The sequence below is a fragment of the Coccinella septempunctata genome, chromosome 7 (assembly GCF_907165205.1).
Source record: "Coccinella septempunctata chromosome 7, icCocSept1.1, whole genome shotgun sequence".
Lineage (NCBI taxonomy): Eukaryota > Metazoa > Arthropoda > Insecta > Coleoptera > Coccinellidae > Coccinella > Coccinella septempunctata.
The window spans coordinates 29,779,879-29,924,057 of NC_058195.1; the positions used below are offsets into that span (position 1 = coordinate 29,779,879).

Genomic DNA, 144,179 nt, shown 5'->3' on the forward strand with positions numbered 1-144,179 from the left:
CAAATGATTTCACTTCCTCATATTCGACGTATTGCAGACGATCCGTGAGATAATATTCCAGAAGGGACAAAAGCACACCTGAAATGCCAAAGCATGACAGCTTTTCCAGAAGGTTTCGATGTGACACACGCCTTGCTAAAGTCCGTGTACAGGGTGGGCAAAATGGGGTATTTTCCTAAATTTCAAAATATATGGCCTTTTTCCCGCACGCAAAAGAGTCTCTTTCCCAAAACGTGCGGGAAAAACGCCTGCTATTTCTTTCCCGCACGCATTTGCGTGCGGGAATGAGCAGGGGTTTTTCCCGCACGCAAATATTATGGAGTAAATTAAATTCTATCATGTTTCTATGCATAGAACGTCAACGATGAGAAACCCATAGTAATGACATGCAGAATTACGTCTGTCATTATATATGAATTAATCAAATGAGATATGATCTGTTTCGTGAAATGGATATATTTGTATATTTCAAGCGCTTGTAGAAAAAATATTGTTCCTAACTCTTGCGTAAAGTATCTTGCCCGCACTCAACTGCTTACCCGAACTCTGCTTCGCATCGTTCGGGCAACGGCAGTTTCGTGCGGGCAAGTATCACTTTCCGCACTTGATAGGAAAATAACTATTTTCCGAATTTTAACATATTGCATTTTTTCATATACTTTTTAGGGTTTTCACTCCCAATCTCTGAAACAAAATCAATTAAAAATGAAATCAACGATTTGCTCCTGCGTAAATTCTTGCACTAATTTGTCAGGAGCAAATTGAATAGTAAAAAATTGTTGCCTGGCAATGAACTGAAAATAAATAACGTTGAAATTATAATTCTAAGTTGTAACGTGGTAAAACGCGAACATAAAAAAAACCTGTAAGGATAAATTCAGATGCATACCACCCGACGATATGAATATCGACAAGTGTTACGATCTGAATTGAACTAGCCAATTTGCCATTTTATTCGAACAGTAATAGAATTATCAAACTTAAGAGCCGCAGGGTGGGAAGTGTTGGCGTTTTACGGTATTTAATATACGTAGAGCTGGTGTGGACTGTATTTTTAGAGATGTTGCGAAAGCAGACACAATTACAGATTTCAAATCTGTAAGAGACTGAACATAAAATGTCTTACCGACAGCCAATGGTGTTGGGGGCTTCCTTGAACTTGCATGGCGGGAGGGATCTCTCAAAGATGACCACTTTCCATACACTGGACACTGGACGAATTCTGAATTCTTCAATTGAGGCTAACTAACTCTAAGGCACTGTCTCTATCAATTACTAACAATTTGTTCAGATGAATGCGGTTTTCACACAAGTTAAACGAAAAATATCGAATAAGAGAAATCACTGTTTGATTTATCAAAAAATGCTGAAGATGTAATAAATATCGAAATGCACTGGTGCAGTTTCTTAAGACAACTGTTCTTTTCACAGTTTAACACCACAAAGAAGGCTTTCATTACATATTCTTATTCAATCTTGCATCTTTGTATATTTTGACCAAACCTTTCCATTTGGTGTTCACTTGTACAGGGGTATAAGCTGTTCCGAGGGTCATATTCACCTCATTGGCTATTTCACGCCACACATATTCTCAAACCCTCTATCTAGATCCTTATCATATTTCTTCATTACCCTCACATCTTCTTTCAGAACCACTGTAGCTGCTGTATGTTGCGACAGGAGTAATTTCAAGTTTTTTAAATATTATTTTCATGAACGAAAATAATCATAGATTCAATTCACTTCTCAATTCAATAATTCTTAACCAGTAAATTGACTTCATTCATTCGGAATTATATTCTGTTTACCTGTGAACGACCTGTGGGCCGGTCGTTTGCCACTTCCTTTGCCTTTCCTGGAAGCAAATTCGTTACAGGTGTCACTTACCAGTTTATTGAAAAGAACTGCTTCCAGTTCTGGGGCGTCGCCTCTCAGTCTCGGATGGTCTTTAAATCTCTGCTTCAGATCATTCAGAATGGATTCGTCCAACTTCCAGGTGCCTTTGCTCTCTAGTTTTTTCTTGGTGCTTTTGGTTCAGACAGTGAATCGGATGTCTGCGTGGTCTGAGAGCGTCTCCTGCCATTATACTGTCCAATTCTCGATTCTGCCTGCCAAGTCCTCCGTGGATACTGTCAGGTCTATTCGGCTTCGCTGAGTTCCTCTGATGAAAGTAGTTTCCTTTCCCACGTTGTGTATGACCAATCCTAGCTTCTCTATCCAGTCCATTATCGCCTTGCCTCTGTCGTCCGTGTACTCCGATCCCCAGTGCTCGGATTTCGCATTGAAGTTTCCTGCAATAATGGCGGTCTTCCCGTCCTGTATAGCCGGTTCCATATCCTTCAGCCATTTCTTCAGATTTTTCTTGCTTTTGTCGTTCGGGGAGAAGTAGCAACTGATCATCCGGATTCCTTCTACGTCGATCCAGCAGAACCCGTGGCCTCTTCCGTTTCTTCTCTTTCTTACGTCGCCTCCTGCTATTATGGCGCTTACCTGTTGCTGGTCAGTATGGATCTTCTTTCGAGCTGATATTTTCTCGTTAGGTTCCTGTAACAGAGCTATATCTATGTTTTGGATGGTTATCTTACCCCACAGGACGTCATGTGCTCTCTTGCACCGCTGTAGTACATTTATCCTTCTTCCAACTTCCGTCGTTTCTTCCTCATCGCTTCCGTCGCTTTCATTTTCTTCCGCTACTTCCTCTAGCGCTCTTTCCTTGTTCTCCCTCTGTGCTCCTATTATGACGGGGCATTCGTCGCTGTCGGCTTGGTGGCTTCTCGGTCTTAGTCCTTCTGCGTTGCAGTTGGGGCAATTCTTTTTCTTCTTTGCTTCTTGCCTGTTATGTTTTCTCTTTATTTCAGATAAATGTTTCTGGTATTTTGGAGGAGACTTTCTGGATTTTCCTTTTTGTTGGAGAAAGAATCAATTTTTGCAGTGCGAGATGCCCTTCAATATGGAATATTTCAGCTTATTTCGTAAACAATTACAATCCACTACACTCACAGGGAGAAAGGGTTTTTTTACTGAGGTTTTTCCCTAAGCTCTTGTATCATACACAAATTTGTATGGTACCCCGTTACGCTAACCTCCGCTAAAACTGTATCTCATTAACATGCTATAATTATTGTTTGCTGTTCAGGATTGTAATGCTCGGAGAAATTATCCTTGAAAAAGATGGACATACAGTTATTCCCGGTAAGAAAAATGAAGATATGTTTCAGATACAGTGCGATTGGTCACACCCAAGCAAAGTGTGAGAAGGAGATAAAATGCATGTAAATTTACATGCCAGATCGGTAAGCTTAAGCTTACCGATAAAGGGTACATATCCGTGTGGATCGTGGTACCGGGTAAAATATGATCCCTAATTTGCTCTGTTGAAGTGTGAGCATCACGAAACTCAACTACCATCATCGCCACGTCTTCGCTTCCATCCTCTATTATACTCAGAACCCAATGGCCCTCAACGCGCCGGCCACGGTTGTATTTTCGCCGCCCAAATTTAGATTCATCAATCTGCACAATTTTTCCGGGACCACCCAGCTTCATATTGTAAATCGAAATGATCGATGATCATTTCGCGACAGTAGTGATACCTGAAACAGATTATAATCAATTCCACTAGAACTATTATATGGGGAGTTATATACCAAGCGGTGATTGTGCTCTCGCTGTATTCAGTCTGTTGTTCGGTCGGCAACTCTAACTCAACCGCTTCATTTCTTAGCTGGCGATGTAACCAGTCCCAGGCGAAGAGGTAGGCTATCCATGCCAGTTGATCTGAGCGAATGTGAGCATGGCTGAGGAAAGAATTTGCTGTTATGAATCTACTCCAGTTGCACTTGGTGCAGCGAAACATTCCACAGCCATGTTCACCCTTTGAGTAATCCCTCGTTGGCTTTCGGTGACGAGGGCAGTTTGGTGGCGTTGATGGCAGGAGTTTTTGCTCAATCGCCCATCTTTTGCCTGACTTTTTTTTATCTAAATAATTTTTAAATTCTTTCAAGTTTATTCCTGGATACTGGTCAGTTAGCATCATGCCCACGCATCATCTCCACGACTTCTCTCATTCCTGATTGTATAAAGCCTGTAGCAGACATAGCAAGAGAATGAATCTCCTCAAATACTAAGGAAAAGAGTGGTTTAGATACAGAAAATACCCCTTGACATCGATTTACATCGTCCATGGGTGGGAAGACGTCATTTTTTAAATAATCAACAACATCGTTAGCTCCTATGGCACCAGAAAAGGTAAGGACTGTAGTTATTCTCATTTAGATTTTTTTTTATTGTTAACAATAAGATAAATGCCAATACAGATAAGGTTTTTGTCCTGCTGATGTAATATCGGAAATCATCCGCATCAAAAAGTGCTGTATCTCTCATCCTTCAATACCATCCTATAGAATTCTGCTTCTGTCATAGGTTCTAATACTAGGTCAATACCACATGTAGTAATTTTTGGCCACCCTTCTCTAAGTATTCTTCTATCTATAAAACCACTTAGTATACCTATCATAGCAGTGGCAAGTCGTGGGGTTTCTATATCATGATGTCCTGCTTCTGAATAGAATCTACTAATCCAGTATGCAATACTTGTTTGTAAGGCAGTCAGTGATATACTATCTCCATTTATATAAGGTATGGCTCGTCTTACTTTATTAATGGCGACAGGTGTTGCTGTGTTCGCGCCTCTGACAGTTGTCAACGGTTTCAGAGGCTGCCTTTCCTGGGCATTTTCTATTCTGTTATCCAAGATAGCAAATTTTTGAAATGAAGTATTCAATCGTTGAAATGGATATTTCTGAGATGCCATTGTATTGGGTTTATATCGAGAATAAAATTTTTACACTGTACTTTTTTTACATATATACCTATCTCTTGAATGAAAAATTCATCAACATTACTTCTATTATATTCTATTATGTTGTTTTCTCTACGGGCGGGTGGCTCTAGAAGGGAAAACTCCGAATCAAACGCTCCACCCTCATGTGACCGGCCGGCGAAGAAACCGAAAAACCTTCTGAGGAGGCCCTCATACGATGAAGTAGCTAGTTTGTCGCTGAGGATAGCACTCATTCAAAACGGCTGTCAGACAAGGCACTCTCGAAGAAGGAATTCAACACTGTGGAACTGGCGGTGACTGCTGCAATAGACAAGTTCCAGTTCGTCCAAGAGAGTCATCCGAAGGGACTTCGTCTAAAAATGATTGGCGCTCACAGCTCTTCGCCGACAGGTCTAATTCTCAGGTGCAAAGATATGTCAACCTTCAATACCTGGAGCTGTATAGTGTATAACCAGACTGACAAGCCTGAAATGGCCCACGTCATTCTGATAGTCTCAGTCTCAGTACTGGAGTCCCGTGCCGAGGAGCGGAACCAGTTTTCTGCTAGTAATTACCGTCCTATTAGTCTGACTTCAGTGTCCCCAAGGTGTGTGAAAGAATGGTGGTTGATCAACTGCAGACATTTCTCCTTACTAATAAGATTTTGCCAGCCTGCCACCATGGTTTTTACTGGGAAGATCCCTGTTGACATGCCTGATGAAGTGCGTCCATGACTGGACTCATACACTTTGGTGTACGTGGTGATTTGTTGCATTGGATTTTGTCGTTCTCTGGTAACAGAGAATTTCAGGTTCGTATTCGTGATCAGTTGTCCTCTCCCAAATCTCTCAATAGCGGTGTGCCGCAAGGATATGTCTTGGGGCCTGTACTTTTTCTCTTATATGTTTCCGATTTACCTTCTCTTCTGACATCAATCTACTTCCAATATGCTGACGATATTGAATTGTATGCCAATCAGCTTTTTCATCATGACATCCTTCAGAAAGATTTCGGAGTCGATTTTGCATTGGTGTCTTGAGTGGCTGCTCCCCCTGAATGTTGAAAAAGGCGTAGTCTTGCATGTCAGCAAAAATAATCCAAGACATACCTATGTTCTGGAGAATATTGTTTTAAGAACAATGTTGGAGCCCCTTCTGTGAACGCTCTCAAGTCGAGATACGACAGGTGGTGTGCTTGGCGGAGACTGTGTTTGTGTGAGATGCCTTTGTTCTTGATGGTGTTTTATGCTTTAGTTCCTCTTTCTGGTGTACCTATATTTGAATTTTATTTTTATTTCTGGGCTTTTATAGGTTCTTAACTTCAGCTCTCATTTCATTCAATAATAATAATAATCAGTATCCTGGAGGAGAAATCCACCAACCCGTCTGAGCAGACGGGACATCAGATGGAGGAGGACTTTGTGTGGCTTCCTGCCCGATCAAGGATACAAATCCGCGGTCGTGAATACTTGCCTGCACTGATATCAGGACTCGATTACTAAATTTCTATTTCAGTAGTGGTCTAGATTCTAGACTGTAAAGGACAACTGGAGAATCTGGTTGGTTTAACTCAACATAACTTTATATAGCAGTTCCATCACTGACTCCATCGAGGATTGGAGCGCAGCAACGGAAGTGATCTCCCTATCAGATCATCGACACATCTGCTTCACCATAAAGGGAGGCAGCCCTGTAAGCCCTGAAATATTCAGGAGTCTAAAAGGGACAGATTGGTCCAAATACCGAACGGACTTCTCTGAAAACTCACATCAAATAATACGAAAGAATTGACACTACTGCATTCAAGCTTCATTATTTCAGCATATCATAGCGGTTGTATGCCCCGGTCCGCAGACGAAATGGTGGGCACCTGAGCTGAGTGTTGCCAGACGCAATAGTAGGTATCTCTTCAACAAGGTAATGATATCCGGCATTGATAATGACTGGGCAGATTACAAATCGACAGTAAATATATACAAAGGATACATAAGGAAGTCCAAGCATCAATCTTGGAAGCACTTCTATGGAGACATAGAGGAAGCACCTGAAGCCAACTGGCTAAGGAAGATACTTTTTCTGAAGAGTCACCAAGGACAAACCACTTAAAACTCTAAACTGGGTATAATACATGCACAGAGAAATAAAGCTAGTGACATCTCATGATCGCATTTCCCGGGCTTCATAGGGTATGAGAACACGCAGGTTTAGGAGCAACGATACACCTCACGAGAGGATTCCCAAGTGGAAACATACTTTCGAATTCGCTAGACTATTAAATCGGCCGCTGAGTACAACATTGTCCTGACACTCAATAGGGCTGCTTCACATATTCCGAGCCAGTTTAGCTGTAAGGCATATTCCGGTGTAATGGAGAAGGGTCCGGGTAGTCTTCCTACCCAAACCTTGTTCAAGAGCGAACTACTTTTGTTCACTAAGCCTCTAACCATTCCTGGTAGAAAGACACATCAGCGATGGTGCTTTACTGGCACACCCACTGCACTCCTCCCAGCATACATACCAGGTGGCAATTCTGCTCTTCATTCGGTTGTTAATTATATTGAAGACGAACTATATCACAAATAATGGATACTGGCTCTATTTCTGGATACAAAGAGTGCATTCAATAAAATTCTTCTTTTGTCACGATGCAGGCTGCGTTGTCCTAACATAGTGCGGAACCTACACTGTGACGCTGGGCAAGTTCTCGCAACGTCATTGCTTGGCTAGACTATATAGAGATTATAGAGTTAACCTAACAATCTTTTGTTCGATCATTAGGGGTACGCCGGGGAGGGGATGTCTGCAAAGTGGTGTTTTATTCCCTCCACAGTGGGACCTTCTCCTGGATGTTTTTCAGAACCAGCGCCCCTTTGATTGCCGGTCTGATAGCTTAGTTGGGTAGAGCACTTGACCGGCAATCAAAGGGGCGCGGGTTCAAATCCTGCCCGGAGGTGTACTTTTTCAGAATTCAATAATTGTCTGCATGCCGTTAACTTATTTATTGATAAATAATTATTTCGTTGTCTAATGTTAACAATTAACCATAGAGAAAGGGAAAGAGAAGAGTAGTCAATTCAGTGTTATTCATGGGCGAACTGTTTGTTGCCTCCCCTTTGGCTACGGGAGAAACTACTCCGAAAAAATTTTCGCGGGAAATTCAAATAACGGACGCGTTTTTGAAATAATATTTACCAAGTTCGAAAAATACACTCCGTCGCCTCTCTCTACTACTATTGTTCTTTTTATCGAGTTTAGTGGAAAATATTCGATTAAAAGAACGATAGATAGAAAACATTTGCTTATATACTTTTTGTAGACACCATATCACTATAACGAGCCGGAAAATGTACATGTCGTCCACTTCGCGTAGTCTTAAATGATATTGACGGAAATCTAGCAAAATCTTTAGAAATATCAGGATGTAAATTACTGTCTGATTCAGTAGTGACGTCCGTATCATCTGTCATTAAATATGCTGGCTTAAGTCTGTCGATTGAAATAGTATCTTGTTTATCTTTCATTTGAATTTTGAAATATTTGTCCGTACGTTCGATCACCAAAAATGGACCTTCATAAACAGGCTCGAGGGGCTTTTTAACCCTATCTATATTAACAAAAACATGGGAGCATACGGACAAATCTTTATGAACAAAAATACGTGCCTTAGTCTTTTGTTGAATGCTACACGGTCTTAATGTACGCATTTTCTTTTGTAAATCTGTCACAAACGTTTCCGAGTCTACTTTTGTTTTGGAATTTTCAAAGAATTCACCTGGCATTCGTATTGACGTCCCGTAGACCATCTGTGCTGTAGTGAAGTTGGAATCTGCTTTCAAAGAAGCTCGGATACCTAGCAACACTGTTGGCAGTGTATCGGTCCATTTGGTGGAATTATGCGCCCGTATGGCTGCTTTTATTGTACGGTGTTGTCGTTCAATTTTTCCATTGCATTGTGGGTGATAAGCAGTGGTATGACAGAGTTTCACTCCACAAAAGGAAGTGAGGTGATGAAAAAGTGAGGATGTGAATTGACTTCCTCGATCGGTTATGACACAGGATGGTGTTCCAAACCTAGTAATCCAATTTTGATAGAAAGCACGAGCAACTGTTTCTGCAGATATGTCTCCTAAGGAAATTGCCTCAACCCAATTAGTAAATCGGTCTATACAAGTTAAAATGTATTTTTTACCATCTGAAACAGGTAAAGGGCCAACAAGATCTATATGAATTATAGAAAAACGTTCATCTGGATCAGAGAATTTGGATATCTCAGATTTTGTATGCTTCGAAATTTTATTTTTTTGGCAATTTATGCATGATCGCGTCCAATTCTTAACATCTCCTTTGATTCCAGGCCAAACATATCTGGCAGACATGTTTTTTACAGTTGCTTTCACCCCTTGATGAGCACAACCATGAACGTGTTCAAAAACTGATTTCCGAAATTTTTTGGGAATGTATGGTCTAATACGATCCGTTGAAGTATCGCACCATAAAACTATCCCGGATTGAAGCTGGTGTTGTTTCAGTTGCAGAGCAGTATTGCTCTCCTTAAGTTCTGCCAATTCAGTGTCAGTCTTTTGTGCCTCTGCAATTCTTTTAAAATCAATAGCTTCGATGCTATCAATTCGGGACAACGCATCTGCAACGACGTTAGCGTTGCCGCTGATATGTTGAATATCAGTGGTAAACTCTGATATGTATTGGAGCTGCCGTAATTGCCTAAAATTTGCCTTTTCATTTTTTTGTCGGAAGGCATAAGTCAGGGGTTTATGGTCTGTATATATGACAAATTCTCTACCTTGAAGTAAATGTTTGAAATATTTGACTGCCAAATACACACCTAACAGTTCACGATCGTATGTACTATAAACCTTCTGCGCTGAATTTAATTTTTTTGAAAAAAACGCTAAGGGTTTCCACTCTGATCCGTCATACTGCTGCAAAGCTGCGCCTACTGCACAATCTGATGCATCAGTAAATAATGCTATCGGCAATTCTGCATCAGGAATAGTAAGTAATGCTGCATTAGCTAGATCCGCTTTGCATTTTTCGAAATCTTCTTCTAATTTCGGTGTCCAGATAATCGGTCTATTATCTTTTTTACGCGCACCCTTTAGTAGTTCATTTAAGCCTGCTTGGGTGTGAGCTGCATTTTTAATGAAAGGTCTATAAAAATTTATTATGCCTAAAAACTGTCGCAACTCATGAATTGTTTTTGGTCGTTGCAAGTCAACAATAGTATGTACTTTATCTGGCAGTGGTTTTGATCCTTCTGGAGTAATAAAATATCCCAAAAATTCAATTGCGTGGACACCAAATTGTGATTTTGCAACATTGATTCTAAGACGGTATTTCAAAAGTCTATCTAAAATCAATTTTAAATGTAGAATATGTTCTTCTTCAGAGGTAGACGCTATAAGTATATCATCAATATAAGAAAATACAAATTCTAAACCTGCCAAAACTTCATGAATAAACCGTTGAAATGTTGAAGGGGCATTTCGTAGTCCGAATGGCATAGCTATAAATTCAAATAACCCGAATGGAGTTGTAATGGCGGTTTTATGTCTATCTTCTTCGGCTATTGGTATATGGAAATAAGCCTTATGAAGGTCAATTTTTGAAAAAAATTGTTTTTTACCCAATATATGATTGAAATCTTCGATTCGAGGAATAGGATATCGATCGGGAAGAGTTCTTTCGTTCAATCGCCTATAGTCTCCACATGGACGCCAGGAACCGTCTTTCTTCTTGACTAAATGTAAAGGACTAGCCCATTGTGACTTTGATGGTTGAATAATACCATTGTCCAACATAAACTGAAATTCTTTCTTAGCTATAGTCAATTTTTGGTTATCAAGACGTCTAGGTTTCGAAAATACTGGCTGTCCTGTTGTAACGATATGGTGTTTAACATTGTGCTTAACATTACTAGGCAGAAAATTTGGTCGAGTTAACTCAGAATAATTGTTCAATAGTACACTGAATTTATCAAGTTTTTCACTGACTAAAGTACTCACTACATCTTCTGATGTGATGGACGCCAATTCACCTTTTCTGCAAAGCTTAGTGTCGCCATCCACCAACTGTTGTCTCTTCAGATCGACGAGTAGGTTGAATTTTTTCAAAAAGTCAGCACCCAGAATGCCTCTTGAGGTTTTGGCGATGATGAAAGGCCATCTAAATGCACGCCTTAGACCTAAATCGATTTCCATAATTATGATGCCATAGGTGGGTATCCGAGTACCATTAGCAGCATACAAGATGAAGTCATTGTTCGAATTTACCTGTGCTGAAGTTTTCTGACCATATGGAATAATTGATACGTCAGCACCGCTGTCCACTAAAAATTGCAAACCCGTGTTCCTGTCTAACATGAATAAACGAGAGTTGCAGCAAGTAACTGAATCAGTAGTAGATGTTGCTGCACTTTCCACTACTGACTGGAGTTTTCCGGCTTTTTCCAAGCACAAGGACCAGTACATTTTTCAGGGCGGCATTTTTTACCATATCTGTAGTGAAAATAACAGTATTTTCCTTCTGGATTGAATTTTTGTCTTGATTTCGATCTATCTCGGCCTCTCCCAGGGGTTAGACTTCGCCTTCTTTTTTCATAACTTATACTGAACTGTTTGATAGCTTTAGTAAGTTCCGCTACTTCTGTTCTCAATTCTTCAAGTTCATTGGAAGTACTTTTAGTTGCATTGGAACCTGAACCTTTAATACCATACAATTCATTTGGTGGGTTTAACTCATAAATTTTATCAGCCATGATTGCAAGACGATTAACACCTTCTTCACTTGTGATCACTACATTTTTTATATTGATTGGTAGATTTTCCAACCACAAGGTTTTTATTACTCTTTCTGATATATCAGTACCTGCTAGAGTTTTCAATTTCCTTAACAGTTGACTTGGTTTCAGATCACCAAGGTTTTGCCCTGTTAATAATCTCTTTATTCGTTTTTCTTCACTTTCTGCGAATATGCTCGTCAATCTTTCTTTGGCAAGCTGATATTTATTATCATCTGAACCGGTTGCTATATCCCAAATATTGTCTATTAAGGAAGGTTCCAGCTGGGATATTAAATAGTCGAATTTCAGTGAGTCCTTTCTGATACCATTAATTCTAAATTGAGCATCTATTTGATAAAACCAACGTTCCGGTTTCTCTGACCAAAAAGGTGGAATTTTAACTGAGATTTTGTTGATTTCTGGTAGATTGTTTTCTGGAACTTGATTTTCTTCCACACTTGGGGATTCAGCTTGCGACATTTCAGCGAGTTTACTTCGCACCTCGGGGTCACCAATGTTGTATTATTAGAATATGAAATACAGAGAAAACATACAATACTTCAGTGTGACTTTTATATATTTTTTTATCAATTGTTTTTTAACACATAGGTGATAATTTAAATTCTAATTATTTACATAGAACTAAAAACTATATCTATGTTTCGACCACAAAACTGTCACAATTATATTATGCCTCTACACACATGGACAACTCGAATTTTCTGAAATGTATGGAAAATAGACTGAAAACACAGAAATTATACTCGTTCTTCTTGTTTGACAACACACAGTTTTTTTTTCAAAACCAGATCTACTCAAGCTTCACCCCAGTCCACCAGAGGTCGCGGTGAACAATGTTTCAAAATATTGTGAGAGTTTCCTATCTACACGACCTTAATCTATGATTCATACTCTCCTGAGTATGAAAAAACAGTATAAATAATAACAAATTATTTTGGTCGATACGTGTTATACACGAGTGTTTTGATTCTGACCCAACCTCCATTAAAAAAAAAAAAACTCGAGTTATCCGAAATGAACTCCAGACATTTTCTCTAGGTGCTCTCTTGGAAACATAATATGTTTTCTGAAATAGGTTAAGACTAGTTGTTTCTCCTCTAGAGACCATATGTGACGTTGCAGTTTCTTATTTGGATTTTCTTTCTTCTCCTTTTTTGGCTTAGAATACGTAGAACAACTATCAATGTCTTCGTCGTCCATCAGTTGGTCTGATTTTGTGAATGTTTCAACTATATCTGTTTTTGTATCATTCATTTCAGACACGATCCCGTCTTTGGATTCCATTTTTTTTGTCTTCAATTCTACTTTGTTCTTCTTTGTCCTCTTCTTCTTGTTCGAGCTCTAGCAAGTCTTCTGCAATATCAATCTCGGCTGAGCTCTTTTCTTTAAACTCCTTACCCTTTCCATCATTCAGCAATGAGAGCACCTTTTGTATGAAAGTCGTCGGCAGAAATAGAGAAATCGTTGTCTTTTTAAAGTCTTTATTTAAAAAAAGGCAGAGGCAAAAAATGTATGACAATGTCTGACAAATCAAATTATTAATTCTTTCCTATTGTCTAGGCAACCATTTTCCTTCAAATATGAATTCAATGTCGCCTAGATGTCGAATATGTAATATTCTCCCCATTGGTGGCAAATCTAATTTTCATCAGCATCTTCCGTTTTCAAGGGACACAGCTTTGAAACCGGATGTTTATATAGTCCATCTTCATTTTGAGTTGCTGCAATTCCTCCAGCGCTTGAGTTAGTATATTCAATTGAAATTTGTTGATTCTGAATCGATTTTAACGTCTCATCTGAAATTCATATTCATCAAACTCATCTTTTACAGAACATAAATATTAATTCATACCATATTTATGGAACGGGCAACATGAACAGGTTGGTTCAACATCTGGAATGAATAACATTAATATCAGATAAAATTTTAAATATACACATACTAAAAAGGTTTTTATCACAGGAATGAAACATACCAACAGCTTCAGTTGTCCCTGTTGGTTCGGAGGAAACATTCCTCCTTGAGGTTTCGCCTTCTTCAATTCCTAATATTGGCCGACTGTTGTTCTGGGTGGACTTATATATTTTTTGTGGCATTTTTCTTTTGATTGTGAGTTCACAATTCACTCCTTGATGACTCACTATCTTCATTATCAGATGAGAGAATGTTTTGTGACTGACTTTACGGTTGATTTTACTGTCGCAGTCGGTATTCAGGTCGCTCTCATACTATACACTCCTTGCTTTCATAGAGATGAACTCTCAGTACCTACTCATCGGCTGGCAGTTTGTGAACATGACCCAGCGTACATTGGAATACTCATTCATTTATTGCTGTATCCCGTTGCCGGGAATGAATCTACAAAAAGACGAAAAAAGGGAAAAAACAAAAAGAAAAGAAAGAAAAAGGAAAAAGAAAAAAAAAGGTGCGAACAGACTTATAAATTTTTCAGGGCTAATTGCGACTGTGTACTCTCCTGTGACTGTAGAGACCCAACCGTGACCTACATATCCTACCATACTCCGGGCATGGATAGTCACCAACCAGATCTGGCCACCGCTGTATCCTTCTCGAGTCTCCACTATAACTGTGTACCAAAGACCTCCACTGTGACCTGTCTAACGCTAGTTGTTCCCAGTTATGATTGGCATTAACTGATTTTAGGGATTGATGTAGTGTATCCTTAAACCGCTTGTACTGGCCTCCTGGTTCCCGGGCTCCCTCAGTGAATTCGCCATATAGAGCTATTTTGGGGAGTCTTGTGTCTTGCATCCTCAGAATGTGGCCGCTCCATCTGAGTCGGACCCTCGTTACTTGAGTCTCAATTGTTGTACAACTCGCGCGTTGCAAGACTTCTGCATTCGAAACTTTGTGGAACCATCTGATGTGCATGATCTGTCTTAGATGACGTTGTTGCGTTTGTTCGAGCTGTTTAATATGTCGCCTGTAGGGCGTCCAGCTTTCGCTTCCGTAGAGGAGCGTTGGGAGGACCACTGCTTTGTAAACAGCTGTCTTGGTCTTCAGATTGAGGTCGTGATTTTGAAACACTCTCTCCTTTAGCTTCCAGAATGCCCGTGATGCCGAATTGATACGGTTGTGTATTTCCGTGTCAAGGTTAGCCCTAGTATTTATGAAGCTTCCCAAGTATTTGAATTGCTCGACCTGTTCCAGAGTTTCATTCTCCAGGCTGATAGCTGTTTGAAGGCTTTCTAGCGGACTTACCAGGATTTTGGTTTTGTCGATATTGAGTCTAAGGCCTAAAGCTTCGTATATATGTTTATAGGTGTCCAACATTATCTGTAGATCCTCCGAGCTGCTAGCGATAAGTGAACAGTCGTCTGCATATTGAAGTTCAGTGATAAACTTGGTACTGGTTTTTGCTCTGAGGCGCTTCAGGTTAAACAGGCCTCCATCAAATCTGAATCTTATCCCAACACCTCTTACGGGCATACTCATGTCAGCAATTATCGACATAGCTATGGCGAAAATATTGAACAGTAGAGGCGCTAATATGCAGCCTTGTTTCAAATAAAAAAGTTTGGAATACTGATGTACAATAAACTTCCTAATTCCTTGAAGAGTCATGGAAATGTGTTTGCTTTCAAGAAAGCTGTGAAGTCTCTGCTGTTGAGGAAATGCTATCATAGTGTTCGGGATTTTTTGGCGGATGGGGAATTGATTGATGTTTGATTGTTTCATTTTTGTTCGTTTCACACGTTCTAGTAGTGTTGACGTGTCCTTCATTGTTTTGTAACAATCCTTGGATGAACAATTTACTTACTCACTTTATGTTTGTGGATAATTCTCGTTCCTTCAAGAATTCAATAGTAACCAACCTCGGTATAACGAACTGAATAAATAAATAAAATAATAATAAAAACTGAAACAAATTCGGATTCCTTAAGCAACGTTTCGCCGATATATTTCGCCTTCCTCAGGCTACAATAAAAAAAACGAAATGAACAGCTTCCAGCTAAATATAAAGAAGAAAAATTGTGATTTTTTGTTCAACTTTTGTGATAAATTGATTAACCAAAGGTATTCCGTTGCCAACTTGTAAACACTTGAAGGTTAAATGAAATCTACGGGATTTTCTTTTTTCGAGAGTAATTATCTTCTTTATTCAAAGGTATTAGGCGCGCAACAAAGTTTCCGCTGTTTTTTCCATGAAAATAGAGCTTTATCGTGAAAAGATAGCTACAAATGAATCATTCAGAGTATTGTCCATTGTTAGCTACAACTTTTTCCCATCTTTCTGGTAAAGCTCGAATACCGTTACGATAAAAGTATTCGTTTTTAGGGACTTTCCAAGAATCAAGCTATTTTTTGATTTCTTCATATGAGTGAAACTGCTGATGAGCCAGACCATCTGCCATTGACCGAACCAAGTGATAATCAGAAGGAGCAATATTTATTGATTCATTTATTTAACGGCAAAAAACCTTTTACAGTAAACACTTGAATTAACAACAATACATGCGATATACAATGCATAATAAACATAATTTAAACAACTAGAACATAACCTATTATTACAGAAAAAAAAAACAAAAAAGAAACACACAAAAATGAACAGGGAATATTCCTATGAAACTACAATAGTCGGATCATTGCTGGCAGATCTCTTGTCAGTCTCGAAAGCGAATCATTGAATATATCAATACCTAGAGCATCGACAAAATTAGTGTGCTTCATCATCCTTGGGATCGGGGAGTATAATCCATAATTGGTCCTCGACAGTCCCGGTCTAAGTAACTCAACCCGTCTCATGGGTCTAGGCGGAACGTTCAGATTGAACCGTATTAACAATTCAGGTACAAATATAAGACCGCGATAAATCTTTGCCACAAAAAGTACATCGGCAGAAAATCTTCTGGATTTTAATGAAGGTAGTCTAATACGATCACACATATGGGTTACTGAGAATGAACTAGCAGGAATGCCTTTTTTTTTTTTTTTTTTTTTTTTTTTTTTTTTTTTTTTTTTTTTTTTTTTTTTTTTTTTTTTGATGTAGCAGGGGGAAAATCTGCAAGACAGACGAACCACCCTCATCTCCTGAGGGGGAACAGTGTGGGGTTTCTCACTCTCCTGAGCTCGAGACCCACTAAAAACCCTACTGCTTCTTGAATTTTGGTTCCGGGCATTTGCCTATAAACCGTTCATCTCTTGATCGGTTTTCTTCTCGCACACTATCGTGCTGGGATTTATGTGTTTATCCTCTATTGGATTAACACTTTATTGAATTTTTCAATAAGTTTCTGTTGTTATTTTAATCTCTTTTTAATTGATCTCTTGGTCTCCTTCGGTAAATTCGCATTCTCCTTTCGTCTTCCTCTGGGTCGTAGTCCACTAGTCTCCTGAGTTCTTGATTCGGATGGTTTTTCGCTGTTTCGAATAATTTCTCTGCTTTTCTGTTCATGAATTCCGTTATGGTTTCCCATTTCAGGTCCTTATAAATCTGTCTATTCCTGACAAACCAAGGTGCATCTATTGCACATCGTAGCAGCCTGTTTTCAGTGGCCTGAATTCTTTTGATATGGCTCTTTGCCGCGAAACCCCAGGCAACTGATCCATAAGTCAGTTGAGGCCTAGCAACGGCTTTGATTATCTTCAATTTTGTCTCTTTCGACATGTGGCTTCTTCTTCCTATCAGAGGATAGAGTCTATTCATCGCTGCTTTCGTTTTGTCGATTGCTTGTTTGATATGACTTTTCCAAGTAAGTCCTTTGTCAAGCGTTATTCCTAAATATTTGGCTTCATTTTTCCAGTCGATTTCTTCGCCGTCAACATCCAGTTTCGTTGTGGGTCGCAGTCTTCTCTTCTGTAGTAATATTGCTTGGCTCTTTTGTCCATTGAGCTTGATTTTCCACTTTATGCACCAGTCATTTGTTTCGTCAATCGACTCTTGTAGAACTCGTTCTATTATTTCAGGGTTTCGGTGTCGAGTTGCTATGCCTGTGTCGTCAGCATATAACGTTAGCATGGTTCTTGGATTTTTCGGAATATCGTGGATGTATATGTTGTACAGAAGTGGCCCAAGTACTGATCCTTGGGGTACTCCAGCCTCTATATCTCTTGTTGAGGAGCATTCTCCTCCCACTTTCACGTAAAATCTTCTATTTTTGAGATAATTCCGTATCAACTTGCATATTTTGATCGAATATCCAGCACATCTCATCTTATATATTAATCCTTCATGCCATACTCTGTCGAATGCTCTGGCGACGTCTAGTAAAACAAGACCTGTAGCTTGTTTATTTTGGAATCCCTCTGTTATGTACTCTGTGAGCCTCAATAATTGTTGTTCTGTTGAATGCTCTCTTCTGAATCCGAACTGTTCTGGTGGAATTAGTTCCAGATTTTCGGTTTCCTCATTTAGCCTCGTGGCGATAATTCTTTCTACTACTTTTCCTAAAGCCGACAGTAGACTTATCGGTCTGTAGTTTTGTGGAAACTTCTTCTCTTTGAATGGTTTATTGAATACTATGACTTCTGCTGTTTTCCATTTTTCTGGGTAGTGTTCTGTCCTCATAATTCCATTCGCGATATTTGTTAGAGCGGCTATACCTTTTCTAGGTAATTTCTTTAACATAACATTCGTTATTTTATCGCTTCCGGGAGCTTTCCTCTTCTTCAAACTTCTTATTATTTCCCTGATTTCATTTGGCGATGTTGGCTTGTCTATTTCAGCAGTCGCTGGTAATTCATCCATTTCTTCATCATTTTCTTCAACCAGTTCTTCCAAATCTTCATTATCGTCGTCTATCCTGTAATTTATTCTCGATTCTCGTTCGATCGAGTCCGCCAATGCATCTGCCTTATCAGTATTGGTATAAGCCATTCCCCTTTCTCCGTGTAGGGGTGGAATTTTAGTCTTTTCTCCTCGTAGGCTTTTTTGCATTCTCCATGCAGAATGATCGATTGTATTCAGTTCTTGCACCCTTTTGTTCCATCTGCTTGTTCTTAGATCTTTCAGGGCATTTTTCAGAACTTGGCTATGTCGGTTGAGGTTCCTTCTATTTAGATCATTTTTGTTCATCCTATATATTCTTCTGAGTCTTCGATTTTCTTGTATAAGATCTTTTACTTCTTTAGGCGTATCGCCATGCGGATGACTTGGAGCTGGTCTCTTCACTCTTCTCGTGCTTTTTTCGTAAGTTTTCAATATAATCTCTTCCAGTTTATCAACCGCACATTCCAGATCGTCTGAAGTGTTTATTGTTGGAATTTCTGTTATTTCCGATTGTATTAAATGGCTGTATTTAGTCCAATTGGTATATTCTCTCATTTCCAGCAGTTTTTCTCTTGGTTCTTCTCCAATTGTCAATTCCACGGGATTGTGGTTTGAGGTTCCATCTTCCAAAGTTTCAATCGAGAATTCTTGACTTATATTTTTCAATATCGCGATATCTATTACATCTGGTATTCCTCTTCCAAAAGCAAGATATGTCGGTAGCTCTGGTCCAATAACTATGGCATTTTGTTTTTCGGCGAAATCCTTGAGTTTTTTGCCATTTCTATTCTCTGTTATGCTATTCCATAATGGGGATTTACAGTTGAAATCTCCGATGGAGATTTTCGGGTTTGATCCTTCCAACATGTTGTTTATCTCTTCTTCCAATAGATTGTTTTGTGGTGGCTTATACGCCGAGGTTATTTCGACTCTTTGCCGATTTAATTCGGCAACAATCGTCACTTTTTCTGTTTTTCCTTGTGTTTCGTCGGATCTACTTTTAAAGTAGTGTTTCAGATCTGTTCTCACCAATATTGCTACTCCTCCTCCGGTGTTTGTAATTCTGTCACATCTATATGTTTCATAATTCATGAAATTCAGTCTTCTGTTCCGGTTTATTCTTGTTTCCTGTAGGGCTATAATATCAGGTTGTCTTTCTGATATTATTTGTTCTATCTCGGCTTTCCGAGTGTTGATCCCGTTTATGTTCCACGAGATTATCTTGAGGGATTTCTTCCTAATATCCGTAAGGTCCATTAATTCAGTTTACTGAATAATGCTTGGAGTTTTTTCTCCATTTCCCTCTCAATTTTCAACATTATCTTGTTGAAAATTTTTTCTGTGAAGATATCTAAATCATCGGCTGATTCAGATATCTTTTTCTTATCTTGTTGACTGTTCACAGCTTGTTTCATTGTAAGCTTTTTCTGTCCTTCTTTTTTCTGGACGGGTTTCGGAGTCTCCCTCTTCTTTTCCTGCTCTGTAGGTTGGGTCTTCGCTACTTCCTGAATTTTTTGTTCAGAAGTTGTTGTTTTTGTTACCTTCTTTTTCTGTTCAACTGATTTTCGGGAATTTTTCTTTCTGGTCACCAACTTGAACTCGCTACATCCTTTGTAGCTAGCTGGATGGCCCTCTTCTCCACATAAGACGCATGTGGCATTTCTCTCTTCACCTTTTCTGGTGAGTGTGCAGTCATTGCTGCTGTGGCTTCCTGAGCACTTTACGCATCTCCACGGGAAGGAGCATTTGTTTTGTGCATGCCCGTACCTTTGGCACCTAAAGCACTGGCTTGGACTTTCAGGCCTCTTTTTATGCTCAACCACAATACAGAGGTTGTAGAGTCGCTTCACTTCGAATATTTCCTTTTTCTGGGTTTTAACCAGGTAGAGAGGTATTTGTTTCTTTGTCTTGTTCGATGTCATTCTGGACACCTCAGCGTCTGTTATTCCCTGGAATATCAGGTCGTCCTTAATCAACGCAAGATCAGCGTCGATTGGTAAATGCCTAATAACGGCATATATCTTCTTCTCCTCCTCCATTTGGTAGGTAAAAAATTCTTTACCACGCTGCTCGAAGAATTTCGTGATTTTTCTAAAATCATCTACGGTTGACGCGATGATTTTTATACCGTCTTTAACTGTAGTTGCACGGTTGTAATTTATCCTTTTTGTGTAGAGAGCTTTAGATATCTCTACCCAATCTGAGGTGCCCATCATCGTGATGGGTGGAATTTTATCTTTTTTAGGCACTTCCATTGCCTTCTTGACAGTCTCCTCATCAGAAGAGGAGCTTTCTTTTCGCGCGCGTTTAGTTGGGGGCGCGTTTGGGGCCTTCGCGACTTGGGTTGTATCATTTTTCCTTGTTTCGGGTTGTGAAACAGTTCCTATTAGGGAATTATTCTTGGAACCCTGTACCGGCTTTGTGATTGCGGCGTACGTGGGAGGTTTCGTCATATTGTTGCGGGTCATTTCCTCCCTCAATAGGCGCATCTCACCGACCAACTGTGACACAGTTTCAGTCAGTTTGACTATTTGAGCTTTCAACTGCCCATTTTCTTCTCTGAGCTTTACAAGCTCCTCGTGTTCGCCTTCGCTGAACTCTTCAGCATCGGTCGCTTCCATGTAGGAGCCCTCATTATCTGAGGTTTCCGACATGGTTTTATAATAAAAAATCTCAAAATAATAAAATATTCAGAAATCTTCACTAAAATAGTCTAATATAAAACTATGGTATAAAGTCGAATGTTTTATACGCTATGATAAAAATCAGAAAAGAGATACGAAAAATAAGCTCACCTGATGTTTTCTGCAGTACCAACGAGAAATTCTCTGGACACTTAGGATGAACACCAACTTTGAGAATTTTAACGAATTAAAATTCCGATAACAAATATAGAACCTACAAAAACTTCGCAGACGGAATCAAATATTCCGTAGCTTGGTTAGTGGGCACTTTCACCTCCGCTTTCTCTTTTACGGCACTGTGACACTTCGACTTTCTCGTCCGCTTTCTCTTTTATAGCACTAGGAGCACTGTAGCACGTCTTCTCCTGTCAAGTGAATGACTCGGAATGTTTTTATTTTGCAGGAATGCCTAACCTGTATGAAACATATATGAGGAACTCGCTCAAGGAACAGACTATCAACCAACGTGTAAGGAGATCAAACAACTGACGAAAACTCAAGGGTTGGTCGCACTAGAGTCAGATACAAATATCGCAGTGTTTCAACGTTTCGAAAATCTCTCGTATTTCTAAAAATGAAACCGAGAGTCCGTAAAGCTCTAGTGGAAATTGAGTATCTGGGGAGTAAGGCGGGTGGGGTATTACTTACCATTTGAGCGTTTCCAGACAGGTTTTAACAGGTTTAGCAACGTGACGCCGAGCGTTGTCATGCTGTAGATTCACTTTATCGTGCCTCTTCTCGTATTGTGGCCGTTTTTCGCGCAGTACTCGGCTCAATCGCATCAATGGATGTCGATATCGTTACCCAGTAATGGTTTCACTTCGTTCCAAAAACTCATAGTAAATATATAACACCGAACTGATCCCACACAGCATAACCTTCGCAGCCTGAATATTCGGTCGAGGCGACGAAGTAGAAGGATGACCGGGCAGTCCCCATGACTTCCTTTTCTTTGGTTACCGTTTTAGATCCCATCACGATTCGATGAAGAAAATCCTCCCCTTTTTGCCGCTGAAGCAGTTGATCACAGGCGAAAGAACGACGTTCAACGTCCCTTGGCTTCAATTCATAAGGAACCCAAGTTCCCTGTTTTTGAACCATTCCCAAAGCATGGAGTCGCTTAGAAATGGCTTGCGGGTAACTCCTAATGTTAAAGAAAGCTCATCTCGCATTTGGCACGGACCCTCATCCAGCAATGACTATAATTTATCGTCTTAGAAGGTTTTTGGCCTTCCTTCACGCGGACGGTCGTCAACATCGAAATCACCGTCCTTGAAGCGACGGAACCAATCACGCCACGTTGTTTCACATAGCAGCATATCCGTAAACTTTTTGGAGCTCTCGATGCCCTTCAACCGCCGTTTTCTTCGAATGAAAGAAGAAAATCAGCACTTCCCGCAAAAGGCGATTATTTGGCATAAAATCAGACATATTCAAAGAACCAAAAGTATATGACGCCACAACAAATTCACGTATCTGTTAAAACAGTCTGTTTACAATATACCTAAGCTTAGCTCATAACGGTTTGGATATGTCAAAATCGACCAGCTCTTACTGCTGAAAGCGTCTATTGACAAACAACTAATATTTTCCCAAAATTCTGGGAAAGGGAGCTTCAATTCGTAATCTTTATTTGTATCCGGATCAGTTTCTTCAACAGTTTGGCCTGTGTATTCAATTTTTTTGCACTTTATTTATAAGTCTGAACTCGGCTTTGATGGCTAAATAACGGCTCCAAAGTTTCCCTCCAGTAGGAAGTCTCCTTAAACCACCTTTACCAGAGACGTATGGAACATAATACACCTCTTCACATTCTCCAGGAAAAAAGCTACATATTTCTTTTGCGGCTCTACGAAATACTATTGGTTTTAACCTGTTTCAACAAACATATGAATTAGGCTTTCAGAAGAAAGATTTCAAATATGAATAAAAAAAACTCATTCTACATTTCCACGGTTGGAAATTATGTCTGCACATAGTTCCCCCACAACAATATTGACGAGCTTTTGCCTTAAGCCTGGCGAAAGTTTCTTTTTTTTCGCCAAAATTGACAATCCCGCTGCGCCAGATTTAAGAAGTAGTTCTTCTAACGTCTGAAAGAAAAATCAAATTACATGTCGAGTAGAAAACAGAAATACTAGGTTGTTCAATAAGTTTTGAGGGTGGATAAGAAAAACGCAATTGTATGGTTTGAAATGCTTTTTTTTATTCAGTATAGTCTCCCTGCAATACACTTATTTCAACGAGACTCCAATCTATTTATTCCATCCTTGAATTGAGAATCTGGAAGGCCTGCAAAATACGCTTCCACAGCTGTTATGACGTCATCATTCGATGAAAAACGCTTTACACGCATGTATTTTTTTAATCCTAGAAAAAAGGTACCTTATATTTAGTAAAGATAAAATTCCTGATTCTTGACTTTTTAGCTGGTGGAATGTCTGGAATCAAAAAATTAGCATAGGACGAATTGTTGTTGTGATCTGAAAAATTATTCAACATCTTTTCCAATTCTTCTTCAGGAGTTATCACTACAAAATTGGAATGGTTGGGATTGCTAATATCAGCATTATTCTCATTGCTGATAAATGTAACGGTAGATATGGTATCTAAATCGTTCTGCGGAATAAAAAAAAGATGATTTTCTCAACAAAAAAAGTTGAAGGGAACATAAAAATTACAAATTCATTTCATTTTACAGAAAAAAATATATCTGATGATATTATGCCTTGTAAGTTCAATATAAAAACTAAGCGAAGTACCAAACTGGAATCGACAATTCTTCGGATTTGTCGTTCCAATAAAGGCGCATTTTTACCAAACGAGCATTATTCGCAAACCCTGTTTTCGAACGTTTCAGAGAGCTCGAGCTCATTTCGCCACATGCCGATAAAGTAAGGCGGATCGGCCACCGAATGCGAAGTTGCGCGAAGCTGAGCATTTTCAGTACTAATATAATTGACAAGCTACGAATCGAGTGACGTAACTCGTGATTTAGCATTGAAAAAGCACAGCTTCGCTCAACTTCGCATTCGGTGGCCGATCTCCCTAACGTTTCATTATAAGGCACTGTTTGCGAACAATGCACGCAATATGCACAGGCGATGTAAACACTCATCGACGCCGAATAAAGTTTACGAATTTTTTTTTTTTTTTTTTTGGTGTAGCAGGGGGAAAATCTGCAAACAGACGAACACACCCTCTCCTGAGGGGGAACAGTGTGGGGATTCTCACTCTCTGAGCTTGAGACCCACTAAAAACCCTTAACTGCTTCTTCATAGGTTCCGGGCATTTTGCCTATTAACCAGTTGACTCTTATGGTTTCTGGACTCTCACACGATCGTAGTCGTGTTGATATTTGTATGCTGCCTATAGCTTTTATAGGTTAAGCTCTTCTTTGGTTACATTTAAATCCTTAACTGATCTCTGGGTCTTCGGTGGTAGGTTCTTGACCTTCTAGCTTCTTCCGTTGGATCGTAGTCGACCAATCTTCGTAGTTCCTCATTTGGATGTTGTTTGGCTTTGTCGAATATCCTTTCCGCCTTTCTCTTCATAAATTCTGTAACTGGTTCCCATTCCAAGTCCTTGTAGATTTGTTTGTTCCTAACAAACCAGGGTACGTCCATCGCCATTCTAAGGAGTTTATTCTCAGTGGCCTGTATTTTCTTGATGTGGGTCTTGGCTGCGAAGCCCCATGCCGCCGAACCATATGTGAGTTGTGGTCGCGCAATTGTTTTAATCATCGTCAACTTGATGTTCTTATTCATATGACTTCTTCTGCCTATGAGTGGATAAAGTTTACTCATTGCGGCTTTTGTTTTATCAACTGCACATTTGATGTGGTTTTTCCATGTAAGTCCTCTGTCAAGCGTCACTCCTAGGTATGTTGCTTCATTTTTCCATTCAATCTCTTCTCCATCAACTTCAAGGTTTTCTTCCATCCCCAATCTTCTCTTTTGCAGTAATATTGCTTGAGTCTTTCTTCCATTGATTTGTATTTTCCATTTGATGCACCATTTGAGTAATTCATCTATGGCTTCCTGCAGTCTCCGGTGTATGATCTCTGGGCGTCGATGTCTGAACGCTATTCCTGTGTCATCTGCGTACAAGGTGAGCATATTTCTAGCATTCTTCGGGATATCATAGACGTATATTACGTAAAGCAGAGGTCCAAGTACCGATCCTTGAGGCACTCCCGCTTCTAATTGTCTGGTTTGAGAGGTTGCTCCATCTATTTTCACATAAAAGTTTCTATTCCTCAGATAGTTCCTTATAATCTTGCACAGCTTGGTCGAATATCCTGCTTTTTTCATCTTGTAGATTAGGCCTTCGTGCCATACTCTATCAAAAGCTCTCTCGATATCCATCAGAACTAATCCTGTGGCCTGTTTGGTCTGCATTCCTTCGGTGACGTATTCTATGAGCCGTAGTAATTGGAGTTCAGTCGAATGTTCTCGTCGAAATCCAAATTGTTCAGGTGGAATTATCTTCAACATTTCTGTTTCCTCATTCAGCCTTTTAGCGATAACCCTCTCGACGATTTTTCCTAGTGCTGATAGTAGGCTGATTGGTCTATAATTTTGAGGAAATTTCCGTTCCTTTCCAGGCTTGTTGAAAACTATCATTTCTGCAGTTTTCCATCTCTTTGGGTAGTATTCGGTCCTCATCACTCCGTTTGTTATATTCGTCAAGGCTGCTATTCCTTTTCTAGGCAATTTCTTCAACATATAATTCGTTATCCTATCTTCTCCCGGCGCTTTCCTGTTTTTCAATTTCATTATGATCTCTTTGATTTCTGTTGATGAAGCCGGTTTTGGAATGGTTTCGGTTTCCGGTGGTTCCATCATCAGTTCTTCGTTTGCCTCCACTTCTTCTTCTAGATCTTCATTGTCATCATCATTTCTGTAATTTATTCTGGCTTCTCTCTCAATTGAGTCGGCCAGTGCTTCGGCTTTCTCAAGTCTCGTATATACCATTCCGTTTGCTCCATGCAGTGGAGGAATAACTGTCCGTTCTCGTCGTAAGCGTTTTTGCATTTTCCAAGCCGAGTGATCTATTGTATTCAGTTCCCTTAATCTCTGGTGCCATCTGTTATTACGCAGTTCTGTTAAAGCATTTTTCAATATCTGGCTATGCTTATTCAGTTTCTTCTTGTCTTCTTCTCTTTTTGTTGTTCTGTAGATTTTTCTGAGTCTTCTGTTCTTTTTTATAAGTTCCTTTATATCCCTTGGCGTATCTCCGTGTGAATGTTTCGGAATTGGTTTCCTTATTCTCTTGGTGCTTTCTTCATAGGCTTCTTTTATTTGATTTTCCAATTTTTCAACTGCTTCATCTAATTCATCCCGGGTGTTTATTTGGGGAATTTCCGTGATTTTCTCCTGAAGTAAATTCTTATATTTCTCCCAGTCTGTGCGATCCTTGGTTTGTGTCTCTTCTTCGTTTCTTGGGCCATGTCCCACTATGAATTCTATGGGATTGTGGTCTGAAGTTCCGTCTTCTATTGTATCAATGCTGATTTCTTCAGTGATGTCTTTCATTACGACAATGTCCAGTACATCAGGTAGTCCATTTACTCTTGGTATGTAGGTCGGTATATCAGGTCCTATTACAACGGCATCAAGTTTTTCAGCATAAATCTTCAGTCTTCTCCCGTTGGTATTTTCCACTCTACTATTCCATTCCTGCGATTTGCAGTTAAGATCACCAATTATGATTTTAGGGTGTCTTCTTTCTAGTAGCATTTTTAGATCCTCTTCCAGCATGTCCTTATCCGGTGATTTATAAGTTGAAATAATCTTCACTTGTCCTCGATTAGTATTCACAATAATCGATATTGCTTCTACTTCTTGTCCATTGAATATTTGGTCGAAATGGTGATCCATATTCCTTCTAGCCAGTATAGCAACGCCACCTGTGCTGTTAGGTCTATCATTTCTGTAGATATCGTAATTGGGAAATGCTATCCGAACGTTGGCGTTAAGTCTTGTTTCTTGGAGAGCTATGACATCCGGTCTCTTCTCTTCAATCAGTTCTTCGAATTCTGATCTGCGGGCTCTCAATCCTTCGACGTTCCAAGAGACAATTATGAGATTGTTCTTTATCGTCGTATCAGCCATTAAATATTCTTAATAATTTGCTGCATCTTCTTCTCAATCTCTTTCTCCAGATTATGCATCATCGTGCTGAGGAGGTTTTTCGTGAACTTATCCAGTTCCTCAGTGATTCCAGAAATTCCTTTCCTGGTTTCGGCTTTTTTGACGGTTTTTGACTTTTCCTTCTTTTTCTCTGGATTCTCCGTGTCTTTGACCACTTTGGTTGCAGTTTCCTGGGGTTTCTTCACTTCCGAAGAGTTTTGGGATGGCCTCGGTGTATTTTGTATTGGCCTCGAGCTGGTCTGGTTCGATCTTGGCGATCTCTTGGTCTTTTTAGTGACCAATTTCCATTCGCTACATCCCTTGTAGCTGGCTGGATGTCCTTGCTCTCCGCAGAGAACACAAGAGGCATTTCGCTCTTCGTTCTCCCTGGTAAGCGTACACTCCTTGGAGCTGTGATTACCGGAGCATTTCACGCACCTCCATGGAAAAGTGCACTTACTTTGGGCATGTCCATATCGCTGACAGCGGTAACATTGTCCAGGCCCGGTCGTCTTTCTCTTAGGTTCAACAACACAGTTCATGTTGTAGAGCCTTTTCACCTCGAAGATACCCTTATTCTGGGTTTTAACCAGCAATAAGGGCATCGGCTGTTTTGTTTTATTTGAGGTCATCCTTATGACCTCAGCATCGACGATCCCTTGATCCTTGAGGTCGTCAAGGATCGTCGGGATATCTGCATCCAGCGGTAGGTATCTCACTACCGCGTATATTTTCTTTTCTTCCTCCCGTTGAAGAGTGTAAAACTCCCTATTTATTTTATGAAGGAAGTCCGTCATCCTTCTATGATCATCAGCGCTTTGTGGGACGATTCTTATACCGTCCTTTACTGTCGTCGCTCTTTGGTATTTAATACCGTTTCGCATTAACGCGTTCGAAATTGAAGTCCATTCGGACGTACCTCTCAGGGTGACAGGGGGGATTTTTTCTTTTCTCTCCACTGGAGTGGTTTTCTCTTGGTCTGGGGTTTCCAAGACTCTTTTCTTGTTTGTATCTTCATTTGACGAGGAGCTATCCTTTCTCACTCTTTTGGCGGGTGGGGAAATTTTGGTTTGAGGGGTTTTGACCACCTCCATCTTCTGTTTTTGAACCGAAGTTTACGAAGCCTGTTTCAAAACGTTTTAAAATGCTCTATCCCGTTCCGTCTCATGTCGGTAAACCGACGAATGATCAAAGGGATTCGGATTTCCTTGCACATCTGGCGTCATATCATCGAAAACACCTGTGGACCGTGATAAGTTATTGGGTCTTGGTATTTAATTTATTTTGAATTTTGGGGAAATCTCTTGAATCGTGATTTCATAATTAATCATTTCATTTGAAATGGAGTCCATTTACTATAGCTTCACAGACAGACGGTAATAATTTTCGATATTGATGGTTTTGAAATCCGGTAAAGGTACATGACACTTCCATAAGAATCTCCCGTAGCCAAAAATAGTTAGTGCCAGTCTAACCGACGCAGGAATGCTCTCTCGATAATTGGTGTCTCTCTTGACACTTTTTCCTCAATTTTGGAGAGTAATATAATAAAGTCCGATAATGACATGCGGCAGAAATTTCTAAAAAATTCAGTTTCGTCCGCTCTCAAGTCATCCAGCAGCTGGGTATAATTTCTTACTTTCAGAAAAGAATTCACCCAGGTTGTTCGTCTCCTCCTTTGGCGTAGTTCTTTCATTTGAGAGATTATTACTATCAGAGACTCTGACTACTATAGATTCAGTAGAAATTGCAATTTTAGATAATGAGGGCTCCATGTCGGTGCACTTTAGAGAGACCTCGTTGAATTATCAAGAACAACTGCTCGTTCGGACAGGCGCGGGCTGTGTGAACACCTCTCATTCGAAGTTTTCGAACGTTTGAAAAAATTTCAAAACGTTTTGAAACGTTCGAAAACAATGCTCGTTTGGTGTAAATGCACCCTAATACGAGCTAGTCATGAACGGGCGCAGGAGATCCCAGAGAGGTCGAAATATCCAAACGCAACTGTAGTCCGGATTCGAGATAATTGTCTCTCTTCAGTACAGTGTAGCGCAAACTAATCCAGTGAAATACGAATGATTTTCGAAAATTGTTTCTCGACGGACAGCCCTTCGACTGAGCGACCTTTAAGATTAATTTTATTTTACTCTATTTTTCTCCGAAACTACTGCAACTGCAAATTTTGTTTGATTCTTTTACTCTGGAACTTAAACTGTGCATAAATATACCTGCTATGAATATTTCAATCACGTGCACTTCAAACTGAAAAATTCACGGGTTGATTTCACAACTTTTTTTTTCTAGCTAGTATATTCCAGTGAAAAAACTTTGAACCACTTTGAAAAACTTTGTACTACTACTAGAAGTTATACGCGAGCAGTATCAAAATATGTTTTACGAATTTGAGCGTGCTACATATACTAGGTTTACTCGCACCTGATCGGTATATTGCGTCACTGAATGATACATTAATTTTTTTTATCGGTAAATCAGATCTTGTACAAAATCTAGAGAAATGCATTCTAGTTCTTCCGTCCACTTTTATGAATTTCTTCATGAATTTAAATATTCTTTACTGATTGCTCGTTGAAAGATTTTGGCCTATTTGCAATATGCTCAAGCAATTTCTGACTGTCGGAGTTATTTGGCAGCAGTGCTCCGATATTCGGTTCAACTAAATTTCAGAGTTTCTATCAATTTCATTGTGAAAGCATTCCAATATGAAAACAGGCTTCTGAATCAAATCCGTTTGTGCGATAGCAACCACTGATCGCCTGAAGTTATTCTCTGTAGGATGCTACTCAGTATCTTTTTCGAGACTTTTAAAATCCAATAATGCTTTATTTGTTGAATTTCTTCTAGGTTCACTGAGAAATTGCAACATTTCTCCAATACATCGTTCTCATCGACTTTTTCATGGAAACAACTTTTCAAGAGATTAGAAGTCAATTTGATAGGAATATACAGGGTGGACCAAAAGTCCGTTTACTTTTTAAACAATGATTAAAACAAAACTAGATAAATGCTGCAAAATCTGTTTATATATTATTAAAAAAGACAAGTAGGGATTTTATTTTTTGAATATTACATCATCCATATGTGACCCTTGTCCCTCACGACACTGTTGCAACCTGGAGCGAAAATTTTCTCAGACGAAGCACACTTCCACTTAAATGGACACGTGAACCGGCAAAATTGCAGGTACTGGAGTGACACTAATCCTAAATTGAAGCATCAAAATCCCCTGCATTCGCCCAAAGTTACTGTATGGGCAGCTTTGTGAGCAAGAGGGATTATTGGTCCATATTTTTACGAAGATCAAAAAGGACATGCTGTTACAGTGAACACAGAGCGGTATATAGCCATGGTACGGAACTTTTTTACTCCAGCGCTACAGAATTTTAATGGTTTTAATCAACGCTCATGGTTTCAACAAGATGGGGCCACATGATGACTCTTTGATTGCAGTTCGTGAAATTTTTGGTCAAAGAGTGATATCAAAAAGAGGTGACGTTAACTGGCCACCTCGTAGTCCAGATTTATCCCCAATGAATTTTTTTCTTTGGGGATACCTTAAAAATAAAGTTTTTGACACCAACCCAGCGTCTCTAGAAGAATTAAAGGAACGCATCAGCGAAGAAATCCAAAACATTTCAGAAAACACCTGCAAGGCCGTGATAGAAAATTTTCGCTCCAGGTTGCAACAGTGTCGTGAGGGATAAGGGTCACATATGGATGATGTAATATTCAAAAAATAAAATCCCTACTTGTCTTTTTTAATAATAAATAAACAGATTTTGCAGCATTTATCTAGTTTTGTTTTTATCATTGTTTAAAAAGTAAACGGACTTTTGGTCCACCCTGTACTTTTCTACTTTGTATCCCTTCACAAATTTTCTGCGATGGACTTGAATCTCGTAACATTGAAGTCGTGAAGCAAAAGAAGTTTTTTCAGGTTTGTTCTTACCGTACACTTCTCGCTATAGAGTGTTTCAAGATGATGTTTTTAATGTTGTGCGATGAACACATGAAATGATTACTTTCCCACTCGGGATCCGGTAATTGAGACAATAAGAAGTATTGATGATTTCATGGAATGAATCTGGAAAAGTGCTATTTGGGGAATTCCATTCATTTGTTTTTCAATTATGTGCCAGCTCATTAACGAAACATCCAGATTTGACTCTTCTAAAAATTGGAAAACTTGTTTGCGGAAAAATCAAATAGATTCAGTTTTTCTCATTTTTTCCGGTCTTAAAATTTGTAAATAAAATTTAAAAATTTTCACATACAAGGCGTTGTTTCGACTTATGACCCACTAATTAATTTTTTTGGGGACGAACCTAAATTATTTTTATAGAATCAATCGCGAACGAAAAATGTACAAGCCAAATATCATAAAAATGTGTGGGGTGGTTGATAAGTTGAGATTAATTGAAGAATGAAAAAAATCACTAAATCATCCTGTATCCTAGTAATAAAAAGAGATAGACACATAAAATGAAAGTTATTTAGAGGCGTCTTGATATCCTCTATCTTCCTTTACTCTATGTATTTCCCAATGAATCACCCATTGTTAATGAAAAAATGTTGAAAAAAAAATTATTTCTGCGTCAGTTACGGGATAGTTTTCGATAAAAAGTTGACTCTCATTTTCATAATCAAATTTGAAGGCCTTAAAGTTTAAAATTTCTTTTCATGTCATTTCCACTAGGGATTAAGCAACCTTCAAAATTTAAGTTTGATATTGGAGTTGGCCGTCAGAAACAGTAGAGTAATAAGGTCAGTTTGACAAGTTAACACTTTATTTGGGAAATAATCACCCGAATTACATTCGTGCATCAAAATGACTTCTCTAATTTCAAAATATTTATTTGAAACACTGTTTATACCAGTTTTTTTAAATAAATCCGAAAAAACTACTATGTAGCGAAACGCGTCGTGTTTGAAACAACAACTATTTAAGGTGAACCGAATTCGGACACCTTAAGGAGTATCCCAGTAAAGTAAGTAGCAAATGAATTGGACACTTATAAAATAAAAAGTTTTTTTCATTACCAACAAAGAATTTCCTGTTTTTGGCAAAGAATTTCTAAATAGTGTGGAGAAATACAGTCTTTTTTTATGTTGGGTGAATTATTAGGTCAATACCTCGGGACATTTTTGGCATTTTCTCGATATATTGCGTTGCTATAGAAATATCACCATTTAATGTTTTTTTCTTGAAATTTCAGCTATAATTTTCAGGTTTCTCCACCGATGTTGGATTTGCCTCTGACGTTGTGAAGGACGATCTTTCGTCTACACGTAAGTAACGCAGCCTTTCTTTTCTCAATATTTTGTACGGGATGTGAATATAAATCGAAGACATTTTTTTGTTTCCACGCGAAGAACTTTTAGATATGGGGGCTTTTTCGGAGTTTGTTTTTATTTTGTATGGATTGTTAGATCAATACCTCAAGGCGCCATTATTTCGATACATTGCGTTGCTATGAAAATTATCATCATCTCGTTGAATTCCATTTTTCTCTTGAAAGTAGCCTCATGGCTTACCACTGACCGTTGAACCATATTTGAGAATTTCACAGCGGGTCCTGAAGGAAAACTATTATTTCCAGGGTCCACCCTGGGGAACATGAGAATTCATTCATCTGAAACTCGACAACAGTAATCAGCCATAGGTAATTGAGCGGATAACAGAGTTGACTTAGAAATGAAACGAACTGATTCAAATAAAAAAGATGTTCATGAGAAAACAATAAATCAGTATTCATCATCAATGAGAAAGACATGAGAAGATTCAATTCTGGTGTTACATACCCATTTCCAGTTCAGAAAATCTAGACAATTCTGAAAATCTATAGAAATTGTAGAAATATAATGAAATTTCATTAATTGGTAAAAGGTAGACACACTTGTTTTTTATAATTCTATACTTTGACTATCGATTTTGGCACTAGGCCATCATCAGGTCAGCTGAAATATGAACAAGACATAGATAGTAAAGTTTACAAGACGTCAAAATAACGTGAAATTTTTACAAGTGTTTTGTTCACATTAATATTCTGCGATAAACATGAAGCAATCCATCACAAACTCACCGTCAATGTACAATTAAATAATATTAGATATATTATAAATTATAGTTTTCCTTCAAATATTCTTTTTTTTACTTCTTTAGATGTTCTAGGTTAAGTTGGTATAATCTCTAATTCTCTATGAAAACCACCTCGATAGTTTCCAATTCTTTTTCTCGATTTTATGTATACATGTACACATGAACGTATAGTATATAGCAAATCCATACAGGACAACTTTTTAAATGCGTGCATAAATTGCTGATTTCCTCCCTGTTGTCTGATTTTACCAAATAAATTTTCTAGACAATCCTGATTTGAACGTCTAGTACTTATTTGATCGATGCCTTCATTCCTCAGATTATCACATAAAAGCATAATGCTCTTGATGGTAATCTAAAAACAATGGATCATTTTAAACATCCCAGTGACATTTCTCCTTCCTGTATTGGTGATTGAAAACACTTTCATTGTCCTTAGGCTCTCCAGCATCGACAATAAAAATTCTTCTTGTTCCCTGGATCCTTTGTATGGTTTTCTGAATTGATTTACAGCTTTTCTGTTTGAATTTAATATATCAAACAAATGGTCAAATTTTTCCAAGAAGTGTGCAGTTCCTGCTGCTGGTGCATTCATCTGACCATTCGCAATATATGTGGACAAAGCTTCAAATATATGTAACTATTAATTTTAAATGCATAAACTCAAGTTCTGAATAACACATTACCAGAAACTACTGTCGCACTTGAACAGCATATTTTACTTTCATTCTTTGGAAAGGTGTTGGATAAATATGAGCATCTGTCAGTTTTATTGCCATTTTCAGATCTTTCTCTTTCTCCATATGATATAATTCTGCCAGTTCGCCACCTTACCATCCAATTCTACCTCATATTTTGAAAGTACATTCCTCATGCATTTTATTAGATGGGGAGTATTGAAAATATAAAGCTACTTCCTACCATGCACCTGAAACACAGAATTATTCACGTTTACACCTAACTGCTTTGAAAATAACACAAAGTTAGAGCTGAAATGAGAGCTATAACATCAAGACCTGTTTCAATCATTTTTCCAATGCATTCAAATACTATAATCTTCAAATCTGCTGTATTGCAGTTTGAAGTTAGGAAAAAAAAACCAAGAGGTTGTTTTCATTATCCTGAATTCCTCTCGCCATATTTTCTTGGAACTTATATTTCTGACGGAATCATGCAATGAAAAAGTTCAATTCCACCTAAATCATGAAATCCTATAATTTCGTCATCTTTTTGGTCGTACTGCAAATTTGCTTTTAGCGATACTCCATCCATTGTGAGTACGCAAATCAATCCTTCTCTGCTTTTACCCCGTAGTCTTAACCTCAAGCTTCTAAAAATAAAATCATTTAGGCTTGTAGTTCTCTGGATATTTTCAGTCATCCTCCTCAATGTGGATACGGAGGGGAAAAATAGTTTTGAACCATTTTTCTATAGGTTTTTGGTCCAGAATAGTATAGTCAAAGAGCGTGCTGTTTAAACTCTGTGGTATATCTTCGACCTTGAAATTTTTTATCTTTCAGGTCGCCGACAGTCTTTGCTAGATTGCCCAAGAACTCTTGAAATCTGCCTTTGTTATATGATTTTCTTGGCATCCTATTGCTTCCAAAGTCCTCTCGAAATTCCGCTTCTTCATAATTAATTTTCTTATCATTTTAGACTTCATCTGAAAAATATGGAATATTTTCTTGATATGTATCTTTTGTTCACCTACCTTCACCAAAGTCTTCAATTTATTGTTTCTTGATGTCCCTGAAGATTATTCCAATGTTGTTTGAGTCCCAGAATTTCGACCTTGTTTAATCGAGTCAATCCTTCCAAATCTTCTGTCTGTGTACCAACATCAATAGTGCTTGGTTTGAGGAATAGATTCAAAGTTGGAACTCCACTTTTATTAAATTTGTGGGAGGTCATGAAAGGACTTTCGAAATTGTCACTACAGATCCTGTTATTTGAATATAAGGATGATGGATCTTTGTTCATAATATTATCATCACTGCATGCTGAGATCACTCCATTAATAATGGTTCTTAGAAATATGCAACTTGCATATGCTGATTTACTAGCGTCGCAAAATACGTGGATGGTCGAGTTTGAAGAATTTTCTAAATTGAAATTTCCACAAAGTCTCCTTGTGACTACAATGAACTAATAAATCTAGTTGTTTTACCCAGCATTGAAATTTTTTAGATATTTCAGATGTCAATTCTTGATCCCAGCCAATCTTAAGTTGCCAAGTTTCCTGTAATAATAATTTGGGAATCAATAATACTGGACACAAGAAACCAATTGAATCAAAAATTTTTTGTGCCACTGATAGCAAACTTCGTTTAGTCAATACAATTTGAGAATCAGACATGCTATGGATATCACAAAATAATGTATCTTCTTGTATATTCCAAAGTAGTCCTAGTACTCCAACTACGTTCACTTGATCAGAAATTTCCTTAGATTTTTGTGAATTGTATATCCATCCTCGTACGTTGAACTTTGCAGACGACATGATAAATGTTGTTTCTTTGATAAATTTTGCGCATTCTGATTCATTTGTTACACTTGTTACACAGTTATCTACGTAAAATGAATTTTTCAATTTTTCCGCTGTCTCTTTCAACTGTACTGCAACATTATCCAAATGATAACTAATCGTAGCTGACAAAATAAATGCATGAACTGCATTTGACACCAAACACTACTCTGCAATGCTTGTATATTTTAGTTTCCTTTTCTGAATAGTTTCTCCACCAGAAAAATCTTACATAATCTCTATCTTCTGGACATATACTTATCTGTAATGTTTCTATATCAGAAATTATGCCAATTGCATTGATGCGAAATTTTAAAAGCATTGATGGGATTAATTCCAGAAAATTCGGACCCTTTTCCAAGCAACCATTTAATGAATTCCCATCCTTGTCCCTAGCTGATGCATCGAAAACTGGGCGAATTTTAGTAGTTGCACTTGATTCTTTAATGACTGCATGGTGCGACAAATAATGAATTGAATTTTCTTGTCTCATTTCATGCTCGTCGGTCACTTCCTCAATAACTCCCAATTCTTCCATTCATCGAATACCCTTGAATAATCATCATATTTTTTCAAACTCAGCAATCTTTTTGTATTAGACTCTAATCTACTAAGGGCCATTTCCTTATTATCTAAAATATTCAAGTGATCTTGCGACCAAGGTACTTTAATTTCATATCTTTTTTCGTCATTTATAGTAATAGGCATAGAAATGGATCAAAGCTTGCTCTTCTAGAATTTCATTTGATTTTACTTGTACCGAATCTTTTATACCAAGTAATTCTAAGTCTGGTATTGACAATTCGGAAAATCCAGAAAATATAGTCTCATTGCGTTGTTTTGTGTCGTACTGTCCGATGAGTGTCCACCCCAAATATGTTTCGAGCGCTACAAGACCACCATCAAGGTGATGTTTTCTACCAGTTAATAAATGACCAAATATATCTGCTCCTATAATAGTTCAATTTCCTTTGGAGCATTTGACCAATTACTATCGTGAATCACAATATTACTTTGTTTCAAATAATTTATACAAGATGTATCATTAATACGAGGAATATGATTGCAGATTTTATCTTGATTCAACATGTTGATTTTGAATTCATGTGTGTTATCAATACTTCTTATTGTTACTTCGAATAACTTATGAGTTTCTGGTTGGGATTACTTCCCTCCAAAAACTCCCTGTATTTTAGTTTCATTGTCAATTTTCCTCAACTTTAGTTCTTCTGCACTTCTAGATAAAATATAAGATCTTTGTGAACCAGAATCTAATAATGCTCCAACTATTTTTTCGCTCGCTTCAAAATGAATCCGCACAAGAACTGTTTGCAATAATACTGTATTAGATAAGTTGCTAGTCAAAATACTTTCTATTTCTTTCTTCTCATTATCCTTCTTTCCCCTTTTCACATCTAAATCCGGACACATTATTGGATAATGTTTCCTCGAACAAACTATACATCTCACAAATGCTCTGCATTGTTTACAAGTATGATATTGTTTTAGGCAAACGAAACAACCTTTCTTTTCTTTGACAATATTTTTTCTCTCATTCAAAGATAATTTCTGAGCTTTGAGACAATATTGACTCCAGTGAGATTTTGTACAGAAGAGACAATATGGAACTTTCTTACCAACTTTTCCTGCGTCTTTCGAACTTGCTGAATACAATGCTGCAGCTGTGTATAATCCACCGCCACCTGTTTTATCGACTGGTTTATTGTAGAAACTTGACTGTGCTAGATTTATTCTTTTTTCTGATTCAACTTCGCTTCGTAAAAAATCTAATAAAAATGACAGAACCACAAATACTTTTCCCTATCTCATTTGGATTCGAAATGCTGTTCACTTCATTTGAACTGCGATATCTTTCCCATGCTTTCAATGTATCGTTCGGTAATGAAGATTCTACCAAAGGACACAACATTGCCGCATATTTTTCCTTTGTTACCCCCAGAGATTCCAATGCCCTAAGTTGTGTTTCTATAGCTTATCATAAAGCTTGGAAAGTGACATACTTGTATTGTCCATTGCTTGTTTGAGACCTAAACTCAGCAATTCTCTCACATACACCTCGATAAGGAATTCATCTTTTGCAAACCTTGCCTTCATCTGATCGACAGCTATCGTGTAATTCGCTCCTGATGGAGGAAAACTCTCCACTAGCTTCCTTGCTGCTGAGTCAACTTCTGTTGCCTGAAGTGGGTACTGAAATTTGTCTTCGAAATCGATTTCCATGTCTTCATGTATTTTTCGGAACTGTCCCCAAAATCCTATCCAATTTTTGACATTTCCGTCGAATTTTTTCATTTCAGTTTGTGGAAGCCGGAATTTTCTCTTGTTCTTTTCGCCGCTGCATTCTTGCGATGTTGTTTGATCCAATGACTTCTTCAACTCAGCTTCACTTTTAGTTCTTTGTCTTACGAATTCTTCTCGGAAAAATTCTACTTTGTTGAATTCCTCTTCTAAATCTTCCTCCTTCCTCCTAATAGTCCGTCACCCTTGTCTTCTAATTGCCTTAAAAGGGATAACATGTCGTCTTTGCTTCGTTCTTTGTCGCTTATTTTCAGGTCTATTTCTGCACATATTTTCTTGAAGTGTTTTCTTATTATTTCTCGTTCTTTCTTGAAACTCTCCATTATCACGGTCGCCAAATGTTATATCTTTACTTATTTACCTTTTGAAAACTTAGAATTGAACAACTTATTAGTTTTCCAAAAGTGACTTTTATTTTTCTATATATTGACAACTCTAAAAATATATTTCAACCTTAACTATCAAATTCAATGATGCCATGATATTTTCAATAATAAATTAATCTAGTTCCAACAGTCCCCATCTCGGTCCCCCTTAATCTTTCAGGGTGATCAGCTCCAGAAAAAATGGCATGATTTCTAATAATATTAGATGACCTCATATATTTAGTGTTACTTACGCCGGGCAGAGCGAAAACATATGGATTGCTCTTGGAAATTTTTGAATGATCCTGTATTTTAATAGCAGCTCAACACATTCCACTTGTTTCTTATCCAAAATAACAGAAACAGTGCGCTTTCATTTCCCTCTAATGAGAAAACACCACATAACTCTTAGACCCTTCTGTATTTTCTTATTGTTCTTTTCCATTGCCATCGTTGGTATGAATTCACACACCTCGTAGCGTTTTGAGTCTTCCATCAGAATTCGCTCAAGTTCTCCAGGTCTCCGGCGGTTGAAGACCTAAATACTTCGTAATGCGAATTTTGACGACGAAATTTGTATTTTAGTCGATTATATGAAATTTCTAAATTTTTTCGTAGATAAATATAGAATTTCCTGACATCATCAGTAGGTACTGGGCAAATCGATTTTTTCCTCCTCCTCATCTGCACCTGCGATTCAGTCACAGTTCTGGTGACATTGATCTCAACCTTTTGAGAAAACACCAACAAGAAATTTTTCGCATTTTTCCTGTTTACATCATTGTGTTTGATGATGCATTAATTAATGTGAAGTTTTGTGAGATATTTTAATGAAGTGCATAATAATGAGGCCACCCCGATGGATTTTTAAAATTACCTGTTTCAGCATCCGCTCCTGAACAACTTTTATTGACTCAAGACAATTGGAAAGATCGAAAACATCAGACAAATTATTCCCCTTTAAGACTTTTGAAAACCTTCCAATCACTCTCAAACGCTGTCTTATCATCGCGAAGTAGCGTTCATGTCTGTATTTCTCGCACATTTTTTTGCGTATAAAATGACTAATTCATCGTATTTTATGGAACGAACGATATCGTCGTCCCTTAAAGGTGGAAAGAGTTTTTCTCTCACCATTTTGTTCGCTGTACTATGTAACCTAGACTCAATTTTTCTCCCATTCAGCATCGCACACCGTGTTTTTCTTCTCGCAATTCCAGTGCATGCTCTGCAATGTACACGTAGACTGATTTTAGAATAAAATTCTTTGCATTTCATGTATGGGAGAAAGTCTGTGGCTCTCCTTACTTTAGAAGAATTCGGTCTTCTCGAGACCATTGAATCACCATAGTTCCAACATATTTTTGTGTTATATCGAAAATTTCCTTTTATTCTGTTAGAACTGATGATTTCTCTTCTCTCTTCTCATCTTTTCGCTAATAAAGAAAATTTTCTTACGGCATCCTCATTCTTATGAACACTTTCAAGGTGCCATGCAAATTTGTTAAGTTTTTTGTTACAAAATAGGCAGAAATGTTTTCTCCACCTCCTCCCCTCGTTTTTGATACGGAAACGATAAAATTCTCTTTTTCAATAACTTAATTTGTGCTATTAATGGTTTTTTCCAATATTTCATGTGATGAAGAAATCCTCCGCTGCGAATAGTTTCCTCCTTCATCTTCTGAATCACTCTGCACTGTAGAGTCATTCGGGGCAACTGTGCGCACTTTTGCCTTTCAAGCCATACCCTGTTTCAAATGTTGAAGCTAGGAAAATTAAAACATATTCATTCATGAGATAGAGAATTTTCTAATCTATAAAAAAACATCAAGAAGCCAACAAATCAAAAACGTTTTCTTTCCACAAAAAGAAATTTAATGGTGAAAGTCGGAGTGCGTTTACATGCTCCGTATTGCGGGTAAGTGTGCGCACCCTTACGGGGTAAGTGAACGCAGTGCTTAGTGAACCACACAATTAAAACAAATTACAAAATAATGTCATCAAAATGTTACAATATTAGAGAAATGCTGTTTATTGTCAATACAGAAGCGCCTTTTTATAAGCACTGCATTATTGTTCGTGTCACAATTCCTGGTGAACACAACACTTGATACATTCCCCTGTTGGTGGCTCTTCATATTTTTCCGAACAAATAGGACAATATTGATCGAGTCTGAACCAAGAAAATCAACAATGTCATAATTCATTCCTCACTGAACTAATGCCCATATAATGAATCTATGCGCACACTTACCCGCGCACACTTTCCCCAGTGAGCCAAAATTTGAATTGACGTTCTTATAGAGTTGAGCAGCTAAGAGAACCTGAAATTTTTTATTATATATTTAGATTAATATGCCCATGATCGAATAAAATATTGTGTAACACTATCGGACTCGGAACTTGGCCCTGGCAGAATTTGCAGAGATGCTGAAAATTAACAAGAAAACTAGTGAATTTGATTGATTGCAGATAAAAAGTTAACGAAACGTCGCACGGCGTACTCCTATGAAAAACTAATTCGGAGATTCTGCGCCCTTGCTTAACCCAAATGAACCCCTCTTTCATACATTGCATAGTCGAGATATACGCACTGCGCACACTTACCCACTGCGCTCAGTTACCCCGAATGACTCTATCACTTTCAGTTTCTTTTTCCTGTTGGAATAAAGGGTGAGCATCTGAATATGGATCTGTCGGAAAAAAACCTCTACTAGAAACTTTGTCTTTTATGATTACAATTCATATCAGAATACATTTTTTTTTCAAAACAATAAAGTTTCTCTCCTGACATTGGGATAAAATTGTCCAATGAATAACTTTTGTAGTCAGAAATCGTGTGTGGAAGGAAACAGATATATTTACTCAATTTGATGATTTCATTTTAGGGGGTGTTTGAAACTTTATATTATATATAGGTTGCCTTTAAAAATTAGCCGCAAATACCTGTAATTGATTTTTGTATAATTGATTTGCTGATATCATAATTTGCAACTATATGTTTATTCTATACATTTTGGGCCATTTCGAAGAAAATGATGTGAAAAATAGAAAAAAAAAATGGTTGCAAGTTCTCAGTCAGCCACAATGTAATTGTTGCCAGGTATAAACAGATATATTATTTATTTATTTATTCAAATAAATTACATCCAACAGGCACATGCCCAATCAGAGGTGTAAGTTGAAGAAATCTGGTTCAGGAAGTGGTAACGGGAAGAGACGACAAAATGGCGGCAAAGAATGGTGAGATTAATATTCCAATCTTCGATGGAGTGGACTACTCTAACTGGAAAATACGCATATTCAAATTCTTACAATTTTAAAAGTGCAAGGAAGTGATGCGAGCGAAAACCAGCGCTGACGATAATAAATGGAACGAACGAGATATTCAGGCAACGAACTATATCTACAGCGCCATATCCAATAAGCAGCTGGAGTATATAAGTGACTTCGAATCAGCCTACGAAATAATCAAAAAATTTGATGAGATGTATCTGAAAAAGAGTACAGCTCTGCAAATTGTTTGTCGACACAACCTTGAAAACGTAAAACTTAAAAATTATGAAAAGGTGAACCTATTTTTCGATGATTTCGAAAAAGCAGTAAATGAATTGAAGCAGGCAGGTGCGGTTATAACAGAACATGAGAAACTAAATTATATGTTGAAAGTACTTCCACCAAATTATAGTCATATTGGTGATTTGATCGACGTATTACCAGAGAAGGAAAGAACTGTTGATTATCTAAAAAGCAAGATAAAGTTGAGAAACGTGGAAGAAAAATCTAGTGGAGCTCCGAATGATAGTTCAAATGTATTTCAAACAGAAGCAAAAACATTGTCACAGAAATGCTACAAATGTGGAAAACCCGGACATTTCAAAAGAAATTGTCGAACCAGAGGCAGAGGTCGAGGATATTTCGGATGTAGAGGCCGAGGAAATGGTTCAAACAATCAACGAAGATATGATAAATTTGAATATGGAAGTAGTTTCCACACAATCATTTCAAACAACACAAAAGTGAGTGAGAAGGAGAACAATAAAACGGGTCAGATAGAATGGTTGCTTGACAGCGGTTGCACAGATCATATCATCAACACAGATGAATATTTTGACACATGTGAGACATTGAAGAAAACTGTGAAAGTCAAAGTTGGTGATGGACGAATACTTGAGGCTACAAAAGTTGGTAATATAAAAGCTTATTTCTTAGTATATGGCGGAATAGCCGAAGTAATTTTAAAAAATAATTTTTTATGTGAAAGAAATGAAGGCAAATTTATTAAGTTATTCTAAAATTACAGAAAGAAATTCAATTGTGTCTGAAGGAAAACTGTCGAGAATATAGTAAGGTAGAAGCTATCGCTGTAAAGGATGAGAATTTGTATAAAAGGAAATGTTATACAAATGAAGAAATACTAGAAGCAAATGTGTGTAAAAGTAAGATGACCACCAAAGCAAAAATGCATCGTACACCAGGACATATAAACTTTAATAATTCAGAAGTGATGTGTAGAAATGAATCATTGGATGGATTACCCAAAGAAATTGAGCCAGATTATTTAAAATGTGCAACATGCATCCAAAATAAAATGCATAACATCCCTTTCAGTAACAACCGCAGGAGAGCAGACGATATTTTGCAAATTGTACATACAGATTTAAATGGGCCTCATCAAACAACAGGTAACTGTGGTGAAAAACACTTTTTAAGCTTCATAGATGATTACAGCAAGCTTGCCAAGGTTTATTGTATCCGGACAAAATATGAAGTCTATGATCATTTAAAACAGTATGTAAATGAGGTACAAAATCTTACTGGAAAAACTATAAAAGAACTGCGATGTGACAATGGTAAGGAGTATATGAATGCTATAATAGAATTTTCGATTTTGCAAAAGAGAAGGAAATAATAATAAAACCTACAACAATATCAAGATGGCCGTTACGTGTTGTAAGTGCTCGAAGACAATAAGTCGTTACGACGACTCAATTTCATGCTCTAAAGATAGTTCATATCTATTTCACATTCAGTGTGTAAATTTAACCGTTCAAAGTCTTGAAACACTCAGAAACTCTGGCACCTTTAAATCCTGGCTCTGCGATGATTGTTCTCCAGTAGACATAACCCCAAAAACTGATTGTCCAAAGGACTCTGCACCGGAAACCGTAGATTATTCCACTGAGAAACTACTTGGAAATATTACAAATACTATAACTGATACTCTCAGGTCATTGCTTATGCCCATGGTACATGACTTGAAAGTGGAAATTGTGAACCTTCGTGAGGAAGTTTCAGGCTTGAGGAGCGAAAATATGCGAATTCTTCAATATATCGACTCTCAAGGAATTGGAAAGGACCCTAAGATCAAAAAATATGCTGAAGTTGTAAAACAGAATAGCAATCCGAAAGTGAAAATTTATAAAAATAATGTCAACACGCCAACTGTCAGCGAGATAAAATCTCCAACAGAGGAAAAAACAGCAATACACCATCCAGAGGACAAAAGTGTTAACACTATACCTAGCCAGAGCAAGAGTTATGTCCAAAATACCATTGAGGATAATTTCATACCTGTAAGAAACAAAAGAACTAGACGTGTGGACAAAACCATCGTTGGAAGCGGTAAGGCTGAAGAAATGTCCATTAGAGGTATCCCTAAGTATGGATATTTGCATGTCTGTAAGCTCGATCCTTCTTTGAAACCCGATCAAACATCTCAACACAAATGGATTCGTTGGAGTAATATGTGAAAAATTGGAGTCAAAGAGACCTAAAGAATATTCGTCCTTCAAAATAACGGTTCCTGCTGAAGATTTTGAAGCTGTAAAAAATCCAGACTTATGGCCAACAGGGAGTAGAATAAACCATTTTTTATTCCGTCTCAACAGAATGAAAGCGCCAATGATAGGTGCATAATTGTACATCAAAATGTTCAAAGTTTAAGAAATTGTGTACTTAGGTTAAATCAGTTTGTAAACAATCACAGAGCATGCTTCATAGCTGTCACTGAACATTGGCAAGAAGAACTCGATTCACTTGTCATTGGTGGTTTCAAGTTGTGTTCTAAATACTGTAGACCTGGTGGTTTTGGTGGAAGCGCAATTTATTGTAGAAATGATATATTTTGTGAAGACCTTCCAGATCTAGTTAGTTTAAGTATTCCACATGTCATTGAATGCTCGGCTGCAGAAGTACGTGGAAGGGATAGGAAGTATGTTATTGTTTCAATTTATCGACCCGATACATATCCCCGTTGTAATATTAATTTGTTTTTTGAAAACATTCAGAAAGTTCTTCAAAAACTAACAGCTGAAAATGCTCATTTCGTAATTGCTGGTGACTTCAATATAAATTTGCTGGCGAATGACCATGATAAACAGAAATTTATTTCAATATTGGAAGGATTTGATGCTTGTTTTACAATTCATGAACCAACTCGGGTTACACATAACTCTTCCACATGTATCGATAACTTCATTACAAACTTGATTGATTATGACACTTGCGTTGTCCCGTCTCATTTGTCTGACCACACCGCTCAACTTTTTTCGTTCACATTCAATAAAATTCCAAAGGTCATAAAGAAGCAAATTCGCCTCATAAACGACTCTACTATGGAAGGTTTTTTGGAGGGTCTATCTACAGTGAACTGGAATGATCTTTCAATCTACCAAAACACAGTAAATGTCGATTCAATGTGGGACATATTTTTTAACAAATATAAGTCCATATTTGATAGATCATTTCCTCTTGTTACGATCAAAGACACTTCTTCCCAGAAAATATATGTGGACACATCTCCAGATATAGTGAATCTAAAAAACCAACTGGATTACCTGTACCTGATTTCTCGTTACCGCTCGGAATATCTTGATATTTACCGCAAAACGAAAGCTTTATATGATGAAAGTCTCAACATGAATAGGAAAAAATTCATAAGTGATCATATTAGAAATTCCAAAAATAAATCCAAAGCGGTCTGGAATATGATATATCAAATCACGGGACGTAAAAATGAAACTCAAAAAGGTTTGTTAAGATCCAATAATCCCCAGAAGCTTGCGGATGATTTCAATAGGCATTTTACCAGCGTCTCCTCCTTATTGATATCTCCTACTCCAAATTGTACCCAATCTGCTCCGGTAGCTGATTGTATCCATCGGAATTTGAGTTCTTTTTTTCTTTTCGAGGTCACATCGGATGAGGTTGTCAGGACTGTAAGGGGAATGGCAAATAAAGGTTTTGATGGGATACCGATGACTGTTATTAAAAAGTCTATTTCTATAATAGCGCTGCCAGTAGCCCACATAATGTATACTGCCTTTAAAGAAGGAGTTTTCCCGAAATCTTTGAAGATAGCTATCGTGAAACCTTTATTCAAGAAGGGAACTACAGATCACCCTGGGAATTATCGTCCGATAAGCTTGCTAACTTCCTTTTCGAAATTGTTTGAGAAAATTTTGGTGAATCGGCTTTTAAACTTCTTCCGAAAATCAGGTGTGTTTTCGGATTGTCAACATGGTTTTTTGAAGACAAGAAGCACTGATACAGCGATTTTTAAACTGGTGCGGTCAATTCTTGGGGCCTTGGATGAAGGTAGGGTACCAATGGGGCTTTTTGTTGATTTTTCCAAGGCTTTCGACTGTGTGGTCCATGAGAAATTGCTACATAAATTATCTCTTTACGGAATTCGAGATAAACAACTAGATCTTATGAAGAGCTATTTGCAAGACCGAGTTCAGAGAGTGTGTGTTGAAGTTGATGGTGTCTCATACTATTCCTCTGATGAAGTACTGAGCGTTGGAGTGCCTCAGGGTGGTATCGCCGCACCACTACTCTTTCTGGTGTATGTGAACGATTTACCGGAGAGCATTTTGACGGATTTCATTTCGGATTTTGCTAATGCAAGTCCGGCTTTTGATTTTCAATCGGGAGAATGCGATCATGAGGTTGTTATGTACGCGGACGATACCAATATGCTGGTGGTAGAGGCTGAAGTTGCCAAATGTATGGAGTCCACGCAGAAGGGTTTTTCTTCTATCGCCAACTGGTGCCGCCAAAACCAGCTCGTTCTCAATTTAGAAAAAACCGAGTGTATGTTTTTTTGTACCTCGCACAATAAAACAGTAAAACCTGAGAATATAGATCTTTCAGGACAGATAAAAGATCTTACTGTGAGTACACGCTTTTTGGGTATTGTTCTGGATCAACATTTTAGTTGGTGTGATCATATAGGTTCACTTCAGAGTAGACTTAACTCTGTTCTTTATACTCTTCGAGTACTTGTACGTCAAGCTGACCTAAGCTTACTAAAGACCGTGTATTTCTCTAATTTTCAAAGTCTAATGGCGTATGGAATCATTGCGTGGGGAAATAGCTCCGATATCACTAGGATATTCGTGATCCAGAAAAAAACTTTGAGAACTATTCTTCGTTTGCCATCCAGAGAATCTTGCCGTGGATATTTCAAGAGAGAAAGAATATTAACCCTTACCGGTTTATACATATACAGATGTCTTGTTTTCCTACAAAAGAACGAACATTTTTTTGAGAAAAACTTGAATCTAAACAACACCAGACGTATCCAAAAGTATCATTTACCGAAGTATTCCCTCACATTAGCACAGAAAAATGTCGAATATATGTGCCTCAAATTGTTTAGTAGGGTACCAAAGCAGTATCACGCTTTAACGGACATCAAAAAATTCAAGGAAGCTATCCTGAATGTTTTAATAGATCTAGAGCCATACTCTATAGATGAATATATGAACTCTTAATATATTTTTTGAGCTGTTCTCATGTATTTTATTGTTAATTTCTCATTTCTTTTTATTTTGCCTTGTTGCTTTTGTTCCCATGTATTATGACGTATTTCATCTTCAGAATGTAATTCAGATTATGAAATAAACGATATTATTATTATTATTATTATTACCTTGTCCAGCATACGTACACGAATTAAATGGAACCGCAGAAAGGTTTAACAGGTAGTTGATGGATATGGGAAGGTGTTTATTATCAGAAGCCAAGGTTGAAAGAAGGTACTGGCCAGAAATAATAAAGACGGCAGCATACCTGAAGAATAGAATCTTGACAAATACGATTGAAAAGAAAACCCCATTTGAAATCTTTTTCCAAAGGAAACCAACAGTAAAGTATCTGAAAATGTATGGCAGCAAGGTCTTTGTACGAATACCAGAAGAAAGAAGAAAATGAAAATGGGATAAGAAGGCAGAAATGGGAACACTTTTGGGATACACCGACATAGGTTATAGAGTGCTGATCAACAATAAAATCATAATTGCAAGGCACTGTGATATAATAGAAGAAGATGTAACTCTATGTGGTTTTGATGATGAAGAAGAAGATGAGCAAACGGAAGAAAACCACCCAGTTGATGTAAAAAGCGAAGAAAAATTCCAACCTGAAGACAAGGAAAGAAAGAAGACCAAAAAAAAATGCTCAGCCACCATTGCGATTTGATGAAGAATTTGGATATTATTGTATAAATGTAAATTATTGTAATGCTCTTACACCAGTTAATTTTCAGGAGGCGATAACCTGTAAAGATGCCAACGAATGGAAGAGGGCTATGGACCGTGAAATGAACAGTCTGGCTGAAAATAAAACCTGGACACTAGTTGACAAGCCATCCAAAGTGAAAAAGGTACTCGATGAATACAAAGCGAGGTTAGTGGTCAGAGGATTCCAGCAAACTGATTGCTTAGATGATACCTATTCTCCAGTTGCTGGAATGCCAACTATCAGATTATTGTTGTCTTATTGTTGTCAAAACTCATTAGAAATACATCAAATGGATGTAGAGACTTCATTTTTAATCGGCAAAATTTTACGTTGAATCGTTAGCTTGTACTTGGTAAAGATATTGATAGGTGTGAAATGATGTATTCCAAGTATTTAGTCAATTTTTTAATATTAGGTAGAGCGCTTTCGGCTTATGAGAGCTATCTTCAGTACCTCTACAAAAATTAACAAGTCGATAAAATATCATGATGTGTTGATAGAACTTTGTACTCACTTGTCAAATCAAAATAAAAAGGAAATGGACAGTCATTCGACCAAATCGACAAATAACAAATGCCACGGAAAATTTCACTCTCAAACAACAATGAAATATCAATAATATCACTAATATAAAAGTACTAAGGTGGTAATAAGTACGAAACTGATCAAAAATATCAGGTTAGATCATAGAACATAACAAACAGAATAATAAATCATGACATAGAGAACAATCAATAAAAGAATAACATAAACATCAAAAGCAGATACAACCATATGCATCCCTATACATCTGTTCATCGAATAAAAACAAGGTTAAAGATCAGCTCACAAGGAAACTTGCTTATAACAAACAAACAAATAAATACGTAAATAACCAAATTAAATTACAAATAAAATGTGAGCAACCATTCACGTCTCATAGTCTCTTAAACAAAGGTGTATATGATTTATTCAAACATAGGTTTGTCTGAATGTTCAAACAATTACAGTTCTTAGAAATTTCATCCTCGATATGTACACTCTCAAGAAAATCTAACTTAGTATAATTTCTACTGTTGGTCTGTCGTATAATCTTTTACCTCGATTACACTCAGCCGCAAAGAGCAGGGAAGTGAGCAGGGAAGTGGGCAGCATGAGAATGTAATCACTACACTTCTCCTGCTCCTGCCGCTGCCACTCGCGCTGCCCTACGCTCCCTAAATTGGCGGTTTTTCGTGCGGAAGTCAAAGGACCGGCAGTGCGAGCGGCAGTACGTGTTTACATTCAATCGGGTTGCTGCTCTCAACGTAAGCGGCGAAGGGTTTCGAAAATAATCAATATAATATATCATATCAATATTATTGGGAAAAATGTCCACGACAGAGTGGAACAATGAAAAAATAATTATGCTATTAGAACTCATAGAAGGTGAAAGGGTGATATGGGATAAAAGCGACAAAGCCCATAAAATCAAACATAAGGTTCACGACGCCTGGAAAAGGATCAGTCGGAATATGGGGGATATTCCAATTGAGGAATTGAAGGCGAAAAAAAAATCACTTATGGCCACATTCCGACCACTTCTGTGAAGAAAAATCCAGTCCATTAAGTCTGGATCAGGAGCAGATGATGTTTTTCAACCTATATGGCTGCAATTATCTCTTCATCCGTCATTGCCGAAACTTGGCCGCGAGAGAAATGATGGAGCAGAGTGTAAATACTCACTGCCTTCGATACTGCCGCAGAAGTATTTCGGGAAATATTTCCGGCAGCGCGAGTGGCAGTGGCAGTGGCTGAGTGTAATTGAGGTATTTGAATTATCCTGAGGGCTGAATGAATGATTGTTAAAACTAATGTGATGACCAAAGACTGACTTATCTGGGTACCTCAAATGCTCGGAAATTCTCACTTTCAATTGTCTGCACGTTCTTCCTATGGCAAAATTTTATCAGAAGTATATGTAAAACGGCCAACAGGATATGAAAATGATCCTGAAAAAATTTATTTGTTAAAAAAATCATTATATGGTTTAAAAGAAAGCCCACGTGCCTGGTATGAATGCTTAAATGAATTTTTAACTGAACTAAATTTTAAAAGATGCAAATATGATTATTGCTTGTATTTTAAGAAAGAAAATGAAAAGATTCTGATAATATTGTTATTTGTTGATGATCTTTCAATTTGTTGTGAAGACACAGATTTGCTAAATGATGTTAAAAGTAAACTATCCAAGAAATTTAAAATGAAGGATTCAGGCAAAGTAAAACATTATATAGGTGTTGATATAGAATATGATTACAGTAACAAAAACATTTTAACTATGAGTCAAGAGAATTTATTGAATCTTTAGAAGTTATAATATTGAAAATGCAAAGTTGTACAAATCACCTATGGAAGTAAATTTAAAGTTGAAAAATGCTACATCAAATGAAAACATTAAATTTAGAAATTTGATTGGAGCACTTTTATATATTAGCTCAGGTACTAGACCAGATATTACCTTTAGTGTAAATTATTTGAGTCGTTTTCAAAATTGCTGTGATGAAACTCATTTCAAATATGCATTAAGAGTGTTGAAATATTTGTATTTGACAAAAACTTTGAAATTGAAATATTATAAATATGATAATGTTGAATTGTTAGACTGTTATGTTGATTCAGATTGGGCAGGAGACACTATAGACAGAAAGTTTACGACAGGATATGTAATAAGATTCTGTGGAAATGTTATAATGTGGAAATCGAAGAAAAAAATGTTATAACAAAATCATCTACATTCGCTGAATATATAGCTCTGTCTGAAGTAGTTACAGAGGTAATCTTTTTCATTGGTGTAATAAATGATGTTTTTGATAAAGTAAATGAACCAATTAAAATATATGAAGACAACTCAGGTGCAGTGGCTATTGCAAATTTTGGAAACTATACTAAGAATTCTAAACATATTGAGGTTCATTACGATTATACTCATGAGCATGTCAAAAATGAGAAAATAAAAATTGTAAAGATTGAATCTGAAAACAATCTTGCCGACATTTTAACAAAAGCATTGGGCAATATAAAATTTTTCAAGTTTAGAAATTATTTAAACATAGCATAAAACTTTTATTGATAGTTAAGTTAAGATTTTAAGTATTAATAGAATATAAACTCACCAATGGACAGAAAAAAAACATCTTCTGAAGGGACATATTGTTAAAGCTTCTAACACATCGATATAACAGGACTGTGGAAATGGTTCTGCGAACTCGGGACACTAAATCTGAACGTGTAATTAGATATTGACGCAAGTCGATGCGCTTTGAAATCAAGGAGAAAAAGTAGTGATGCTGTGTCAATACTCTTGTTGATGAATTTATATGCAAAAGTAGCATCAGCAATTTCCCTTCTTTTCCTCAAACTCGTGAAATTAAACTCGCTCAGCAAAGAGTGGTGGTTGGGATGAACAGTATAGAAATTTCAAAAATTTTCTTTGAACAGCCTCTAATGCTGAAATGTATTTATTGTGATATGGATTCCATGCCACTCTATAGTATTCAAGTTTACTACGCACTAAGCAGAAATACACTTACACTGATTGTATAGCTCTAATATTTGAGAATTCCCTGCAGTTGCGTAGAAGAAAACCCAAAGACTTATTGGCACTGCAAATAATGCTTTCAATATGAGGACCGAACGAGAGCTTGTAGTCGAACAAAACGCCTGAATAGGTATTTAGTTTCAACAACCCTTCTCAAAGTTTACTTTCAATTTTATATTCGAATTCAATAGTAGACAGTTTTCTAGAGTAACTCATTACTTTACTTTTCTGAATATTCAAGGGTAATTTGTTAGAAAAGCACCATTCAGACATGCGCCGGATATTGTCCTGCATGATATGACAATCAGCTATATTGACCATTTCCATGAAGAACTTGAGATCATCTGCGAAAAGAAGCCTTAAAGATACTAAATTACTGAAAACGTCATTGATGAACACGCGGAACAGTAGAAGACCTAGGTGAAACACCAGAACAAGCTATAAAATAAAAGATTTCACTCCCTCATATTCATAACATATAACCGTCTGCCATCCAGATAAGACCTCAAGAGCAACCGAAGGTCAACAGAAATACTGAACCTAGCCAACTTCCTCAAGTGCTGTTTATGAGGTACTTTGTCGAACGCTCTGCTGAAATCAGCATAAACCACATCAACATGCCTGTGAGATTCGAGACCGCATGAAGCCATGCTGAGACTCTGGTAAGCTGTTGTGCACATGTGAATAGATCAGATCGAAGAAAACAATCTCAAATAACTTGGAAAACACGGATATTAGTGCGATGGTTCTGTAGTTTCTGACATCCGCAACCTTGCTGATTTGAATACGGGAGGTTAAACTTATATGTTTTTTGACTACACTAGCAGGAACAGTGTCAGTACCAAAGCTTAGCTTATTTTTAAGTTTTCCGGCTGCCTTGAGTATCTGTTCGCCCGTTATTTCCTGAATGTGCAGATATTCAGAGGGATTCATCAAATGATCTTCCCGATCATCGGCACTGATGTCCGATTCCTCATCTCCTGAGCTCTCATATACACTATTGAAATGATCCGCAAAAGCATCGACAATTGCTTTAGGGGTATTGAACCTTTCATCACCATTAAACATAACTCCAGAAATGCGGGTTTTATTATTTTTTAGAATTCAGATATGATCAAAAATCCTTCGGATATGTCACCAAACTATCATCGGATTTCTTTATGAATTCAGAGTATGCAGAATATATATCCCTTTCAACAACCCGTCTCATAATTCTGAAACGTTCAAGATAAAATTATAATAATAATTTACATGTCTTCCAACGATGTACAAATTAATCACATCGTGCATATCAAACCGAATTCACAACCATTGCGAAAGGAATAACATCATCGCCATGCAACAGAAAGGATGCACCAAAGACAGCCGAGGGTGCAAAGAATAACTAATAATAGATTCAGTTATCTGCAATGAAGCGTTCTCCAAGCGAAGGAATCTTTACGCTGCGTACATAGACTACAAAAAAGCATTCGATTCTATACCTCACGAATGGCTCTTGACGATCTTGAAGATTTACAAGGTGGATCCCAATATTGTTGAGTTCCTGAAAAACGTCATGTCAACCTGGCGTACTAAACTTCAAATGAAAGCAGCAGATGGCTCCATTACAACAGGACCTATTCCAATAAGACGCGGAATTTTCCAAGGAGACTCGCTGAGCCCTCTGTGGTTCTGCATGGCCCTGAATCCCTTGTCTCATAGATTGAATTCTACGGACTACGGATTTTCCATCAAGAGCGGCAGTAGAACTATGATGAAACTGAATCATCTCCTTTACATGGACGATTTGAAACTCTTCGCATCTACCAAAAAACAAATGCAACTGATGCTGAAAATGGTGGAAGGATTCTCGGAAGACATCAAAATGAAGTTTGGACTAGAAAAATGTCGACTGCTAAACATAACGAGAGGGAAAATAGAAGATGGTACGTTCAAACTCAAGGAAAGTGCAGAAATTGAAGCATTAAAGGAAGGAGACACATACAAGTATCTAGGCTTAAAACAGGCAAGAAAAATCAATCAGACCCAGATGAAGAAAGAATTAACGGAGGAGTTCACCCGAAGATTGAGAAGGATAATGAGAACTGGTCTTAACAGCAAGAATCTGATAAAAGCGATTAACACCTACGCTTGCTCGGCGCTGAGCTATTCATTTGGTATTATCTCTTGGACGACCACCGATTTAGTAGCTTTACAGAGAAAAATAAGGACGATGCTGACTAAACACAATAAACATCACCCCAAAAGCTCAATAGGACGGACAGAGCTGCCACGACATCTTGGGGGTAGAGGAATTGTTGATTTGTCCAACCGTATGTCCCAGGAAATTGAAGGACTTGGAAAATATTTCTTGAGCAAGGCAGCTTCGTCAGAACTCCATCGAGTAGTTTGTGTTGCTGATAGTTCTACACCATTAAAGCTACAACAGGATCACTTGGAAACCGTCGAACACTCTGCAGAGGGTAAAATGCAGAAACTGATTGGCAAACCTTTGCATGGGAGGCACCAGAACGAGGTCAACCATGATTACGTCGATATATCTGCGTCGAACTACTGGTTGACTTCCGAAAGGTTGTTTCCTGAGACAGAGGGCTTCATGCTCGCCATCCAGGATCAGGTGATTCCAACTAGAAATTACATGAAGTACATCGCCAAGGATGCCTCAGTTGCGGACGATAGCTGTCGTTATGGCTGTGCGACACATGAAACTATCCAGCACATCACCGGGGGATGTCAGAAGTTCGCGGGCACGGAGTACAAAAATAGACATGATGCTGTTGCCAAGATTCTTTACCAAGAATTGGCACTGAAACACCAACTTCTAACTTCGAAAAAGGTTCCTTATTACAATTACCATCCGGATGCTGTGCTGGAAAACGAACATCACAAGCTCTACTGGGATCGCACGGTTCTCTCAGACCGAAAAATAACCCACAATAGACCAGACCTCATATTGCTCAATAAGGATGGGGACAGAGCACTATTCATCGACGTGGCAATTCCAAATAATAAAAATCTTCTAGATAGGCACACTGAAAAAATTTCGAAATACAGAGATCTCAAGGAACAGACCAGAAGACAGTGGAAGCTGAAAGATATCAAGACCATCCCTATTGTCATTTCATCTACAGGCCTGATACCGAAGAAACTACTAGAGAACTTGAGGAAGCTTCAGTTGGACGAAAATATCTATAGAGTCATGCAGAAGGCGGTACTGCTCGGAACGGCGAGAACTGTACGCAAGTACATGGGGAATGCAGAGGAACACCGTCTGCTCCGACAGGAAGTGCGGGTGGAGCAGGAATCCAACCTACAGCAGGAAGGCGAGGAGCGACCCGGACCCGACCACCACCAAGAGCCCGACAACCTGGAAAGGGCTCCAACAGAGCTTAATCCTTTTGATATCTGAGATATCTGGGATAAGTGAATTTTCCTCTGGAGAGGAGTGTGAAAGCCGCAAGGCTAAAGTCATAATAATAATAATTTATTTGACCATCAAATAGTATGGTATGTTAAATCGAAAAGAAGTAAAGAAACAAGCACAAATGCATAAAAACAACATAAGAACAATAAGGTCCGTTCTTCGGTTGACAGTAGAAATGGTTGAATTCTCGATTTGATTTTGGCTATAAAAATTGCAGCCATCGCAAACAACAAGCAATACTTGATTGAGAACGATCCTTCTGCTCCAACACTGAATTGAACTCACGAAGCCGCCTCCAGTGGACAACCTCTGTATCGCCGCGCCGCCTGTTTTGTAGCGGCTACAAACGCTCGTTTCGCGTGAGCGTGTAGCCGCTCGAATACGCTTCCAGTGGACACCCGGGCGTAACCTTACTTCATCAGCATAGCGATTTCCATAAGTTAACACTCCTAGAACAACTGGAAATTCTTAAACGCAAGAACGACGAACATCTCCTCAATGATATTAAAGATTTCCCGACGGTCAATCTATTCAAGATGATTCACCCTCCTGATATATAGTCTTTTCCGCCTGCCTCCATATACGCGTTCATGTGTACTGTGATGGGCTTTTTCTCTCACCCTGGACGCTCCTTACGGTTGCTCGGGCGCCAGTGGGGCAATCAGTCAAACCCCACGTCTCTCACAGAATCTCCAAAGAATTGGAGAGCCCGGGTAGACTTGAGTATCAGTGGAGAAGGGTATCGATGAAGACTAGGGCGGTAGCGTCTTCTAAGTGTCTGCTTTTCAACGTTCTTTAGGCGTTAGAAAGAGTACTTACCTCTTCTAACTAAACTCTTAGATGAAACTGACTTAATAAATAGACTCTCACTGGCAAAATAATTGGCAACACAAAAATAAATGTTCAGCTATTTATTTCTATTAAAATAAACTGTACACAAAAGAAAATAGACAGGAATGTACAAGTAATAATGAATGTCGATGTCAACCGGCGGCCTGGTCGGTGTGAGGGCGGCTGATGAAATACGGTCTCTCCAGGAAAAATACGGTTGAAATAGACGGCAAATACGGTTAAATTTTGTACGGTCACTCCAGAGGAGTACGGTAAAAAAAATAGACGGTAGTTACGGTCTGTTGAGATCCTGGCAAGTCACTCCTTCTGTCGGCGGAAATCGGTACAGTGGCTGGTCTCAGTCGAATGGCAGTGCACCCTGTCTCTCTCTCCTTGTCTCCCTCTCTCTCTGTTACCCTCTGTCGGCGGAAATCGGTACCGTAGCTGGCCTCAGTCGAATGGCAGTGCTGTCTCTCTCTCTCTATCTATCTCTCTCTCTCCCTCTGTGGTCCACAAAATGGCTGCCAGTCAGACAGCAGGTCGGAAGGAACTGTCAACCTGTAACTTGATCGGTCGGAAGTCGGCAATCTATTAACAAAATAAGCACCAAAAATACGGTAGGAACACCAAGTCCTCCTGGGACCCAACGGCGGTCGGATAACGGACGCGGAAGCCGGCACTATACTCAGTCTACGATCACTAGATCAAGTTCAAACGGTTAGTAAGTATTCTCAGCCAGTCCAACAGACTAAAGAAAGCGGAAAATAGCCCTCAGGTATGCACTACGTAAGAAATAATAATACTACGAGTGACTTGCCTTAAACTTTTGTCTTCCTGACGTAATAATCAAAATTTCCAATTCCACCTTCGGCACTTTTCTCCACAGCACGATCTCAATTAATTTTCCTCTGACCTTCAGCCGCTTCAGCGCCCTGCGCTGAAGAAGTACCTCTCCTCTCCTTGGGAACCTTGCCCCACCATTTTTCGGTCAATCAGCCGGCTCGGAAAGAAACAGAAACAACTGAAGAGACGGAAAAACTGAACAAGTTGAAAGACCGCTCTCGACTCAGAAAATATACGGTTGAACGGAAATAATTACACAATACAGGAATTCTGAAAGCAAAAGACATTTACGGTTTCTGCTACAAATATGGAACTAGTCGGTGGAAAACAATGTTAAAATATCAATCGGTAAAGACCCCCTATGATGATATAACGGTTTTCTTCAAAAATATTTCGGTTAATAGGTCGCATTATACAAGTATAGGTGAAGAAATTTCGTTTTCGTGGCGGGGCAAAATCTGCCTCGTCACATCCCCCTCTGCCTTCCGAAAGAAAAATAAAACGGAGTTTTATTTTTTTCCAACTCGCTGTGTTCGTCGGTATCGGTTGGTTTTAGCCTGTGAACAAACGAATGCTGCGGGGTTATTGACCTCGGAGTTGTTTTCCGGCATAATGAACTAGCTAATAGAAATTTGACGGTAGATACGGTAGCGCATCCACCAATTATTAAGGGCAGATCAAAGGCGGTTTACGGAACGGTAAGTTTAATAGAAGGAAGAAAAAAAAAAGAAGAAAAAAAATACATTAATCGGTGTCGATCAGTCGACCTTAACCTTCTTCCTAAGGGTCGGCGACGGTGTGGGCGCTGCTGGGGCGGCCGGTCTGAGCCGCAGGTCCGGCAGCCAGGCTTCTTCGTTCTCGTTCTCTTCTTCTTCCCGGTTTCTCGACGGTGGGGATAAACGGTGGTCGGTGGATAAACGGTGGTCGGTAGATAAACGGTGGTCGGTAGATAAACGGTGGTCGGTGGATAAACGGTGGTCGGTGGATAAACGGTGGTCGGTGGATAACGGAACTGGGATAGGCCTCGTCGGTGTTTCTCGCACTCGGTTGGGTGCCCCTACACAGCAGTCGCGGGACAATTCCCCCATAAGGCCGCATCTGGAGCAGAATTTGACCCTTACTCCTTGGCATCTCTCCCTGGTGTGGCCTTCACCACCACACCTCCAACAGCTTCGTGGTCCCAGCTCAAGGAATACCTGAATTCCATTGGTGCCAACGGTTCTGGTGGCTGGCCTCACGGTATTGGTACTCGCATCTGTGGTTACTGGCCTGGGGCACTCAAAATCCGTCCACAGGCTCATGGCTGGCGACGACTCCCTGGACGGAGGAGACGGTAACGGTAGGGGTGTTGACGGTGACGGTGACGGTGACGGTGGGGGCGGAGGCGGTGACGGTGGAGGCGGCGTGATGGATCGGAACCGTAGCGGTCTCCCCAAACTATAACGGCGCATCCTGCAAATACATACAGTTAATCGGACAGTAATTTACGGTTCATTAGTACCCTGTTCGCTTTGAACGGTACTACTATACGGTTAGTAACGGTAATTATATTTCAGACACCCCCTCTTCAAGAGAGGGCTTCAGATCTTTAATATGAACATGTCGGAAAACCTTACCACCGCCATCCTTGATGTTATACACTACCGGAGAGATTACTTTGACAACGGTATATGGACCGGAGTATTTCGGAGCCAATTTGGCGGCAATTCCCTCTACTGCAGAAGATAAGGGATGCTCCCTTCGGTACACCTGGTCTCCTATTCGGCATCGCCAGTCCCTCCGGCGTAGATTGTAGTAGTGGCTCTGCTGGGAGAAAGCTTGGGCTAATCTAGTTCGGACAAACTCATAAGTTTCGGTAAAACGGTTAAGTTTATTTGCATGCAAAGCAACCTGCGGTTCGGTGTCCGGTTCGGTGTGATCCTTTTCATCCCGGTTGGCCATCTCAGCTACATACTTGGCGTTCGGTGAACGCATCTCCCTACCAAAAGTCAGGAACGCTGGGGTGTATCCGGTCGACTCCTGCCTTGCAGAGTTTATTGCGAAGGTCAACTCCTTCAGATGCTCATCCCAGGTACGCTGATCTTTTCCACAGAACTGAGCTATCATGGTTTTGAGGGTACGGTTGGCTCTTTCTACGGGGTTACATTGGGGAGAATACACTGGTGCAAAACGGTGTCGGATCCCAAGATCTCGTAGACCCTTGAACAACCGGCTATCATACTGGGATCCATTATCACTAATGACGGTTTTCGGGCATCCAAACTTCAGGATTACATCCTCGTACAAAGCCTGGTACACACCCTTTGAGGTTGCCCTTCTCAAGGGCCTGGCTTCCACCCATTTCGAAAATCGGTCCTGTATCACAACATATACGGATGCATTTTCCCCGGTGGCTTCTGTTGTGGAACCTTGTACCTCTGACACGTACCACATCTACGGACATAACGGGCTATTTCTCTGAACATTCCTGGCCAATAGTAGTTCCGGGCTATTCGAGATATGGTTTTCGCTATCCCCAGGTGTCCAGCGGTCGGTCGGTCGTGGTTTTCCTGTAAAATAGCTATTCGGTCTTCCCTTGGAACGCATAACTTCCACGGATTGCCGAATTCCGGCTCGGTAAAGTCATCTGAATCCCAAAAATGACGGTATAATTTTCCGTACACGATAGTGTAATCGGGAAACGCTGCGGGATTCGCTCTTACCTCGGCCAATTTCTTCCTGTACCATGTACAACTTACAGTATCCTCGGTCAAACAGATGGTCTCGGTCGGTAACGGTAACGGATTTCTGGACAGACTGTCTGCTACACGGTTAAGGGTTCCTTTCCGGTACTTTATATCGAAGTCATATTGTTGTAGAAATATGCTCCATCTCGCAATCCTTCCGGTGGGAGACTTGATAGATTGTAGCCATCGCAGACTCATGTGGTCGGTTATAACGGTGAAACGGTAGCCTTCCAGATACGGTCGCAGCTTGTCAATGCTCCACACTATTGCCAGACATTCTTTTTCTGTAACAGAGTAATTTTTCTCTGGACCTGACAAGGTCCTGCTAGCATAAGCTATAACTCTTTCCTGTCCATCAACGGTCTGTGTCAGAGCAGCTCCCAGTCCTGCATCTGAAGCATCGGTTTGAAGGACAAACGGTTTTGAAAAGTCCGGGCAGGCCAATACCGATGATTGTGTCAACTTCTGCTTCAGAGTCTCAAAAGCATTCTGTTGGGCGGTTTCCCATTTCCAGGTTTGCTTCTTTTTGAGTAATGTGGTTAACGGAGCCACCACCCTGGAGAAATCCTCGATGAATCTACGGTACCATGAAGCAACACCAAGAAAACTTCTCAGCTCTCGTACGGATTTCGGTGCAGGCATTTCATTTATGGCTGAAATCTTATCAGGATCGGTACAAATGCCGTCCTCGGTTACTACATGTCCCAGATATTTCAATGATTTTCTTACAAACTCACATTTTTCCGGATTTAACTGCAGGTTGGCCTCCCTGAGGCGGTGGAAAACTTTCCTTAGGTTGTCAAGATGTTCGTCCAATGTCTCTCCAAGAACCACTATGTCATCCAAGTACGCAAATGCATCCGGTTCCATCTCAGGGCCAATAACTCGGTCTAAAAGACGTTGAAAGGATGCCGGTGCGGAATGCAGACCAAAAGCCATTACTTTGAACTGGAACAGCCCACGGCCAGGGACGGTAAATGCGGTGATCGGTCGGCTCTCGGGGGCTAACGGTACCTGCCAATAACCCTGTTTCAGGTCAATAGTAGAGATATACTTGGCTTTTCTCAGTTTGTCTAAAATTCCTGAAATATATGGCAACGGATAGGCATCTTTAATAGAGACATTGTTAACCATTCGGAAATCTATACAAAATCGGGGTTTACCATCCTTTTTCTGGACAATTACTATTGGGGAGCTCCACGGAGATGAGGACGGTTCAATGATGCCTTCGGCCAACATTCGGTCAACTTCCTGGTTTATTATTTCCTGCATCTTCGGATTTTGGGGACGATAACGCTGCTTGATGGGTTCGGTGCCTGGTTTGAGTTTAATACGGTGTTGGATCAGGGGGGTGGTTTCTCGGAGGTCTTCGAATGCCTTCAATTCGGTTTGCAAGAACTCTTCCAGTCGGACTTTCTCTTCTCCACTCAGGGACGTCAAAAGCGGTCCTATCGCATGTAACTGTCCTCGGTTCTCTGATTCACTGAGACGGGCTTGGATAGACCTTCCATTCAGGAAACATTCGGCGGTTTGCAGGTTGATTGAAAAATTGTGTGTCCTCATTATATCCATTCCCAGGACTACATCGACAGGTAGATCTGAAACTAACAACAATTTAGCTTCCAGAATTTCAGGCCCGATCCAGATCGGTGTGGTATATATTTTAATAGGTATGGAACTTCCGTTAGCGACGGTGGTGGTAACGTCTCTAACATAATCCGGTTGTATACCAACTACCTTACAGTGGGAGGCCACTTCACTGCTGATGAAGGACCTGGTAGCTCCGGTGTCCAAGAGTGCAGCGAACTCCTTGTCTCCTACAAAAACATTAATAAACGGACGGTGATCAGTTGGTTTTCCTTTCTCAGGAACCGAGGACGTGGTTGTTTGGAACTGGCGGATCCCCGGTTTCAGGCAGTTCCTTGGTAGTTTAACGAACACCTGCAATCCCTAGACATGATTCCCCTCTTACCACATCGAGAGCAGAACAGCAGCGGCTTCGAGGTGCATTGTGATCGGAGATGACCCCTTCTACCACATCTCCAACACTGTGGCTCGGTTGACGGTCGGTCAGATTTTTTTGGTTCGTCTGGTCGCTGAGGTGCTGCAGAGCTTTGGGACGGTTTCGGTTTGTCGGACGGTTCGGTGCGGTTCGTAGTGTTCAGGTTCATTCCAATCGGTTTGACGGTCGGTGGGGAATTTCGGAAGGTAAGATGTGGTTCGTTGATGAGACTCTTTTGGAACGGTGGCGAAGTATAGTTAGCTGTTTGCCATTTGACCAATTCGAAAACTTTTCCCTTTCGGAGCAGTTCATCTATTGTGGCGGTCGGTTGGAAGGCCAGGGCGGTTTGTAATTCTGGCAGTAAACGTCGTCGGATGATATTCACCTGCTCCTCCTCGGTTGGTCGCTTTACGGTCAGTTTCTGAAACAGATTTTGCATTCGAGTTACATACAACAAGAGTCGTTCATCGGTTCCTTGAGTGCGTTTCTTGATCTCCTCTAGTAGAATCTCCTCGTAATCAGGAGGAAGAAAGGCCTCTCGGAGTTGGTCTTTGAAATCTGTCCAGTCGCTGAATGTGCCTCTTCGAGGGATGTACCAATCTCTCGCATCTTTACGTAGCAACTCGTAGATGGACTCAAACAACTGTTCATGGCTCACCTTTCTAGCCTCGGCAAGATACTCAGCCTCTTCCAGGAACGAGGTCACACTGGTCGACCCATCAAATGTCAGGCTCCATTTCCATACAGGAACAGTAGGAACGGAATAATTGGTAGTTTTCGGCGGTTTCATCGACGGAACTTCGGTCGTCAGTTCGATTTCCTTGGCCGTTGAGACTTCGCTACCTACTCCTCTCACCCCAGCGGTTATGGTAGGAGATGACGCAAAGGAAACTCTCCTTGTTGATTCGGCAAACTCCCTCGATAATCGCCTGGACTCAGGGGATGTTATCAACGGTCTGTGGTCATCATCGGTTTGGACGGTTGGTAGAGATTGTTCAACGGTAAATGGGAGGTTATCGGCGGGCGGTCGGTTGTATGAGGGTCGACTCTGCAAAAAAGTACGTTCGATTTGTTGGCTTATTACCCTACAAACTTCTTGGCGGTCTTGCTGCAGTCTGTTATCCTGAGTGGTCGGTCGGGATATGTCACCTTCTTCTCCCAAGTTCAACAAGTCTGCTTCTCCAACGGTGGTTGAGCACGGAATCAGACCTGGACCAAGTCTAGATGCGCAGTCCGGTAATTCCTGGTCAATCAGCGACGGTGTGCCGGCTGACAGGTTCCCTGGAATACCGCCTAACCAGTGAGTATTCTCCAGCAATCTCATAGCCATCTTCAGAGAGTGTTCCAGCTCGGTTTTCTTGTGAAGCAGACTGGCAGCTTCCGGAGATAGACTTCTCAGTCGGCCTTGAACGTGCAATAGCCGGCTCCTTATGCGCTGTAACTCATTGTCTCTATTAGAAAAGTCAAACTCACATATCTCCCCCATCAAGTCGAACAACTTGGCACCACAAACACCAATTTCCTGTGCCTGGTCAATGTCATCTCTTGGTATTAACGGAATTTCGGAATGGATAGCCCTTCTCAGTTGAGCTCTCTTATCCTGAACGGTATGTCCTACGGTGCAGCCTCTTGCCTCTAACTCCCAAGTAAGTTCGTCGCTCTTCAGTCGGTTGACATCCATTTTTACGGCACCAGAAACTCAGAAGAAATATTTACAATATGTACTATATGGATATATACAAGAAATAAAGAACGGTTACCAATTTGCCAGTGTAGAGTATTTTGGTTCGAAAAAGAAAAGAAACGGTACGGACGGTAACGGTAACAGGAACTACTCACAGAAGCAGAAGTCCCTGCTCGGGCGCCAGATGTGATGGGCTTTTTCTCTCACCCTGGACGCTCCTTACGGTTGCTCGGGCGCCAGTGGGGCAATCAGTCAAACCCCACGTCTCTCACAGAATCTCCAAAGAATTGGAGAGCCCGGGTAGACTTGAGTATCAGTGGAGAAGGGTATCGATGAAGACTAGGGCGGTAGCGTCTTCTAAGTGTCTGCTTTTCAACGTTCTTTAGGCGTTAGAAAGAGTACTTACCTCTTCTAACTAAACTCTTAGATGAAACTGATTTAATAAATAGACTCTCACTGGCAAAATAATTGGCAACACAAAAATAAATGTTCAGCTATTTATTTCTATTAAAATAAACTGTACACAAAAGAAAATAGACAGGAATGTACAAGTAATAATGAATGTCGATGTCAACCGGCGGCCTGGTCGGTGTGAGGGCGGCTGATGAAATACGGACTCTCCAGGAAAAATACGGTTGAAATAGACGGCAAATACGGTTAAATTTTGTACGGTCACTCCAGAGGAGTACGGTAAAAAAAATAGACGGTAGTTACGGTCTGTTGAGATCCTGGCAAGTCACTCCTTCTGTCGGCGGAAATCGGTACAGTGGCTGGTCTCAGTCGAATGGCAGTGTACCCTGTCTCTCTCTCCTTGTCTCCCTCTCTCTCTGTTACCCTCTGTCGGCGGAAATCGGTACCGTAGCTGGCCTCAGTCGAATGGCAGTGCTGTCTCTCTCTCTCTCTATCTATCTCTCTCTCTCCCTCTGTGGTCCACAAAATGGCTGCCAGTCAGACAGCAGGTCGGAAGGAACTGTCAACCTGTAACTTGATCGGTCGGAAGTCGGCAATCTATTAACAAAATAAGCACCAAAAATACGGTAGGAACACCAAGTCCTCCTGGGACCCAACGGCGGTCGGATAACGGACGCGGAAGCCGGCACTATACTCAGTCTACGATCACTAGATCAAGTTCAAACGGTTAGTAAGTATTCTCAGCCAGTCCAACAGACTAAAGAAAGCGGAAAATAGCCCTCAGGTATGCACTACGTAAGAAATAATAATACTACGAGTGACTTGCCTTAAACTTTTGTCTTCCTGACGTAATAATCAAAATTTCCAATTCCACCTTCGGCACTTTTCTCCACAGCACGATCTCAATTAATTTTCCTCTGACCTTCAGCCGCTTCAGCGCCCTGCGCTGAAGAAGTACCTCCCCTCTCCTTGGGAACCTTGCCCCACCATTGTTCGGTCAATCAGCCGGCTCGGAAAGAAACAGAAACAACTGAAGAGACGGAAAAACTGAACAAGTTGAAAGACCGCTCTCGACTCAGAAAATGTACGGTTGAACGGAAATAATTACACAATACAGGAATTCTGAAAGCAAAAGACATTTACGGTTTCTGCTACAAATATGGAACTAGTCGGTGGAAAACAATGTTAAAATATCAATCGGTAAAGACCCCCTATGATGATATAACGGTTTTCTTCAAAAATATTTCGGTTAATAGGTCGCATTATACAAGTATAGGTGAAGAAATTTCGTTTTCATGGCGGGGCAAAATCTGCCTCGTCACAGTACATGTACACATAAAATCAAGAAAAAGAATTGGAAACTGTCGAGGTGGTTTTCATAGAGAATTAGAAATTATACCGACTTGACCTAGAACATCCAAAAAAGTACGAATATTCAGAGGAAAACTATAATTTGTAATATATCCAAAGTCTTTTAATTGTACAGGGTGGGCAAATGTTATAGCACTACAGTTTTTAAACCAGAGGAGATACGCAAAATCTGATACCCCATTCTCGTTCTCTTTTTCTGAGAAACTAACAATTGTAGTAGTCATTTTTGGCCACTTTCTTTTGTTTTTGAGTTATAAGCAAAAATTGGAAAAATGGCGATATTGAAATAAATTTATATCTCCGCTAATACTGATGATAGAGCTCTGAAATTGAAACATTATACAGGCACTTTTTTACGTAGAATCCAGTGGCGTGCTCGCCTTTTTAGCAGGATTTTTAATTACGAAGCTATTACCCAAAAGTATGTTTTTTTAAATGGGAACACTAGTTTTCTTTGCAATTTTTTGAAAGCTAAATTTTTTCTTATTTCAAAAATATATAACGTCATATGATTTGTATCAATATAAATGATAGAAAATGGCCAAAAACCTTTTTTCTTAATATTTCTATGGTTTCAACTATTGATGAGCACAGAAACATATAGCATCGTATGATTACCACTGCCTCCTTCTATAAGTCTTTTCATTATTATTAAAATTTATGAAATAAATCTTGATTCGATTTTGTGAAAATTGGTTAAAAGCATAGAAAGAATGACATTGCCGGAAGGAGAGTGCTTTTGTTATAGGAAACTCTATTTTTCTGTGCTCGTCAAAAGTTGAAACCATAGAAATATTGAGAAAAATGGTTTTTGACCATTTTCCATTGTTTATATTGATACAAAGCATATGATGTTATATATTTTTGAAATCAGTAAAAATTAAGCTTTCAAAAAATTGAACAGAAAACTAGTGTTCCCATTTAAAAAAACATAACTTTGGGTAATAGCTTCGTAATTAAAAATCCTGCTAAAAAGGTGAGCACGCCACTGGATTCTACGTAAAAATGTGCCTGTATAATTTTCCAATTACAGAGCTCTATCATCAGTATTAGCGGAGATATCAATTTATTTCGATATTCAGGTAAAAGGTATCGTTTGTTTGCTTATACTCAGATTGGGGGTTATTTGGGATTGCAGTCCCATAAAGAGTGATCCATTCGTTTTTGACTGCAATCCCAAATAACCCCCAATCTGAGTTTATTTCGATATCGCCATTTTTCCAATTTTTGCTTATAACTCGAAAACAAAAGAAAGTGGCCAAAAATCACTACTACTATTGTAAGTTTCTCAGAAAAAGAGAACGAGAAGGGGTATCAGATTTTGTCTATCTCCTCTGGTTTAAAAGCTGTAGTACTAAAACATCGAAATTTGCCCACCCTGTACATGTTTCATTGACGGTGAGTTTGTGATGTATTGCTTCATGTTTATCGGAGAATATTGATGTTAACAAAACACTTGTAAATTTCAAGTTATTTTGACGTCTTGTAAACTTTATTATCCATGTCGTCGGTCTTATGTATTTACTGGCTGACCCGGCAAACGTTGTTTTGCCATATAAATAATTTCCATGTTGTATCATAAAAAAATAGAAATTAAAAATTTTGTCTAAAAAATAGAAAAAAAATTTAGGGGTGGACTACCCCTAACATTTAGGGGGATGAAAAATAGATGTTGGCCGATTCTCATAGATAGCTGACCCGGCAAACGTTGTTTTGCCATATAAATAATTTCCTAATGATTAAATTACTGAAATGGCTATTAAAAAATAAGAGTTGATCGTAGAAGGGTGAAAATTGAGGATTGTATGTATTTTTGTATGTTGTATCATAAAAAAATAGAAATTAAAAATTTTGTCCAAAAAATACAAAAAAAAATTTAGGGGTGGACTACCCCTAACATTTGGGGATGAAAAATAAATGTTGGCCGATTCTCATAGATAGCTGACCCGGCAAACGTTGTTTTGCCATATAAATAATTTCCTAATGATTAAATTACTAAAATGGCTATTAAAAAATAAGGGTTGATCGTAGAAGGGTGAAAATTGAGGATTGTATGTATTTTTGTATGTTGTATCATAAAAAAATAGAAATTAAAATTTTGTCTAAAAAATACAAAAAAAAATTTAGGGCTGGACTACCCTTAACATTTAGGGGGATGAAAAATAGATGTTGGCCGATTCTCATAGATAGCTGACCCGGCAAACGTTGTTTTGCCATATAAATAATTTCCTAATGATTAAATTACTAAAATGGCTATTAAAAAATAAGGGTTGATCGTAGAAGTGTGAAAATTGAGGATTGTATGTATTTTTGTATGTTGTATCATAAAAAAATAGAAATTAAAAATTTTGTCTAAAAAATACAAAAAAAAATTTAGGGGTGGACTACCCCTAACATTTAGGGGGATGAAAAATAGATGTTGGCCGATTCTCATAGATTCCGGTATCTATGAGAATCGGCCAACATCTGAAAAATAGATGTTGGCCGATTCTCATAGATACCGGATAAGCACAAAAAATTTCATCAAAATCGGTCAAGCCGTTTCGGAGGAGTATGGTAACGAAAACTATGACACGAGAATTTTATATATTAGATATTTCAGCTGACCTGAAGATGGCCGAGTGCAGAAATCGATAGTCCAAGTATATAAATATAAAAAACAAGACAACATAAAAATGATGCAGAAAAATCTCACATAACACAGGGAACGGCTCTCGCTGCACACGTCCATGCTGAAGGACATAAATTCAACTTCTCGGAGGTCACAGTTCTGGATTACGAACCTATCTACGGTAGACGGCTAATTAGTGAAATGGTGCACATAAGGTCCAACAACACAGTAAACTATAGGGAAGACGTCCAACATCTCAGTTTGGTGTATGATAGTCTTATATTGGGCAATGCTGGGGTTCAGTGACTCAAAATGGTGATTCTTAATTATGGATACAACTGAGAGCTTTCGGAGCCTCGATGTTTGTGTTGTTTGTTCATTTTGGTATTTTATGGTGAAAGTCATTTGAATGTGTCTAAGGTGCATCCACCAAGAACAAAATGTTTTGATTTAGTTTTTGAGTTGTATATTACCATTGTTGTTTTTACCTTATTGTTTTTTACCCGAGATGTGATATTTTAACGAACTAATGTTTTATGGGAGAGTTGAATGTCATCTCCATGTCACTCATTGCGATTTGTGGAACGTACCGTGAGACGATTCTGTTTACCCATGTCGTGTTAACAACACATGAACCACTTGAAGATTGAATGAAATTTAATTCGAGATACTTATACAATTATTTTAATAAAATTGACGATATTCAATCCGATGAAATACGAGGTGAGTGATAGATCGTCTCTAGGTCGTTTTTATCTGTTTCTAGTTTTATTTTGACATTCCAGCCTTGAGAAAGAATCACAACCGATTCGAAACGTTGGCGATGTACTAAAAGGATAACGAATAAAAATTTGTCCAAATTCCTGCGAAAATTATTTTAATGTTTATAATATGGACGTAACCAATAATCGAAATAAAAAACAAGTGTGTCTTCCTTTTACCATCTAAGGATTCATCAGACACACTCATTGACTTTTTCGTTCTAAAAATAATAAAATATATCTATATATTGCTGAGCAGACAAATGAATGATTTGACTCGATTCAACAGATTAAATTGAGCAGTACTGGTTAGGATTATATAATAAATCTCTTCTGAATATTCTGAAATAACCTTGCACGTGCACTCATTTCATAAGAATGTAAAGAACATGAAAATGGTTAAATTTTGTAAATACTGTGAGTGTTCACACCCCCTTTGAGTTGGACAAATTAGCACCAGAATTGACTGAGAAGATTGAACGAAAATTACTTGGATGAGGTGAACATTTGAAAATTTTACAACAATCTAAGTGAGCACAATGAGACGTTGTGAACTAAGATGTCTAAAACTGTGGTGCATTCACTGATTCGATTTTGTTTTTAATTTCGTGGGGATATGGGATCAATTTCGTTTTTCCCACTGTTGGTAGCGCTGTTGAGAATTTGAGAGAGCATTGTCAATGGATATTTGAAAATACTTTGAATACTTTACTACGACTTACGAATATGTTGTATTTATAAGCGATTATTGGTGTGTGAAAATGTGTTAGTTTCGAAAAAGGGATGTAGAACATTAATTTATTCGACATGTCGTTCAGTAAGTTGAGTTTTCTGTATGGACAATCAAGAACTACAGCTAAGAATTCGGTGATGTTGGAATTTGAGGCAGAACCAAATCAGATGAACGAAAACTTCAGCAATATTTCAAAGAAACTGTATTGGAAATACGTAATGTGAATTGTGAAAATGTATTGAGAATCAGAAATACATCCATCTATTCGATTCTGTTCTTCAAATATTCTGTATGAGTAGATACAGTGAAAATTCCCTTTCCGTCAACTGTGTTTTATTAAAATTATATTGGGAAACCCCCCTCACGAATTCAATTTGTTAAACGGAAATTATCTTGAAGAAGAATAGTAAATACTCCTTCGAACCCTTATTCGATAGTGTTGAAATATTAACAGATTTGTTTTTACGAAGAAAATTCAACTGTATATCACAAATGATCCTTAGCAGCTGACTAAATGGGCCAGTTCATATTTTGCACTCGTTGATGGATATTCGATATATCAACGCAAAACAAAATAAAACGAGAGGTCATTGGACTTCCTCTGGTAGAACAAGAATAGAACGAAGCAAATGACATGGTGGCGCCGCCACGAAACTGATCCCATATCCCCGATTTTCTGAAATGTTTATGCTTGCAAAAAGTGACAAGTGCACACACCACTGTTTTAGACATCTTATTGTGAACAAAGAGAATGATGATGGCTTCAACAGGAACGTGATCATTTGACATCTTGTAGATGTCAAGCAAAGTTGTCTGAGGCACCATAGAGTTGAACTTCATTGGCGTGGACAAGATCAAGATCGGAGGGGGCTCAATTTTTATCAACGGCCTAGACTCTCTATATAAAATTCAAAACTAATTAGAATAAATATCAGAATTTGAATCACTACCAAATACGGAACCTATACTTACTACAGACTCGAATACTCTGCACAGAATAATTCATCAGAATGCATCTACATCATTTGAATCGCCCCTAAATACGGAATCACCCCTAACTACCGCATGAATACTCAAGACAGAATGATTGCAACTTTTTTTTTTTTTTTTGGTGTAGCAGGGGGAAAATCTGCAAAACAGACGAACACACCCTCTGCTGAGGGGGAACAGTGTGGGGATTCTCACTCTCTGAGCTCGAGACCCACTAAAAACCCTTAACTGCTTCTTCATAGGTTCCGGGCATTTTGCCTATTAACCAGTTGACTCTTATGGTTTCTGGACTCTCACACGATCATAGTCGTGTTGATAGTTGTATGCTGCCTATAGCTTTTATAGGTTAAGCTCTTCTTTGGTTACATTTAAATCCTTAACTGATCTCTCGGTCTTCGGTGGTAGGTTCTTGACCTTCTAGCTTCTTCCGTTGGATCGTAGTCGACTAATCTTCGTAGTTCCTCATTTGGATGTTGTTTGGCTTTGTCGAATATCCTTTCCGCCTTTCTCTTCATGATTGCAACAGCGGAGGGACATCTCCTTTTGTACACACCGGTGTGAGTTAGAAACGGTGTGCTCGTTATGTGCTGAAAATCGCACAAATTCGCGTCGTTGACTCTGGCGTATCGGTACTAGCGAACAAAAACTCGGTCGTCTCCCAATTCTGAATATTTTTCACGGTGCTACATCTTTTTTCAGAATTGAAAAAGGTATAAAAACGGTATGGGATGTTTACGGTTTCGAACGATGTCGGAATCCTGCATTGAAATTAAAGTCTGTCAATTGAAATCAAAACGATCAAATTGATCTAAAATCTAAAAACTTACCATTCTTGCTATAGGTTGAATAATGTCTTTTTGAAACGTCAAAATGGCATAAAATGGTTTTATTCCATTCAAACGTTCAAGGGCGACATTAATCAACCCATAGCGACAAGAGGAAGTTGACGTTTACCCATTAAGTGAAATATTTTTTTTATAACTCACAAGTGGAATAAAAAAACATGAATATGAACAGATAAACGTCATCTTGCCCTTGCTGCTATGAATTGAATAATACCCTAGCCAATCAATCGTAGCGACACCTTTCATGACATTTCATAAATTAGATAACTCTCTGGAAAGTGTTACTATTTGTATCCTAATCAGAATAGAAAAAAAATTTGTATACAAAACCTGAGTTATAAAGGATCATTCATTCAAAGAAATAAACCTACACGCCCTTCGGGCTCGCTCATAATCATGGATAAACAATTAATGTCAAACAAAAGATACAATTCAGAAGATTTTCGAAAATTTATTTTCATCTGATGAAGGAGTCTGATATAGACCCCGAAACGTTACAATATAAAATTATAATTTCAAAGTTCTTTAATTTCAGTTCATTGTCAGGCAACAATTTTTTCTAGTTGATTTGCTACTGACAAATTAGTGAAAGATTTTACGTAGGAGCAAATCGTTTATTTCAATTTTTTTATTGATTTTGTTCCAGAGATTGGGAGTGACAACCCTAAAAAGTTTCAGGAAATTCATTTTACTCACTTTTTGTACTAACAACTATTATAAGTAAATGTGATTCGATAATTCATTGTCAATAAAAAAGGAAATTTGGATAAAATAATCAATTTATTCACAGAATGATAATATGTGGGTACAACTGTTCAAAACAAAAAATATGGTTACATACTGCAGAAACTAATATTTTCACACCATCTACCAATTGATATCATCTTTCATCGGTTTTAAATGTTTCGGCATCGTCCTCTATCTCCAAAAATCCACTATTGAATAGGGTATCCTGTTAGTACTGTTTACACAGTGAAATAACCTATTCGACCCAATCCACCTAACTTTGTCTATATGTGGCTTCCATATTGCTTTCTCGCACAAATGATAGTCGAAACCTCATTGTCTCTTAGCGTTTTTTTATTAGTACATGTTGGTTTCCTGGAGAGTTTATGACTATATGAGGTTGAAAATAGATAATATGGATATTTCAGCTTCAACGAAGGATTGTTCCCACTATATTTCAATTATATTTGTTCATTAGTGATGCGGCCAATGCCTCCACATCTTTCTTGGACAAATATTTCGATATATGCTGTACACATAATGAGGGAAGTCTGCCATCGAGAACTGCATCTAAAAATTCACAGGCCTGCTCTTGCAACTTAAGCATTTTCATTGTCTTCGAAAATTTGTGCCGAATTTCTTTCCAGTAAACGGTGGATACTTCTTGTGAGAAAATGTTATCTCGGACACTAGCGCTACTTAGGTAATTGTTGACCTCACTTTTCTTGCCGCACAATATATGATACAGTGTAACCCAGTGTGTTTCGATTATTTCTGTGGATTTCAGACGGTTCAAATCTTCATCGTAATCACGGTATATTATTTGGAGGTTAACATCGGATGCTATTCTCTGGAAAACACTGTCTTCAACCATTTCCCCACAATGTTTTTTGAGGGCGATGTGCTTGATGAATATAGTGATAATGTCTGTCATTGGACGATTTCCAAGGAACAATCCTTCGAAAGCTGTAAATCCAATATGACTCCTCACGTCCATAGCAGCCCCTTCGCGAAGTAGAAGTTCGACCAAATACTTTTTTCCTTTACGGGAAGCAATTTGCAAGGATGTCTCACCAGTGGATTTATTCACATGATCGATATCACCGCCTCTTTCCAAGAATTTTCTCGCCAGATACAAGGCTACTTTTGCAGGGCATGAGCGAGAGGCTGCAATAATATGGAGACAGGTGTTTCCTTTTATGTTTGTGGCATTCGGATTCAAACCGTAATTCAGAAGTGTTTCAATAAAACTTACTTCTTGGGGCCTAAACTTCACCATTAAATGTAACAATGTATTATTCAAACGGTCAACGGCATCTGGTTTAGCACCATATTTCAATAGTTCTTTTAAGCATTCTTCTTTGTTTGTTGTATAAATACACAGATGAATTGGTTTGTACCCGTACAAATGGCATTCTTGCTCTAAATCAGCTCCGTACTCCACCAGGTGTTTTATCAGTCTGTAATGTCCGCATACCACTACGTGGTGGAGACAGTTATAGCCTGTACGATCTGTCAACTTCATATCCGCCCCCTTTTTCAATAACTTCAACATAGTCTGTTCTTGTCCAGCAAAAATTGAAGCTCTGAAAGCTGAGTTAATCCTTTCCTGGTATTTTTTCTTATTCACTTTTTTCCTCGATTCGTCTACCATATAGAGTATGGCGTTCTGTGAAAAAAATAATAACGAATTAATCGGGGATGAGTATTACTGATGAAATGGAAATAATTAAAATTACAGACTTATCGAACAAGTGTACGCAAAGTATGTACTTCGCAGGAGTTAAACAGTCCGCAAAATGCAATTTCGCGGCCGTCGCCCTTAGTAACGCCCACGTCAGTTTGACTTTTCAAAATTTTATTTCTACACAAATGCTAGTATACCGTAGTGCCCCAGACATTCCATAATTAAGAGTGTTTCACATAGTTAATAATTCTGATATGTAGCTTTCATCACAAATTTATGCATTTGATCACCTGTCAAAAATACCATGCTCACCAGATAACCAACATATTTTTTTTTCAAAAACATTAGTCACTTCAAGTATTTTCTACGTATACTACATCTTTTAACTTCCGAGGACTGCTCGAGACACTACGAATTGGAATATTGAAACAATTCATGAAGAGGCATAAAAGCCCATACGTATCCTGTTTGCCACTAGATGGAAATTTTCTGTTTCTACTGTGAATAAATTGTTATAACTTTCAGTGGCGTAGTGAATCAAGTCCAATTCAAATTGCTGTTGAATAAGTTTGAGTCCAGTGTACAGTGTAAAACTAAGAAAAATTGGTTAAGTGAAATATTGATATGAATTTCAATACACATTAGGTTTTACCATATATAAGGTGAATTCATTACACTGAAGATATTCATATCATATTTTTAAATTATCAATATTGAGTTGAATATTAATTTGAGATTAGAAAGAAGGTAAATTAAATTCAAGGCAGTTTTACATTTTGAGATGATTGTTGCATATTTCGATTCTGAGGATGATATGCCTCTTGTGCAACTCATAACAAAAAATAAGTAACAGAAAACTGAACTATTCACACTCAAAGGTAGGGAACATAACTTTTGAATTTTCAAAGCGCTCGAAGAATTATTCTTCAGAATCTCATGAATATTCAGACCGGAATCAACTTGGTCGTAAATGATCTCGAAATGAAGATAATGGGAAGAAAATTAGGAGAAGAATACTCAGAAATAGTGGAAAATCTTACGAGAGCAGTTCGAAAAAAATCATTCCAGCAAAATTTTTTGACGACAACATCGTATGCAAATGCCGTGAGGAATATCGAAAAAATATTTGCGTGGTTGAATCGAAGAAAATTTTTGAGTCATTTTGGAGACTGTCAGATTTTTGCAAACAGAATTTTTTTTTTCGTGGATTAGTAAAATCATTTAAAAATGAGTAAGTTTCTATTTGTTCCGAAAAAAACATCGACTGTAACAATTTTCTGCAAGAAACTTTTTTTCTCCAGAATTGGATGGAAAACCATAAGAGAATTTTGAATTATTTGAATTTGACGAAAAGGATATTTCAACGGTATGTGGAATTTCTTCTCAGAAATATACTCTGAACTATTCAAAAAGCACTTTTCCTATGTTGAAATAAAAATTAATATATCACGTAAAATATATGCATTTGATCCCAGTATCCAGAGTATTAAAAGGAAGTTGGACATTCTGTACACAGCTTCCTTAAGTCGATCAGAACTACTGAGAGAGTACAAGAAAGTTGAGAAGGAATATGATGAAACCATCTCCAAGTTCAAACACAAGCATTATGTAGCAAAAATCGAGAAATCTCATAATAAATCAAAAACAACCTGGAAAATTATCAAGGAATTCAGCAAAGACAAAAATAATACCTCAACTCTCACTTCATCATCAATTAATCCCAAACAGCTGGCAAACGTTTTTATAAAACATTTCCTCAACGTAGCTCCAAGCATCAACAATAAATACCCCAATGGTGATAGTAACATTAACATGACGACAGTCGAGAAATCATTGTTCATCTTTGAGGTAACTCCAGAAGAAATAGTAAAAACTATCAAACAAATAAAAACCAATCCTCTAGAGGCAACGATGTCATACCGATGAGTATAACAAGAAGAACTATACCTCCAGTTGCACTCATAATAGCAAGCATAATGAATAAAGCATTTACAGAAGGAATTTTCCCAGAGACACTCAAAATGGCAATGGTGAAACCTATATACAAAAAAGGTTCCAAAAAAGATTTAAATAACTATCGTCCAATGAGCGTGCTCTCATTTTGAGCCACACTTTTCGAGAAAGTATTAGTAAATCGATTAATCTCGTTTTTTAGGAAGCATAAGATCTTCTCAAGATATTAGGACGGCTTTGTAAATGGGAAAAGTACTGAAACAGCAATGTACGAGCTGATGCAAATGATACTTGATGGACTATATTGTGGAAATAAACCAGCTGCACTGTTTGCCATAAGCTTTCGACTGTGTAGACCACACTAGACTGCTCAAAAAGCTGGAACAATGTGGAATTCGCATCAACCAATTGAAATTGATAGAGAACTACCTGAAAAATAGAGCACAGAAGGTAATTATAACAACTGAGAATCACACATACTTATCTGTATGTATATCATACAGGAAGCATATTGGGTCCACTGCCCTTCATTATCTATATTAACGACATACCAGATGAGATAAAAACAAATAACCACGACATCAATTTTAACACTACTATTTATGCTGAGGATATAAGTGCTATAACAATCGGAAGAAGCATTCAAAGCGTGACACATAATTGTGAAACAATTATGATCACCATATACTACTTGACACTAGTACAGAACAATATCGTTTCGAAACATCGTTCACACGTATGTTTTATCGTTCCTCGCTGATTCGATTTTTCGTGGTCAAATAGGCGATTTTTAAATTTGAAATTTCACAGAGTTCATATGTGCACAACATTCTAGTGATATACAAATTTTTCCCGAAAATTTTGAGATAGTTCAGGTAATTGATGCAATTCTTTTTTATAACGAGATCGATTTCCATCATTACAATAAGAATAAGCTGCCAGCTGATTATCACTCAGATAAGAGGAAATTATTATTTGTTATCTAAAGCGACACACACACCTGCATACCATGTCGTCGGCAAATAAAGGAGATCAGAGTTGCCAAATCTGTGAAGACAACTTCATCGTAAATAATAAGTTCATTAAATGTGAATTATGCTCGTCTCAATTGCATGTGCAATGTTTGCGTTTTAAAGATCCTGTGATAAAAGCATTGTCAGAGGCGAGAAATCTGAGGTTTTACTGCGATTCTTGTGTTCCAATTGTTGATTCCAAGTTATCAGAGCCGCAACGGGATCTCGACAATCAAGCCCTCATTGCGGATTTGGGAAAATTAATTTCAAAGGCATCAGAATCGATAGTACAAAAAATGGTAAATGAAATATCCGAGCTGCGGACCGAGGTCCGTGTTTTGTAGGAAAGTAACGTCGACATGGTTCGGCTATTATCTTCTGAAGGTCAACATAGAACAATGGTAATAGAAAAAGTTCCAGTAGAAAAAGCTTCATTAGCCAATCGTGTCGAAGGAGAAATGCGACCAACAAAACCCAAAAAGAAAATTCTAAAGGTTGAACACGTATCGAAGAATGGAATGAAGACTACATCGAGCGAGCAGGGGATGTCTCTGGAGGATCCTCATAAAAGCTCAAAGTTTCAAAGGAAAAATGTTGAAACGACCAGAAGAGGTACCTCTCAACCCAGTTCATTAATCCAACCGGCACCAAAGGGAAGAAATTGGATATGGGTGGGAGGCCTTAATGATACTACTACTGCTCAGAACATAATCTCATATGCTAACGAGAGATGGCCGGTGAGGGGCATTCTGTGTTTTGATCTCAAATCAAAACGTGCCAAGAAATCTTTCAAGTTGGGAAGTAGAGATTTGGACCTTGAGGTATTGCTGGGAGCTGAACATTGGCCGGAGGGAACGCTTATACGGCCATTTCACACGGAACGAAGAGGAGCTGGCCCATAGATCATCTATTCATAAGGTTCAAGTAGGTAGTTTTAAGATCCATTGCTATTACCAGAATGTGAGAGGCTTAAGAACAAAAATTGTTAAATTTGCTAAGTCAGTATCAAATGTTAATTTCGATGTAATACTGCTCACGGAGACGTGGTTAAATTCAAGTTTTAATAACGCCGAACTTGGTTTAGACGAGTACTGTATATATAGAAAAGATAGAGACGAAACTAATAGTGAAAAACAGGGAGGTGGTGGGGTCTTGATTGCCGTAAAGAGGCATATTTGTTCTCGACAAATATTTCTTGGCCGCTCTAATATTGAGCAGGTATTTGTAATGATTAGTATTGCATCGAAATGTTTTTTGTTTACTAATGTATATATCCCACCGAGTTCAGCAGCATCTCAATATGCTACACATTGCGAGGATCTTGAGGGTATTTTAGAGCAGTATCCTTCTTGCCAATTTATCTGCTGTGGGGACTATAACATGCCTGGGGCTACTTGGGACTTCGATATGTTAGGGGTTGGTAGGGGATCTTCCAACCAGGGGATCCTTAGTTCAACTATGTCCTCTCTGGGTCTATTTCAGATGAATCACATAAAAAACTCTAACGATATTTCTTTGGATCTTATATTTGCACCTCAATCAGCTATTAAAATAGAAGAGTCAAACGATATTATAATATTTTACCTTGCGATTTACATCATCCCGCACTATATTTTTCTTTTTTTAGTGAAACAGCTCCGGAGGTTTTAAAATCAGTTCACACCTTTTATGATTTCAAAAATGGCGATTATGAGAGTTTAATATCATATTTGGATGAAGTTGACTGGTCAGTCTTACGGGCATACAAGGATATCGAGAGTTGTACCGAGGGATTCTACGAAATCATTATGAACGCTATCAAGTTATATATCCCTGAAAATGTTAAAAAAGTTTTTACTTTCCCATGTTGGTTTTCCACCGAGCTGAAAAAATTGATTTCTGAAAAAAAAACACCTTCATAAAAGATATAAACAAACTAGAAGTTTAGACGATTATTTTTTGTTCACAAGACTGAGAGGCCAGTGTAAGGTGGAAACTGATAGATGTTATAGAAAATATGTTGAATCGGTTGAACTTGAAATTTCCACTAACCCCAGATATTTCTGGAAATTTATTAATGATAGGAAAACACAGAAGGGTTTTCCCAAATCTATGTAATTGCGACATGAGGTGGCGAACGATGATGTGAGCATTGCAGATCTTTTTAGAAAATACTTTTCTGAAATATATAAAATGTCAAAACCTGATATGTCACGGGTTGTATGTTTCGATAACACAGTCGACGTTAGGGTTGGTAATTTCTGTGAAACGGAAGTTCTTGATATTCTCAGCACACTTCCAGAGAAAAATGATGCTGGACCAGATAAGATTTCCGCACTGTTTCTTAAAAAGTGCAGATATGTTTTGTCGGTTCCCCTGGTTTTTTTATTCAATTTGTCAGTTGAATCAGGAAAATATCCAAGCCTCTGGAAATTAAATTATATCACTCCAGTATTCAAGTCAGGTGATTCTGGTGATGTGGGGAACTATAGACCAGTAACAAAAAGCTCCTATATTCCGAAAATTTTAGATACGTTAATAACTAATAAAATGACACCAATACTCAAACATATTTTTATTGAAGAGCAACACGGATTTATTGCCGGTAGATCGGTTACAACAAATTTGCTTGTTGTATGTTTCATAGACTTGATACAGTCAGCATTCGTCGAGAAGGCACAAGTTGATGTAGTCTACACCGACTTTGCCAAGGCTTTTGATAGGGTACCTCATTGGCTTCTCATTGCCAAGCTCAGAGCTTTGGGCTTCAGGTCACCCCTAATCGAGTGGATTTCAGATCGTTTAATTGGGTTGACACAGTTCGTAAAGATTTCTGATGTTTTTTCGGAAGGTATTGAAGTAATTTCTGGCGTCCCGCAAGGATCACCTTTGTCGCCTCTTTTATTCTTGTGCTTCATCAATGACATAAAATCGGTCATAAAATTTTGTCACTTTCTTCTGTTTGCGGATGACATGAAACTGTTTCGGCCGAGGGGTGAACCGGTCGTGAATTGTGGTGTACAAATTGCAGGAATTGTCATGAATTGAATTGAATTGCCAAGAATTGTTGAGAATTGTCATGAATTGCCAGGAATTGTGGTGAATTGTCAAGAATTGTTGTGAATTGCCAAGAATTGTGTGAATTGTCAGGAATTGTTGAGAATTGTCGAGAATTGTGGAGAATGGGCTATTTTTCTAAATTTCAAAATCTAAGAATTTTTATAACTCAAATACATATATCGAAATTTATTTTTTTAGAATTTCAACACATTGCATTCGGTCGGAAATTGTGATTTCAGAAGAGCTCTCTTATAGAACATGGATATGTTCTAAGGAATTCAGAAATTTTTTTTGTAATATGTGGATATTTCGGTGGATATGGAATTCTATATTTTCTTAATCGGTTTCACTGGTGTCGAATGGACAAAAATTACTAGACTATAGTAATGGCATTCTACGTTACACGCTTTTACACAATCGAATGTTTATTAAGTTTCGAAGGGTGTATATCTGAATTTTGAAGCGAATCTCTTACGTGTTGGATAACTAATGGAAATGGGTTTCCATAAATAATTTGAATTCGATTTTGGAGTTTTAGGAAACTTGCCCACCGCCGTAAATTATAAAGAATTGTTCTGAACTATTAATTTCCGTGAATTGTTCGAAAATTCTCATGAATTGTCTGGAATTGTTATGAATTGCAATGCATTTTCTAATTGTTGGGCGATTCGCTGTCTTGCAATTCACAGGTGTCCAACCTGTCCAACTATTAGGACGCAGAAAGGGAGGTTTGCACATGTATATGGACATGTATATAGTCATATTCATGTAGACATGTATATAGTCGCATGCCGGCTCAATAGTGCAAACTCCGAGTTTAATTTCTGTATTTTGTGATTTGAATTAAAGTGATATAAGATTGAGCAGGTAAGAATAATACAACATCAAATTTTTTCATTATTTCTTATTGATACACAATAATTTCCTACGGGTGTGAAGCCAGGTTTCTTTCATCCACAGTTACAATCTGTCAACGCCGCGCTCTAAGGATAACTGTATTGTTCAGTATACAATTCTTACAGTTCTGAAAAAGATATTAATGCTCGTTTTAGGATTTGAGTTTCTCTTGGAAAAAGAATGAGATATGGTGCAATCGGATATTATTCATACCTTGATTTATACCAATGAAAATCATCAAAACTCATTGTCATGCAGCCCGTACGGGCCTGGAGGGATTCAAAGTTAAAAATTTAAAATTTTCTCGAGACATGTGCATTCTTGAGAATAGAGTAAATTGGTTCGATATAACATTTTACATCATGAACAGTCATCAAAACACATTGTTAACCTGTACAGGGACTATTCACCAACAATATTGGTGAATATTGGTCCCGATCTCTTTGCGTTCAATAGCAGGTACCTGAAACGATTCCTTCCTGGTTGAAACCGTTTTATTACTCTGTTGGGAACATTGAACTAAAGAAAGTTCTTTCTTTAGTTCAATGGTTGGGAATAACCCATTAAAATCATTGTTAAGAACGGGCGTTCTTTCTTCAATGCATATCATATAATTTTGGTTATTTCAACCTCATTTTTAACACTTTTATAATTTCTGAGAAGATGTTAATTCGAAATGTCGGTCTATATCGGTATATCGATTGCAATAATGTCAATTATATATTCACAGCTTCTTCCCTCTCAACCTGACAAAGATCATTCGGAGGTTCATCTAAGACTTGGAGACTCGCTTGCAGATGTCTCTCCAAGTCTAAAATAAAAATTATTTGTCTAATGTTTGTAATCAATAGAGCTTTAGTAATGTAATAATTAAGGTTCGCGTTGAATGAATTCCTAGATATGTAGGTACACACTAAGGATTACCGAATTGGGCAATTCGGAGAGGGATATATTTTTAGTTGATTAATCAGTGAAGATGAATTAATAATATTAATAATTGTTTTCAGCACTCAAAAAGTAGACATAGATATTTCAGCACGTGTGTCGAATCTCTTGATGGTTATTCTGTAAGCTCTTTGTTATTCCATATAAATTGAACGAACAACTTTCATGAGAACACAATCTTGATTTCAACGCACCATGTTTCTGAAACCTGGTAAGTTGTGTTATTATTTTGTAGTACTTCACATACTTTCATAAAATTCCATAAAATAACTCGACATGTTGATGTATGATTTAAAATTAATAGCTTGCACAGTAACCATTTTTTTCAACTGCTGGATCAATTTGCGTTTGATAGAAGGTACTGATTCAAAAGATTCCACCTAGAAGTATTTCTTCGCTTCATAAAATTTTATAACTCAATTTGGAAAAACCTACAAAAATTGTCGTTACGAACGGGTACGCTCTGTTGTATTCAATATTAGGGTTGCCCATTTTGACCAAAAAGATTTTATGCACAGAATAACTCTAGAGCCATTTGCTGAGGGAATTTTAAAAATTTACCTGAATGTATTTTTTCGGATCATACAATTTTATACCTCAATTTGGAAAAATCCAAAATTGTCGTTATGGAAGGGAATGCTCTTATCCTATATTAGGTCGTTTTCACAACATTTTATTCAATTGAATTTCAAAGTTGTTTGAATCAGCCTATATAACTATATAACTATGTTGATGAGGGGAGGTTAATAGTACATCAAACAATGAAGTATAGGATATCCATGGATAGAAGCAATTTCTGTAAGCTAGCCTCAGTTAGCCTTAACTACTATCTGGCTATATCTATAACACATATTATTGAGTGGTTTCAGACCTCTCATAGTGTGATGTGAAGAAAATTCCCAAAATATATATTCAAAAAAAAAATACATAACTATGAATTGTATTGAATTGTCCTGAATTGTATTGAATTGTCATGAATTGTATTGAATTGTCATGAATTGTATTGAATTGCCATGAATTGTATTGAATTGTCCGTGAATTGCCGTGAATTGCCATGAATTTTCATGAATTGTGTGAATTGTTGAATTGTCTGAATTGTTTTATATGCTATTATAGGAATTGCGTGAATTGTCTGAATTGTGGTGTACAACATTTTCATGACCGGTTCACCCCTCGGTTTCGGCTTATAAGATCACTAACTGATTGCCTGTTACTTCAGAGAGAAGTCGAAAACGTTTTGGAATGGTGCGTACAAAATGAGTTAGAAATTAATGTGGAGAAGTGTCAGACTATGCGATTTTCCCGGTCTAATTCGGTGGTCTTGTTTGATTATTCAGTAAATGCGTGTATATTAAAGTCGGTTAGCACAGTGAGGGATCTTGGGGTATTGCTAGATACAAATTTGAGTTTTATAGAGCACATAAATTACGTATCATCAAAAGCTTTAAGAATACTAGGCTTCATTAAAAGACATATGCAGGACTTTAATGTCTCTTCTATTAAGACAATGTACATAGCTCATGTGAGAAGCATTGTTGAATATTCATGTGTGATATGGTCACCTCACTATGTAGTGCATATACAAGCCATTGAAAGGGTCCAGAATAAATTTTTGAAATGGATAGGATACAAATGGGATTAGCCACTGATACTATTCATTATGAGGACATTCGAGATGAATTATCCCTTACATCCCTTGAAACGAGACGTCATAACTTTGAAATAATGCTGGTTTACAAGATTTTGCACAATTACATCGATTGCCCATATCTACTACAGAGGATACATTTAAACGTTCCTCAGAGAAGTCTCAGAACTTGGGAACAATTTAACATAAAGTTTTGCCGAACCAATTATTTGATGAATAATCCTCTTGATAGAGCATTGCGGGCTGCTGGTTCGGTGGAGATAGATCTTTTTCATGTTTCAATTTTTCAACTGAAGAATTATTTTAGGAATCTTGAGAGTTTTCACTGATTTTTGTTCATTTCTTCTGGTTGATATTGTTGTAGGTTCATTGTAAATATGTAAAAGGGCTAGTCCGTATATAATTAAATAAACAAATAAATAAATACAAAATACATGTGCATGAAGATTTACAATGGGTTACCCAAACAGTTTCATTTGATAAAAAATTTAATATATTGAAAAACAAATAATGAAATTTTTTGCTGAACATTGAACGATACAATTTATCAGAATATTTTTAATCTTGTAGAGTTAAACTCACAGCAACCTTGTAACAAGTAATCATTGAGATTAATCGTCTTATTTCCTATTGTTGTATCACAATAATTGTAGGAATTGAAAAAACATTATTATATTATTATTATTATCATCTAAGATGGGCACGGGTACCCCATCAATACCAGTACTTTTTTATTTTTTAAGTCATTCACAAAGCTAACAAGTTCCTCTTTCACAACAGGATAAAAAAAGAACGTGGTCCCAGACAAAGCCGAAGTCGTACACGAAGATTACAAAACATTTCCATAATAATTTTGGAGACTTCTTTCAACATTCGAAGCGAAATCTGTAATTTTATACCAGAATAATTTATTATCAATGCTGATAATTAAAGTAACTTTCAAATCGAAAGAATTCAGTGGGTCATCAAGAAGATGTTTACATGAGGGATTTGACTGGAGATAATCGATATTGACTTCCCTACCGAGAAAGATAACATCAGCAATTTTGTTACAATGAGTAACAACAAAAGCAAGTCGTTCCACAAACAAAGGAATATTTTCTTACAATCAACTTTTGTAAGTTCAATTTGCGTGATTCTGTTTTCTCGAATCAAATTGATTTATGAAATATTACACTGTCATATAATAGTGTAGTATTGTCTTTTTGTGGATTTTATTCTCTATACATAGTTTTTTTTCTGTCCATTGATTATTTGTGTTCTCTTTCTATAGAATGTTTTCTTGATTTAACTTCAGTTATTTTTATACGGCTCCTGCAGATGAGCTATTATTGGCTCGAAAAATATTGAGCAATCAAAAATTATCTAAGTATTTATCTGGTACAGTTCATTCAATCTTGAGAAACATGAAATTCCCTAACGCCGGCCTTTGAATAAAAACCTTAATTCAGCCGGCTAATCTCAAGTTTATGCTTCAGCTGTAACATATACATACGTATATTATGTACTATTTACTTCAATATCCGGTGGTAGAACTGGAGGATTGAAAATTTTCTACTTCTATTTCTGATTCATATTTTTCGTGAAATGGTTCAAAGGAAGAGAAGTTCCATCAAACAAAAAACCTATTTTATGCTTTCTCATTATACAGAGTGATTTGATTGTTTTGTGTCACACTGTGCAAAAAAAATTTTATATCAATCCAAACTAGAATATAAAGGAGTTTAAAGAATCGATATTGGAGTGAAATCGTAATTTAAAAAAAAATTAAGCAGAAGATCAACAATAACTATTATCGAAATTTTCGATGAAATTTACAATACCGGTTAAAAAACATGAATTTCAAAACAAAATATACCATTTCTTGGAGGACGCGAAAAGAATAATCATTTGTTAAATTTGATATACCATAACGGTAAAAGACAATCGATGCTCATCTACAGAATGGGAATTTCAAATGTACAAAGTTCACTCCTTTTGAGAAATTAATCCTTATATTGATGAAGGTTTTAATTTCATTACATCTAGAATACTTTCGTGCAAAAATTTACTCGAATAAAACTATGAGTAGATTTCATAAAAATGAATTAGGCTGCGGAATATCAACATGTTCTCACAAATTATCAATTCACCCGAAGAACGATATGAAAATAAATAATTAAATCAGTTTATCTGTTTATCATATTTAGTATTAATATGTTAGTATTGAAAAAAAAATTATTCGGATTTACCTTATTGACAGAAACCAAAACTATTAAAAACGTGAAAACAACGAGTGCTACACTGAAAAACAACATTTTGAAACCACCAATAACTTTAGACATGTACTAACACAGAACACAAATACCCTGTACTAAGCAGTGTAACTTTCTCGTTTCGCAAATAATCTCATCACATTCCTGTTCAGTAGTGAGAATTCTAAAGATTCTTTTTCTTCTTCTTCTTTTTCGTCCGAACAATAATGAACTACGGTTCCTTGGATTTCATGCAAATTGTTAACTATGACTCATTCAAGAATGGGCCATGAAATTTCGAATTATACCTGAGCAAGCTTACCTTCATAAGCTGAAGTTGAAGATGTTTTATTTTGAAATAGATATTTCAGGCTACTACACAACTCCTCTTTATTCAAATTTGAGACAGGAAAAAGTGAGAAATAAATGTATATTACTGAACTTTTTGAAGCTGAATCATGAATCTCGGAATGTTTATTTATTTCCGAAAACTCAATATGTCTCTTTCACTGCATTTGTTCGGCCTAATAATTTGTTGAGTTATGAAGAATTTTTTCTCTTTAACCGAACTTTTGCAAGAAGGGGTGGAATGTTGAGGAGTTGAAAAGAAAAAAGTTATCCAAAGCTTTCCTTGGAGATTCCTCTTTACAACAATAAAAGTCTCGTGAAAATCGCTTTGGCGATTTTTCAGAACGATATTCGAATATTATTACAGACTGATGGTTCCAACAAGTTTGCTGCAAACATGGATATCAACGCGACACATGCCGACACAGGGTGATTATTGGAGTCTACGGCCCGGTTGCTCAGTTCGGAATTAAAGTTGGTCTTAGATTAATTTTGACATTTTCGTTTATTTCTGTCAGGTTAATTTAGGATCAACTTTGAGGCTATCAAAGGTCATATCTACTCGTATATATGAGAAACGCGATATTGAGAACATTGCAGATTATAGACCCGTCTCTCTGCTGAGTGTGTTTTCAAAATTTTTCGAAAAAGTCATAGCTGAAAGGACGCTCTCATTTTTGGATAAATTCAACATCATATCTACTTGTCAGCATGCTTTTCTTAAGGATCGTTCGACGCAGATGGCTACCACTGAACTGCTCAATTTTGTGTCTCTCAATACAGGCAAGCACGTCGCCGGCTTCTTCTTTGATCTCTCTAGAGCAGGGGTACTCAAACTGTCGATCGCGATCGACCGGTCGATTTTTGAGTCGATCTCATAAAAAATAGGCCGATTATCATCTACAGGGTGAGTCTTTGAATCGTACAAATATTTCAAAGGTAGATTCTTGAGGTCAAAAGAAACACTTTTTTTCGCCATATTTTCCGAATCGGCTTGGTTCAAAAGATACAGGCTGTGGAATAACCATATAAAAATGTTCAGTTCTATCTCACAAACGGTTTTATCTAATGAAATGTGTTTTGGAATATAGGTTTTCATTCATTCGATTAATCTTTTCCGAACACAAGATGTCACCCATGTCTTCCATTTTCTCATTATAAGCATTTCGTACCCTCAAAATATCAAAAATTCAAAGAATACAACTCTTGAAGCTAAGTTGGACGCTATCTAATGAATATTTGAACGTTTTATATAATAAAAGTATTCCTCATATTTTCTCATATACTGCGCAGTTTTCGTGTAATTTGATGTTCAAAAATTGAAAATTATCTGTGAAGTTTGAAAATTGAGTACTTTTGCTGAATACAACTCTGTTCAAAAGATCCACAGATGTGTACTTCCTGGGTGGGGTGGGTTCCTCAGGGATCCGTGTTGGGACCTCTCATCTTTATTTTGTTCATAAATGACCTACCCAGGAGTATAGTTTCAAAAATATTGACGATCTTTGCTGATGATACATCGATGGTGGTCTTGGCGCAGTCCTTCGAGGAGCTCGTAAACCTCTTGAGAGGTTTTTTGCAGATGTTTATTGACTGGTGCAAGCGCAATGCCTTAATCGTGAATGTTGATAAAACTGAGTGCATATATTTCAGACTGAATAGCTGTAACGACCGAAAAATAGAAGTTCAATTTGATAACATCAGGATCCAACAACTGAATGCATAAAATTCTGAGTGAGCGCGGTATTTCAATACCGCGATTTTGGAACGGTATTTTAGAGTAACATTGTCGCACGTAAACGTAAAGTAACCGGTTCCAAAGTAACGATAGTTACCGACCACTCTGACCAAAAAAAGTCAAAAAGTATTTATTTAGAGAATTATGTACAGAGTTGTTAGATAGGCTAGTTACAAATTTGCCTTTCCATTTGGTGGAGAAAGTACAAACAGTTCCTGCATGTATATGCTCACACTGTTGTTTGGAAGGAACATGGTTCTGTTGAACCTTACAATAGTTAAAAATGAATTGGTTTTAAATTGATTTACATAGAAAAATAGTTTTTCTCGTTTTGTTTTGGTTATGTGATTTACAGGACCACTCTGACCAGACTTTGACGGGTGATGAGGTGGAACGTGGAACGAAAGTTATGAGGCGCGACGGGCGAACGGGGCGACGCTACGCTACAAGGTATTCCGGTATTCGCATTTCACAGTCGCAACGAGTAAAACTTCAGTTTTTGGCTTTGGTATTTATTACCTGCCGGGGCGGGAACTCGATGTTGGTGAATTTCAAACTGACTTCGTCAGTTCTAGTGTCTAAAGTGTCTACATCGTTATTCGTTTTCGTTATCGTTACTCAATTTTTCAGTTACATTTTTACAGGAATTAGGAAGGAGTATGAAAAAATATGAACAGATTCCGAAACTCATTTCATATCTTATATAATATAAATATGTATCAGATAATTAGACATTAATATAGATAACCTCAGTGTAGGAAAGTGGTCTTCTATAAGAAATATACTAATTTTCTGGTTTCTATTTATCTATGATGACTCAAATTGAACTCATCATTTGAAGAATAAAAGCTAAAAAAATATCCAATGGTAGTAATGGTACCTAATTTTCAGCCATGAATCTTTCAGCGAAATTAAATCTAAAAATAAATGAAATGAAATATCCATCGGTATTTGAATTTCACTGGGATTTGAGCATTATTGATACTAGTGCGAAATATGGATTGTGAAAATGCTTCAGAATGAGCTTTTTTTAGAAGAAGCCCATTTGGTCTTTGGTCAGCTTCAAAATGAGTTTGTTCTATAAAAAAAAAATAAGAATGCTCTCCTATATATACCTGTATTGATAAGCTAAAGATGATACGAAAAACATATTACTTGGGAAATATAAAGAAAAACGAATAATAGGGAAATTTTAATGATGAAAAAATAAAAAACATCACATTTATAATGATATACATCTAAGAAAACTGATATTTTATTATAGTGGAATAAAGTATGAGAAACAATCTGGAATCGAAGGAACAATATATAAATAATAAATATAATAATAAAATAATAACAATATGAAAAATTTTATTCTTTATTGCTATTTATGAATAATATTTTTTTTACTTTGTCACTTGTCAATTTATTCCTCCTATCAGATAAAACTATTCCGGATTTAGAGAAGAGTCTCTCGCAGGGAATAGAAGTTGCCACTATAAATAATTTTTCTCTCGCAATTTGACTCAGATTTGGGAAGTTATGGCCGTTATTTTTCCACCAAATAAGAGGATTCTATCTCCTCGGAATCGGAGGCTCTTGTGATATCGTTGAACCTCAATGATGGCCTTTGATTGGAGGTTTCCTATAGGTCGGAGACATAGACATATTATTATTATAATTTTAAAGGTCTATGGTCGGAGAGTGGCAATTTTTTTGTCCAAACTACTCTATATAGAATTTTGTTCCGAATTTTCGACAGAAACGGTTTGAGTCTCCTCTATGTTTTTATTTTCGTATAGTTTCTCTTTGATAGCTTCAATTGCCGCTCTTTTGGCTCTTTTTCCAACGCTATCAGTGGAAAAAGCTATATTTTTAAATCTCGGATCTAAAAAAGTAGGGAGAGTAAAGGATATGCTACTCTCCAAACCGCCCAGTTTTGTGTTAATTCCATTAATTATGGAAGAAATTACCTTCTTCGATATTCTTAAATACTCCTTTTTGTTGAGATCTGTATAGACACTCGACAGTTCAAATGATAAAACAATGTGGGCTACCGTTTTTACTCTCACCAGCTGGCGCCACTGTAGCGTGAGGTCCTTGTCAAAGACGACAAAGTTTGTAATCTGTTATTGTTTTGAATTTTAGATCCAGTTAAATATTGTGTGAACGAATATTCAATATTTAATAGCGTGCAAATTTGAAATATCAAGTATGCCTCAATGTTGTGCAGTCCCGTTGTGCTCGGAAAAAAAAGGCGGACATAAGTTTCCTACAGAACTGTCTTAAGGCAGTGGTTAATAGCGATTCGCAGAGACAAATATACGCCTTCAAAACATTCGCGTGTTTGTAAAAAATATTTTGAACCCGACGATTTATGTTTTACCTAAAGATTCGAATACAGAAAATCGTAAGTAATTTTTTTTTTCTTTCTATATTACATGCTCATACTTGCTTCAGACAGTTGGTTCACTCTAACCTTTAAAACTGAGCAAGTTTTGCATATTTTCATGTCTTCTAATCTCTTGTTAAAGGTTTTTCCTCTCCTCCTAAATTGAAACCGAAAGCAGTGCCTAGTCGATATGTCGCAGAACATGGGTGCTCCTGCACCAGCGGTATAGGGAGAAACCAATCTTTCTAATTTTTTTAAAATATTTATTAAACAGGTTGCCAGTTATTGCCTAGTCATCAGACTTAGCTGTTTCCTCTCAAGGGCCAGGAGTTTATTGACCTCAGGTCTATATATATATAGATATATATATATATATAGTTATAAAGTGTTAATACCACCTCCAAAATAGTAACTCGTTTAACGCTCTCACCTCATATATATCGATGTCACCTCCGAAATCGGAGGTGACAACGTTTTGCCTTGTTTTTTAGCTTGTTAGATTCAGGAGGCTTCAGGGACCAACATATCAAAAAATCGTTTTGAGGTCACAACGCACCCCCTTTATGTACTGAACAATCTTTTAGTTCGAGTGTATATCACTGGCGCTAGTGTGCTGAGCTGTATATCGGAGAATTACTCTGAAGGACTCTTTGCTCGTTTGCACCTCCGAAAATGGCAACGTTGTACTGTGCAAGCAGATGTAGACAGGCGGAATATCAGTATACGGAGGAATTAAGTAATGAGAGGCGCAGCGCGTTTTCTCCTCCATTATTGCAAGCCAGGCGGCATATCTCAACGATTTTTTATCGCATTCCTTTGTAGGGGAAAGAATCACGTGGAAGAGAACCAATCTTGGCTCTCTCGAATGGGATTATGACTGTTTATATTTCATCGTGCGTATATCTATGCATCCGTTGAACTTCTTTCATCTCAAGCTTACACTAATAATTCTGAATTTGGCGAACTATTTCATTACCTATCTGAAAACGAATCGATTTGAGTCTTGTCCATAATGATATTTCTTCTCTCTATGGAAATGATCCATATAGATAATACTACCTATTAGTATAACGAATAATCAGTATTGTATCATTGCATATAATAAAATAACCTGTTCAGAGAGAAACATTTTTTGGATAAGAAAATTCAGATGTTAATGGTGATGAATATTCAAGGACAATGAGCCAATCCGAAAATTTTCATTTCAGAATCAGGAGAAAAAAATGCTACAAATTTCACAATATCACAGAAATGAACAACGTCGGCTAAACCGAATGTTTGACATTGTGTTATTTCAAATGGAACGCTCTTTATATTTTTCTTGAATCAGATTTCTCAAAGATTTTGAGGAATCCTTTGCTCAGAAACATCTCTTTTATTATCGATTATGTTTAAATATTGGATTTTCCCAAAAATTTTAAGAGCTTGTAGCATCTCTCTGGTTTAAATATTTCAGTGATGTATAATAAAGAAAATTACCAATTATATCGAAACAAGTAAGATTTTATGAAGAATTCGCCAAAACAGATTTGCATTTTTCGATAGATCATACAGGGTGTAAGGGAAAAAATAAACAATATTGAAGTCTTTGGAAGGCCTCGAGTCAACATATTTTGAAATTGCAACCATATTATTGTCAAGATATAATGAATCTTCAAAATGAAGTTAATAATATAGATACATACTCGGATACATATGATTGAGATACAGATGATTGATTAACTTCTACTATCTAAAATAAAAAGGTACATAGATAAAATATAGCTATATACAGGATATCTGTAAACAAATGCGAAGGAATAAGGGAGATGATTCCTTAATGAAAATAAGTGGGGGTATTTCCTGTAAATTTTCCAAATCGACAGACCTTCCAAGATACAGCCTTTGGAAGGCGATGACGAGTTTACAGTTTTTAATTTTTTTCACAGGTTCTAAAAAACACTGAGTCATAAAACTATACATATTATGAAGCACTGAGTAGATTGTTTCCAGTTTCAACTTCGGCAAGCTCGTAGTTTAGGCGGTAAATTGCTATCGATTTTTTCAATGTGTCTCTCCCTTAAATTCAAAAATTTCTGTGAAAATGTTGAAATTTGAGTTATTATGCTATTGTCATAGAAGTATACGAAACTAGCAGGTCGGGGGATCCAAGATTTCGGGCCGATTCACCTCAAAAAAACATAATAAAATGAATTTCGTGAATACCTACCGAGGCTGAAAACCACTATTCTCCGCTATAAAAAATTAGTATTATTCCAATAATATACCGACTTAATGAATGCTACGTTGCTATTACTATAAGGCCCGGTTGTTCAGTTCAGGATGAGGCAGAGATTTAAGATGATCCTAGATAATCTGACAGAACGGAACTGAAATGTCAAAATCAATCTAGGATAAACTTTAATCCCGAACTGAACAACTGCTATACATGTAGAGTTTCGGATTTTGCGAGAATCTACTGCTTTTTCTTCAAAACAACAACTGCGCTGAAGGAAATGTGATTGACTGTTATCTATATCATTTACATCATTATTTGCCGAACTTCAGAGTTCTGAATGAATTAAAATCTAAACTTGAAAATATACGAGATAATTTTCGCAAGAATTTCAATGAAATCTGAAAATTTTCATCATTCCGGACATCAATAATTCTCGAAATCATCCATGCAATAAATTCAATTTTATCCAATATAACACGCAAAACGAAATGTTATTCGAACTCGGCATCTTGAGCAATTCGTTCCTAAAAAGCTCGAATCAGGTAGAAAAGTTTGAACCCTTCGTATCAGCATTAACACGTGTTTTGCAGTAAACAGATGCCGATTTCGTTTTCAACGGGCCATGTAACTAGGGTCGGCGTTGGGTGAAAGGATGAACGGTTCTTACAACAAGAAGAATTTGAATTTTCATATGACGGTGAGGGCATTCGTTTTAAAATTTTCAGAGTACAAGGAGTATACAGGGTGTTTCACGAGTAAACAGACAAATGAAAACCGTGAATAGAGGGCATTGAGCTGAGTTCAGAATCATACCATATACAAGGTGTTCCAAAACTAGTGAATCAAACGTCACACCACGATAGAGTAAACCAAATATTATCGAATGACACCAACATTAGTTCGACGAAAATGTACCGTTTCCAAAATAATCAGAATTTTATTAAAATACATAAGGTTGCCGATTTTCGAACTATTTTTCTTAATAACAGGGCCAGTTTGTGAAAAAGGATATCGATTTTAAATTATATTGAAGTAATATTATTGTTTCATCTCCCCTAATTGAAATTATTTCAAGTAGTTAATCGATAACCATAACCTAAGTAAATGTAAATTAAAACAATTGTTTTTTCTACATGATTTTTAATACTCAGAATAAACAGGGGTGATAATATGGGAGAAAAACGCTATCCTTAATAACAAATTGGCCTTGTGACTGAAAAAATAGTTCGAAAATCGGCAACTTTAGGTTAGGTTTTTTTTGAAACGGTACATTTTCGCTCAACTAATGTTGGTGTCATTCGATAGTATTTGATCTACTCTATCGTGGTGTGACGTTTGATTCAATAGTTTTGGGGCACCCTATATATAGGTTTCTTCGGGGTTTTTTGAAATTTCTCGAATTTCCGTTTGGCTATAACTCCTGAAATTCTGATCAAGTCGACTGAAAATTTATAATTAGCCTTGAGTTGTTAATTTCATTGAAACAGAGCATTAAAATTCGACAAAAATCTGGACCGGGCTCAGTGAGGCTTTACTTAACTTCAAACTCATAAAAACACCGTGTATGTAGTTTTTTAATCATAATTTCAACTTTTTCGTTATCTGCATTATTATTGTCTCAAAATGAATTGATTTTTGGGTTGCCCCACCTGTTGATCATGTTATAGAAATAATTGTTTTGGTCAGACGCCTCTAAGGAATAGAGCACTTCATGAAAATGTATTTAGAAATCCATAATTGATTTTTTTTCAAAGAATATTCTGTTGAATGTGTTCAACAATTATACCATATTCGGTCTTCAAAATACTCTTTCACAAGGATAAAATGTTTCAAAATTGATAATATCCAAATATGGGTGGAAAAACTACGCAATCTTGAAACTAAAAATTAAAACTTGATCTTCAGAATGAATCTATTTTTCTATGGACAACTAGTTGTGTGAATAAAAACAAAGAAAGAAATCGCGGGGTGTCAGATCTGGAGATCTAGCAGTCCAATATTGTGGTCCTACCCTTCTAATAAAATGACCTGAAATACTGATAAATACTTTTGCTGGTGCATGAATATCATCAATGTTTCAATAACAAATTGTAATAAGACCAGAACAATCCATAGATTTCCATAGATCCAATAATGACTATAACGGAATCAGTAAAGAATTCGAAAGTGCATTTATCACACTTATTCGAAGTGCCAATCATTACTTCAGTTCCACGTTGTCCATAAAAAGCGATTCATTCGGAAGATATCGAATTATAATTATTATTTTCATGATCATGATAGGGTAGTTTTTTTATTTTTGTTTATTATCAATAATAAAGCTTATTATCACTGTTAATCACTTATCTGAATAACCAGATATGCTATAAATATCAAAAACAAATGCAAGACATATATTGAGAACGAAAAAATTCAGTTGAACATTTCCAATTCCATTTTTAGATTTCCTCAGTTGATTGGCGATCATATTCATCCCATTAATTAATGTGAAGTAAAAGTCAATATGCAGCGCTGTTTTTTCCAGACATTTCACGATCAAACAATTATTCATTAGAAATAATCTGAAAAGGCATACCAAAGTTTCATTGATTTTGAGAAAATCAATGAAGATACCTGAAAAATTCAAAATTATGACGAGAAAAACTACAAACAGAGTGTTTTGCATGAGTTTAAATTTGAATATATCCTCAATGAGTCCGGTCCTGTGTTCGTCAACTTTTAATGTTCTGTTTTATTGAAACTTAGAAGTTTAAGCGGATAATGAATTTTTAGCCGAATCCAACTAAAATATTTGGAGTTATGGCCGAACAAAAATTAGGGAAATTTGAATAAACTCCTCTCTATATCGGAAACGGAATGTCTAAGACACACATATGAGGTGTTTTTGAACTGAGCTCAATGCCCTCTATTCACGGTTTTCGTTTGTCCGTTTACTTGTGAAACACCCTGTGTAGTGAAAAATTTCAAAAGACTCCTCGAGCAATTAAGAAATGCCATTAAATCAAGGAGTTTCTTTTGAACCGCTATGATGAAAAATGTCAATATCCAGTTATTATTATTATTTGGGGTGATTCATCGAAAATCCCCAATATCTCGAAAACCAAGGCACTTTTGCCAAACGTAAAATATATTTATTTGAACCCCCATAGAGTACTCTACCCGCAGGCTCCATATTATCCATTCATTACGCCACACCCTGTATAATTATAATTATTATATCAATGTACTGAAAATAAACAGACATGAATACTAGGCAGTTGTTTTGTTTGAAGGTGAAGCTCCTGTTGCTTCAAACTTCTTTCAATTATTTTGACTACCATTCACGCAAGATGATTTTTGTTGAGGAATTCAACATTCTCGTAATTATCCGTTCATTTCTTCAAGAGATACCCATTCCCTACCACCTATGAGTATTCAATTCAATGCTAACACTGCATCAAATGCATTTCATCCTCGGGTTGATTTTTTTGAATTCTACAACTGATGTAACGTCTTCAGCCTTCAGCCAAAGAAAATAAACAACAGTAACTCTCCTCAAGCTACTGATTACTTCTATTTTCCATGTAAATAAATAGATTTGGTATGTCTTCAATCAGTTTGTATAAATGTCAATTATGTTCGTTACATATTTTCGACGCAATATTTTCCGAAGTGATTTGACATTGTGATGAAATACGTAATTACTGAGAGTCTCACGTAGAACGGACTACGTAGCATTTATTTAAAACTCAAAAATGTTTTGACAAGCGTCTTAACCCAACATTTTCGTACCATACAGAGTGAAAGGTATTCAATTTCCATGGCCAATCCTGTGCTAAAATGAAAGTGAATGAAGTATAGAAGCTGAAAGTAAAACGTATATCTTTGTTGATTCATTCGGGAAAAACATTTCAATGGAGTTCCTCATGTCGTGAATATAATGCCCAAAATTTAGATAACTATTTCATACCAGAACAAATTCGGTAAAATTGTCTTTGGAATTAATCTCATATGTAACGAAAAATTTCATTGTCATGTATCATTCATTTTAGGACCTATACGGTATTAAACTCCCCTATCGGACGAAGTATCGTAGACATAGCCTACTTATTCAAAACTGTTGATATTCATGAAGAAAAGATAATAATTTCTGTCCAAATTCATTTACTCCGAATCCTTATCAATCAATTATTAGCGTATGAAGTTTATTAATATCAGTATCGTTCTCGAACTATTTACAGGTTTCAGTATGTGTGAATGAATCGGAAGAGCAGCTGTATATGAGTAGAATTCAAGCTGCCCTACTTTCTGTCCTCCTGAAATCTGACAACGTTGCGGGAGGTGAGAGCGCACTACTAATAAGAAATATATGCGGAGGTAGTAAGGTCTGATTCGTTTAAAGAAAAATTTTTCAATGAAAATCTTTTCCCCTCTTTAGGTACCCCTGTTATTTACCTTCCCCTCTACATATATAAGCAAAAATTATTCCAATTAAAAAACTCCTTCACCCGGAGGTCAGGTCGCCCAATGAACTTAACGGAGGTAACAACGAACTACGGGTTCATATATATATATATATATATATATATATATATATATATATATATATATATATATATATATATATATATATATATATATATATATATATATATATATATGTATATATATATATATATATATATATATATATATATATAGTATCAACTCAACAAGTTGATACTCTTTTATTGTATGGTACCCCGTTACATAAACCTCTGCTGAAACTCATACACGTGCTACATTGTTTGATATCCTACCTAACCTAACCTAACCATAAAAAATTTATTTCCAGACTTTTGAAGAAACTTGTGAAGAGATAGAAGTTGAAAATTCAACAAAGTGTTTATGCAAATGTAATGAGGTCTCAACTTATTGTATGTATTCGTCAGAACATGAGAGCAACCGAAAAAGCTCCGTAAACATGTTTCGGATAGAAAATCTTAAGGAGAAGCCTGATGTCGTACAATTTTACACTGGTATCGAAAATTATGAACATTTTATGTTTGTATTCAACCTTTTTGGAGATGAAGTGAACCATTTAAAATACTACCCATCATTACAACCAGCTCGGGGAAGACATGCATTGGCACCATGTGATAAATTTCATCTAACCCTAGTTAAATTGCGAAGGAATATGTGCAATATAGAATTATCGTTCCATTTTGAAGTAAGTCAAACTCCAGTTTGTAAATACTTTATAACATGGATTAATTACCTCTACTGCAAATTCAAGGACCTGAATTTATAGGTACCAAAGGAAACCATCGATAAGAATGTGATGTTTGGGAAGATTACTAATACCTGTACAATAATTATAGATTGTACAGAAACAAAAATAGAAAAACCGCAAAATCCAATCTCACAACAGGCTACTTATTCCACTTACAAATCCGCCAACACATTAAAAGTATTGGTAGGAATATCAGGATCTGGATGTGTAACCTTTGTGTCAGATGCATATGGTGGATCTATTAGTGACAGAGAACTCTTTGAAAAATGTGGTTTGATTGACTTACTTCAAAAAGGAGACATAATTCTTGGGGATCGTGGTTTCAATATTCAGGATCTTGTTTCTCATATGGACGTTAGGGATAACATGCCGCAGTTTCTGCCAAAAGGCAATAATCAGTTTGAAGCACATCAGCTCAGAAAGTCTAAAAAAATTTCATCTGAACGTATAAATGTCGAGCTACAAGGTTTAGGAAAAACTTTCAAAATTCTCAGTAATAAGTTGTCATCTACTTTAGTAACACTTGGAGGAAGAATTATATTTGTGTGCTTCATGCTGGCAAATTTCAGGAAAAACATATTGTGAACATGAATTTTCTTCATTTAGTAAGGCTACGAACGAAGCCTTACTTCTCTACAATTCGCCACACTGCTCGCATGAATTGCATCAGGTTTTAATCCATATAATAACCTGCATAAAAATACAGGGTTGCGTTCACAAACTTACTCTGAGTAAGCTCTGATTACTCGAAGCGTTCACAAACGTACTTTTAGTTCCTCTGAGTATGGCCATACTCATACTCTACTCTCGGAGTAAGTTTGTGAACGTACCCCAGTTATCTTAAAAAGGTAGTTAATTTATCTTCAACTTTACTGAGAAGTGGACCAAATGTTTTTCTGGTTCTACGTAAATATTCGTAGGGCTCTAGTCGCTAAGCAAGCCGCCTTTCTATGCGGACGTAACCTTACTGAGGTTTTTCCCTAAGCTCTTGTATCATACACCAAATTTTATATGCTTATAGTTACCTACCTCAATAAATTCATCTCTTATTGAATAAGGACATTTTACCTCCAAAATGGTTAAGCTTCCAATTAATCCATCAGGTGAAGCTCCAATATGTGGATGTTCATTGGAAATGAAGAATCCACAACGTTCCACTTTATTGTGAGATATAGATTCGTACGAATCAATTGCTGTGCTCTCTTTTGAATTTCCCCATTCTGTTGCTTCACTTTTGAATTGCTTGGGACACAAAATATCTTCAGCATATTTCACTCGATCTCTTCTCTCTGTGAATTTGCAGATATTGTGAACATGAGAACTAGTTATCCTCAGACTTCGTTCTCTATGCCAAATTTTATTTTGTGCCTGTTTTCTAGTTTGCTGCTCTATTAAACAGGCTTCTTCTGGAGTAATCTAAAATGTTACAACATAATAGTAAAGTAACATATGATAATCAATGTGTAGCCTGGTTCGAGATACTATGGGTACCTGAGACTTTGAACAATACATGAATATTGTATTTGTTCAAACTTTCTGAGTTTATCCAGAAACATCTCAGAAGCTAATCGAAACATCCAGAGCCAGAACGAACATTCATGTCCAACACACAAATGTTTGTCCTTCGGTGTGAATTAAAACCCACAAGCTTCAGCGCAGAAGCCATTTTAAATAGATAATGAGTATTAATAGTGCATGTAGGAAGTAGGGTGATTCACAGTGATGCTATTCAGGATGTATTGGTTCAGGATAGGTAATTTCAGGTAATGATGGTCGTTGGATATTGCATGCATGGAAGCCACTTCAAACACACCACTTATACCAAACCTTATGTTCTTTGAAGAACAATGGTTTATCACACTGTTCCTAATATGGTCTTTCTATTGAACAGTGCTACAAGCATTATCAGGACGTGGATCAAAACACATATCGTTTCTTTTTCGGTTAGTAATATTATTATATTTTTGGATCTCAAATGTAAGTTCCTCGGCTTTTTTAGGGGATGAAGTCAGTTTCATTCTTTTTGGCCATTTCTGTTTGTTTTCTGTCGGTGTTTTTTTAATACGCCATTCGGTGTGCTCTTTGAATCTCAAAATTGCATAGCAAACACAAGCTATATGCTTACACACTGCTTTTGGCCCTTTACCAGCAGCACACTCACACATACTCTAGACAATTTTTCCATCCGACTCAAAGGCAATACTCATAAAATATGTTAATGTTTTAGTGTTTTCTGAGTGAACCTGTCCTCTATAGAAAAGAAAACTATTTTTTGTACAAATTACTAGAGCTCATAGATTAATAAAACAGCAATCTATGCTAGAGCTACTAAATACTCGTTCATCATCATATTGTAGCCCTTTCTATGAACTGCAGCACACTCCGTCATTCCCACATTGTCTCTGTATGCTTCTAAAAAGTGAGTGTTGATATTTACAATATCTACATCAGGTGCTGCTCTTTTGGAAGTAACACTACTATATGAACTATCTAAGGGCCACTCGACAGCATACACCAAATCGTTTTGTATACCTTCTTCTGAATTTCCAGTGAAGTTATCATTCCTATCATAATTTTGAAGTCTGTAGAAAGAAGAAGCAAAGCTGTAAACTAGCATACTTACGGCAAAAAATATGTTAACAGTAAACAAACTTACCTTTGAATTAGTTGCTCTTTTAGTCCGCTTAATTTGGCGCCTCTCTTTCTTAGCTCTGATTCTAAAGCAGTGACATTCATTGACCCGTAATCAATATATGGCATATTATCCATAATGAATCCTAGCTATTCGTATTATTATAAAATGTTCGCAACGCCGTTAGTGAGTAATGAACAGTGACACTTGACAAATTCAAATATCGAAGACCTCACGCTACACTAGCGCCTCTAACGGTGATTTTATACGCGGTAGCCCTCATTACAGACGATCCCCTTATGTAATTTTCACCACTCATAACTTTGGTGACGTCTTCTAGTGGCCGGAGTATTTCAATTAATTCTTTGAAAAATTGCCACTCTTCTATAGAAATGATAGGAAATTCATGTTCTATGAGAGCCATTGTTGTTCTTATAGGCTCCTCAAGATCCACGAATCTTTTCACCATTTAATAAGTGGAATTCCATCTAGTAGGGAAGTTTTTGCTGCTCTAATAGTTTGGCCATAGCAGATGAGCTCCTTCTGATATAGCCAACAATGTTTTTTTCAATTTTTCTAGTATTTCGGAAGCATGCTTGAGGGCGTCGTGTGCTATCGAATTAGTAGTATGTGCATAGCATCCGAAATGTTTAAGGAAAAGAATATCCTAAATGGCTCTCCTAATGTTGGCAGCATTATCTGAAATAACTATAAGGATTTTGTTCTCCATACTCCACTCAATTATAATTTTTCTTATAGCATCTCCGGAAAAGACTTACATCCTAACAATTTATGCTTTAATGTGAAATCTTCTAATAGAAAATGAGCCATTTCTCTGTATTTGAAGATGTCCAGCAGTCAGTTGTCAAAGTAATTGCCTTAACATTCCTCATTACAGATTTTGTAGCATTATACACCTCCTCGAACTGCGCTGGTAATCGTTAAAGTCTTCCTTGATGGCAATTGATAAGTCGGATTCAATGAATCCACAAATTTCCGGAATCCATAATCTTCAACCATAGAAAAAGGCTGAAAATCATGGGTGAAGAGTAGCATTAAACTGTCGTCCATCGGTTTCCTAGCCGTCGGACCAATTTTTTCCTCGGAAAAAAGTATTGACGCTAGTTTGCGTAATGCAGGGTCTTTCTCTAACTATACCACTACTATCAGCACAAGTACTACTATTAGGGCTGGTTTCTATCTTGATGAGCAAGTATTGTATAATTTTTTTTATCCCTTACAAGAATTAGGTACTAAATGTGAATAAAAGAATATGTTTATTTCAAACTAAATCTAACGATTTAACAATCATTGGCACCTTTCAGACAAGATGAAAAACTGAACATACCTAGACCAAAAATACCACCCGGAGGAAACGAAGAGTTACCTCATGTAATTATTGATGCTTTCCCGCTAACAACATATTCAATGAGACCATACTCACGACCCGATGCACAAATGGATGAAGAAAAAAAGTGTTTGACTATCGGCATTGAGTTAATACTCAATGCTTTCGCTCAAGTCGCGCGAAAAATAGTGTGGAAAATACGTTCGGAATAGTGGCACTGAAATTCCGTATTTTCAAACGTAGATTATCCATGCATAAAGAAAATATTGCAAGTGTTGTAATGGCTACATGCTCCTTACATAACTTTTTAAGAAATGACACTTTTCACTGGACAGGAAATACTCAGTACTTCATTTCCGGGCATGAAAGGGGCTGCAGAACTTGACTAATATAGGAGGTAATTTTTACTTGTAGATGCCTTAGAAGTCAGAGATTGTTTTAGAAGTTATTTCAACTCAAAAGCGGGGTCGGTAGAATGGCAATTAGGAAGGGTTCGAGCTGGAAGGCAGTTCATGTGATTCTGTGATACTGCATTACATAGGGTCGAGTAGAATATTGAATATGTTGCAAGTATGATTTGGTTTTCTGTTTTCTTCTTCTGTTTTATGTATATAACAATAAAATTATATTGGAATAAGATAAAACTTACCTGTATGATTAATTCTATACCTATCCGATTTGTTTCCAGATGTTATCGAGTCTTTGTTGGTTTGTGTAGTGTATTCTCTAATAAACTCAAATGCTTTTCGATTGCTCATGACTGAACATTTCTTCATCCGCAATAGAATAAGAATCTCCTATTTCATGTGCCAATTAAGGAAACCACAGTCAGTATCAAATTATACCACATGGCGAAGAGATTTTGTATATCCTTTTTACAGAATAAAAGTTCAAGTTACAAAAGACAATTTTCTATATTTAAAACTGGAATAACATTTCAAACAGTACAAGTGGCAACGGGGATTTTCAAGTAAACCCCGATACAACAAAAACAATAGTTTTACTACCACTCAGCCAGAACTCCGAGAAACATGGCGACGGACTACGTCGGACATTTGAGTGAATTCAATTCCGCAAATTCGGAATGGTCGATATTCAAGAAAAGGTAACAATCCTGTCGCAAATCAGATTGAGGACGAAAATCGCAAAAGTGCAATATTGCTGAACATTTTAAGTGAAGATGCTTATAGATTACTTTTCAACCTTTGTATTCCGGATGAACCTGAAACGAAAACTTTCAAGGACTTATCCGAAAGACTCACAGAGTATTACAAACCGAGTGGCAGTGTTTTTGGTTCAAGATTAAAATTTTATAAGAAAAAAAAAATCGAGAATGAATCGCTTAAAGAATTGGCCGCTAGAATAAAAAGTTTGGTGGATCCTTGTCAATTCGAAACGAACGAAATTTAATTTTTTATTATTTTTTATTTTTTATATACAACAAATCTGAATTGATTTAAATTAATTTACTTATAATTGAATTTGTTTTTCTTTGCCCCTTTTTTGCATAGTTGTAAACACATCACATATTGAGAAATTGACGTATTGAATCATGTCTCTTAATAGCCCGGGGAGATATCCCCGGGTTGAAGAAAATCTAACGCCCAAATCTATAAAAACTATTGAAAATATTAGTAAAGACAGTGAACAATTTTCCTTAGCTGACGCGACCTTGCTTCTAAAAGAAATCCAAGAATTAAAAAAACATGCGATAAACGACAATGATACGGAACTTATCAGCCAGATTGACACAATATCGCAATCACTCTCACAAAAAAAGATCAAAACACAACATTTAAATACACTCTACGTGATCATGGTCCGTTTATTGTATTTATTGAAGGTAAAACGGGAAATATAGGAAACTTAAATCCCCTTAAAATAGGAAAAATTTTTTTCGAAAATGAAAATTACAATCGCAAAATTGAGAAAATAACGAGAAAAGGCAAAAATAGAATAGGAGTAGAATTTTATACAGCGAATGATGCTAATAGATTCGTAGACAGCTTTTTATTTCCGGAATACAACATCTATATACCTTCCTACTATGTAACGGTAAAGGGAGTAATTTCAGACATAGATTTAGATATAACAGATGATGAAATCATAAATTATGCCAAATCGGACGCTGAAATCATAAACGTTCGCAGAATAAAACGAAGAACGATCCAAGAAGGTAAGGTACAATATGTTAACTCCAAATCGTGTATAATTACATTCAGAAGTACAAGACTACCATCCTATATGACACTCTACCATAATTACCTCGAAATTACCCAATATATCAGTCCTATTATACAGTGTTATAATTGTTTACGTTACGGACATACAGCTGAAATGTGTAGAGGAAAGAAAAGATGTAGAAACTGCGGTGGGGAACATAATGAAGATATATGTGATTCTCCAATTAACTGTATTTATTGCGGAAAACCACATTCATCGGTTGATAGAATATGCGAAGAATTTGAAAGACAAAAGAGAATAAAAGAAGCAATGGCGATACACAAATATACATATTATGAAGCTAATCTCCTAATTAAGAAACAAAAACAATATAATATTAACAATGACCATAAAACATTCCCGAAACTCTCACATTCAGAATTTATAGATATTAACGGTACCAACTTAAACTCAATTCCGGCGACTGTTGGAAGAACCTCATATGCGGATAAAACTAAAAATAAAGAAGAAAACACCAACAAAGAAATAATAAATACCAATAATGGACGTAAAATTACTACCTTTACCCCTAGAAAACGCACCGCCAAACCTCAAGCCGCGTATAATCGCGAAGAAATTAAAAAATGTTTATATGAATACAAACCTACATACCCAACAGGTGGAATACAATCAGAAATAGTAAATGAATACGTTAATTCACCACAACAAGAGGAACCCACGGACGATCCAATGGAAATAATTGACTTCTCAAACGTAGACAGTAGAAATCATACATTAATTTCAGACTTCGATGAAAATTCTCATGGTGAAATAATAATACACGAAGTTCAAATACATCGCCCTCCTAGCAAGGAGGACATAACCGAAATAAACGACATCTAATAGAAAATGAGAGAAGAGAGAACTAATCTCTTTTCTATCTCCTCCTTATTTTTATGTTTTTCCGATAAATTAAATAGTAACCCCGCTCATTAATGCGTTGACAAAACGATAAGTACAAGAACAATAACGATCTTCATGATATATGTAAAAATATAACAAAATCTATCATTATGCATATAATACAGTGGAACATAAGATCTGTGAAGGCTAATTATGAAGATTTAATAAGTAAATTGTCAATGCAAAACCCAGATATTATAGCGTTATCCGAAACCTTTCTAGCACAGGATAAACCATTAAATATAAAAAATTACAACATAATTAGAGATGATAGGACAAATAAGGGAGGTGGAATAGCACTCCTCATCAGGAACAATATTAAATATAAAATAATTCATATGTCACTACCAAATATAAATCTAAAATTTCAATACCAGATAGTTGAAGTCGGAAAAATATGGCTGATAAATATTTATAATCCACCAGACCTAAAATTAGACATTAATACATTTCTCTCCATATACAACAAAACCCCTACTTCTTTCATCATAATGGGGGATTTGAATGCACAAAATTTCATTTGGGGATCAGAAAGTGTTAACTTTAATGGACGTATAATACAGTCAATATTAGAAACAACAAACATAATATTAATGAATGACGGCACACCCACCAGGATAACTAAACCCGGCGCAAATAAAAGTGCTCCGGACGTTACATTATCGTCCATAGACTTAGGTAACAAAATTACTTGGCATGTATCATACGACCCAGGGCGCAGTGACCACCTCCCAATACATATTCATGTTGATGAACCTATAACAACATTTCATAATAGATTTCACAATACCAGAAAATATAAAACAACGGATGCGGATTGGATAACCTATCGGGAAAAAATTGAAACATACATTAAAAACCATCAAATAACCTCACTACAAGAATTTGACAATATGGTAATTAAATGTGCGGACGAATCGATACCGATACTTAGGAAGAGAAACATAACTCATAAAGCGATAATATGGTGGGACGAAGAACTAACTGCCTCGGTAAACTGGCGCAGAGAAGCCTTTAAAAATTATATTGAAAACCCTACTTTGAAAAATTTCGTTACTGCCAAAGAAATGAGAGCAAAAACTAAACTTATAATCAAAAGGAAGAAAAAAGAAAGCTTTAGGAATTTTTGTGAGGGTATTAACTTTAAGGAATCTAAGAAAATGTGGAAAACCATAAAAAAGTTTAAAAATCCTAATGACATTCCATCACCAACGCCCCCACCAGAATTCTCAGTCATAGAAAAATTAATGGACAAATTAGCAACAAACCCCCCCATAAACATATTAGAACAATCATACTACCCTACAACCTCGCACCCCATATCAGCGGAAGAAATAAGAATATGTATACCTAATAAAGACTCTGCGCCAGGTCTGAACGCTATAACATATATAATGATCCAAAAACTCCCGCTATCGGCTATTCAACAACTTGCTCAAATATATAACAAAATTTTGGAACAACCTGAATTGATTAGGGAATCCATGGGAACGCTGATAATCCCTTTTAACAAACCAGGCAAACCCAACACAGACTTCAATAATCTACGACCCATAGCATTAACTTCCTGCACAGTAAAAGTACTAGAATCAATCATTAAATGTAGAATTGAAAAGATCATAGACAGAAAACTAACGGAACACAACCCCCTCAGCTTTGGTTTTCGTAGGGGAAAATCCATCTATGACAATTTAATATATGCGGTTTCGAACATATATGAAGCATACTCCCGTAGGAAATTTACTATCATTATATTCCTAGATATTAAAGCAGCATACGATAATGTTAGGGTGGATATCTTGAAAGAGGATCTTCTCAATGCGGATATACCGGCAGACATCACCAATCTAATAATAAACATACTCAGATACCGAGAACTTTATGCATACGACGGAGAAAGCGACCAAATTAAGGGCCCTTGGATTGCTCAATCAGGCCTGCTGCAAGGTTCATCTTTGAGCCCTGCATTATACAATGCATACACACTAAAACTAAAAGAATGCTCCAGTCGATGGGGTTGAAATATGTCAATATGCTGATGATATATTCGTGAAGGCCTCTGGATGGGAGATTGGCGAACTATACGAACAAATTAGCACTACACTTGATAAACTATCAAAATGGATGGAACATAGAAATATGACTTTGTCAGCAGAAAAATCAGTAGCCATGATTTTTGCGCGAAGACCTACTCCGAAAATCATACCACACTTCAATATAAATAACACTAACATTCCGTGGAAAAATAACTATAAATATTTAGGAGTTATCCTAGATACAAAACTCAATTGGAATGACCAGATAGACTCTACATGCGGCAAAGCTATAAAAGGTAGTAACATTCTCAAATGCCTATGCAGAACCTGGTGGGGGTGCCAACAAAATACATTATTAAAAATTTATAAAGCCCTAATTCGTCCTCATCTTGACTTTGGATCTATCCTATACGGAACCTGTTCTAAAACCGCGCTTAAGAAATTAGATAGTGCACAACTCCATGCCCTAAGAATATCTATGGGATTGATGAGATCAACACCCACCAATATAATCTTAGCGGAAACAGGTGAAATATCACTAAACAAAAGAAGGCTCATACTGGCGTCTAAGTTCTTAATAAAAGGCTCTAGAATTATCAATAACCCAGTAATAAAATCGATCGAGAAATTAAGTATCATGAAAGGTTTCTGGCAGCATCGAACTAAACCCCCCTTTCTACAAGCGTATGAGAAGACAACCTCAGAAGTTAAAAAAATGTACAGGGAAAATCACCTCCCCATATACTATTTAGACCTTCCAGATCAACTACTTAAACCAAAAATTTTAATCCCACCATTTCTCAAGGGTGATATCTCCACTTGAAATAAATTCCGCGATTTCTGCGAAAAAAATCTCTCAAACGATAATATTGCCTTCTATACTGATGCCTCGAAAGACCTACAATCGAAATCAGTAGGAGTGGGCGTTTTTTGCGAAAGTCTAAATATTAACTATAGTGTTGGACTGCCTGAAGACTGGTCTATATTTTCTGCTGAAATATTTGCAATTTTTAAAGCGGTCATATTCATCATTGAAAACAACATCAAAAACGCAACAATATTTTCCGACTCTCAAAGTTCACTAACAATGATGAAAAATTGGAGAATTAATTCAGACTTGGATCATATTATTGTGAAATTGCGAAAACTGATTAAACAAGCTAACGAACTAAATCTAGATATAACGTACATATGGATACCTGGCCATTCTGGAATTGGGGGTAACGAAATGGCTGATAAGTTAGCTAACGAGGGAAGGAAAAAACCAATAATTACAATAAAAACCACCCACAGGGACATAATAAGTAAAATAAGGGGAGAAATAATGCTAGAATGGTATAGAGATTGGCTGGAGATTGGTAAACTTAAGGGCAGAACGTATACAAATATGAGGAGTCGAATAAAACAAAATAAAATACCAAAAAACGAATTTCTAAATGCTGACATCCCAAGAAGTGCTTTATCCTCAATCACTAGATTAAGATCGGGACATAACTCGTCGCCAGCGCACTTAAAAAAAATCAGGGTACATAAGGACGGCAAATGCCCTTGTGGCGAATACGGGGATTTAAGTCACCTTTTTTGGAACTGTGAACTGAATAAGGAAAATTGTTCTCTCCTTTACAACGAATTAGTAGCTACGAAATTATTTCCACATCCACTCAACATATATGACGTTATTTTCAGCCCTTCTTTGGAAGTAGTGAACGTAATCTATGACTTCCTCAAAGCATCAAAAATAAAAGTATGAACTCAATTTTTTTTTTTTTTTTGAATTTCTGTCCTTTTTTTTTCTCTTTTCTTTTGAAACCCTTTTTTATCCCACTTCTCACGTGTGATGGTCAAATACCAATTCAGATTTGTTTTGAGAACCTTCCTACACACCATTTGTCAAACCTTTGTCTGAGGGCTGGGGATGACAGAGCTAACCGAAACCAGAGAATACAACTTACGCTAGTATCTTGTCCATATAAATAATCTGAGACTGGGCACATGACTAAAGGTCGAGCCCAAGCGTCGAAAAGACGCGAACAAGAAGAAGAAGAAAACGTATCACGTATCACTATTCCTGTATCGTCAGCATATATGAAAACCTCACCATCATTTTAGGTTCATCATTAAACACGGTATTGTCAAAATATGAGAACTGGACGTGATGATCGGATATGCCTGGGTCGAAATTTGGAATCTCAACTGCGTCAAATTGGAAATTACATAGTCTATTCCACTTTTCGTTACAATGTCACCATATAAACAGACTCTTGTGTAACCATGAATGAGAGAATTCAATCCATAAGAATCCAAAATATCATACAATAACTTCCCAGTTCCATTCTCCCTGCATCGATCTATATTTAAATCTCCAGCAACGATCAAATAGTCGTATTTGAGAGTGGCTTTACCAATTAAGATTGAGAATTGGTCAAGAAAAATATTAATATCTGAATGTGGCGTTCTATATATACAAATAATACAAACACGCTCACGAAAAGACACACAAGAGCATTCCAAGGTAAACTCATATGACATTCTATTTAAGTAATATATAGGCTTACACTGGTTAACCAAATCAGATCGAGCCAGCACCGCAGATCCACCATCTCTTGTTCCTCGGCAGAAAGAGCTAATGGTACCATAACCCTCCAATTGCAAAAGAGCATCCAGACTTCCATCAATGTGGTGTTCACTTAAGCAGACGAATTCAGGCTGGTGTGTGCTCAGAAAAGCTTCTACTAAGTTCCGTTTTTTAACTGAGAGTCCCTGTATATTCCAGTTCATCAGACTCCACTCCTGACTACCATCAGTAGTCTCATTCATCGATCTTTTGAAATCTGTTTGGCCGCTCAGAAAAACTTGAACCTTCGTATAAGTACTCCAGCTGGCCAGTTTTCTGACTTATATAGACATTCCAATAATTTTATGTCAGCACCAACTCTAAAAGCTATACTGCTTGCATCGTCTCGACAAGGTAGTTTTTCAACTTGAAAATTTTCACCTTCGAATTTATTTTTCAGGTGAGTTTCGATTTGAGTAGCCTTGGCATCCTTATCTACTCTACCTACATATAGCCAAACGCGTTTCGGGGCACTGCAGAAAGTAACATTATTGCTGTCACTTCCAGTTACTTCATTTTTCTACTTTTGAGCTTGGGTGGCTGCAGCAGCTGGTGTTATCTCTCCACTCAGTCTTCCTTTTTTCTTAGTTTGCTTTATATTATTGCGGTTTAATATATTACATTCATCAGAAGAAAAAGCACCTTTTTCTCCCGTTTCCTTGGAAAATTTGCTCAGATCGGCAACCTCGCGTTTTTCGCTAGAAGTTGGTGGTTTTACCTCAGACGCATTTTTATTAGTGTTCAACAGACTAATGATTAATTGCTTATCACTTACTGTTTTTTCTAACATCTGAACACTTTTCCTCAGGTAGGTGACCTCCATTTGGGCCAACTTTAGTTTGTTTTGAAGCTTGTCATTTTCGAGGTTAACTGACACTGATTTTTGCACTTCACTTGAAGAATCGTGAAACATGTCGGCATCCTGTATTTCTATTACCTCTCGAAGTTGATTCGTTACTATGACGTTCACTGGAACTTTTCTCTTGAGTATTATTTCTATTAAATAATCTTTTTTTAACTTATAATAGATAACTCAGAGTACATCTCATCAAAAGATGCCATGTTGCCTAATAATGTTCTACCAGCGATTTCAAAAATATTCGAAACTCTTATCAAGAAAAGGTTGGTTTCATACTTGGAGGGTAATTCACTGATCAGTGCCAATCAGCATGGATTTCGTAGATCAAAATCCACAACAACTGCACTGGCGAATATGATAGAGTTCATAACGAGGGCATTGGATGATTCGGAAGAGGCAGTTATAACTTCTATGGATTTGAGCAAGGCCTTTGACTGCGTCAATCACAAAAAGCTAATATCCAAACTACACCATATTGGAGTCAGAGGCAATGCTTTAGAATTGATGATATTCTATCTGCGAAATCGTCAACAAATAGTAGATCTGAATGGCAAAATGTCATCAAGACGGAAAGTCATCTCAGGGGCCCCTCAGGGATCCGTGCTTGGACCAGTTCTATTTTTAATATACATAGACGACTTGGTTTGCAACGTTTCCGCAGACGAAGAAATTCTGTTCGCTGATGATACAACCTTTTTGAACAGGGCTACAAGTGGTCGACTACTACAGGAAAAAGCCGAAATATCAGGGCAGAATTCTGTTGAATGGTTCAACAGCAACGATATGAAAGTCAATCCAGAAAAAACACAAAATCTGATCATCACCATCAGAGAAGGAAATAATGATACCATCTGTTTACTGGGTGTAACAATCGGCGGAAATTTATCATGGACGCAGCATGTGGATAAGTTATGTAAGAAGCTGAAAAAGAAGCTTTACTTGTCTATCATGCTCAGTTTCACGGACGTATGGTCTATAGTATAATCCTGTGGGGATCGTCCCCAGATGCACGTAGAGTTTTTCTGAAGCAGAAAAATGCCTTGAGGTTGATGGCGGGAATAGATCGGAGGACCAGCTGCAGACCATTTTTTGTCAAGTATGGGATACTCACCTTACCGTGCTGTTACATCCTTGAGTGCCTCTTGTTCGTCCACAGCAACAGAGATAGATTCACCAGACGTACACAGATTCACGATCACCAAACTAGATCTAGGGACAAATATGTAACACCACTTCATCGGTTGACAACGACCCAAAATACACACATTTTTAACTCGTTAAAGATGTTCAACAAGATTCCGGACCATATAGTTTCACTGAGTTTTGTGGCATTCAAGAGAACGATTAAAACTCTGCTCACTGAAAACTGTTTGTTTTGTTATTTTGTAATATTTTGTGTTTTGTTTTGTTCTATTTGTATAAAGCGCATTTAGAATAATTCATTGATATTGTAGACACATCCTGAAATTTATTGAGGAAATAAAGAGAATATGAATATGAATATTGCGTGATATTTTCATTGTGGCTTATAATAAAGGTCCAGCAAGATAGGCTGATGGAGGAAGAGAAAATCATAACTTTTGAAGAAGCAGTGGAATTAGCTACCATAAAATCAGTGGTTCAACCAACGTCTTCAAGTTGAAATTTAGAAAATTGCATGAAGAGAGAAACGGAATTACAATTTTTCTACCTCTAATAAAAAGAAGAATTCATCTGGAACGGTGCGTCCGCATGGTTCTTCAACAAGTGGCGTAGCAGGAACGCGAGCATTTCCATCTCAACAAGGCAGGAAAACGACATTGTCACAGCAGTTTTCTCACTCTGACAAGTTCCCAAAATGCACCGTATGTGGTAGACGAAATCACAGACCAGATAAGTGTTCTTTCAGAAATTATATCTGTCATAATTGTAATAAAAAGGGAAATCTAACACCAATGTGTAATCAAAAGAAACATTCTCAACGAGAATCTCAAAATTATTCAGAATCGATTGAGCAAAATTCATTATTTAGTTTAGAGTCAAATACTAGACCGATTTTGGTTGAAATTGTTATAGATGGAATTTCTCATACTTTCAATTTAGACACTGGTTCTAGTTTCACTGTGATTTCCGAGTGGTATTATTTCGAAAGATAAATTAATAAAAACTGATAAAATTTTCAATTTGTATAATGAAAATCACATTATTCCATTAGGTATGTTTGATTGTAGTATATCTGTTCTAAACAAACAACGTAATTTGAACATATACGTGGTTGGAAATGCTACAGGTCCTCCTCTATTGGGACGTGATTTTTTTAGCTTGTTTGATTTGAATACTTCCAATACTCATTTTATTCAATTACTTCAGATCTAAAATATCTCGTTGATAAGTTCAAATTTGTTTTTTAGCCTGGTTTGGGCAAATTTACCAAGAGTGCTATTTCAATTAATTTAAAAACAGATGATGTTACACCAAAATTTTTCCGTGCTCGCTCTCTTCGTTTTGCAATTAGGGAAAAGGTCGAGATGGAGTTAAATAGATTGATTGATTTGGATGTTTTGGAACCTGTTGATTATAGCCCATGGGGAACACCTATTGTTCCTGTATTGAAAAAAGATGGTTCCGTACAGATATGTGGTGATTTTAAGGTTACTTTAAATCCCTATATTGAGGTTGATCAATATCCGCTTCCTCGAGTTGAGGAGTTATTTGTTAGTCTACAGGGCGGAGTAGAATACACCAAACTTCACTTGGCAAATGCTTACACACAAGTTTGCTCAGATGAGAAGTTGAAAGATTTTGTAACTATTTCTACCCATAAGGGATTGTTCCGTTACTCTAGAGCTCCATTTAGAATAGCTTGTTTTCCCGCCAAATTTCAGAAAATGATGGATTCTTTGCTAAGTGGACTGTCTGGTGTGGTCATTTTCAAGATGATATTTTGATAACGGGTAAAGATCGTAAAGAACACATGAATCGTTTGGAACAAGTTTTGAATAGGTTACAGGGAACAGTACTGAAAATTTCTTTGAACAAATGTGAATTTTTTAAAACTAAAGTCTCATATGTAGGTTTTGTTATTGATAAACATGGTCTGCATACCTGTGAAAATAAAATTTCTGCTATCAGAAATGCTCCTGTTCCACGAAATATTACGCAGCTAAAATCATTTTAAGGTTTGATAAACTATTATAGAAGATTTGTCTCAACTTTAAGTAATACTATGTACCCTTTGTACAGCTTGTTGAAAAATGAAAGCGAATGGCATTGGACGCGAGAAGCACAAAGAGGTTTCGAAAAAATTAAACTATTATTAATGTCCGTGGACATATCAGTTCATTTCAACTCAGAGTTGCCTGTACGTTTGATTGCTGACGCTTTGAGTTATGGTATCGGTGTGTGATTACTCATATTTTACAGAGTGGTTGCGAGAAACCAATTGCATATCGATTTCGTACATTATCTAAGACGGAACAGAAGTATTCACAAATTGGAAAAAAAGGTTTTGCAATTATTTTTGGCCCTTGTAAGTTCAATCAGTATTTATATGCAAAAAGATTCACCTTGGTCACGGATCATAAACCTTTAATTTCTATTTTTCACCCAAGTTTTCGGCGAACAGATTGCGCCGTTGGGCGGTAATTCTATCGAATTATAGTTACGATATTGAATTTGTACCCTCAAATAAAAATTATGCCGACAGTTTATCTCGTTTACCTGAGTTCAAACAGTATGCTGATTGGGAAGATAAAGATTTAGATTTTATTAATTATTTTTCGAATAACCCTGATTTTCCCTGAAGTTTTTCGAAGATTGAAATAGAATCTTCGAAAGATCAACGTCTTTTGAAAATTATGGAGTTTGTCCTTACAGGGTGGCCCCATAAAATTGCGAAAGATTGTTTCAAACCATTTCATAGAATTAATATAACTTTATTGTCCAAACAGGCTCTAGGCTCAATTACAGGACACTGGTAATATCTTAAATTTATACAAACAGTAAAAAAAAATCAAAAACAAAATATTCACATATACAGATATAGATATAAGAAGTGACAACAAATTCAACAAAAGAAAAAAAAAAATTTATTCTCGAATGAAAGTTTTGGAGGCTTAACTACTGCTACTGGACCTCAAACAGCAACGCTTTCAATTCCCTCCTGAATCGAGACAGACCAACAGAATTGGCATCCATATTTCGGCAGCACAGATTGAATCTATTGCACATCGAAAAAAGTGGGGATCTACGAAGAGCGTTAGTACGCGGTGTAGCCAAATAGAAACGTTGGCCAAATCTGCTATTGACTCTAGGAACATGAAAGTTCAGCTGAGACAACAGGCCTGGAGAGTCAACGAGGTAATTCACCAACTTGTATACGAATATACAAGCGTAATAAGTTCTCCTGTCTTCGAGGGAAAGCAGATGGAATTAGATATGATATCAGTATTCAGCAAGGTTGTTCGATGTGGAATAACAGATTCATTATTCCTGAAGCCCTTATAGTACGAGATCCCGCAGAATCACTACGTTCGTTACGTAGCAGATAACATTTCGATGTATTTCTACGTTCATGACGTACACGGATGTTTTTGATTTCAGAATAGGTGAAGGTTTCAGTCACAAGGAACTTTTAATGTACAATTTATTCAGCAGCGCAACGTTTCGGGAAATTTATTCCCTTCCTCAGGCTAAAAACATTTTTACTTAAAATAGTAATGGGTAGCATGAGATCCAGTATATCACTAACTACAAAGTACTCCTAACAACCAACAAATTATAGAACAAACACATAGGTACACTTTGTATTATAATTCAAAAAACAAACAATCAACATTTGACAATGGAACATAAAAAACGGAAATGAAAATTACACCAGCTCACCTTGTAAATAAGAAATTTCGATGTGAATCATTTGAAAAAATTCAAATTCGTGAAGAAAATGAAAATCACAATTTTCTTTCATTTCGGGGACCCAAACAAAGACTCTGACGTGTCGGTCGCAGGTTCATCCATTCGAATGTAACACAGAACTGCACAAGATGGAAAGTGGTATGTCATAAAAACTAGAATTTAATTTCCTTTATCAGATTAATATCTACGATATTCAATGAACCCATATCAGACCGCACATTGATTGAATTCGGGTCTCTCTTAATACAGAGAATCTCTTTGAATTTCCGTTTGAACCAATTGTTCTCCCTGGTCAGAATTTTCGCGTCTTCAAATTCAAACTGATGTCCTTCAGACACGGCATGCTGTTAAAGAGCCGTTGTGTTGGACTGTTTCATGCAATCTGATTAATTTCGCTTAATCCTCGTACCGAAATACTGTCTAGTTTGTCCGATATAAGTACCTGTACAATATCTACAATTAACTTTATAAACCAAACCCGATTGCCTGTAATTTGGATCCTTGTCCTTAAGTTGGGAAAATAGTAGTCTGACGGTCTTCTTATAATATGAGACGATAATTGATGAAGAATTCCTCATTACTTTCATCAACCTCTGGCTTGAGCCCGGTATATAAATTAGTTTATTGTACTTGTTATCCGCAACATCCGAGTCAAGAGGATCACGTGGTACCATAGGAGTAGAAGTGTGAAAAATTTTATTAACAAGGCTTCTCGGATATCCATTCTGAATTAGTATTATTGCCTGTTCTCTAAAATTTTTAGAATGGAATGACTCATGAGACATACTGAGGACCTTATTTGTTATGTATTTGATTATTGCAATTTTTGGCGATTTGGTATGTAACGAATTGAAATGCACGTTTTGTGAGAAGCCATAGGCTTATTAGAGTATAAATCAGTCTTCAAGTGTCCGCCATTTCTTATGATCCAGACATCCAAAAACGGAATTCACACAATCGGGTTTTTACCGTTCCGAGTTATACTGATATAATGGGATCACGAGTGTTCCAGTTCATAGTACGAGATCCCGCTGCAGAATCACTACGTTCATTACGTACAGAGACAAAAACACATTTTCACATACGTTTATGGATAGGAGAATACACTGATAGCACCGCAGCCTGTCAAAAGTGGCCGCAAGTAATTTTAATTAAATTAATGTTAATCAATATTCCAAGAGAAATTTCGTTCACGCCGTTTTGAAATAAAATATCATCCACATCATATGAATGGTTTATTGGTGTATCTACAATTGTAAAAATTGTTTCCACAAGTCAGGTAAACATCAACATCGACACAAGTTTATATAAAATATACACACTTATTGTAAAAACGACAGGACGTGACAAATTGAAACTTAACAAATAAGATAAACAAAGTTTACAATCTCATGACTTCCAGAACGAATTAAACTCATCAATCGAATAAAAAACATTGTCCAACAATATTTCCTTAATTTGCTTTTTAAATTTGACATATGAAAGGTTTCCCAGCTCGGCAGGCAGTCTATTATATAACGACGCTGCACAATACTCCGGGTTGCTTTGGGATTTTTTCAGTCTCAAGAAATTTTTTCTGATTAGGGATTTATTTCTTGTGTCATATTCGTGTACGTCGGATTGCAAAGGATAATGCTTGTCACTGCCGTGGATGTAAAGTAAGTTTTCTAGAATAAAGATTGATGGAAAAGTTAAAATTCTCAACTTTTCGAAAACTTGCTTGCAGTTCTCCCTATAACTCAATCCTCCCAAAATCCTTATCGCACGTCTCTGCAATCTGAAGACTGATTCGCGTCGAGCACAGTTGCCCCAAAGTATGACAGCATACCTCAGTTTACTCTCCACGAGAGCAAAGTAGACCAATCTAAGTGTTTTCTCGGACAGCGAACAGGAAAGAACCCTCAGGGCAAATATATTTCTACTCAGACTGGATGTCAGCTCATCAACATGGGTACTCCAGGTAAGTGAAGCGTCCAGATACACTCCCAGGAACCTAACCGTGCTGTCATTGTCTACATCACATCTCTTTCTCAAACTCAGGGTCAGAGATTGTGTCTTATCTTCATTCATACTGAGACCATTTGCTGTAAACCATTCCAGAGCTCCCGACAGAGCCACCCGCGCTTTCTCGGCCAAGTCTTCGAGGTCACGTGATCTAACCTCAAATGTTGTATCATCCACAAATTGGGTTGTCTTTACTTCAGGCACATATTCGGGCAGATCGTTAATGTATATTATGAAAAGTACAGGTCCCAAATTTGATCCCTGTGCCAGCCCAAGGGTCAAGTCTGTCGTATCCGAATACATGTTATCCACGTAAACCGCTTGCCTACGATCGCTCAAAAATGAATCGATCAAATTTAGGGCTGTGGAATTGAATCCGTATCTCTCCAGTTTAAAAAGCAGCTTATTCCGATCGACACAGTCGAAGGCTTTTGACAAGTCAACGAATGATCCCAAGCAATGTTCACCTTGCTCAAAACAATCGACAGTAAAGTCAATGAAGTGAATAATAGCATCGACCGTACTTCTGCCTTTTCGGTATCCAAACTGATTTTCTGAGAACAAGTTATTCTGTTCAAAGTAGCTTACTATCTGGCCTGCGATTACTTTTTCAAGAATCTTGGAGAACACCGGTACAATTGAAATGGGACGATAGTTGTTTTTATCCTTACGATCTCCTTTTTTATGAACTGGGATCACTTTAGAGATTTTTAAGCAATTTGGGAATTTTCCTGTCAGTAGACATTTATTAATCAGTTTAGTTAACGGCATAATGATTGAGCTAATATTAGCTTTAATTATCTGCACCGAAAGGTCATAATAATCAGTGGATTTGCTATTCCTCAAGCTCTTCACTGTTTCACGCACCTCAATGAATCCCACCTCGCGGAATACAAATTCTAAGTTGTGTGGAACCCTCTTCTTAAATGATTGACCGAACTCCGTCTGCGATGAGGCAAGCCGTGTTCTAATTGTCTCCGGCACTGTGGAAAAATGTTTGTTGAACACGTCGGGAGCAATGTTTATAGGGGGTGATACTCTATTCTTCTCCAGATGGTCATTCACGAGTTGCCAAGTAGTTTTGCATTTATTGTTTGAAGACTCAATTTTTCCGTCATAATAAGAAACTTTAGCTTTCTTTATTGCCTTCCTGTATTTCCTGGTAAGGTCATTTCGCACTAAAAGCAGATTTTCGGTTTTATACTTAGAGTACAGATTTCGAACCAAAAGTAATGTCTCTCTCATTTCTCGAAGTTCTTCAGAGAACCATCCGCAATACCGTTGTGTGAGTTTTGTCCTCTTCATCCTCCTGGGGAAAGATGATGAGAATATATCAACAAAAATGTTATGGAATTCTACAAAACATTCCGCACCATCCAGCTCAGCATTTATGAAGTCCCAACATGTATTTTCAAGTTTACAATGCATCTCGTTGAATCCTGCCTGTGTTAGTGGTCTAAATGCTCTGTGAACGTAATTCGAACTCTTATTCAAGGTTCCTACGCGAAGAAACTGTGCTTCGTGATCCGAGAACTCAGTGTCTATTATTCCAGCCAATTCCCCAGGTGCATCAAAGTTCGTGAATATATTATCTATACAATTCTGATTCCTGGTGGGCTCAAATATTTTTTGTTTGAAACCATAGGATTTCAAGAGATCGACTACCACTTTCGCCTTCCTGTCCGAAACAAAATCCACATCTTGGTTGACGCTAAATTTAACATTGAAGTCACCACATATCACAACCCTGTCCCTATTAATAGCGAGTTCATTGAGAATAAGCTCCAAGTTAGAAGTGAAAGCATCGAGATTTCTCGATGGTGATGAATAAATACATATGATGATTAAATTACTTTTGAGTAGTTTAATAGCTGACAATTCACAATGCACTTCCAAGGATTTACTTCGGATATTACTGATAACTGAACACTCTGAACAGTTCACTAGGGAGTTTACTAAAATCATTGTGCCCCCTCGTTTCATGTTTTGCCTTGTGTAAGCATCACCTACATACCAATCTCCGATGCATAAGCCCCTGGACTCCTCTTCTCTGAGCCAATGCTCAGTGAGGCATATCACGTCATATTTATGCGATTGAGCGTAAATCAAACCCTCTAAGACATTTATTTTATTCCTTAAGCACTGAATATTCAAATGTAGCATGTTTAATGTGTTGTAATCTTCGCAGGAATGAGTCAATGAAATATTTTCGGGAATTAAATTACCTGTTACTCCCTCGTCAGTTTCCTTGAAAAAAACCTAGATATGTAAGCTCCGTTAGGCCAACATTCAGAGTTCTCGGCTGTATTTTTATGTGAATCATTAATAACTACCTTAAAAGAACAGTATTTGTCTGGCAACTTTGATTTGAGAGCTGTGCATTCTGCTTCCGGAAATGTTTTTCTTACCATTTTTTCAAATTCTTCTTCTTTGGTGTTAGGCGCAATCCTAGAAACAAACAGAGACATCTTTTTTCCAACTGCCTTTATTGGGTTATCCGTGCTCGCTCCGATTATATTCCACCTGTAGCTCTGGGATACTTTATTGTTGTGCATGTTCTTATTGTTTGTTTTGATGTTGTGGTTGTCAACTTTCATATCTCCAACTGTACCTACCATGCCAGATGCATTATTGAAACTATTATGACTCGATGTAAATGATCTGTTCTTCTTTTTCTTCCTTTCAACAATCGTCCAATTATCTTTTACTTTCTGTCTGTCAATTGTCCTTTCAGATGACATTGTCGATTGAACCTTCGTTCCACCATCTATGACGTCTGTGTTCCTATCATCAACGTGTGTAATTGTGACATCTGATGAACCAGATGAAGATGCGGATTTGTATACAATCTCCGATGTGGGATTATTGCCTTTATTCTTCTCATTAAAACTTGGATTTGCTGGTATCGATGAATCCAACTTCTCAAGGAGATTTATATGCTTTTTCAGCAAACCGATTTTGTCTGCTAGCTCATTTATCAGAATATCCTTTTGTTCTATAATAATATCTTTATATGCAGACTTACTCCTTTCCATCTCACATTTCATTAATGCCGACATATCAACACCCCTGCATTCTTCATTTTCCTCGGTAGAGTCCTCATTGCTGGTATTTACCATTGATTTGTCATATAGTGATTCGTTTATATTGGATATTCTCAACTTAAGCTGTTTAATTTCAGCATCTTTAGTGTCACAATCGCAGTCCTTTTTGGTTATGTTGCCACAACAAATTACAACACCCTCCGAATTTACATATGTACCACTAATCTTAAGCACACAACTAGGGTGGTATTTTGCATTACACTTTCCGCAAAGTATGAAAATTTTTACTTCTTTCGAACACTTCTTACACGGAACGTCAGAATTCGTGCTACCTCTCGGCGCCATGATAGGAATAAATGCATGTAAAGAATACTAAAATCCATAGCTGCCGTTGAACACTCGGCCGCATATACCTCGCAGCCAGGTGTAAGCAGTTAACATTTCGATGTATTTCTACGTTCATGACGTACACGGATGTTTTTGATATCAATGAAAAGTTATTTTTTTTTCGAATATGATGATATATGGCTGCCTGTGAAAAAATGGCCGCAAGTTAGGTCTGCCATCTGTTAAAATAACGAGATATCTGAAATAAAGTGAAAGAGATGGCGCGCAACGCCACTTGTTATATGAGGATGGTGGATGCCAGCCGTGTGAGTATTTAAGCCATTGCGCATGCGTCTATAGATATGATTCTAAGCCGGCGGCTCAAACAATAGTAAGAACAACTTAACATTTACAAAATTATAATAACGTAATGAATATTATTCATTAGATTTATTTATAGATTTATTTTATTATAAAAAATTATTCATTCATCAAGTGCAAATGTAATTAAATCTGAAGATTTTTTTTTCGTGTTTCTTCAAAATCAGTCTCTTGAATCAAGTTATATTTTATATCAGTGTATTACATTTTCTAGTCCAAGTCAGATTCCCCGCTGCTTTCACAATCGCAGTTGTCACTATCGTCGTCGCAGTCAGAGTTTTCTCATCATCTGAAAATGTGTTAGCTCAATTACATAATACATTTTCTACTTGTATCGCAGTCGAACTTAGCAGAAACCATGTTGGTTTCAGGACACCATCCAGAAGAAGCCAACCATTTATTCTCCGCACTAAACTTTAAACAGTGGTACTTAGTAGCATTGAGCAATATCGAATTGACGAAAATCGTCCGTAGTACCAAAACGATAAAATGTGTGCTGAAACAAACCCTTTGATTTTTTCAATGAATTTTTCATCATTCTCTTTTCCGCATACATCTTGTTGAACATGATAAATCGTCCAGTGTCTTTGGAATGAACTTTGGTGAGACTTATCATCTTTTAAAAAATTCTTCTCATGTTTCGATATTGATTTATTTGGACGTTATTCTTATTAGAAACTATTATATGCATTGCGCCCGAACTCTCAATATTCGTATAGCGCCCGACGAAGGGTTTAATACATAAATAATATTAACAGCGTTGTGTACAACGAGTTCCAACACGTGGTTGTAATATAAGAATAATTCAGATGCACTGTTGAGAAACCTAAGATTACTTTCAAACGGGTTTTTACTGTCGGGTTTTTACCGGAAAACAACCGAATGAAAAATTATTCATCGGGTTTTATCCGTACGGTGGGCACATCAAGCTCTCGAATCTCGTGGCGATAAGCGCCGCCGAAAGTGCAATCTGGTTGTTTTCCAGTGCGAAACTAAACCGGAACATGTGTGAAAGATCCCATAATATCAGTAGATATAATAGCAGCCATACATCATCCTATTCGAAAAAAAAATAGCTTTAATTTGATATCAAAAACATCCGTGTACGTCATGAAGGTAGAAATACATCGAAATGTTACCTGCTTACACCTGGATGCGAGGTAGTTGCGGCAGAGTGTGCAACGACAGCTATGGATTTTAGTATTCTTAACATGCATTGTTATGATGTGGATGATATTTTATTTCAAAACGGAGTGAACGAAATTTCTCTTGGAATATTGATTAACATTAATTTAATTAAAATTACTTGCGGCCACTTTTGACAGGCTGCGGTGTTATAAGTGTATTCTCCTATCCATAAACGTAGGTGAAAATATGTGTTTGTCTCTGTACGTAATGAACGTAGTAATTCTGCAGTGGGATCGTAGACTTTCAGTTACGCACCGAAAAACAAGCGTATTGCACTTTCGGCGGCGCTTATCGCCACGAGATTCGAGAGCTGGATGTGCCCAGCGTACGGATAAAATCCGATGAATAATTTTTCATCCGGTTGATTTCCGGTAAAAACCCCTAGTGTGAAAGGAGTCTTAGGGTTCTCAACAGTGCATCTGAATTATTCTCTTATTATAACCACGTGTTGGAGCACGTTGTACACAACGCTGTTGATATTATTTATGTATCAACCCTTCGTCGGGCGCTATACAAATATTGAGAGTTCGGGCCCAATGCATATAATAGATTCTAATAAGAATAAGGTCCAAATGAATTAATATTGAAACATAAGAAGAATTTTTTTAAAAGATAATAATTCTCACAAAAGTTCATTCCAAAGGCGTTAACTTTGAACGATTTAACATGTTCAACAAAATGCATGCGGCAAAAGATAATAATGAAAAATTAATTAAAAAGATCAAAGGCTTTCATTCAACGTGCAATGGACCATTTTCGTCAATTCGATGTGGCTCAATGCTACTAAGTACGACTGTTTAAAGTTTAGTGCGGAAAATAATGATTGGCTTTTTCTGGATGGTTTCCTGAAACCAACATGGTTTCTGGGAAGTCCAACTCCGATACGAGTTGAAAATGTATAATGAAAATGAGCTAACAAATCTTCAGATGATAAAGATGAGACGAAGATAGTGAAAACTGCGGTTATGAAAGCTGATATAAAATATAACTAGATTCAAGAGACTGATTTTGAAGAAACACGAAAAAAAATTTTGGCATCCTCATCTAACAAGTGGCGTTGCGCTTCATCTCTTTCACTTTATTTCGGATATCTCGCTATTTTAACAGATGGCAGAGTTACCTTGCGGCTATTTTTTCACAGGCAGCCATATATCATCATATTCGAAAAAAAATTAGCTTTAATTCGATATCAAAAACATCCGTATACGTCATGAACGTAGAAATATATCGAAATGTTACCTGCTTACACCTGGCTGCGAGGTAGTTGCGGTCTAGTGTGCAATGGCAGCTATGGATTTTAGTATTCTTTACATGCATTGTTATGATGTGGATGATATTTTATATCAAAACGAAGTGAACGAAATTTCTCTTGGAATATTGATTAACATCAATTTAATTTAAATAACTTGCGGCCACTTTTGACATGCTGAAGCGTTATCAGTGTATTCTCCTATCCATAAACGTATGTAAAATGTGTGTTTGTCTCTATACGTAATGAACGTAATAATTCTGCAGTGAGATCTTAGACTATTAGAAAAGATATTTTGAAAAATCTCCATTCTTCTCATATGGGAGTTGTCGAAATGAAAAGTTTGGCTAGATCTCATTTTTGGTGGCCGGGATTAGACGAAAACATTGAAGAATTATGTAGCAATTGTGAAAATTGTTTGCTACATAAAAAGAGTCCTGATAAAGCTATACAGAATCATTGGCCTTGGACCCAAGAGGTTTGGTCTCGTATTCAATTAGATTTCACGGGTCCATTCAAAACAGATATTTCTTGATTTTGATAGATTCCCATTCAAAATGGATAGAGGTATACCCGATGACTTTTATTACTACAAAAAATACAATTGCGGTATTGCGATCTATTTTTGCTTGTTTCGGTTTACCTAGACAATTAGTTATCGTACAAATTCGGACTCATAATGGTTTATTCTAATGCGCAAAAATGACACCTCCAAAATCGTGAATGTCGCTAATATTTCAGACCTCGACAAGCTATAATTCCATCCAATTATTCAAACTATCTCACTATGACCCTTGCAACTTCAGGATGGCTTTGAACGTTTACTATCAGAATGTTCGTGGCCTACGAACAAAATTACCTCAGTTCAAGTGCTCTTCTACAGCCAGTAATTATGATCTTTTATTCATTACTGAATCGTGGCTCAACGATAGTGTGTATGACTCGGAAGTTATGAAATCCAGGGTATATGACATTTTTCGGAGAGATCGCTCCACGACGGCGAGTGCCAAAAGTGAGGGTGGTGGTGTTTTTGTGGCGGTAAAGAAAGATTTGGAGCCTGTCAATGTTCCAGAGTTCCAGAGTGGTGCAGAAGATTTATGGGTTCAGATATCAATCAACAGATTAAAGGTTTATTTGTGTTGTGTTTATATTCCACCGGACGACGCCGCGGCGTTGACTTGTTTTGTGTCTAAGCTGAATGATATCAAACCCTTGCTTGGAGATAGTATTATTTTAGTGCTAGGTGATTTTAATTGATCCGGAGTTTCCTGGGTGAGGAATGTCTCAAACAATAATAATAATAATAATGTTGCAACAACAGCAACCAACGAGTCCAATTCAATTGCCGACTCGAACCGCTGAAGGTGCTGCGCAGGATATTCAGCCAGTGCTCACCCAAGCGGGGTTAGTTAGAAAGCGCATGAAGTGGACAACGTCCATGAATGAAACTATTGTGCGCATATATAACTCCATCACGGGACTAGGGCAGAACACGAACAACTATAGGAAAAGGCTCCATGAGGAATTTTGCAACGCCTACCCAAATCTCAATGTCACTGAACAACGAGTGGCAGACCAGTACCGCGTAATTCTGAGAAATAAATTAATACCAACGGCCCGAATCGACGCAATTAAACGGGAACTTCAGCGTCCGCTAGCAATAGAGAATAATACCAACACTCTGATGAAATTCACATGCCTGGGCAACAACACCTAGAAGACATTGATACTGAAAGTCCATCTTGCAACCCAAGTGAGCCTGAACTCCAGGACGATAGGGAAGAGCTCCACCGACAAGTTCACTCTGACATGAGGAGATACTTCGCCGAACTGGAAGGGACAGACCCTCTTCATCGAATAACACCTCCCCGACTCAATACATCCAAGAAGCTGTCACTTATAATCGACATCTTGAATAAGGACGTTTTACCTGAATACCTACAGAACGGAAGTTCATTGGAATATCTGCATCTAGTTTTTTACTGTGCAGCGCTGACGACAGCCAAAACCATAGGGGCAAAAATTCGCGGAACGAACAACAATGGTCTAAAATTACACAAATTACACGCGCCAGCATGGCAGAAACGTCTTCAACACAAAACAGAAAGGCTAAGAAGAGACATTGGACGACTGACGGAGTACTTGAACGGGAATCGAGGAAGAAAGGTTGTGAAAGCTGCCAAAGAGATCATGGATAGAAACAGGACACATACAGAACGAGAGACGGAGAATGCTACAGCTCACTATTGCCTCGACACTCTGAAGCAAAAATTAAGTCTGTATGCAGAACGCCTGAGGAGATATAAAAGCAATTATAGCCGGAAAAGAGACAATAATTCATTCGAAAAGTCGGAAGAATCTTTCTACCGGTCACTCACATCGTCGGATGGAGAACATGGAAAGTTACCACCAAAGGAAGCCATTGAACAATTCTGGACCGAACAATTATCAACGAAACCTCACTTCAATGGAGATACCGGATGGATTGAAGATGAAAAATCTGAAGCTATAAAATATGAGCCGATGCAGCATGACATGATCACAATTGAAGAAGTAAAAGCAGCTATCAGAGTACTGCAAAACTGGAAAGCACCTGGGCCTGATGGATTACAGAACTTCTGGATCAAGAAACTTTGGATCATGCATGACAAATTGACCTCCGCAATAAATGATGTCATTGAAAATCCTGAAAGAATGCCAGTATTCCTTACACATGGCACAACATACTTGTTACCTAAAGACCAAAGGAATACAGAAGACCCATCCAAGTACCGACCAATCACATGTCTTCCAACGATGTACAAATTAATCACATCGTGCATTTCAAACCGAATTCACAACCATTGCGAAAGGAATAACATCATCGCCATGCAACAGAAAGGATGCACCAAAGACAGCCGAGGGTGCAAAGAACAACTAATAATAGATTCAGTTATCTGCAATCAAGCGTTCTCCAAGCGAAGGAATCTCTACGCTGCGTACATAGACTACAAAAAAGCATTCGATTCTATACCTCACGAATGGCTCTTGACGATCTTGAAGATTTACAAGGTGGATCCCAATATTGTTAAGTTCCTGAAAAACGCCATGTCAACCTGGCGTACTAGTCTTCAAATGAAAGCAGCAGATTGCTCCATTACAACAGGACCTATTCCAATAAGACGCGGAATTTTCCAAGGAGACTCGCTGAGCCCTCTGTGGTTCTGCATGGCCCTGAACCCCTTGTCTCATAGATTGAATTCTACGGACTACGGATTTTCCATCAAGAGCGGCAGTAGAACTATGATAAAACTGAATCATCTCCTTTACATGGACGACTTGAAACTCTTCGCATCTACCAAAAAACAAATGCAACTGATGCTGAAAATGGTGGAAGGATTCTCGGAAGACATCAAAATGAAGTTTGGACTAGAAAAATGTCGACTGCTTAACATAACGAGAGGGAAAATAGAAGATGGTACGTTCAAACTCAAGGAAGGTGCAGAAATTGAAGCATTAAAGGAAGGAGACACATACAAGTATCTAGGCATAAAACAGGCAAGAAAAATCAATCAGACCCAGATGAAGAAAGAATTAACGGAGGAGTTCACCCGAAGATTGAGGAGGATAATGAGAACTGGTCTTAACAGCAAGAATCTGATAAAAGCGATTAACACCTACGCTTGCTCGGCGCTGAGCTATTCATTTGGTATTATCTCTTGGACGATCACCGATTTAGCAGCTTTACAGAGAAAAATAAGGACGATGCTGACTAAACATATAAACAATAAACATCACCCCAAAAGCTCAATAGAACGGACAGAGCTGCCACGACATCTTGGGGGTAGAGGAATTGTTGATTTGTCCAACCGTATGTCCCAGGAAATTGAAGGACTTCGAAAATATTTCTTGAGCAAGGCAGCTTCGTCAGAACTCCATCGAGTAGTTTGTGTTGCTGATAGTTCTACACCATTAAAGCTACAACAGGATCACTTGGAAACCGTCGAACACTCTGCAGAAAGTAAAATGCAGAAACTGATTGGCAAACCTTTGCATGGGAGGCACCAGAACGAGGTCAACCATGATTACGTCGACATATCTGCGTCGAACTACTGGTTGACTTCCGGAAGGTTGTTTCCTGAGACAGAGGGCTTCATGCTCGCCATCCAGGATCAGGTGATTCCAACAAGAAATTACATGAAGTACATCGCCAAGGATGCCTCAGTGGCGGACGATAGCTGTCGTTATGGCTGTGCGACACATGAAACTATCCAGCACATCACCGGGGGATGTCAGAAGTTCGCGGGCACGGAGTACAAAAATAGACATGATGCTGTTGCCAAGATTCTTCACCAAGAATTGGCACTAAAACACCAACTTCTAACGTCGAAAAAGGTTCCTTATTACAATTACCATCCGGATGCTGTGCTGGAAAACGAACATCACAAGCTCTACTGGGATCGCACGGTTCTCACAGACCGAAAAATAACCCACAATAGACCAGACCTCATATTGCTCAATAAGGATGAGGACAGAGCACTATTCATAGACGTGGCAATTCCAAATAATACCAATCTTCTAGATAGGCACACTGAAAAAATTTCAAAATACAGAGATCTCGAGGAACAAACCAGAAGACAGTGGAAGCTGAAAGATATCAAGACCATCCCTATTGTCATTTCATCTACAGGCCTGATACCGAAGAAACTACTAGAGAACTTGAGGAAACTTCAGTTGGACGAAAATATCTATAGAGTCATGCAGAAGGCGGTACTGCTCGGAACGGCGAGAACTGTACGCAAGTACATGGGGAATGCAGAGGAACACCGTCTGCGCGGACAGGAAGTGCGGGTGGAGCAGGAATCCAACCTACAGCAGGGAGGCGAGGAGCGACCCGGACCCGACCACCACCACGAGCCCGAAAACCTGGAAAGGGTTCCAACAGAGCTTAATCCTTTTGATATCTAAGATATCTGGGATAAGTGAATTTTCCTCTGGAGAGGAGTGTGAAAGCCGCAAGGCTAAAGTCATAAAGTTTATTGATCCATTCAGACTTCAAAGAGTATAGGACAAGTCAGTATACATAATTGATCATGAAGAAAAAGGAAACTAGTTCATATCGGATGTCACTCCTCCACATGAATTTAATGTACTATCATTCAAGTATTCTGATACAGAATAATAACTTCTGCTTAGCAGTAGATCTTTCATGTTTTTCTTGAAATTCTTTAAATTCTGTACTTTCAGAGTAGTTGGCAAATGATTGAAAAATCTTACACTTTGATAGGATGGTGAACGTTCAAATCTAGATGTTCTATGATTTGGTATCATTAAAGTATGATAATTTCTTGTGGAGTAGTGATGGTTGCTAGACAGTCTTGCAATATCACTCTCATTTTCCTTTACATAAAGTAAACACCTATATATATAGATACAAGCTAGTGTCATGATACCATTCGCAATGAAAAAAGGTTTACAAGAACATTGTGGATGTAAATTGAACATTAGCCTGATTATTCTCTTCTGGCAAACAAAAACTCTATTTAGTTCAGATGAACTACCCCACACTAATATATTATAAGACATATGAGGATAGCATATACTGTAGTAAACATCTATGAGAGATTTCAAAGGAAACAATCTTTTTATTTTAGATATTGCAAAATAAGACCTATTCAATTTTTTACACACATAGTCAATATGTTGGTTCCAGCGCAAACCTTCATCTATGTATATTCCTAGAAATTTTGTGAATTCCTTAGGCATTATAGAAACATTATGATGGGATATTATCAAGTGATCATTATTTATTTTGTTCAATGAGAAATATACTAAATCAGTCTTGTCCACATTCACCATCAACGCATTCAATCGACACCAGTCAGTAAACATCCGAATAATCGACAGAACCAACAACCTGAGTTCCTCAGAGCTCCGTGCTGTGAGAAGTAATGAGGTATCGTCTGCAAATAGTATAATCAATGCTCCAACGATATGATCCGGCAAATCGTTTATAAACAGCAGAAAGAGTAAGGGTCCCAGCACCGAGCCCTGTGGAACTCCCATATCAACACCAAACTCATCAGAATATGTGTTTTCTACCTTCACCGAGAAAATGCGACCGCTCAAATAACTCTCCAACCAATCTAAAAATATGCCTCTGAAGCCAATATTATAAAACTTACGCAACAAGAAACGAAAATCTAAAGAGTCAAATGCTCGCGAGAGATCAAAGAATATCCCAGCAGCACGAAGACCGTCATCCAAACTCTTGTAGACGCCCTCAACAAACTGAAATGCCGCAGTTTGTGTTGACCGACGAGGCCTAAATCCATGTTGAGATTCCGTTATGATGTTGAATCTATTCAAAAATTCATACATTCTATTGAAAACTATCCGTTCAAAAATCTTAGAAAAATTACTCAAAATCGATATGGGTCTATAATTAGCGATGTTATAAGGATCATTTTTCTTGAATACCGGTATAATGATAGACTTTTTCAAAATATCTGGAAATTTACCGGAAGAAACAGATATATTCATTAAATGAGCAAAATGACCAGCAATGGAATCGGCAATGGATTTGAGAACTCTCACTGAAATGGAATCAACTCCAGTACATTTCTTGTTCTTAAGTGCTTTGATAACATTAATAATTTCATTTTCTGTGACTGGATGGAAAAAGAAATTTACATTCAGTATTTTTGAAGTTGTGCATGATTGTGATAGCGTTTTCCCATAAAACTCCATGAGTCTGGTGTAGGTTACCGTAGAAAAATGGCTGCCAAACGCCGCAGCTACTTGACCTGAATCCGTACAAAGATCTCCATTCAACTTCAAAGATATTCTCTTATGAGCATTGGGTGATTTTCCAATTTCAACATTAACCAGTTCCCAGACAGTCTTATTTTTCTGATGTGAGTTCTCAACTAGATTACTATAGTACCGCCGTTTAGTATTGTCAAGTAGTTGATTGTAATAAACTTTGGCAGACTTGTAGATTAGTAATGACTGCTGTGTCTTCAACCTAGAATGCATCCAATGAAGATTTTTCTTGATATTTTCTTGTATGCTGAAGCGTTTAATCTCTGGTGTTATCCAATTCTTTGAGATATTATTATTACTAGTAGTGCGCCTCAATGGACAACATTCTTCAAAAATTGACTTGAGAGTGCCAATAAAATAGTCAAATATAACATTAATGTCAAAATCTGAGTATACTTCTGAAAATCTGGTATCTTCAATACGAATATTAAAATTATCAAGATTATATGAGGTAATACCCTTATAATGCTGTGGCTTGTCATTAACTACCGTTTTAAAGGAAATAGCAGTACAATATTCAAGCGATAAAACTTTATGATCAGCAAGATTTGCCTCATATACTGTGGTTTTACAAGAATTTTTTTGTGCATTAGTCAAAATATAGTCCACAGTTGAACTAGTTGTTTTCCCTTTACTGTCAGTGAATACCCTAGTTGGTTCGAGCGATGTGATGTGCAAATCAAAACAATCAAGAAAGTCCTGGAAAAGGCATTTTGACCGAGAATTCATTTTAACAAAATTAATGTTCAGGTCTCCACATATGAACAAAATTTTGCATTTTTCCAGACATTGTTGTACAACATAGAAAATCCTTTCTAAAAATAACTTGAGATCGCCTGATGGCGGCCTGTAGATACTTAGAATTCCTATTTTGAGGTCTCCAGCGTTAACCTTCACTCCACACACCTCACAATCCATTTCCAAGGATAATCGGGAGAAATTAAGATCAGAGGCTTGTAATTCACTTTTCACATAAACAACACAGCCTCCGTCCTTGTGTAACACACGACAAAAACACGAAACCTGTACGTATCCTGGAATAACCATTAGGCTGATGTTATCCTCAGAACACCAATGCTCCACAACACTGACAATATCGGGACTCTCTGTCGCTAGAAGCACCTGAAGACTGCTGAGTTTATTTGAGATACACTGAATGTTTATTTGTAGTATCTTCAATTTAACTGTTGATCTTGTTTCATCGGTCTCCGATGAAAAAAAACACGGACATTTGCACGATTGGGCCAATTAGTTGGAACAAGGGCTTTATCGTATTCACTATCTAGAATAGTAACTTTGAAAGAGGAATAGCTTTCTGGAAATCGTGATTTCAGTGGTTCACATTTTACTTGATTTGAAAAATTTCTGTTCAGAAATTTAAGTAGATTATCTGCCGTGGTGTCCGGTTTGAGGTTTGATACGTGTAGAAATTTCATCTTCTCTATACCTTCCACCGTTGAATCACCTGAGCAACTTCCAACAACCAAAGTACTTTTTGACTTTCGCTTTGGTTTTTTGTAATTGACGTCTGTCCATTCATTTTTCGATGGTGTAGATTTTTCAATATCGACAGGTAATGCGATATTAGAGTGGATGATTGCATTTCTTGCATTCACTTCTTGTGCATTCTCTATCGCTTCATTCAACCACAGAACAGACCCATTGACTTACTTTATGCATTCAACTGACGTACAGTAAACAGATGATCATCATTATTTTTATTTTGATTTCTAGTTACGGTTAACCCACATGGCTCATCAGTTACGGAACGCCTTATGGATGTACCTCCACCAGTTGATTTCATATTCCGATCTTGTGATCTGACAACAGGTTTAGTACTGCTGTGCTGTATTTTACTCACATGTTTATACTGTTTGTTTTCATCGTTGGAATTGTCTACATTTTTATCATCATGTACCTGGATGACATTTTTTTTCGAGGAAGAATGATTATTCATTAGAAATTTATTGTGATTCTGTAATGCTTCAATCGCTATGGCTTGATTTGCGATTATTAATTCTTTCTGAATTTGAAGTTCTCTCAAATATTTTATCTCCATATGCAGAATATCCAGTGAATTCCTGGTACTGTCATCTGAACAACCATGTATTTTCGTATCACCATCATTATTTAAAACTTCCTTATTATTTTTTTCGATTAACTTTTTAGTGAAGTTAATTAGCACTTGATTTGTAACATTATCTGGCAGTGTAGCACTCACTAACACTCCAGTACTCGCGCGCCCGATAGGAACATAAACGGTCGCGTGGGGTATTAACCCTTAGTCACTACGGACGGGTCATTTTGACCCACACGACATAAGACGAGCCGAAATTCTTCGTTTCGCGTGTGAGTAGTGGGGTGATTCTTCTAGTATTCTCCTAGCCCAACATAATCTTTGTTCTGACGAGTAAGTCGAGCTGTGTGCGTTCCCGTGTTTGCTGATATCGCTGTATTTGGGTCAAATTGACCCGTGCGTAGTTTGAACGGTAGTGTTATATGAAATATGAGGTACGTTTTCTATTCAATTGAATGAATGAATCATTCAAAATTTATATCAATATCAATTTATTGATTTTGGTTTTTGTGTTACAGTATTTATAGGCCACTCACTGAAGCTGAAATCTTACAAATTGTTGAAGATGAACAGTTCTGGGAGGATCATAATTCCACAGAAAATACAGAGGGAGAGGAAAATATTTTCGAAGTGCAAGACAGAGTAGCTGCTACTGAAGCTATTCTAGATGAAGGAGATAGGAGTGAACCTGGGGAGAGTGATCATGAAGAAATAAGCGAACATGACAGTGATAGCGAACTTGAATGGAATGATAATGAACAAGAATCTGAAGATGTAGAGAGAAAGACTAAAGAAGTTGACGAATCTAATCGTCAAGCTTTTTATGGCAAAGACAAAACGAAATGGTCGAAAAATGCACCAACAAGAGGTAAAACCCAAAAAAAAAATATTTGTACAATACTGCCTGGCTTGAAGGGAGACGCAAAAAAGAATCCACCCTCAACAGTTTTGCAGGCCTGGAAACTAATTTTTTCGGACGCAATGCTCAAGAAAATCACAAAACATACAAACTCCAAAATACAGAATATGCAACTGAAATATAAAATGTTCAAAAGAAGGAGAAATTGCCGATCGCAGTTCTCTGCTTCCTTCATTCATAATACAGACCAAGAAGAAATAGAGGCTTTCATTGGTCTGCTCTATTTAACAGGCATTTTTAAATCAGGGCATGAGGATCTCAGATCTCTATGGGCCAATGATGGAACGGGCAGAGATATATTCAGGTGCACTATGTCACTTGCAAGGTTTTCTTTCTTGCTTTCCTGTATTCGATTCGATGATGATAGTACAAGGAAGAAAAGACTGAAAGAAAACAAGTTGGCCGCAATATCTGATTTATTTAATCAATTCGTCCAAAATTCAAAGAGTTGTTACTCTCCTTTTCTACATTTGACGATAGATGAAATGCTAGTTCCATTCAGAGGTCGCTGTGGATTCCGAATGTTCATGCCAAGTAAGCCTGCTAAATATGGGATCAAGATACAGGTTTTAGCAGATGCAAAAACCCATTACATGGTGAACTCGGAAATATATTGTGGAAAACAGACACCAAGTAAGGCTTGTTTGGAAAAAGGAGAGAAACTATGTCTTCCAACACAAGTGGTTATGAGGTTGATCGAACCTGTGAAAGGGTCCAATAGAAATATAACAACCGATAATTGGTACACCTCATTAGAACTTGCAAATGCCCTGAAAAAAGAGAAGTTGACGTTAGTAGGTACTTTGAGGAAAAATAAAGCTTTCATTCCACCGGAATTTCTACCGTCCAGAGGAAAGGAAATTGGGAGCTCCCTATTTGGGTTCACTTCTGATTTGACGATTGTTGCTCATGTTCCGAAGAAAAACAAATCTGTGATTTTATTATCCTCTATGCACTCAGATGATAAAGTTGATGAAAAAAGCAAGAAGCCGGATATTATATTATTTTACAACAGTACGAAGGCTGGCGTAGACGCATTAGATCAAAAATGCGCAAACTACAGTACATCAAGAAGAACTCGCAGATGGCCAATGGCAATATTTCACATGATTTTGAATGTTTCTGGAGTGAATGCCAGAGTTCTTTATCAGCTTTCACCCACCGGAAAGGAACTAACGAGAATAGACTTCCTGAAAACATTAGCCAAGGAGTTGTGTAGACCACATGTAGTAACCAGGATATCTAACCCTAAGATATCACTCAAACTTCGAAATTTAGCAGCGGACATATTTGATTTCGAGTTTTCCCATCCAGTAGAGCCTCAGCCTCGGGCAGGAACTTCGAAAAGAAAGAGATGTGCCATTTGTCCATCGAAAAAAGATCGAAAAACAAACACCTTCTGTTCGATGTGTAAAAAACCGATTTGCAAAGAATGTGCCATAAATGTTTGCCCCTTATGCAAAAATACCAAATAAAATACTTGAGTTAAAAATTAATGTTTGAAAATTATTATTCTAAAATAAAATGTAAAAATATCGTTTTTTTTCTTTTGTTAATATCTATCTAGAAATCGGGTCAAATTGACCCACCGTAGTACTTATGTTACAAAATTTTTGTGTAGTAATTAAGGGTTAAAATACCCCAAATTGAAAAATGATATTTTACAAATTACGTTGCAAAATATGTATGCCTAAAATTAAAAGTCGTTTCGTTAACGAATACCATTTATTATTTATGAGGGTAAAGAGGTGTACGGAGGTGAAAAAACTGTATATTCCTAAAGTAAAGCAAAATCGACAAATTTCATGATAAAATTCTCGTGGTTTCTCCGATTTGGCAAAAACTTACAAAAAACTGAAAAATTTATAAGCATTTGTATTTTAATTTTCTCCACATGACTGACATATTAGTTTCTGATGATTCTTGCAAATCCATTGCCGGCATTTGTAACAAATCATCGGGGTTTTCTTGTCCGCTTTTCTGGGACAGAGATGACATCTGCCTCGTCCTAACTTTCGAGGTGGTTCTTCTACAGAGCTCGTTGTTATTCAGAAGTTGGCGGAGTTTGGTTTTGATGTTCGGAGGAATGTTTTGTATGTACAGACGTCTCTTTTTTTGTGGAAGAGTTAGTTCCATTGCAAGTGTCTTCAAAAATGTTCGCCTTGGAATTGGAATATAATTATTGTTGGCTTCAAGAAGTCTCAACATATTGATTCCACCTATATTTAGAACATCGAAAAAGATTGTCAGGGGCCATCGCCGGCAGTTTCTAGATACATCATAAGCAGTACACATTTTATCGACTATATCTACCGCATATTTTGTACGGTTATAATCCATGATAATATCGGGTTTGTTTGTCTCGTTATCCACAATGCTATCATGGTGCATTGCTGATACCATTAGAACGTTTTTATTTTTTTTTGGTACAAAAGAAACGAGAGTGCAATTATTCTGAAAAGCAAAAATACTACTCCCTAGTGGTCTGCCCTTTACATTGACTAATTCGGATCTCCCGTTTACCCCCCCCCCCGTTTACATTGGAATCTCCCGTTTATTAGAATTTATGCTTCCTATCACAGTTAGTTTATCCTTTAGAAGATCCAGAACAAGAGGTACACTTGTAAACCATCTATCCATTGTAATATTTCTATTTGTGTTTCGAACTGGTTCAGTCATTCTTTTCACAACATCATAAGCTGAGTTGCTCTGAAGATAAGGCCCATCTGGTTGTACTCCTGGATATATCTCTAAATTTAAAGTGAACATTGTTTTAGTATCAACTAAGGCAAATAACTTTAGGCCATACTTGGCCGGTTTAGCTGGCATATACATTCTAAATGAGCATCGCCCTCTGAATGCAATAAGTTGTTCATCGATAGTCAAATAGGGGCTTGGAACAAAAACATATTTGCAATGATCTACAAACCTCTCAAAAATATTTCTTATTGGAGCAAGTTTATCAAATTGTCGTCGTTCGTGTCGATCATGAATATTATCGAATCTTATGCATCGGCATAAAAATCTGAATCGGTTGTAGCTCATCGTCAAGTATATCTGTTCACACCCGGTACCATCTGTAGACCAGAGATCTAAAATATTTTCCCTCCCGGATTTTTGAACACCTGCTATATAGAGAATTCCAATAAGAGCCTTTATCTCACAAGAATCTGTCGATCGGGCATCCCTGTCACGCTCAAATTTATTTTTTACATCTTCTATTTTGATGTTAGTACATGCAACGATTAGGTTTATCATCTCATCGTCTATAAAAATTGAAAAACATTCAAGATGTGTTTTCGCTGTTTTTGCAAATCCTTGTGGTCCTGGAATCCTAAGTACCAAATTGTGCCTTTTCGTTCGAGTACTTGGTGGCGGCATCTTACTCCATACGGTTTTCTTATCTTTTCCCAGAAAAGTTGGACCTTCTATAATTTCTTCGGTCGAAGGATCGTCTTCTTGCTCCGTGTCCGAACCATGATCACTCTCTTGGAGTTGATCTATCTCACTATCATTATCTTCTTCTGCATAAATTTCATTTACTTCGGCATTTTCATTCGCAGACTCTCCATTCATTATTTCCTCATACCATTTCAACCACTGTTCTGGATTTTTACTCTCCATATCTGAATAACGAAAATACCTCCTCGTATACAGATGTTGATAAAAAACTTGGTGAAAAATGGAAAAATAATAATAATTATAACAATAATAAATACTAATGTCATCATTTTTACTACCCATTATTAAAATAATGAAAATAAACATTTATGTACCTAGCGTTTGAGTGTCGACCGGAGAAATTATATCACACAAACGGTCGCGCGGGGTATTCTGATACCCCAGCCTAATTTCGGACAATGTGAAGAATACAACGAATACGGTATCAAATAACCGCAGGCACAGATGACTTCGTAAGATTGTTTACGAGGAATACCTATGTGGATATTCGTCGCAGGTTATCCCCTCCTAAAATACAAACCGATAAGTGAAGCCTGGGGTATTGCAATACCCCGCGCGAGTACTGGAGTGCTAACAGATCAATTAACTCGTTTTTACGCAATTTATTTAGCTCGCTCACGACGACGTCCGTACTCTCAGACATCTTGACAACGTATATATAATTTAGAACCCATGAATGTTGACACTAAATGTGGCTCATTAATGGACTCCTTTTCGTTTTTTGAGTTGGTCCAGTTCAATGAATTTTGGATTTAATACTCAGTAACAGTTTTAGAGTTGATAATCTGATGAGATGTTCTGATCCCATTGTTCCTGAGGACAGAAATCATCCATCTGTGGAATTTCTTTTTGATGTAGGACTGATCAAGCCATTATGTCTAAGTGACTCATTTTATAGTTTCAGGGGGGCTAATTTTGCTCTCATCAATGAATCTTTACATAATATACCATGGGACGAATTGCTTGTGAATGATAATGTCAATGATGATTTGGTTGTTTTTTACCAAATTTCAAATCAGTTAATTGAAAGACATGTCCCCTAGAGTAAAAAAAGTTAAGGCGTATCCATCCTTTTTTGGCAATGTTGGAAGACCAGGACCAGGCTATCCATCCTATTTTTCTAAGGAAACTATTAAAATCATTAAACGTAAAAACAAGTTCCATAAAAAATGGAGAATTTATAAAAATTATGGTGATGATATAACATTTCAAGCTTTACGGTCTGAAACCAAGTGTCTTATCAGATGTGATTATGAAAAATATTTAACCTCAGTTCAATCTGAGGTCAAAATTTGTCCAAAAAAGCTTTTTGACTTTGTCTCTGTTGGTTCTAAAGATTCGGGGTTTTCCAGCAAGATGTCATTCAAACAACGCATCGGCGAGTCAGGCAAAGATATTTGTAATTTATTTGCCGATTATTTTGAGTGTGTTCTCACTAAGCCTGATCCAACCATAAATTATGATACAAAGAAATGCTCTCCTGATCAATACTTTTTAGGCTCCTTCCAAATAACTTCTGATCATGTCAGGGAGATAATACTTGGATTGGAAGAAAAGAAAGGAGCTGGTCCAGACTCGATACCACCAATTTTTCTAAAAGAGTGTAGTATCCCTCTTGCATTGATATTCAATAAATCTCTCCATAGTGGAATATTTCCTGACTCTTGGAAGGTTGCCAGCATAACTCCTGTTTTTAAGTCCGGTAGTAAGAATTCAGTAGAAAATTATTGTCCTATCAGTAAACTTTGTTTATTCGAGAAAGTCTTTGAATCATTAATATACAACCGTTTGCTCCATCATATGCAATCTCGAATAATACCTGAGCAGCATGGTTTCGTTAAAGGAAGATCAACTAATCTCAGCTGCTTCATTGGATTTGTACAAAAAAGTCTTGATAAGGGAATTCAAGTCGGATTTTAGCAAAGCCTTCGACCGAATTAATATTAAAGCCCTTTTGAATGAGCTCAATTATGTCGGTGTTGAGGGCACATTGTTGAGATGGTTCGAGTCCTACCTCACAGATAGATCTCATCACGTCAAGATAGGGAGATTTATTTCAAGATCATTTTTCCCTACATCAGGGGTACCCCAAGGTTCCCATTTGGGTCCACTTCTATTTATTATTTATATAAACAGTATCAACAGATGTTTTAAAGTTTGTAAGTTTCTGTTGTTCGCGGACGATTTAAAACTTTTCGTTCTAATTCGAACAATCCAGAACTGCTTGGATCTTCAGAATGATCTAGACAGCCTTTTATTTTTTTGTAAAGCCTTTAGTTTACATTTGAACATAGAAAAGTGCTGCGTAGTTTCTTTCACACGGAATAGGTCAGTAATAAACTATGATTACTCAATTTCTGGAACTACCCTGCGGCGCACTGATACTGTCAGGGATTTGGGTATTGTGCTTGATTCAAAGCTCATCCTCGATGAACATATAAATGGTTTGGTGTGCGCGAGTAATAGAGTTCTTGGGTTGATTATGAGGCAATGCCGTCAATTCAAGAGTCGTGAGGCAATTTTAGCGCTGTACTAGCAGCAAGTTCAACTTTGCTTCTTCGGTTTGGTGTCCTCATTATAATGTATATATCGAAAGGTTGGAAAGGGTGCAAGCTAAGTTTCTTAGGTTTCTAAGTTATAAGACGGGATTTCACCTGATACCTGGAAATCCGGATAACTACTTTGTTCGTTTGAGACATTTTCGAAGTAATAGCTCAAAGGACAGAAGAATAATGAATGATTTAATTTTCATCTATAAAATACTATCGAATAAAATTGATTGTCCTCAAATTCTAGATTCAATTGATTTTTATGTTCCTCCTATATCGAGAATGTTAGATCTATGCAATTCTTATGTACATAGCGTTGATTTATTTTCGGGGGGTAGTTGAAGTTCTTTCAAAAAAACTATTAAGAGGATATTTGGGTAGTTCTTTACATTGTTCGTGAGCATTGTTTCATTTATTTCTGATTGTAAGCATTGTCTATTTCATATTATTAGTGGGCGCTTCTTTTGGGTGTTCACACCTGTTAGCGTTCTTCTTTGTAAAATAAAAAAAAACAAATAATAATAAAAATGAATAACAAGACGAGTGACACTATGTCTACCCGACCTAAAAGATGGATTAAACTTGTAGATAGATTAAACTTTAGATAATTTTTAAGGATATTGTTCATATTAGATGTAGGTAATTTTTCTTATGAATGTTCCATAGTGTTCTTCAAACTAGAATTTCAAGAAAAAACAATGCATTATTTAGAGAGAACTGTGGTGCTCAGAAGTGAAACAATTTATGGACACATAATTAACAGATCGATTAATGTAATGGAATTTGTAACGACACACTTGACGATTTGGAGCAATACTTGAGAATACTTGACATGGATAAAGTGTGCTCAGTTCAGAGCAAATCCTGTCATATTTTGATTTTCCCCAATGCGAATGAATGCAGCGCTTGCACTAAATTCAAATTCAGATTGCGGAACAAAAAGATGAGGTGTACCATATCGAAAAAAATTACAAGTTGAGAAATTTATTGGAGAAAGAGGACTAAGAGATTGAATTCTCTTATTGAAAGGTTTGAAAAAGAACAAAATCAAGCAAAAAGCTCTTTTTCATCAAGGATGTCCCTACAGCGCAGAAGAATATGATACACACTCGTTACAATGCAAGTCTCTGTAGAAAGAATGGTGTACGATATTCTCTTGATTGGGTGTATACCTGCATTCTTATGAAAATAAAAAGCTCTAAGCTGTACAACTACATGAGGGAAAATGAAATACTACCGTTACCATCCCTAAGTACATTGTCAAGGTAAATGTCTACTGAAATAATTTTATCATAAGGCTTGAGATCTCTATGAAGATACCGAAAATCACTGTTTAAAATGTTTGCTATTTTCTCTTCTTCAGATATATCAGAAATATTTAAGGCTCTTTTGGTTTTCGAAAAAAAGTCTTTGAAATTTTGAAAACAAAGACTAGTCACATGGAAGAATAGGAACGACATGGAGCTTACTTGTCGATGAATGTAAGGTGTCTATAACCAAAAAATTCGACAAGAACTTAATGAACTTCATTGGTTTCATTGATTTGGGAAGTCACACCCCACAGAAAATGGAAAACAAACTTGGAGACCATGCTTTGGTCATAATGTTCCAACCATTTGCAGGTCATGGTCTCCAAGCATTGACCTGCTTTCTAAGTGGAAGTGACGTGACTGGAGACGTTCTCACAAAAATAATGCTCGAGTGTGTTATTCTTTGTGGAAACGCTGGTCACTTTATAGATGTGATTACTAGTGATGGAGCTAGTTGTAACCGGAAAATGTGGAAACACTTTGAAATAGAGGACACCAGCGAACCATGGTGTGAACACACCATGGACAATAAGAGAAAATTTAGAATGTGCTCAGATTTTCCCCACCTCATCAAATGTTTGAGGAATAATTCAATTAAAAAAAAAATTTAGTATATATTAATAATTAGTCAAAAATTACCATACATCAATTATTCCAGATTCCGGAAGGTTGGGTAGAACATGCCCACTTCGAAAATTTGATTGATTAGGAATCAACTAAAGTTTTCAAAATGGCATATAAGTTGACGACCAGTCACATATACTCAAAATATGCGGAAGAAATGAATACTCGGTTGGCATTTCAGGTAAAATAAAGGTTTGGGAAGCTGCATATTGAGGGGAAATCTATTCCAAGAACATTGTTCAATTCGATTTTGTAGTTATTCAGTAATACAACATCTTTGGCATTGAGTGTGTATCAATCCAAGAATATTCTCAAAAATGTTCATCCTTCTTCGCTTTCTGCAAGAGGATAAATAAATTAATAGATATAATGAATTTCTCAAAACCTTTCACCGGATTAAGGCAGAACTCTCAGGAATATGAGGTGATTATTATTCAAAATAATATAAATATGGAAGAATAACAATGAAGAAATAATTTTAAAAGTTCATATCCATATGAATAAAATCAATAAAATAATTCAAAGTACCTGGATTCTTTTTGGTTTATTTGGATTTGTGGAGGCAGAGTTCGCCCCCTGAATATTTAATATCCACAACGACATATGAGGGATCCAAGGCACTCTCGACCTATGCAGATATTTGACAGAAGTAGGCTTCAAATACCTAATGACGTCGAGGCTGAACCAAAATCATTTGGAGGTAATTTTCATTTTTATTGAAGCCATTATCAGCAAAAAATGTAACTTTCAGCATTTCTTTGGGATGATGAGAGCAGCAGGAGGCTGTAATAGCCATCCTGACTCAATACAAGTGGGACAAATATTTCGCCTTATGTCCCTGCATTTCCTTATTAAACCACCTAGGGGAAGTAACGTTACAGGTGGAGATATGATGAAGTTCCTTCTGGAGGTGGGAGATCTGAAAGAAAAAAGAAAAAAATCATTTTTCGATTTGGAAATTGAGGGGAATTATTCCGAATTTGAGGAAGAATTTTTGGAAGTAGAAGAAGCGTTTGTTTATTTTTGTGGATATGTGGCCAAAAAAAATTCAATGATTTTATAAAAAATAAGCTTATTATTAACCTTTACTCTAGAGTCAAGGTTTTCTAACATTTTCCTCTCAAAAAATCATAAATTTCCTGAATGAAGTTGAAAAGAACATTTCAGACATTTCCGAAAAGAAAATAAATAAAAATTGCCTCTTGGAATTTTTGGACAGATTTTTTATTTATTTATTTATTTATTCAGACTAAGAGACATCAACAGGATATAATCCCAAAACAATATCCACAACTTACTTCTAACTGAACAACGAAATAATAATGCATCATGTACAGATAAAGACTTAATCTTAACTACTCATTACCATGAAACATGATACAATTTGTGAATTCACATCTATTGAAAAACATTCCCTACTTTACTCCTGAATGAAGACAATGACACAGAAAATGGATCCAAATTGACACTCATTAAAAAGTTCACAAAACCTAGCAATGGAAGAGTTTCTGCCGACATCGGTTCGGAAACCTCTTAGGGGTATGAAAGCCAATCAGCGATACCAGCTCAGGACAGTCATAGTAATTAATTAATCTTATATAAGGAAATAGGGTCTATTAAAATTCTGCGCTGCTCTAATAACCGCAAATGATACAGAGAACGAATTCGACTAATACCCATGGTAACATATGAGGGGTTCAGAGCTGAAGTGAACCAAGTCCATGCAGCCTAGTTTTGAGATAAAAGGCTTAGAAGTTGTTTATCACCAATTAATTCAGTGACTTCTTTATTTATTATTACTCTTATGTAAGCATATGCTTACATTCTAACCTTTTAAAATCTAAAGAAGTCACTTTTGAATTAATTGATGATAAACAACTTCTAAGCCATTTATCTCAAAACTAGGCTTCATGGACTTGGTTTACTTCAGCTCTGAACCCCTTATATAGGTATTCCAGTCAATTAAATGTAGAAACCTCAAAACCTATTCTGCACTCTTTCTAATCTTAATTTAATGCAATTATATTGGGGAGTCCACACTACGCTGGCAAAGTTCAGTTTACTGTAAACGAAGGAATAATAAACTGTCTTAATTGCAGTTTCATCATTGAAATCTCTACACATCCTGCAGAAAAAACCTAGAGATCTGTTATATGAGTTAACTATATAATCAGCATGTGCGTTGAAAGACATTTTTGAATCGAAGATAACTCTCAAGTACTTCACTTGACTGACCCGTTTAATTGTTTCACCTTTCAAATAATAATATAATATATAATAATCATTATTTTTTGTGACTTATCCTATACGTATTGCTGTGTCCTAAAGGATCAATAAATCTATTTATTTATTTAATATTGAAACTCGATACTGGATATTTTCCTAGTGAAAGAAATACTCGCACATTTACTTATGTTCATCTTTTTATGTTCACAGTATATTGCCAACGCTTCAAGATCTTTCAGTAGTTCAATGCAATCAAGTACTGTTAATATCACTTTGAAGATTTTCAAGTCATCTCCATGCAAGAGGATCTTGGAAAATTTAAAACAGTCAATCAAGTCGTTAATGTATATTAAGAATAATATTGGACCCAGATGCAAGCCCTGAGGTACCCCCGATATATAACAAGCAAACCATCGCAATAGGTCCCCGTACACACCGATCTGAGCCAGCGAAGACAGAAAAAGGTTGTGCTTAACCTTGTCAAACGCCTTAGTAAAATCGGCGTACAGTGAATCAACCTGTACGCTCTTGTCCAAAGAGTTTGATAAGAACTGGGTATACAAAATTAAATTAGTCTCAATGCTACGTCCCGAAAAGAATCCGTGTTGACTCTCTGTGATCGACGACATCAGATTATAAAACAAACTGTCCAGAACAATACTTTCAAATATAATCTTGCTGAATACCGATAACTTGCTGTCTCCCCGATAGTTTTCAACTCGGTTCTCAACTAATTTCCCAAAATTCTTAAATATTGGTATTAATAACGCAGTTTTCCATGCATTGTGAAGTTCACCAGCTCTGATGGACCTATTGAATAATTTTGACAGAGGATAACACAAGGTCTCACAACAGTTTTTGACGAAATATGATGGGTAACCATCAAAACCAGCTCCTTTTTTCACATCAAGTGCTCTTATTTAGTTTGCGACACTTGGATTATTCAAATGGAGGTACATACTGAAAGGCTACCGATATGGTTCATTAACACTTTTAAAAAAACAGGCAAACAATCTACATATTTCCTCCCCACTATCGGCAACCGACCCATCGTACAACATTTTGCTAGGAATTGCTCCCTCCCTTTTACAGTTTTTAATATATTTCCAAAAGCTCTTAGAACAAGTTTTCACTTCATCTTGAATAGTATTCAAATTCATCTTATGATCTTTCATTATAAAGTCTTTGCTTTTTTTTTGAAAAATCTAAATTTATCAAGATAATAATATCTTCAAGTATTTTCCATTTTCTATGCAAACTTTTTTATGTGTGTTATACGATAATCAGTTGAGACCGAAAAAATTAGGAAACTTTTCTATTTCTCACTAAAATCTTCGGAATAAACAAAACCACATAAAAATTATCAGTAGCGTCATCCATTGTTAAATTATCATGAAGAATATCATCGAAAAAATAATTAAGCTCATCGTAATCTCCACCCTTAAAATTGAAAAGAGTTGAGATCTGAGATTTCAACTTTCTAACATTCGGGCAATTGATATAAAATTCAACAGGCAGGTGATACGAGTCAGGATAAACCAAACAAACATCACATTTTCTTAAGTGTAAGATTTTACAGCCGAAGAAAAAACCAAATC

At 37.2% G+C, this 144,179-nt stretch overlaps 8 protein-coding genes across 10 annotated transcripts; 1 reads left to right on the forward strand and 7 right to left on the reverse strand.

Moving 5' to 3' along the window:
• Positions 1-36,681: 36,681 nt before the first annotated feature.
• LOC123317730 lies at positions 36,682-38,477 on the reverse strand. Its single transcript, XM_044904339.1, has 3 exons — positions 38,339-38,477; positions 37,857-38,267; positions 36,682-37,622 (listed from the first exon to the last, which is right to left on the reverse strand). Exons 1-3 carry the CDS (start codon positions 38,475-38,477, stop codon positions 37,000-37,002), a joined length of 1,173 nt encoding a protein of 390 aa, XP_044760274.1. The 3' UTR covers positions 36,682-36,999.
• Positions 38,478-57,210: 18,733 nt separating this feature from the next.
• LOC123317175 (zinc finger protein 462-like) lies at positions 57,211-64,805 on the reverse strand. The gene is made up of 2 exons (XM_044903564.1): positions 64,354-64,805; positions 57,211-58,156 (listed from the first exon to the last, which is right to left on the reverse strand). Exon 2 carries the CDS (start codon positions 58,153-58,155, stop codon positions 57,463-57,465), a length of 693 nt encoding a protein of 230 aa, XP_044759499.1. The 5' UTR covers position 58,156; positions 64,354-64,805; the 3' UTR covers positions 57,211-57,462.
• On the reverse strand, positions 61,106-62,683 carry LOC123317176. Its single transcript, XM_044903565.1, has 2 exons — positions 62,091-62,683; positions 61,106-61,853 (listed from the first exon to the last, which is right to left on the reverse strand). Exons 1-2 carry the CDS (start codon positions 62,220-62,222, stop codon positions 61,341-61,343), a joined length of 645 nt encoding a protein of 214 aa, XP_044759500.1. The 5' UTR covers positions 62,223-62,683; the 3' UTR covers positions 61,106-61,340.
• A 6,945-nt stretch (positions 64,806-71,750) lies between the features above and the next one.
• On the reverse strand, positions 71,751-98,679 carry LOC123317974 (E3 ubiquitin-protein ligase HACE1-like). Of its 2 annotated transcripts, XM_044904614.1 has the most exons (3): positions 98,401-98,679; positions 97,978-98,325; positions 71,751-73,233 (listed from the first exon to the last, which is right to left on the reverse strand). In XM_044904614.1, the coding sequence occupies exons 1-3, from the start codon at positions 98,419-98,421 to the stop codon at positions 72,022-72,024; spliced, it is 1,581 nt and encodes a 526-aa protein (XP_044760549.1). In that variant the 5' UTR covers positions 98,422-98,679; the 3' UTR covers positions 71,751-72,021. The 2 variants fall into 2 exon arrangements, with proteins under 2 accessions (XP_044760549.1, XP_044760550.1); XM_044904615.1 differs by lacking the exons at positions 97,978-98,325; positions 98,401-98,679 and adding an exon at positions 84,978-85,107.
• Positions 98,680-117,283: 18,604 nt separating this feature from the next.
• Positions 117,284-119,462, reverse strand: LOC123317381. Of its 2 annotated transcripts, none has more exons than XM_044903886.1 (2): positions 118,830-119,462; positions 117,284-117,404 (listed from the first exon to the last, which is right to left on the reverse strand). In XM_044903886.1, the coding sequence occupies exons 1-2, from the start codon at positions 119,454-119,456 to the stop codon at positions 117,321-117,323; spliced, it is 711 nt and encodes a 236-aa protein (XP_044759821.1). In that variant the 5' UTR covers positions 119,457-119,462; the 3' UTR covers positions 117,284-117,320. The 2 variants fall into 2 exon arrangements, with proteins under 2 accessions (XP_044759821.1, XP_044759820.1); XM_044903885.1 differs by lacking the exon at positions 117,284-117,404 and adding an exon at positions 117,815-118,754.
• Positions 119,463-129,887: 10,425 nt separating this feature from the next.
• Positions 129,888-131,619, reverse strand: LOC123317229. The gene is made up of 2 exons (XM_044903648.1): positions 131,100-131,619; positions 129,888-131,061 (listed from the first exon to the last, which is right to left on the reverse strand). The coding sequence occupies exons 1-2, from the start codon at positions 131,471-131,473 to the stop codon at positions 130,590-130,592; spliced, it is 846 nt and encodes a 281-aa protein (XP_044759583.1). The 5' UTR covers positions 131,474-131,619; the 3' UTR covers positions 129,888-130,589.
• A 3,326-nt stretch (positions 131,620-134,945) lies between these two features.
• On the reverse strand, positions 134,946-136,034 carry LOC123317732 (piggyBac transposable element-derived protein 4-like). The gene has a single exon (XM_044904341.1). It carries the CDS (start codon positions 136,032-136,034, stop codon positions 134,946-134,948), a length of 1,089 nt encoding a protein of 362 aa, XP_044760276.1.
• Positions 136,035-139,603: 3,569 nt separating this feature from the next.
• LOC123317733 lies at positions 139,604-140,342 on the forward strand. The gene is made up of 2 exons (XM_044904342.1): positions 139,604-139,686; positions 139,868-140,342. Exons 1-2 carry the CDS (start codon positions 139,604-139,606, stop codon positions 140,340-140,342), a joined length of 558 nt encoding a protein of 185 aa, XP_044760277.1.
• The last annotated feature ends 3,837 nt before the right edge of the window (positions 140,343-144,179 follow it).

Coding starts and splice junctions, on each gene's coding strand:
- LOC123317733 (XM_044904342.1), top strand. CDS start 139,604: ATGAAAATAAAAAGCTCTAAGCTGTACAACTACATGAGGGAAAATGAA. Junction 139,687..139,867: donor TCCCTAAGTACATTGTCAAG/GTAAATGTCTAC, acceptor GTCACATGGAAG/AATAGGAACGACATGGAGCT.
- LOC123317381 (XM_044903885.1), bottom strand. CDS start 119,456: ATGGAAAGGAGTAAGTCTGCATATAAAGATATTATTATAGAACAAAAG. Junction 118,755..118,829: donor AAGAAGAATTTGAAAAAATG/GTAAGAAAAACA, acceptor TGTTCTTTTAAG/GTAGTTATTAATGATTCACA.
- LOC123317974 (XM_044904614.1), bottom strand. CDS start 98,421: ATGTATTGTTCAAAGTCTCAG. Junction 98,326..98,400: donor TGTATTGTTCAAAGTCTCAG/GTACCCATAGTA, acceptor GTAACATTTTAG/ATTACTCCAGAAGAAGCCTG. Junction 73,234..97,977: donor GAAGCTTAACCATTTTGGAG/GTAAAATGTCCT, acceptor TTTTTTTCACAG/AACGCCATACTCTATATGGT.
- LOC123317732 (XM_044904341.1), bottom strand. CDS start 136,034: ATGGAGAGTAAAAATCCAGAACAGTGGTTGAAATGGTATGAGGAAATA.
- LOC123317229 (XM_044903648.1), bottom strand. CDS start 131,473: ATGGAGATAAAATATTTGAGAGAACTTCAAATTCAGAAAGAATTAATA. Junction 131,062..131,099: donor CATCTGTTTACTGTACGTCA/GTTGAATGCATA, acceptor GTCTGTTCTGTG/GTTGAATGAAGCGATAGAGA.
- LOC123317730 (XM_044904339.1), bottom strand. CDS start 38,477: ATGGAGAGTTTCAAGAAAGAACGAGAAATAATAAGAAAACACTTCAAG. Junction 38,268..38,338: donor AAGGCAATTAGAAGACAAGG/GTGACGGACTAT, acceptor TTTTCCGAGAAG/AATTCGTAAGACAAAGAACT. Junction 37,623..37,856: donor ACAAGCAATGGACAATACAA/GTATGTCACTTT, acceptor CATTTTTATTAG/ATTTTTTACGAAGCGAAGTT.
- LOC123317175 (XM_044903564.1), bottom strand. CDS start 58,155: ATGCGCCGTTATAGTTTGGGGAGACCGCTACGGTTCCGATCCATCACG.
- LOC123317176 (XM_044903565.1), bottom strand. CDS start 62,222: ATGAAACCGCCGAAAACTACCAATTATTCCGTTCCTACTGTTCCTGTA. Junction 61,854..62,090: donor ATCTTGCCGAGGCTAGAAAG/GTGAGCCATGAA, acceptor AATCTGTTTCAG/AAACTGACCGTAAAGCGACC.